Source organism: Pimephales promelas, chromosome 5 (genome assembly GCF_988280905.1).
Source record: "Pimephales promelas chromosome 5, fPimPro1.hap1.1, whole genome shotgun sequence".
NCBI lineage: Eukaryota > Metazoa > Chordata > Actinopteri > Cypriniformes > Leuciscidae > Pimephales > Pimephales promelas.
In genome coordinates this window covers 21,124,126-21,238,176 of record NC_142773.1, presented here as the reverse complement: position 1 = coordinate 21,238,176, position 114,051 = coordinate 21,124,126, and the positions used below count along the sequence as shown (strand labels likewise).

Sequence of the window (114,051 nt, the reverse complement as noted above, 5' to 3'; positions counted from 1 at the left end):
CATTTTTGCACTCAGGTCTAAGTCTCATGGCCCTCTATCAGAATCCAGAGTTTTGGGAAAATTGGAGAAACTTAATTTTTCGCCCCAAAAAAAAAAAACGTAAGGGGTACCACTGTCGTTTTTTTTTCGGGCCCAATTTTTGAGTTTCGATATCTCAGCTCTGGAAGGGGCTAGAGCCTCCATTTTTGCACTCAGGTCTAAGTCTCATGGCCCTCTATCAGAATCCAGAGTTTTGGGAAGATTGGAGAAACTTAATTTTTCGCCCAAAAAAAAAAAACGTAAGGGGTACCACTGTCGTTTTTTTTTTCGGGCCCAATTTTTGAGTTTCGATATCTCAGCTCTGGAAGGGGCTAGAGCCTCCATTTTTGCACTCAGGTCTAAGTCTCATGGCCCTCTATCAGAATCCAGAGTTTTGGGAAGATTGGAGAAACTTAATTTTTCGCCCAAAAAAAAAAAACGTAAGGGGTACCACTGTCGTTTTTTTTTCGGGCCCAATTTTTGAGTTTCGATATCTCAGCTCTGGAAGGGGCTAGAGCCTCCATTTTTGCACTCAGGTCTAAGTCTCATGGCCCTCTATCAGAATCCAGAGTTTTGGGAAGATTGGAGAAACTTAATTTTTCGCCCAAAAAAAAAAAACCTAAGGGGTACCACTGTCGTTTTTTTTTTCGGGCCGAATTTTTGAGTTTCGATATCTCAGCTCTGGAAGGGGCTAGAGCCTCCATTTTTGCACTCAGGTCTAAGTCTCATGGCCCTCTATCAGAATCCAGAGTTTTGGGAAAATTGGAGAAACTAAATTTTTTGCCCCAAAAAAAAAAACGTAAGGGGTACCACTGTCGTTTTTTTTTCGGGCCCAATTTTTGAGTTTCGATATCTCAGCTCTGGAAGGGGCTAGAGCCTCCATTTTTGCACTCAGGTCTAAGTCTCATGGCCCTCTATCAGAATCCAGAGTTTTGGGAAGATTGGAGAAACTTAATTTTTCGCCCAAAAAAAAAAACGTAAGGGGTACCACTGTCGTTTTTTTTTCGGGCCCAATTTTTGAGTTTCGATATCTCAGCTCTGGAAGGGGCTAGAGCGTCCATTTTTGCACTCAGGTCTAAGTCTCATGGCCCTCTATCAGAATCCAGAGTTTTGGGAAGATTGGAGAAACTTAATTTTTCGCCCAAAAAAAAAAAACGTAAGGGGTACCACTGTCGTTTTTTTTTCGGGCCCAATTTTTGAGTTTTGATATCTCAGCTCTGGAAGGGGCTAGAGCCTCCATTTTTGCACTCAGGTCTAAGTCTCATGGCCCTCTATCAGAATCCAGAGTTTTTGGAAGATTGGAGAAACTTAATTTTTCGCCCAAAAAAAAAAACGTAAGGGGTACCACTGTCGTTTTTTTTTCGGGCCCAATTTTTGAGTTTCGATATCTCAGCTCTGGAAGGGGCTAGAGCCTCCATTTTTGCACTCAGGTCTAAGTCTCATGGCCCTCTATCAGAATCCAGAGTTTTGGGAAGATTGGAGAAACTTAATTTTTCGCCCAAAAAAAAAAAACGTAAGGGGTACCACTGTCGTTTTTTTTTCGGGCCCAATTTTTGAGTTTCGATATCTCAGCTCTGGAAGGGGCTAGAGCCTCCATTTTTGCACTCAGGTCTAAGTCTCATGGCCCTCTATCAGAATCCAGAGTTTTGGGAAGATTGGAGAAACTTAATTTTTCGCCCAAAAAAAAAAAACCTAAGGGGTACCACTGTCGTTTTTTTTTCGGGCCGAATTTTTGAGTTTCGATATCTCAGCTCTGGAAGGGGCTAGAGCCTCCATTTTTGCACTCAGGTCTAAGTCTCATGGCCCTCTATCAGAATCCAGAGTTTTGGGAAAATTGGAGAAACTTAATTTTTCGCCCCAAAAAAAAAAAACGTAAGGGGTACCACTGTCGTTTTTTTTTCGGGCCCAATTTTTGAGTTTCGATATCTCAGCTCTGGAAGGGGCTAGAGCCTCCATTTTTGCACTCAGGTCTAAGTCTCATGGCCCTCTATCAGAATCCAGAGTTTTGGGAAGATTGGAGAAACTTAATTTTTCGCCCAAAAAAAAAAAACGTAAGGGGTACCACTGTCGTTTTTTTTTCGGGCCCAATTTTTGAGTTTTGATATCTCAGCTCTGGAAGGGGCTAGAGCCTCCATTTTTGCACTCAGGTCTAAGTCTCATGGCCCTCTATCAGAATCCAGAGTTTTGGGAAGATTGGAGAAACTTAATTTTTCGCCCAAAAAAAAAAAACGTAAGGGGTACCACTGTCGTTTTTTTTTTCGGGCCCAATTTTTGAGTTTCGATATCTCAGCTCTGGAAGGGGCTAGAGCCTCAATTTTTGCACTCAGGTCTAAGTCTCATGGCCCTCTATCAGAATCCAGAGTTTTGGGAAGATTGGAGAAACTTAATTTTTCGCCCAAAAAAAAAAAACGTAAGGGGTACCACTGTCGTTTTTTTTTCGGGCCCAATTTTTGAGTTTTGATATCTCAGCTCTGGAAGGGGCTAGAGCCTCCATTTTTGCACTCAGGTCTAAGTCTCATGGCCCTCTATCAGAATCCAGAGTTTTGGGAAGATTGGAGAAACTTAATTTTTCGCCCAAAAAAAAAAAACGTAAGGGGTACCACTGTCGTTTTTTTTTTTCGGGCCCAATTTTTGAGTTTCGATATCTCAGCTCTGGAAGGGGCTAGAGCCTCAATTTTTGCACTCAGGTCTAAGTCTCATGGCCCTCTATCAGAATCCAGAGTTTTGGGAAGATTGGAGAAACTTAATTTTTCGCCCAAAAAAAAAAACGTAAGGGGTACCACTGTCGTTTTTTTTTCGGGCCCAATTTTTGAGTTTCGATATCTCAGCTCTGGAAGGGGCTAGAGCCTCCATTTTTGCACTCAGGTCTAAGTCTCATGGCCCTCTATCAGAATCCAGAGTTTTGGGAAGATTGGAGAAACTTAATTTTTCGCCCAAAAAAAAAAAACCTAAGGGGTACCACTGTCGTTTTTTTTTCGGGCCGAATTTTTGAGTTTCGATATCTCAGCTCTGGAAGGGGCTAGAGCCTCCATTTTTGCACTCAGGTCTAAGTCTCATGGCCCTCTATTAGAATCCAGAGTTTTGGGAAGATTGGAGAAACTTAATTTTTCGCCCAAAAAAAAAAACGTAAGGGGTACCACTGTCGTTTTTTTTCGGGCCCAATTTTTGAGTTTCGATATCTCAGCTCTGGAAGGGGCTAGAGCCTCCATTTTTGCACTCAGGTCTAAGTCTCATGGCCCTCTATCAGAATCCAGAGTTTTGGGAAAATTGGAGAAACTTAATTTTTCGCCCCAAAAAAAAAAAACGTAAGGGGTACCACTGTCGTTTTTTTTTCGGGCCCAATTTTTGAGTTTCGATATCTCAGCTCTGGAAGGGGCTAGAGCCTCCATTTTTGCACTCAGGTCTAAGTCTCATGGCCCTCTATCAGAATCCAGAGTTTTGGGAAGATTGGAGAAACTTAATTTTTCGCCCAAAAAAAAAAACGTAAGGGGTACCACTGTCGTTTTTTTTTTCGGGCCCAATTTTTGAGTTTCGATATCTCAGCTCTGGAAGGGGCTAGAGCCTCCATTTTTGCACTCAGGTCTAAGTCTCATGGCCCTCTATCAGAATCCAGAGTTTTGGGAAGATTGGAGAAACTTAATTTTTCGCCCAAAAAAAAAAAAACGTAAGGGGTACCACTGTCGTTTTTTTTTCGGGCCCAATTTTTGAGTTTCGATATCTCAGCTCTGGAAGGGGCTAGAGCCTCCATTTTTGCACTCAGGTCTAAGTCTCATGGCCCTCTATCAGAATCCAGAGTTTTGGGAAGATTGGAGAAACTTAATTTTTCGCCCAAAAAAAAAAAAACCTAAGGGGTACCACTGTCGTTTTTTTTTCGGGCCGAATTTTTGAGTTTCGATATCTCAGCTCTGGAAGGGGCTAGAGCCTCCATTTTTGCACTCAGGTCTAAGTCTCATGGCCCTCTATCAGAATCCAGAGTTTTGGGAAGATTGGAGAAACTTAATTTTTCGCCCAAAAAAAAAAAACGTAAGGGGTACCACTGTCGTTTTTTTTTCGGGCCCAATTTTTGAGTTTCGATATCTCAGCTCTGGAAGGGGCTAAAGCCTCCATTTTTGCACTCAGGTCTAAGTCTCATGGCCCTCTATCAGAATCCAGAGTTTTGGGAAGATTGGAGAAACTTAATTTTTCGCCCAAAAAAAAAAACGTAAGGGGTACCACTGTCGTTTTTTTTTCGGGCCCAATTTTTGAGTTTCGATATCTCAGCTCTGGAAGGGGCTAGAGCCTCCATTTTTGCACTCAGGTCTAAGTCTCATGGCCCTCTATCAGAATCCAGAGTTTTGGGAAGATTGGAGAAACTTAATTTTTCGCCCAAAAAAAAAAAACCTAAGGGGTACCACTGTCGTTTTTTTTTCGGGCCGAATTTTTGAGTTTCAATATCTCAGCTCTGGAAGGGGCTAGAGCCTCCATTTTTGCACTCAGGTCTAAGTCTCATGGCCCTCTATTAGAATCCAGAGTTTTGGGAAGATTGGAGAAACTTAATTTTTCGCCCAAAAAAAAAAAACGTAAGGGGTACCACTGTCGTTTTTTTTCGGGCCCAATTTTTGAGTTTCGATATCTCAGCTCTGGAAGGGGCTAGAGCCTCCATTTTTGCACTCAGGTCTAAGTCTCATGGCCCTCTATCAGAATCCAGAGTTTTGGGAAAATTGGAGAAACTTAATTTTTCGCCCCAAAAAAAAAAAACGTAAGGGGTACCACTGTCGTTTTTTTTTCGGGCCCAATTTTTGAGTTTCGATATCTCAGCTCTGGAAGGGGCTAGAGCCTCCATTTTTGCACTCAGGTCTAAGTCTCATGGCCCTCTATCAGAATCCAGAGTTTTGGGAAGATTGGAGAAACTTAATTTTTCGCCCAAAAAAAAAAACGTAAGGGGTACCACTGTCGTTTTTTTTTTCGGGCCCAATTTTTGAGTTTCGATATCTCAGCTCTGGAAGGGGCTAGAGCCTCCATTTTTGCACTCAGGTCTAAGTCTCATGGCCCTCTATCAGAATCCAGAGTTTTGGGAAGATTGGAGAAACTTAATTTTTCGCCCAAAAAAAAAAAAACGTAAGGGGTACCACTGTCGTTTTTTTTTCGGGCCCAATTTTTGAGTTTCGATATCTCAGCTCTGGAAGGGGCTAGAGCCTCCATTTTTGCACTCAGGTCTAAGTCTCATGGCCCTCTATCAGAATCCAGAGTTTTGGGAAGATTGGAGAAACTTAATTTTTCGCCCAAAAAAAAAAAACCTAAGGGGTACCACTGTCGTTTTTTTTTCGGGCCGAATTTTTGAGTTTCGATATCTCAGCTCTGGAAGGGGCTAGAGCCTCCATTTTTGCACTCAGGTCTAAGTCTCATGGCCCTCTATCAGAATCCAGAGTTTTGGGAAGATTGGAGAAACTTAATTTTTCGCCCAAAAAAAAAAAACGTAAGGGGTACCACTGTCGTTTTTTTTTCGGGCCCAATTTTTGAGTTTCGATATCTCAGCTCTGGAAGGGGCTAAAGCCTCCATTTTTGCACTCAGGTCTAAGCCTCATGGCCCTCTATCAGAATCCAGAGTTTTGGGAAGATTGGAGAAACTTAATTTTTCGCCCCAAAAAAAAAAAACGTAAGGGGTACCACTGTCGTTTTTTTTTCGGGCCCAATTTTTGAGTTTCCATATCTCAGCTCTGGAAGGGGCTAGAGCCTCCATTTTTGCACTCAGGTCTAAGTCTCATGGCCCTCTATCAGAAGCCAGAGTTTTGGGAAGATTGGAGAAACTTAATTTTTCGCCCAAAAAAAAAAACCGTAAGGGGTACCACTGTCGTTTTTTTTTCGGGCCCAATTTTTGAGTTTCGATATCTCAGCTCTGGAAGGGGCTAGAGCGTCCATTTTTGCACTCAGGTCTAAGTCTCATGGCCCTCTATCAGAATCCAGAGTTTTGGGAAGATTGGAGAAACTTAATTTTTCGCCCCAAAAAAAAAAACGTAAGGGGTACCACTGTCGTTTTTTTTTCGGGCCCAATTTTTGAGTTTCGATATCTCAGCTCTGGAAGGGGCTAGAGCCTCAATTTTTGCACTCAGGTCTAAGTCTCATGGCCCTCTATCAGAATCCAGAGTTTTGGGAAGATTGGAGAAACTTAATTTTTCGCCCAAAAAAAAAAACGTAAGGGGTACCACTGTCGTTTTTTTTTTCGGGCCGAATTTTTGAGTTTCGATATCTCAGCTCTTGGAAGGGGCTAGAGCCTCCATTTTTGCACTCAGGTCTAAGTCTCATGGCCCTCTATCAGAATCCAGAGTTTTGGGAAGATTGGAGAAACTTAATTTTTCGCCCAAAAAAAAAAAACGTAAGGGGTACCACTGTCGTTTTTTTTTCGGGCCCAATTTTTGAGTTTCGATATCTCAGCTCTGGAAGGGGCTAGAGCGTCCATTTTTGCACTCAGGTCTAAGTCTCATGGCCCTCTATCAGAATCCAGAGTTTTGGGAAGATTGGAGAAACTTAATTTTTCGCCCAAAAAAAAAAAACGTAAGGGGTACCACTGTCGTTTTTTTTTCGGGCCCAATTTTTGAGTTTTGATATCTCAGCTCTGGAAGGGGCTAGAGCCTCCATTTTTGCACTCAGGTCTAAGTCTCATGGCCCTCTATCAGAATCCAGAGTTTTGGGAAGATTGGAGAAACTTAATTTTTCGCCCAAAAAAAAAAAACGTAAGGGGTACCACTGTCGTTTTTTTTTCGGGCCCAATTTTTGAGTTTCGATATCTCAGCTCTGGAAGGGGCTAGAGCCTCCATTTTTGCACTCAGGTCTAAGTCTCATGGCCCTCTATCAGAATCCAGAGTTTTGGGAAGATTGGAGAAACTTAATTTTTCGCCCAAAAAAAAAAAACCTAAGGGGTACCACTGTCGTTTTTTTTTTCGGGCCGAATTTTTGAGTTTCGATATCTCAGCTCTGGAAGGGGCTAGAGCCTCCATTTTTGCACTCAGGTCTAAGTCTCATGGCCCTCTATTAGAATCCAGAGTTTTGGGAAGATTGGAGAAACTTAATTTTTCGCCCAAAAAAAAAAACGTAAGGGGTACCACTGTCGTTTTTTTTTTTCGGGCCCAATTTTTGAGTTTCGATATCTCAGCTCTGGAAGGGGCTAGAGCCTCAATTTTTGCACTCAGGTCTAAGTCTCATGGCCCTCTATCAGAATCCAGAGTTTTGGGAAGATTGGAGAAACTTAATTTTTCGCCCAAAAAAAAAAACGTAAGGGGTACCACTGTCGTTTTTTTTTCGGGCCCAATTTTTGAGTTTCGATATCTCAGCTCTGGAAGGGGCTAGAGCCTCCATTTTTGCACTCAGGTCTAAGTCTCATGGCCCTCTATCAGAATCCAGAGTTTTGGGAAGATTGGAGAAACTTAATTTTTCGCCCAAAAAAAAAAAACCTAAGGGGTACCACTGTCGTTTTTTTTTCGGGCCGAATTTTTGAGTTTCGATATCTCAGCTCTGGAAGGGGCTAGAGCCTCCATTTTTGCACTCAGGTCTAAGTCTCATGGCCCTCTATTAGAATCCAGAGTTTTGGGAAGATTGGAGAAACTTAATTTTTCGCCCAAAAAAAAAAACGTAAGGGGTACCACTGTCGTTTTTTTTCGGGCCCAATTTTTGAGTTTCGATATCTCAGCTCTGGAAGGGGCTAGAGCCTCCATTTTTGCACTCAGGTCTAAGTCTCATGGCCCTCTATCAGAATCCAGAGTTTTGGGAAAATTGGAGAAACTTAATTTTTCGCCCCAAAAAAAAAAACGTAAGGGGTATGTCGGGCCCAATTTTTGAGTTTCGATATCTCAGCTCTGGAAGGGGCTAGAGCCTCCATTTTTGCACTCAGGTCTAAGTCTCATGGCCCTCTATCAGAATCCAGAGTTTTGGGAAGATTGGAGAAACTTAATTTTTCGCCCAAAAAAAAAAAAAACGTAAGGGGTACCACTGTCGTTTTTTTTTCGGGCCCAATTTTTGAGTTTCGATATCTCAGCTCTGGAAGGGGCTAGAGCCTCCATTTTTGCACTCAGGTAACTCTAGTCTCATGGCCCTCTATCAGAATCCAGAGTTTTGGGAAGATTGGAGAAACTTAATTTTTCGCCCAAAAAAAAAAACGTAGGGGTACCACTGTCGTTTTTTTTTCGGGCCCAATTTTTGAGTTTCGATATCTCAGCTCTGGAAGGGGCTAGAGCCTCCATTTTGCACTCAGGTCTTAAGTCTCATGGCCCTCTATCAGAATCCAGAGTTTTGGGAAGATTGGAGAAACTTAATTTTTCGCCCAAAAAAAAAAAACGTAAGGGGTACCACTGTCGTTTTTTTTCGGGCCCAATTTTTGAGTTTCGATATCTCAGCTCTGGAAGGGGCTAGAGCCTCCATTTTTGCACTCAGGTCTAAGTCTCATGGCCCTCTATCAGAATCCAGAGTTTTGGGAAGATTGGAGAAACTTAATTTTTCGCCCAAAAAAAAAACGTAAGGGGTACCACTGTCGTTTTTTTTTTCGGGCCCAATTTTTGAGTTTCGATATCAGCTCTGGAAGGGGCTAGAGCCTCCATTTTTGCACTCAGGTCTAAGTCTCATGGCCCTCTATCAGAATCCAGAGTTTTGGGAAGATTGGAGAAACTTAATTTTTCGCCCAAAAAAAAAAAAACGTAAGGGGTACCACTGTCGTTTTTTTTTCGGGCCCAATTTTTGAGTTTCGATATCTCAGCTCTGGAAGGGGCTAGAGCCTCCATTTTTGCACTCAGGTCTAAGTCTCATGGCCCTCTATCAGAATCCAGAGTTTTGGGAAGATTGGAGAAACTTAATTTTTCGCCCAAAAAAAAAAAAAACGAAGTAAGGGGTACCACTGTCGTCGTTTTTTTCGGGCCCAATTTTTGAGTTTCGATATCTCAGCTCTGGAAGGGGCTAGAGCCTCCATTTTTGCACTCAGGTCTAAGTCTCATGGCCCTCTATCAGAATCCAGAGTTTTGGGAAAATTGGAGAAACTTAATTTTTCGCCCCAAAAAAAAAAAACGTAAGGGGTACCACTGTCGTTTTTTTTTCGGGCCCAATTTTTGAGTTTCGATATCTCAGCTCTGGAAGGGGCTAGAGCCTCCATTTTTGCACTCAGGTCTAAGTCTCATGGCCCTCTATCAGAATCCAGAGTTTTGGGAAGATTGGAGAAACTTGATTTTTCGCCCAAAAAAAAAAAAAACGTAAGGGGTACCACTGTCGTTTTTTTTTCGGGCCCAATTTTTGAGTTTCGATATCTCAGCTCTGGAAGGGGCTAGAGCGTCCATTTTTGCACTCAGGTCTAAGTCTCATGGCCCTCTGTCAGAATCCAGAGTTTTGGGAAGATTGGAGAAACTTAATTTTTCGCCCAAAAAAAAAAAACGTAAGGGGTACCACTGTCGTTTTTTTTTCGGGCCCAATTTTTGAGTTTTGATATCTCAGCTCTGGAAGGGGCTAGAGCCTCCATTTTTGCACTCAGGTCTAAGTCTCATGGCCCTCTATCAGAATCCAGAGTTTTGGGAAGATTGGAGAAACTTAATTTTTCGCCCAAAAAAAAAAAAAAACTTCGTAAGGGGTACCACTGTCGTTTTTTTTTTCGGGCCCAATTTTTGAGTTTCGATATCTCAGCTCTGGAAGGGGCTAGAGCCTCAATTTTTGCACTCAGGTCTAAGTCTCATGGCCCTCTATCAGAATCCAGAGTTTTGGGAAGATTGGAGAAACTTAATTTTTCGCCCAAAAAAAAAAACGTAAGGGGTACCACTGTCGTTTTTTTTTCGGGCCCAATTTTTGAGTTTCGATATCTCAGCTCTGGAAGGGGCTAGAGCCTCCATTTTTGCACTCAGGTCTAAGTCTCATGGCCCTCTATCAGAATCCAGAGTTTTGGGAAGATTGGAGAAACTTAATTTTTCGCCCAAAAAAAAAAAACGTAAGGGGTACCACTGTCGTTTTTTTTTCGGGCCCAATTTTTGAGTTTCGATATCTCAGCTCTGGAAGGGGCTAGAGCCTCCATTTTTGAACTAAGGTCTAAGTGTCATGGCCCTCTATCAGAATCCAGAGTTTTTGGAAGATTGGAGAAACTTAATTTTTCGCCCTAAAAAAAAAAAAACGAAAGGGGTACCACTGTCGTTTTTTTTTTCCGGGTGGAATTTTTGAGTTTCCATATCTCAGCTCTGGAAGGGGCTAGAGCCTCCATTTTTGCACTCAGGTCTAAGTCTCATGGCCCTCTATCAGAATCCAGAGTTTTGGGAAGATTGGAGAAACGACATATCTCAGCTGAGATATCGAAACTCAAAAATTGGGCCCGAAAAAAAAAACGACAGTGGTACCCCTTAGGTTTTTTTTTTGGGTGAAAAATTAAGTTTCTCCAATCTTCCCAAAACTCTGTATTCTGATAGAGGGCCATGAGACTTAGACCTGAGTGCAAAAATGGAGGCTCTAGCCCCTTCCAGAGCTGAGATATCGAAACTCAAAAATTGGGCCAGAAAAAAAAACGACAGTGGTACCCCTTACGTTTTTTTTTTTTGGCCGAAAAATTAAGTTTCTCCAAACTTCCAAAAACTCTGGATTCTGATAGAGGGCCATGAGACTTAGACCTGAGTGCAAAAATGGAGGCTCTAGCCCCTTCCAGAACTGAGATATCGAAACTCAAAAATTCGGCCCGAAAAAAAAACGACAGTGGTACCCCTTACGTTTTTTTTTTTTGGGCGAAAAATTAAGTTTCTCCAATCTTCCCAAAACTCTGGATTCTGATAGAGGGCCATGAGACTTAGACCTGAGTGCAAAAATGGAGGCTCTAGCCCCTTCCAGAGCTGAGATATCGAAACTCAAAAATTCGTCCCGAAAAAAAAACGACAGTGGTACCCCTTACGTTTTTTTTTTTTGGGCGAAAAATTAAGTTTCTCCAGTCTTCCCAAAACTCTGGATTCTGATAGAGGGCCATGAGACTTAGACCTGAGTGCAAAAATGGAGGCTCTAGCCCCTTCCAGAACTGAGATATCGAAACTCAAAAATTCGGCCCGAAAAAAAAACGACAGTGGTACCCCTTACGTTTTTTTTTTTGGGCGAAAAATTAAGTTTCTCCAATCTTCCCAAAACTCTGGATTCTGATAGAGGGCCATGAGACTTAGACCTGAGTGCAAAAATGGAGGCTCTAGCCCCTTCCAGAGCTGAGATATGGAAACTCAAAAATTCCACCCGGAAAAAAAAAACGACAGTGGTACCCCTTTCGTTTTTTTTTTTTTTAGGGCGAAAAATTAAGTTTCTCCAATCTTCCAAAAACTCTGGATTCTGATAGAGGGCCATGAGACTTAGACCTGAGTGCAAAAATGGAGGCTCTAGCCCCTTCCAGAGCTGAGATATCGAAACTCAAAAATTGGGCCCGAAAAAAAAAACGACAGTGGTACCCCTTACGTTTTTTTTTTTTGGGCGAAAAATTACGTTTCTCCAATCTTCCCAAAACTCTGGATTCTGATAGAGGGCCATGAGACTTAGACCTGAGTGCAAAAATGGAGGCTCTAGCCCCTTCCAGAGCTGAGATATCGAAACTCAAAAATTGGGCCCGAAAAAAAACGACAGTGGTACCCCTTACGTTTTTTTTTTTTGGGGGCGAAAAATTAAGTTTCTCCAATCTTCCCAAAACTCTGGATTCTGATAGAGGACCATGAGACTTAGACCTGAGTGCAAAAATGGAGGCTCTAGCCCCTTCCAGAGCTGAGATATCGAAACTCAAAAATTGGGCCCGAAAAAAAAAACGACAGTGGTACCCCTTATGTTTTTTTTGGGGGGGGCGAAAAATTAAGTTTCTCCAATCTTCCCAAAACTTTGTATTCTGATAGAGGGCCATGAGACTTAGACCTGAGTGCAAAAATGGAGGCTCTAGCCCCTTCCAGAGCTGAGATATCAAAACTCTAAAATTGGGCCCGAAAAAAAAAACGACAGTGGTACCCCTTACGTTTTTTTTTTTTGGGTGAAAAAATAAGTTTCTCCAATCTTCCCAAAACTCTGGATTCTGATAGAGGGCCATGAGACTTAGACCTGAGTGCAAAAATGGAGGCTCTAGCCCCTTCCAGAGCTGAGATATCGAAACTCAAAAATTGGGCCCGAATAAAAAACGACAGTGGTACCCCTTAGGTTTTTTTTTTTTGGGCGAAAAATTAAGTTTCTCCAATCTTCCCAAAACTCTGGATTCTGATAGAGGGCCATGAGACTTAGACCTGAGTGCAAAAATGGAGGCTCTAGCCCCTTCCAGAGCTGAGATATCGAAACTCAAAAATTGGGCCCGAAAAAAAAAACGACAGTGGTACCCCTTACGTTTTTTTGGGGGGGGCGGCGAAAAATTAAGTTTCTCCAATCTTCCCAAAACTCTGTATTCTGATAGAGGGCCATGAGACTTAGACCTGAGTGCAAAAATGGAGGCTCTAGCCCCTTCCAGAGCTGAGATATCGAAACTCAAAAATTGGGCCAGAAAAAAAAACGACAGTGGTACCCCTTACGTTTTTTTTTTTTTGGCCGAAAAATTACGTTTCTCCAATCTTCCCAAAACTCTGTATTCTGATAGAGGGCCATGAGACTTAGACCTGAGTGCAAAAATGGAGGCTCTAGCCCCTTCCAGAACTGAGATATCGAAACTCAAAAATTCGGCCCGAAAAAAAAACGACAGTGGTACCCCTTACGTTTTTTTTTTTTGGGCGAAAAATTAAGTTTCTCCAATCTTCCCAAAACTCTGGATTCTGATAGAGGGCCATGAGACTTAGACCTGAGTGCAAAAATGGAGGCTCTAGCCCCTTCCAGAGCTGAGATATCGAAACTCAAAAATTGGGCCCGAAAAAAAAAACGACAGTGGTACCCCTTACGTTTTTTTTTTTGGGCGAAAAATTAAGTTTCTCCAATCTTCCCAAAACTCTGGATTCTGATAGAGGGCCATGAGACTTAGACCTGAGTATAAAAATGGAGGCTCTAGCCCCTTCCAGAGCTGAGATATCGAAACTCAAAAATTGGGCCCGAAAAAAAAACGACAGTGGTACCCCTTAGGTTTTTTTTTTTTGGGCGAAAAATTAAGTTTCTCCAATCTTCCCAAAACTCTGGATTCTGATAGAGGACCATGAGACTTAGACCTGAGTGCAAAAATGGAGGCTCTAGCCCCTTCCAGAGCTGAGATATCGAAACTCAAATATTCGTCCCGAAAAAAAAACGACAGTGGTACCCCTTACGTTTTTTTTTTTTTTGGGCGAAAAATTAAGTTTCTCCAGTCTTCCCAAAACTCTGGATTCTGATAGAGGGCCATGAGACTTAGACCTGAGTGCAAAAATGGAGGCTCTAGCCCCTTCCAGAGCTGAGATATCGAAACTCAAAAATTGGGCCCGAAAAAAAAAAGACAGTGGTACCCCTTACGGTTTTTTTTTTTGGGCGAAAAATTACGTTTCTCCAATCTTCCCAAAACTCTGGATTCTGATAGAGGGCCATGAGACTTAGACCTGAGTGCAAAAATGGAGGCTCTAGCCCCTTCCAGAGCTGAGATATCGAAACTCAAAAATTGGGCCAGAAAAAAAAACGACAGTGGTACCCCTTACGTTTTTTTTTTTGGCCGAAAAATTAAGTTTCTCCAATCTTCCAAAAACTCTGGATTCTGATAGAGGGCCATGACACTTAGACCTTAGTGCAAAAATGGAGGCTCTAGCCCCTTCCAGAGCTGAGATATCGAAACTCCAAAATTGGGCCGAAAAAAAACGACAGTGGTACCCCTTACGTTTTTTTTTGGGCAATAAATTAAGTTTCTCCAATCTTCCCAAAACTCTGGATTCTGATAGTGGGCCATGAGACTTAGACCTGAGTGCAAAAATGGAGGCTCTAGCCCCTTCCAGAGCTGAGATATCGAAACTCAAAAATTGGGCCCGAAAAAAAAACGACAGTGGTACCCCTTACGTTTTTTTGGGGGGGGGGCGAAAAATTAAGTTTCTCCAATCTTCCCAAAACTCTGTATTCTGATAGAGGGCCATGAGACTTAGACCTGAGTGCAAAAATGGAGGCTCTAGCCCCTTCCACAGCTGAGATATCGAAACTCAAAAATTGGGCCAGAAAAAAAAACGACAGTGGTACCCCTTACGTTTTTTTTTTTTGGCCGAAAAATTAAGTTTCTCCAATCTTCCAAAAACTCTGGATTCTGATAGAGGGCCATGACACTTGGACCTTAGTGGAAAAATGGAGGCTCTAGCCCCTTCCAGAGCTGAGATATCGAAACTCAAAAATTGGGCCCGAAAAAAAAACGACAGTGGTACCCCTTACGTTTTTTTTTTGGGCGAAAAATTAAGTTTCTCCAATCTTCCCAAAACTCTGGATTCTGATAGAGGGCCATGAGACTTAGACCTGAGTGCAAAAATGGAGGCTCTAGCCCCTTCCAGAGCTGAGATATCGAAACTCAAAAATTGGGCCCGAAAAAAAAAACGACAGTGGTACCCCTTACGGTTTTTTTTTTTTTGGGCGAAAAATTAAGTTTCTCCAATCTTCCCAAAACTCTGGATTCTGATAGAGGGCCATGAGACTTAGACCTGAGTGCAAAAATGGAGGCTCTAGCCCCTTCCAGAGCTGAGATATCGAAACTCAAAAATTGGGCCAGAAAAAAAAACGACAGTGGTACCCCTTACGTTTTTTTTTTTTGGCCGAAAAATTAAGTTTCTCCAATCTTCCCAAAACTCTGGATTCTGATAGAGGGCCATGAGACTTAGACCTGAGTGCAAAAATGGAGGCTCTAGCCCCTTCCAGAGCTGAGATATCGAAACTCAAAAATTGGGCCCGAAAAAAAAACGACAGTGGTACCCCTTACGTTTTTTTTTTGGGCGAAAAATTAAGTTTCTCCAATCTTCCCAAAACTCTGGATTCTGATAGAGGGCCATGAGACTTAGACCTGAGTGCAAAAATGGAGGCTCTAGCCCCTTCCAGAGCTGAGATATCGAAACTCAAAAATTGGGCCCGAAAAAAAAAACGACAGTGGTACCCCTTACGGTTTTTTTTTTTTGGGCGAAAAATTAAGTTTCTCCAATCTTCCCAAAACTCTGGATTCTGATAGAGGGCCATGAGACTTAGACCTGAGTGCAAAAATGGAGGCTCTAGCCCCTTCCAGAGCTGAGATATCGAAACTCAAAAATTGGGCCAGAAAAAAAAACGACAGTGGTACCCCTTACGTTTTTTTTTTTTGGCCGAAAAATTAAGTTTCTCCAATCTTCCAAAAACTCTGGATTCTGATAGAGGGCCATGACACTTAGACCTTAGTGCAAAAATGGAGGCTCTAGCCCCTTCCAGAGCTGAGATATCGAAACTCCAAAATTGGGCCCGAAAAAAAACGACAGTGGTACCCCTTACGTTTTTTTTTGGGGCGAAAAATTAAGTTTCTCCAATCTTCCCAAAACTCTGGATTCTGATAGTGGGCCATGAGACTTAGACCTGAGTGCAAAAATGGAGGCTCTAGCCCCTTCCAGAGCTGAGATATCGAAACTCAAAAATTGGGCCGAAAAAAAAAACGACAGTGGTACCCCTTACGTTTTTTTTTTTTGGGCGAAAAATTAAGTTTCTCCAATCTTCCCAAAACTCTGGATTCTGATAGAGGGCCATGAGACTTAGACCTGAGTGCAAAAATGGAGGCTCTAGCCCCTTCCAGAGCTGAGATATCGGAACTCAAAAATTCGTCCCGAAAAAAAAACGACAGTGGTACCCCTTACGTTTTTTTTTTTTGGGCGAAAAATTAAGTTTCTCCAGTCTTCCCAAAACTCTGGATTCTGATAGAGGGCCATGAGACTTAGACCTGAGTGCAAAAATGGAGGCTCTAGCCCCTTCCAGAACTGAGATATCGAAACTCAAAAATTCGGCCCGAAAAAAAAACGACAGTGGTACCCCTTACGTTTTTTTTTTTTGGGCGAAAAATTAAGTTTCTCCAATCTTCCCAAAACTCTGGATTCTGATAGAGGGCCATGAGACTTAGACCTGAGTGCAAAAATGGAGGCTCTAGCCCCTTCCAGAGCTGAGATATCGAAACTCAAAATTTGGGCCGAAAAAAAAACGACAGTGGTACCCCTTACGTTTTTTTTTTTTGGGCGAAAAATTAAGTTTCTTCAATCTTCCCAAAACTCTGGATTCTGATAGAGGGCCATGAGACTTAGACCTGAGTGCAAAAATGGAGGCTCTAGCCCCTTCCAGAGCTGAGATATCGGAACTCAAAAATTCGTCCCGAAAAAAAAACGACAGTGGTACCCCTTACGTTTTTTTTTTTTTGGGCGAAAAATTAAGTTTCTCCAGTCTTCCCAAAACTCTGGATTCTGATAGAGGGCCATGAGACTTAGACCTGAGTGCAAAAATGGAGGCTCTAGCCCCTTCCAAAACTGAGATATCGAAACTCAAAAATTCGGCCCGAAAAAAAAACGACAGTGGTACCCCTTACGTTTTTTTTTTTGGGCGAAAAATTAAGTTTCTCCAATCTTCCCAAAACTCTGGATTCTGATAGAGGGCCACGAGACTTAGACCTGAGTGCAAAAATGGAGGCTCTAGCCCCTTCCAGAGCTGAGATATGGAAACTCAAAAATTCCACCCGGAAAAAAAAAACGACAGTGGTACCCCTTTCGTTTTTTTTTTTTTAGGGCGAAAAATTAAGTTTCTCCAATCTTCCAAAAACTCTGGATTCTGATAGAGGGCCATGAGACTTAGACCTGAGTGCAAAAATGGAGGCTCTAGCCCCTTCCAGAGCTGAGATATCGAAACTCAAAAATTGGGCCCGAAAAAAAAAACGACAGTGGTACCCCTTACGTTTTTTTTTTTTGGGCGAAAAATTACGTTTCTCCAATCTTCCCAAAACTCTGGATTCTGATAGAGGGCCATGAGACTTAGACCTGAGTGCAAAAATGGAGGCTCTAGCCCCTTCCAGAGCTGAGATATCGAAACTCAAAAATTGGGCCCGAAAAAAAAACGACAGTGGTACCCCTTACGTTTTTTTTTTGGGGGGCGAAAAATTAAGTTTCTCCAATCTTCCCAAAACTCTGGATTCTGATAGAGGGCCATGAGGCTTAGACCTGAGTGCAAAAATGGAGGCTCTAGCCCCTTCCAGAGCTGAGATATCGAAACTCAAAAATTGGGCCCGAAAAAAAAACGACAGTGGTACCTCTTAGGTTTTTTTTTTTTGGGCGAAAAATTAAGTTTCTCCAATCTTCCCAAAACTCTGGATTCTGATAGAGGACCATGAGACTTAGACCTGAGTGCAAAAATGGAGGCTCTAGCCCCTTCCAGAGCTGAGATATCGAAACTCAAAAATTGGGCCCGAAAAAAAAAACGACAGTGGTACCCCTTATGTTTTTTTTGGGGGGGGCGAAAAATTAAGTTTCTCCAATCTTCCCAAAACTTTGTATTCTGATAGAGGGCCATGAGACTTAGACCTGAGTGCAAAAATGGAGGCTCTAGCCCCTTCCAGAGCTGAGATATCAAAACTCTAAAATTGGGCCCGAAAAAAAAAACGACAGTGGTACCCCTTACGTTTTTTTTTTTTGGGCGAAAAAATAAGTTTCTCCAATCTTCCCAAAACTCTGGATTCTGATAGAGGGCCATGAGACTTAGACCTGAGTGCAAAAATGGAGGCTCTAGCCCCTTCCAGAGCTGAGATATCGAAACTCAAAAATTGGGCCCGAATAAAAAACGACAGTGGTACCCCTTAGGTTTTTTTTTTTTGGGCGAAAAATTAAGTTTCTCCAATCTTCCCAAAACTCTGGATTCTGATAGAGGGCCATGAGACTTAGACCTGAGTGCAAAAATGGAGGCTCTAGCCCCTTCCAGAGCTGAGATATCGAAACTCAAAAATTGGGCCCGAAAAAAAAAACGACAGTGGTACCCCTTACGTTTTTTTGGGGGGGGCGGCGAAAAATTAAGTTTCTCCAATCTTCCCAAAACTCTGTATTCTGATAGAGGGCCATGAGACTTAGACCTGAGTGCAAAAATGGAGGCTCTAGCCCCTTCCAGAGCTGAGATATCGAAACTCAAAAATTGGGCCAGAAAAAAAAACGACAGTGGTACCCCTTACGTTTTTTTTTTTTTTGGCCGAAAAATTAAGTTTCTCCAATCTTCCAAAAACTCTGGATTCTGATAGAGGGCAATGACACTTAGACCTTAGTTCAAAAATGGAGGCTCTAGCCCCTTCCAGAGCTGAGATATCGAAACTCAAAAATTGGGCCCGAAAAAAAAACGACAGTGGTACCCCTTACGTTTTTTTTTTTTGGGCGAAAAATTAAGTTTCTCCAATCTTCCCAAAACTCTGGATTCTGATAGAGGACCATGAGACTTAGACCTGAGTGCAAAAATGGAGGCTCTAGCCCCTTCCAGAGCTGAGATATCGAAACTCAAAAATTGAGCCCGAAAAAAAAAAACGACAGTGGTACCCCTTACGTTTTTTTGGGGGGGGGGCGAAAAATTAAGTTTCTCCAATCTTCCCAAAACTCTGTATTCTGATAGAGGGCCATGAGACTTAGACCTGAGTGCAAAAATGGAGGCTCTAGCCCCTTCCAGAGCTGAGATATCGAAACTAAAAAATTGGGCCAGAAAAAAAAACGACAGTGGTACCCCTTACGTTTTTTTTTTTTGGCCGAAAAATTAAGTTTCTCCAATCTTCCAAAAACTCTGGATTCTGATAGAGGGCCATGACACTTAGACCTTAGTGCAAAAATGGAGGCTCTAGCCCCTTCCAGAGCTGAGATATCGAAACTCAAAAATTGGGCCCGAAAAAAAAAACGACAGTGGTACCCCTTACGTTTTTTTTTTGGGCGAAAAATTAAGTTTCTCCAATCTTCCCAAAACTCCGGATTCTGATAGAGGGCCATGAGACTTAGACCTGAGTGCAAAAATGGAGGCTCTAGCCCCTTCCAGAGCTGAGATATCGAAACTCAAAAATTGGGCCCGAAAAAAAAAACGACAGTGGTACCCCTTACGTTTTTTTTTTTGGGGCGAAAAATTAAGTTTCTCCAATCTTCCCAAAACTCTGGATTCTGATAGAGGGCCATGAGACTTAGACCTGAGTGCAAAAATGGAGGCTCTAGCCCCTCCCAGAGCTGAGATATCGAAACTCAAAAATTCGTCCCGAAAAAAAAAACGACAGTGGTACCCCTTACGTTTTTTTTTTTTGGGGCGAAAAATTAAGTTTCTCCAGTCTTCCCAAAACTCTGAATTCTGATAGAGGGCCATGAGACTTAGACCTGAGTGCAAAAATGGAGGCTCTAGCCCCTTCCAGAACTGAGATATCGAAACTCAAAAATTCGGCCCGAAAAAAAAACGACAGTGGTACCCCTTACGTTTTTTTTTTTGGGCGAAAAATTAAGTTTCTCCAATCTTCCCAAAACTCTGGATTCTGATAGAGGGCCATAAGACTTAGACCTGAGTGCAAAAATGGAGGCTCTAGCCCCTTCCAGAGCTGAGATATCGAAACTCCAAAATTGGGCCCGAAAAAAGAAAACGACAGTGGTACCCCTTACGTTTTTTTTTTTTGGGCGAAAAATTAAGTTTCTCCAATCTTCCCAAAACTCTGGATTCTGATAGAGGGCCATGAGACTTAGACCTGAGTGCAAAAATGGAGGCTCTAGCCCCTTCCAGAGCTGAGATATCGAAACTCAAAAATTGGGCCCGAAAAAAAAACGACAGTGGTACCCCTTACGTTTTTTTTTTTGGGCGAAAAATTAAGTTTCTCCAATCTTCCCAAAACTCTGGATTCTGATAGAGGGCCATGAGACTTAGACCTGAGTGCAAAAATGGAGGCTCTAGCCCCTTCCAGAGCTGAGATATCGGAACTCAAAAATTCGTCCCGAAAAAAAAACGACAGTGGTACCCCTTACGTTTTTTTTTTTTTGGGCGAAAAATTAAGTTTCTCCAGTCTTCCCAAAACTCTGGATTCTGATAGAGGGCCATGAGACTTAGACCTGAGTGCAAAAATGGAGGCTCTAGCCCCTTCCAGAGCTGAGATATCGAAACTCAAAAATTGGGCCCGAAAAAAAAAACGACAGTGGTACCCCTTACGTTTTTTTTTTTGGGCGAAAAATTAAGTTTCTCCAATCTTCCCAAAACTCTGGATTCTGATAGAGGGCCATGAGACTTAGACCTGAGTGCAAAAATGGAGGCTCTAGCCCCTTCCAGAGCTGAGATATCGAAACTCCAAAATTGGGCCCGAAAAAAGAAAAACGACAGTGGTACCCCTTACGTTTTTTTTTTTGGGCGAAAAATTAAGTTTCTCCAATCTTCCCAAAACTCTGGATTCTGATAGAGGGCCATGAGACTTAGACCTGAGTGCAAAAATGGAGGCTCTAGCCCCTTCCAGAGCTGAGATATCGAAACTCAAAAATTGGGCCCGAAAAAAAAACGACAGTGGTACCCCTTACGTTTTTTTTTTTGGGCGAAAAATTAAGTTTCTCCAATCTTCCCAAAACTCTGGATTCTGATAGAGGGCCATGAGACTTAGACCTGAGTGCAAAAATGGAGGCTCTAGCCCCTTCCAGAGCTGAGATATCGGAACTCAAAAATTCGTCCCGAAAAAAAAAAAACGACAGTGGTACCCCTTACGTTTTTTTTTTTTTGGGCGAAAAATTAAGTTTCTCCAGTCTTCCCAAAACTCTGGATTCTGATAGAGGGCCATGAGACTTAGACCTGAGTGCAAAAATGGAGGCTCTAGCCCCTTCCAGAACTGAGATATCGAAACTCAAAAATTCGGCCCGAAAAAAAAACGACAGTGGTACCCCTTACGTTTTTTTTTTTTGGGCGAAAAATTAAGTTTCTCCAATCTTCCCAAAACTCTGGATTCTGATAGAGGGCCATGAGACTTAGACCTGAGTGCAAAAATGGAGGCTCTAGCCCCTTCCAGAGCTGAGATATCGAAACTCAAAAATTGGGCCCGAAAAAAAAAACGACAGTGGTACCCCTTACGTTTTTTTTTTTGGGCGAAAAATTAAGTTTCTCCAATCTTCCCAAAACTCTGGATTCTGATAGAGGGCCATGAGACTTAGACCTGAGTATAAAAATGGAGGCTCTAGCCCCTTCCAGAGCTGAGATATCGAAACTCAAAAATTGGGCCCGAAAAAAAAACGACAGTGGTACCCCTTAGGTTTTTTTTTTTGGGCGAAAAATTAAGTTTCTCCAATCTTCCCAAAACTCTGGATTCTGATAGAGGACCATGAGACTTAGACCTGAGTGCAAAAATGGAGGCTCTAGCCCCTTCCAGAGCTGACATATCGAAACTCAAATATTCGTCCCGAAAAAAAAACGACAGTGGTACCCCTTACGTTTTTTTTTTTTTTGGGGCGAAAAATTAAGTTTCTCCAGTCTTCCCAAAACTCTGGATTCTGATAGAGGGCCATGAGACTTAGACCTGAGTGCAAAAATGGAGGCTCTAGCCCCTTCCAGAGCTGAGATATCGAAACTCAAAAATTGGGCCCGAAAAAAAAAACGACAGTGGTACCCCTTACGGTTTTTTTTTTTTGGGCGAAAAATTACGTTTCTCCAATCTTCCCAAAACTCTGGATTCTGATAGAGGGCCATGAGACTTAGACCTGAGTGCAAAAATGGAGGCTCTAGCCCCTTCCAGAGCTGAGATATCGAAACTCAAAAATTGGGCCAGAAAAAAAAACGACAGTGGTACCCCTTACGTTTTTTTTTTTTGGCCGAAAAATTAAGTTTCTCCAATCTTCCAAAAACTCTGGATTCTGATAGAGGGCCATGACACTTAGACCTTAGTGCAAAAATGGAGGCTCTAGCCCCTTCCAGAGCTGAGATATCGAAACTCCAAAATTGGGCCCGAAAAAAAACGACAGTGGTACCCCTTACGTTTTTTTTTGGGCAATAAATTAAGTTTCTCCAATCTTCCCAAAACTCTGGATTCTGATAGTGGGCCATGAGACTTAGACCTGAGTGCAAAAATGGAGGCTCTAGCCCCTTCCAGAGCTGAGATATCGAAACTCAAAAATTGGGCCGAAAAAAAAACGACAGTGGTACCCCTTACGTTTTTTTTTTTTGGGCGAAAAATTAAGTTTCTCCAATCTTCCCAAAACTCTGGATTCTGATAGAGGGCCATGAGACTTAGACCTGAGTGCAAAAATGGAGGCTCTAGCCCCTTCCAGAGCTGAGATATCGGAACTCAAAAATTCGTCCCGAAAAAAAAACGACAGTGGTAACCCTTACGTTTTTTTTTTTTTGGGCGAAAAATTAAGTTTCTCCAGTCTTCCCAAAACTCTGGATTCTGATAGAGGGCCATGAGACTTAGACCTGAGTGCAAAAATGGAGGCTGTAGCCCCTTCCAGAACTGAGATATCGAAACTCAAAAATTCGGCCCGAAAAAAAAACGACAGTGGTACCCCTTACGTTTTTTTTTTTTGGGCGAAAAATTAAGTTTCTCCAATCTTCCCAAAACTCTGGATTCTGATAGAGGGCCATGAGACTTAGACCTGAGTGCAAAAATGGAGGCTCTAGCCCCTTCCAGAGCTGAGATATCGAAACTCAAAAATTGGGCCGAAAAAAAAACGACAGTGGTACCCCTTACGTTTTTTTTTTTTGGGCGAAAAATTAAGTTTCTCCAATCTTCCCAAAACTCTGGATTCTGATAGAGGGCCATGAGACTTAGACCTGAGTGCAAAAATGGAGGCTCTAGACCCTTCCAGAGCTGAGATATCGAAACTCAAAAATTGGGCCCGAAAAAAAAAAACCGACAGTGGTACCCCTTTCGTTTAGTTTTTTTTTTGGGCGAAAAATTAAGTTTCTCCAATCTTCTCAAAACTCTGGATTTTGATAGAGGGCCATGAGACTTAAACCTGAGTGCAAAAATGGAGGCTCTAGACCCTTCCAGAGCTGAGATATGGAAACTCAAATATTCCACCCGGAAAAAAAAAACGACAGTGGTACCCCTTTCGTTTTTTTTTTTCGGGCGAAAAATTAAGTTTCTCCAATCTTCTCAAAACTTTGGATTCTGATAGAGGGCCATGAGACTTAAACCTGAGTGCAAAAATGGAGGCTCTAGACCCTTCCAGAGCTGAGATATGGAAACTCAAAAATTCCACCCGGAAAAAAAAACGACAGTGGTACCCCTTTCGTTTTTTTTTTTCGGGCGAAAAATTAAGTTTCTCCAATCTTCTCAAAACTCTGGATTCTGATAGAGGGCCATGAGACTTAAACCTGAGTGCAAAAAATGGAGGCTCTAGACCCTTCCAGAGCTGAGATATGGAAACTCAAAAATTCCACCCAGAAAAAAAAAACGACAGTGGTACCCCTTACGTTTTTTATTTTTTGGGCGAAAAATTAAGTTTCTCCAATCTTCCCAAAACTCTGGATTCTGATAGAGGGCCATGAGACTTAGACTTGAGTGCAAAAATGGAGGCTCTAGCCCCTTCCAGAGCTGAGATATCGAAACTCAAAAATTGGGCCCGAAAAAAAAAACGACAGTGGTACCCCTTACGTTTTTTTTTTTTTGGGGGCGAAAAATTAAGTTTCTCCAATTTTCCCAAAACTCTGGATTCTGATAGAGGGCCATGAGACTTAGACCTGAGTGCAAAAATGGAGGCTCTAGCCCCTTCCAGAGCTGAGATATCGAAACTCAAAAATTGGGCCCGAAAAAAAAAACGACAGTGGTACCCCTTAGGTTTTTTTTTTTGGGTGAAAAATTAAGTTTCTCCAATCTTCCCAAAACTCTGGATTCTGATAGAGGGCCATGAGACTTAGACCTGAGTGCAAAAATGGAGGCTCTAGACCCTTCCAGAACTGAGACATCGAAACTCAAAAATTGGGCCCGAAGAAAAAACGACTGTGGTACCCCTTACGTTTTTTTTTTTGGCCGAAAAATTAAGTTTCTCCAATCTTCCCAAAACTCTGGATTCTGATAGAGGGCCATGAGACTTAGACCTGAGTGCAAAAATGGAGGCTCTAGCCCCTTCCAGAGCTGAGATATCGAAACTCAAAAATTGGGCCCAAAAAAAAAACGACAGTGGTACCCCTTAGGTTTTTTTTTTGGGCGAAAAATTAAGTTTCTCCAATCTTCCCAAAACTCTGGATTCTGATAGAGGACCATGAGACTTAGACCTGAGTGCAAAAATGGAGGCTCTAGCCCCTTCCAGAGCTGAGATATCGAAACTCAAAAATTGGGCCCGAAAAAAAAAACGACAGTGGTACCCCTTACGTTTTTTTGGGGGGGGGGGCGAAAAATTAAGTTTCTCCAATCTTCCAGAGCTGAGAAATCTTCCATTTTTGCACTCAGGTCTAAGTCTCATGGCCCTCTATCAGAATCCAGAGTTTTGGGAAGATTGGAGAAACTTAATTTTTCGCCCAAAAAAAAAAAAACGTAAGGGGTACCACTGTCGTTTTTTTTGATATACCTGAGTGCAAAAATAAACCTAGATAGATATATATATATATTGCATTTAAAATAATAGAACATTTATCAGTGATCGTAAATAAAAGCATCGTAAGCCTAAGTTGATCGTAAAAACGATCGTACGAATGATCTTAATATTATGTTCTGTTTCCCAAAAGCATCGTAACTTAAGTAGCACTTGAAAATCTTCGAACTACGAGTGCTCTGGAGTAGTACATCCCCAAGTGCATCGTAAGAAGACAGAGTTATGAGGTCACCTGCAGGACAACCGGCAGGACACTTTTATTCAATAGATTACACTGCAACGTAAGTAGCCTATAATATACTGTATAGGTTTTGATTGTACACTTTGTTGTGGGCTACTCGTGTTTTGTTTAAATGAATAAATTAAATAGGCCTAATTAAAAAGGGAATAAAAAATAGAAATACACATCTAAATTAAATGAATGAACAAAAAAAAAATCATAAAATAAGTAATCTGAGAAATATGCTTTAAAGACTGGGCAAAATAGGGATGAATTCAAAAAAATCTGCCAATGACTTGCTGACGTGCACGAAAACCAGCCATGTATTGGGCATTTCTCGCGGACCTCCTTCCCTGATCTTTGAACACGGTTGCAGTTAGTTTGCAACATGTCCTTCTATGTTTTGTTTTTCCTTATTTGTATGGTGTCCTTTAAATCTGTTAAAAATAAAATCTTTGTTTCCCTCTATCTCCTCTGGAAGGACATTAATTTTTATCTTTTTTGAAAGGTACTGTGTAGCCTATCTTGAGAATTCTCTTGTTTTGTTTTTTTGTTTTTTTTTGTCAGCCATTTTGTTTTATATCACTTGACTTGTCTTGATTTCTAATCCACAACAAATGACGATTAGGTTAAACGTACGACTCCATATAAGGTTATATTTCAGCACTTCGCAAATGGATAGCGACGCTTGGCACGTAGAACGCGTTCTCGCGCGTTTTAAGAGCATTTTTGGGAAATGCACGTGGAATTGCTGTGTTCGTAACCTTGCACGTAGAGAGCGCTCTTAAGAGCTTAAGATACATCGTTATCGGAAAACCCGGTGTTCTGTCGATTTTTGCTGCCTTGTCGAAAAATGCTACCGTAGCGCGAATTACAATTCTATATACATACAATTCTAAGTTATGAGTAGCTACTGTATAGCCTACTGTAGACTACTGTTTTTATTTTTAAAACGGTGTGAAAAGTAAAAATTATCATAAAATATTCATCTTTGACTTGTAACTTAACTACACCTTTTCTTATAGTAGCCTAACTGAAACTTTCAGTTATTCCTTTTCAGCTGGCTGACCGTACAAATATTCATATGGTAGTAAGCATTTTTTAAAGGGAAATTATACATTATAACAGGAAAATGTACCTTTTGTAAAAAAAAAAAAAAAAAAAAAAAAAAAAAAAACTGTGAGTCTGCACATGCGCATAACCGGTAAGTAGGAAATCTCGATGGGTAGCATGAATTGTCAGAACACCGGCCCTGGCCAATAATTATACAATAAAGTTAACAAATAAACAAAATTTAATAGATAAACTATAAAGCTGGCCGAAAGAGCAATACTGACAACAAAATTAGGTGTAATTGCCAAATAAGTTCATTTCCATTAATATGCAAGGTTTTAGAAAAGTATATTCATTATGAAAACAGTAGGTCACCATATGCGTTCTTTAATTCCCGGTCTTATTCTGCCCTCTAGTGGCACATCGAAATGAATACAAACCTTAAGAAATGTACGAAAAGACCAAACACAGTAAATAATCATACGAATAAAGTATATGTAGACAAATCAGATAAGCTCAGAATATCAACGCGTGTAATTCCTCGTTAAGCAAAATGCCGAATATACTCAAACGAGATCGACTCAGACGTCGCAAATGCAAAATAAAACAAAAATGTCTTTCATGCACAAACCTCTCTATTTGTACAAATTGCTGCACATTCGTTGAATTCTGAATTTTGCACATGCATTTGAAAGCAATTTGTTTGTGGATAGCCTAAAATATATCTGCAACATTTATCAATTTCAAGGATAATTGAGTGTGCATTTCCTAATCCATACAGCCTACTAAAATAATAATAAAGTTGAGCCTACTACAAAAAAAGCAGATAAGTCCAGAATATTAACGCAAAGCGTTCATTATTATGAAATATTTAATAATAATAATAATAATAATAGCCTACATAATACAAATTATTAAAAATAATTGTGATTATTATTAATAATAATAATAATAATATCAATTTAACTATTTTTGTTGTTGCAGTGCATTCGTTGAATTCTGAATTTTGCACACATAATGGAAAGCAATTTATTTGTGGATAGTATAGGCAAGCCTAAAACATATCTGCAACATTCATCAAGCTAACGGATAGATAGGCCTAATTGTGCGTGCATTTCTTAATTAATATGATTCTAAACTCACAATAAAGTATAGCAAAAACCAGATAAGTCTAGAATTTGAACGCCAAGCGTTTCATTTGACGTTAAGCATTTTCCTCCCATATAAAGTCATTATAAGAACGCTAAATATAGCTTAACCATATAGAATCCGCCCCTTGTCATGTCGAAATAACGAGATATTTATGTCGAAATAACGACTTATTATGTCGTTTTAACGAGATACTATGTCGTTTTAAGCGACATGTGGGATCGTTGATCGAATCTGTTTTGAACAACCGTCTTCTTCTTTTGTTTTCTAGCGGTTGGCAAACTTCAGAAAACTTATCTCGTTATAACGAGATAAGTTTTCTTTTTTTTTCTTTTTTCTCACCTTGCGGTCCAGCATAGATATATATACACTAGACTCACCTTGGCTACGGCAGTTCATTGGAACGAATACGTCAATAGAGCCGCCATCTTGAAACAGGGGAGCCCCTCCACTTTAATGCATCTGTGTCAATGTAGTAGACACAGGTCTAACGCAAATAAAATCACCATAAATCATCATGAATGCGATTTTTCTTGTTTTTTTTGGTTTGTTCCAACGGTCAGACATGTATTTATTAGAAAGAATTTTATTTTTTTTTATTTTTTTTTTTTTCAGTTCAGATTCTAGTTCAGATTTCATCCGTGAACATCATACGCTGCACAAAAGTCCGCCACCATCAATTAATTCGAAGTAAAAGCAGAGATAGCAGCGTTACCTAGTTACTTCCTATGACAAGACCCCTGTTCCAAGATGGCGGCGGTTTTGACGCATGCTTAGAACCCTAAGGTGAAGTCTAGTGTATATGTCTATGGTGGTCCAGTCTTTTTCTTCTTCTTGTTCTTCTGGGCTTTACACTCCTTCACAGTAGGTGGCGGAAATGCTCCTAAAGTTTGCCAACCGCTAGAAAACAAAAGAAGAAGACGGTTGTTCAAAACAGATTCGATCAACGATCCCACATGTCGCTTAAACAGAACCAGCCAGGAAACTACTTATACTCGTTAGATCAGTAAAACGAAACGTATTTGTCTTTTGGCTATTGTAGGCCTTTTTTCTGTCTGCGAGGGCATACAATACAATGGCAGAATCCAGTATTTCAGTGGCTCAGAATCAGTTCAATTGTTCAGTCTGTCTGGATCTACTGAAGAATCCAGTGACCATTCCCTGTGGACACAGTTACTGTATGCACTGTATCAAAGGTTGCTGGGATCAGGATGATCAGAAGGGAGTCTACAGCTGCCCTCAGTGCAGACAGACCTTCACTACAAGACCTGTTTTAGGTAAAAACACCATGCTGGCTGAAGTGGTGGAGAATCTGAGGAAGAGAAAACTACAAAACGATCAACTTGATAACTATTATGCTGAACATGGAGATGTGGGATGTGACGTCTGTACTGGAGACAAAAACAAAGCCATCAAGTCCTGTCTGGTGTGTCTGGAATCTTACTGTCAGACCCATTTTGAACGTCACGAGGAATTTCACTCTAGAAAGCGACATAAAATGACTGACGCCATTGAAAGACTACAGGAGATGATCTGCCCTCAACATGACAGACTGCTGGAAATGTTCTGTCGCACTGACCAGATCTGTGTGTGCATGTTGTGTATGGCGAATGAACACAAAACCCATGATACCGTATCACCTGCTGAAGAGAGGGCTGAGAAACAGGTATGAAGCAAGAGCAAAGAGTAAACTTAATTCCTCCTTAATTATATGCCCCCACCCAACACCAAAAAATCTAAATTCTTAATTCCATATTTCCATATTAGAATTAAGAAATCCCATATGTCCACAACAGACAGTCAGACAGTGTTACTGTAATTTCCCCCCCTACAGAATCACATGGAAGAGACCAAGAGAACATTACAGCAGGAAATTGAGGAGAAACAGAAGGAGATTCAGGAGCTGAGAGAGGCTGTAGAGTCTCATGAGGTGAGTTAAGAGCCGAAGAACTGCTGGAAGAGCTGTTTCACACTCAGTTAGGACTCTCCTCCAGTCAGTCTACTGTGAGGAACCAGTGCTGGAGCTCTTTCAGTCCCCCTGAAGCCCACTGTGGGGAACAGGCTGTGTGAGGGACCAGTAAGAGCTGAGTGAATGGACTGGTTCTAATGCGTGTGTGTGTGTGTGTGTGTGTGCATCCTAACAGCGCTCTGAACAGGCAGCCATGGAGGAGAGTGAGAGCATCTTTACTGAGCTGATCCGCTCCATTGAGAGAAGCTGTTCTGAGGTGACACAGTTGATCAGAGACCAGGAAAAGATTCTTAAAAGTCAAACTAAAACACTCTTGGAGCGATTGGAGCAGGAGATTGAGGATCTGAGGAAGAAAGATGCTGAGCTGGATCAGCTTTCACACACAGAACATCACATCCATTTCCTCCAGGTAATAGAGATCTGAAAAACAGAATGTTGTGTTTTAGGAAGCAAAAATCTGATTTTCCTTCTTTTTGTGTTTGTGTCTGTGTAGAGATTCCAGTCTCTCTCTGACCGTCTTGGATCTACTGACTCGTCCAGCGTCACTGTCAGTTCTCGTCTTACTTTTGATAATTTAAGAACCTTTCTCTCTCAGTTGCAAGAGAAACTGCAGCATACTTTTGAAGAAGAGAAAGAAAAGTTATGTAGAATAGGTAAAGTATTGAATCATGCATTTACTCCCAGTTATGTCAATATAATGAACGTAATGTGATCCTACATCAAATTGCATTAAAATACAGGTGAATAAAAATGTTAATTTTTACATTGAAGATGTCTGATGGAGAGTAAATTTGCCTTTACTCTCGTCATTATAACATCAATATAATGAACATCATAAAAACAATATAATCCTTCTACACAGTGCATTATAAAACAGGATGGAAATGAAATATGTTTACATTGAAGATGTACATTGTCTGTTGGTTTTCACAGTGAGATACATCGAGGTGATTCCCACCCCTGAATACAAGAGCAGGAATGAGTTCCTACAATGTAAGTTTTTTTCATAAACTTGAACGCGCACACACAGAAAGAGAGGATGGAGAGAAAGCCAAAACAGTTGTTTTATTAAAAACAATAAACAACTATTCTTTCTGAATAAATATCTAAAATACATTATACACGTTTTAATTTTTTTTACGGACAATACAATCTAAGTCTTTAAAATATAGTAAAATCAGTGTAATATTTTGGTTAACCCAATAACACTACTTAATTTATAACAAATGAAAAAAAGTTTTTTTTATTGTTTGTCATTGTTTTCTTGATTTCATTATTGCACATCAATCAATCAAATTACATTAATGAAAACATGAAAAAAGCTTATTTGCTGTGTTAATGACTTATGATTGAAATGTGTTTGGTTTACAGATTACCAGCGGTTCACTCTGAATTCAGATACAGCCCATAAATACCTCATTCTCTCTGAGTCGAACAGAGTGGTTACTAACATAAAGAAGGTCCAGCGGCATCCCAATCATCCAGACAGATTTTCTCATTTGTGTCAGGTGTTGTGTCGAGAGAGTGTGTCTGGACGCTGTTACTGGGAGGTTGAGTGGAGTGGTATCGTGGATATAACACTGTCATATAAGAGCATCAAAAGGAAGGGATGGGGAGGTGACCATGAGTTTGGCTGTAATAATCTGTCCTGGTGTTTAATCTGCACTGAATCCGGTTGCTCATTCGGTCACAATTACAGACTGACTGAACTCCCTTTAGACTCCATCTCCTCTACGATAGGAGTGTATGTGGATCACAGTGCAGGAACTCTGTCCTACTACAGCGTGTCTGACTCAGTTATGACCCTCATTCACAGAGTCCACACTACATTCACTCAGCCGCTCTATCCTGCTTTTTTGATTTGCTATCATTCAGAAGTGAAATTTTGTGATTCAGCCTAATCTTTTAACACATACAGTATTTTTACACTTTTTGTGTTCTGAGAAATGTGAGGATAGGTTAAACACCTTCCAGCATGATATGATCGCAAACTGTTCACGGTCCGGATTTCTCAGCAAGTGCTGGTGGAACTACTGTAGAGTGACGAGACAATGCTTTTCTAGTATAGTAGCCTATGTGATCTTTCTACACGTCGTATTCATCACTGATAAAAGTCAATAAACCTTTTTTTCCTTTTCCTAGTTTTGTCATCATCATTCATAACGCATTCATCCCAGTGTGCGCCCAGGCCAGAGCAGGGTGTTTTTAATATGCTTTGAGTCAAACTATGTGCAAATTCATAAGTCAATCAACACCATTGCTGAGTATTTTCTCCTTAAAACCTCAGTGAAAAAATGCAGTTTGAAATCGCTGGTGATCTCTACATCACCACCTATTTAGTAACATCACATCAATGTGCGGGGCTGGCTTTAGGATATCATTAACTATGCTGTGAAGTAGTGGAGTCGATTCTGGTATATTTTTGATATATGGCTTGTAAATTTTGCTGTCGATATAAAAAATCAGGTACATTTATCAATATTGCGGGTTAATTATGTATATAATGACGTTACTATGAACTAATATGCCTTTGTCCACTGACGTTCTAATTTGTTCAAAGCATTTCTAAGGATATAGATTTTAAGAAGGCAGACTGAAGTTGCGAACAGGAACGTGGTTCATGTAACATCAGCAACACATTATTAACCGTTTGATAGTGTAGTCAGAAAAAGACTAAACATATTAATTACCGTTATGTATAAACTGCATTACCATTCTGATACATGGACTTGTAGACAAGGCCTGTATAATTCACTCTTCCAATTAAACCAGTATTTCCACTTGCCATTGTGCAGCGTTTACTACAGTAAAGTTGTGTGAGTGGATCAGGTATTCTGAGCCTGTGTGAGTGGAGATGGGGCTAGTTTGCATATTCATGAATGTTTTTCTGGAAGCCCAGATCATGGACAACCAGCTGGCTTGCACACTCTGTTACTAAACCTTATTCCTGCACTTTAGAGAAATAGCCAACACTTCTTTATGTATTATTCATTATTTATTTACTACTCACAATCAGAATTAAATTTAATAATCGCAGTATGGCATGATTCCTTTTTTTCTGTCTCCAAATTTAAGACCACTTAAAATGGATACTATCTTTTTTATAATTTTTAAGACCCTTAATGACCTTAAATTTGATAACACTATTTAAAGGACCCCCAGGGACTTAATTTGTTAGATTTAACAAAGATTTCAGATTAAATTCGTTTCCTTTATGACTTTTTGTCATTCCTATATCCTTTTTGTTTCCAATGGTGATTTATTTGTAAACATTTTTTTTGTATCATATAACTCGTATAACTAAGCAACTAGCCACTCTGCATCCAACCAATCAAGTAAGATCTAAATTAGACATCATGTAAGCACCCAGCAACGTTTAGAGTTACAGATTTTGGGTTCTATTTAAACATCAGATTTTGTTTTATTATTAATTACTGAAATTACGTGTTGCTTGTTTTAGCGTGGCACTGCACACAATTCATATGGCTGGGGACAGTGCGTGGCCCCCAATTTAAAATCCAGTTTGGGCTCCACACCCACTGGGGAAGAGAAAATGAAGCGCTGCAGTAGAGAGGAGAAAAACAGGAACAACTCCATCCGTGCCAATTGCTCCCCAAGACACACTCTCTTTCCTGAAAATCAGTGAAGATGATGGGTAATTATAAAGGGGGGCTTGTACGGGACTATCAATGTATATATATTTGGATTACTTTTGTGGAAATAGAATTTGCCTGTACCTAGAGAAAAAGGTAAAAAGGCATCTCTCCTCCTGAAATTGCCTTCAGCATCCAGGAAGTGACCTGGGTTAAAAGAGTGTGGCGTCTCCCACTCGGACTCATCAAACAGCACTGATGTCAAAGTGCCGGTCACTATTGTGCCCTACAGAACCACAAGAGGCTTAACAAGAGTGAAACTATACACACTATTCTTAATGTGCTTAAACTAATAGGTTCTGCTCACGTTCACATTGTCACAACACTTAAAACATTACTAGGCCCACGCACCTTTGGGATAGAGTATTTTCCTATCTGAGTATCTTCCACAGTCGCCCGGACCACATTTATTGGGATAATATTTCCAATCCTCTGTATCTCATGAAGGACAGCATTGACGTAGGGCATGCTGTCCTTGTCTGATAAAGATGGCTGCCGTGACTCTCCCACAACACGATCAATCTCCTCCTGAACTTTGGCTAAAGGTACCAAATTTAGAGAGTGTGAGTACGTACAGTATTACTTTTAATGTCAATATGAATGTCATAACTCACAGTAAGCTCTCACCCTGTATCTCAGGATATTTTATCATGTAGAGAAGACCCCAGTACAGAGTGGTAGCGCTGGTCTCAGTTCCCGCTACAAACAGATCTAGAGTGCAGATGCACAAGTTCTCCACATCAAACCCAGCGGCTGTGTCATCCTTAAACTAAAAAAACATGAATGAGAGGCATTTCAATTCAATAGCTGTACCAGATCACTTACTGATGCCCCCCTCCCCCACTTACTTTTTCAATCTCAGCAAGAAAGCAGTCAATGTAGTCTCGAGGACTTGATGGATCGCAATCAGCTCTGTGTACATTCACCTTCTCTCGAGCAAAGCCAATAACTTCTTTCCACAGAGCAATAATTTTCTTGTGCGGCCCTGGCAGTCGTCGCATGAGCCATGGGAACATATTATAAAGCTAAAGAAAGTAAAACAAAAAGTAGATGAGTTGTGAAATAAAGCTAAGTTAACTTGGTAAAATGAGAAAATGTTTACTTGAGCAAAGACCCCTCCTTGCAGATAAATAGCTTCACTGATGTTCTTTAACAGAGACTGGAAGCCATGGTCACTGTATTCAAATCGATTACCAAACACAAGGACACAGATCACATTTGAGACCGCATTGTTCAGCAGAAAGCGAGGGTTAAATGGTCGACCTGGAACAGTGGTTGATGTAAATTACACCGTGCTTTCAATTTCAAATGCAATTGTCGCATCATTTTCAGTCAAGATACGTCAGTAAATATATTACCTTGTTCGTTTGAAATGGCTTCATTCAGAAAGCAACACTCAAGACTGATGGATGGCTCTAAACTTTTCTTCCCCAATCCGAAGTTTCGAAGAGTTGAGAGTGCAAATCTCCTCTGATGCTTCCATTTATAGCCATTGGCAACAACTAAACCTGTGCACGAAACAAACCCAGTTAATAGATTACTGACAGTTTATGAGGAAATGTTAAACCACAAATTTAACATCCTGATATTAAACTGACCTCTGTCTCCAATGAGGTCATAAAATAAAGGTAGCGAGGGTCGATCAGAGAGGTTATCACCCTGTTGTGTATAGACCTCCTTCACTAGTTTATATCCATCCAAGAAAACCATTCTTGTTCCAAGAATTTTAAGGCTGAAAATCTTGCCATATTTTTCTGCAAACTGTAAAATATGAGTTATAAATCAATATCATACAAATAATAGTAGGTTTCAATGGTTTGTAATACTTTAATTTTAGCATGTTTACACAGACTACAATGACGTCATACGACAAATTAAGATACTCCAAGGCACTCAAGTGGTGTGGGAAAATAAGTAAAAAGGCCTTTATTTAATCATGGCCAAAACAATTAAAATTGGTGACAGATACATCAGATACACCTACACGTTGCAGCTTTATGCCTTCGTCTGGGTGCTTAAATGATGTCATTTTTGTCATAAAATAACATTAATTGAAAAAAAATGACAAACTGTAATAGAAATTTTAGCCAACATTGAAAAGAACAATCGGAACCGAACAGTTGTTTGGCACCATTGATTTCCATTGGTTCCAGTCGTTCTTCAAAATATCTCCATTTGTGTTCAGCAGAAGAAAGAAACTCATAGGCCTACAGGTTTGCAACAACTTGAGGGTGAGTAAATTATGATTTTTGGGTGGAGTATCCCTTTAAGATTTATTAATGGCTAGCTGATTTAACTAGTTTTAGCCAGACTGTATATTCCCACCCAGCTTGACTAGCTGAAAAAAAATGTTGTCAGAAATAAAGCTCCTGAAATAATTATGAGTATGCTGAAGGATTCTACTATTTTAGAAATTAACTTTTGTACACTTTTCATGACTCATGCATTCATACTGTTATAACTTTTACATGTTTGGGAATTGGGATATTCCACTAAGAACGCATTACAAAGGGTGCAACGTTCAGAGGGTCTATCGCCTCATTCAAGATGGCTGAGTTTGGACAGGGATGAAGTGTTGCTCATAGCAGTGATATCTCAATATGCCTCCTCGTAATCTCTAAATATCTCGACTTTGATCTCGAAATATTTAGACTTTGATCTCGAAATATTTAGACATTGATCTCGAAACATTTCCACTTTAATCTCGAAACATTTCGACTTTAATCTCGAAACATTTCCACTTTAATCTCGAAACATTTCCACTTTAATCTCGAAATGATAGATTTTTTTTTTACGTTGCGGTATAGGCCTACGTGGCCTACGTAGATAGTCCTTATTTATTAGATAGCTACTTATTCCAATGGAGTCAAGTATTTAATTAAACCCAACTTGTTAAGAAAAAAATAGAACTAGTGCTTATTTTTAGTTACTAGTAACATTTTTAATCAATTAAGCTAGCTCATATAAAGCGGAAACCTATTTTTAATTTTGCATCATTCAGTATTGAATTAAAAATGTTTATTTGCCTTGATGCGTCACAAAGTGTCAACCAGGGGTGCGTTTCCTGAAAGGATTTATTACCTCCAAATGTCATGTAGGCTATAGAAACAATGCATATAACCACAGGTCGAATGTCGTTCAAACCACACAACTTTGCGATGCTGTTTGCGAATGTTCGTAACGGGAAACACCGACTCGTTGAACTATGCTGATAACGACGGAACTTGCGACCAGTTGGCTAACAATGCTTTCGGGAAACGCACCCCAGGAGTCGGGACTATAATTTTCGTCCGTGATTTTTAACGAGACGTTTGCTGCAGTCACTTCTGCCTTGCATAGGCTATGCAGAATTTCACACAGGAATACGTTTAGTTAGATTTAACTGGAATTCTATTTACCTTTGCAAACTGAAGATGAATCTTACTATTATCGATATGATGAAGGTCCCCTATAAACGGCAAAGACCAAGGTCCAGGAGGAAAGTTCTTCGGCGTTTTATTTCTGATATAATCACTCAGCAATAAAAACACACACGAAAATATCAAAATACTTTTGATGTCGACCCACTCGTAAAGGTGCAACAGGTCCATGACTGACACTTCCTGGATTGTTGTGTCCAAGTTTAAGCGGAGGTCGACCCAGATCCAAGTGGGCAGGATTTAAATGACCGCAGTTTCCTAAAGATAATTTGCGGTTTAAAATTCCGATTTATTTGGCTCTAGTCAGCAGTGCGATGTCGTAGACATATCTCATTCTTCATGATTTGTGAATTCAGGTTTAACTCTTAGGCCTGCTTAACACCACTATCCTGATTTATTTGTGAGCTCACTTTCACAGAAGGCTGCAGTTTTGGTCTGTTAATTTTTCACTTAAAAAAAAATTGGGTCATTACTCACCCAAGTTGTAAAGGGTAAAAAAAAAAAAGATATTTACATCTCTAATGTCAACCTTGGGTTGTTTCACCAAGTGTAGTGTTAAATGCAGAAATCGGATATATGGGCCACTTTTAAAAGAAGATTGTCAAAAAATTGGACAGGGCTATAGTCTGCGTATCGAAATTTGGCATCAAGACCTGCAGTGTAAATGCAGCCTTAAAGGTGCAAGGTGCAAAAATTTTGACATGACATCAATAACTGTGTTTTCAGTGGTGTATAAAGAACCTATATAAATCGCAATGTTTTTATTTCCTTAGAATGAGACATTTAGATCTACAGAACTGCGGGCACCCCCTTCTATGAAGGTCGACATATTGTGACGTCATGTTTCTACCATAGCCGACAGCGAACAAACAGCGCAGAGCGCGTTCCATCACCTTGAAAGAGAAGCTGCAGAAAGCTAAGCTAGCCATAAACACAGTGAGTAGTGACTTTTCCCTTGGTGTAAAATATGTAGTTGGATTGTTTCTAGGGATGTCAAACGATTAATCGTGATTAATCGCATCCAAAATAAAAGTTTGTGTTTACATAATATATGTGGGTGCACTGTGTATAATTATTTTGTATGTATAAATACACACACATGCTTGTATATATTTAAGAAATATTTTCATATACTGTATATAGTCAGAGGAGAGTTCAAGAGATTTCCATGACGCATGCGCGAGAACTACGTTATTGTTCAACTACTTCTTGTTCATTTCTAGCACATGCGTCGTGGAAATCTCTTACTCTTCTAGCACATGCGTCGTGGAAATCTCTAACTCTCCTCTTAGGTCCAGAAGGAAGAAAAGGAATAGTCAAATAAAGTCGTTATTTTTGCTGTTGTTTTTCGCACAAAAAGTATTCTCGTCGCTTGATAAAGTTATAGTTGACCCACTGTTGTCACATGGAATATTTAAACATTTTCTTCAATGACTTTCTGGGCCGTCAAGTTTCAATCCCTTAGGGTACCAATGTGGCAGTGATACAGCTCTCAAATTTAATCAAAAATATCTTAATTTGTGTTCCGAAGATGAACAAAGGTCTTACGGGGTTGAATAATTAGTGATTTAATTTTCATTTTTGGGTGAACTATTTCTAGTATATTTGCAATGTACTTTTGAAAAAAGGAATATATTTCAAATACAATAAAGTATACTTTTTTTCCAGGAGAAAGGAGAGCTTGAGGAGCTGAGAGAGGCTATAGAGTCTCACAAGGTAAATTTAGAGGAGAACAAACTAACTCAGCTTAGTAAGCCATATTAATTATTTGATTGACATACCATATGACCATCATTGTCCTCATGATTGAATATTGGTAATACATCTTTAGGTTGAATGGGTAGTTATTTTCTCATAATAATAATAATAATAATAATTCAAAACATTTATATAGCGCTTTTCTCTGCACTCAAAGCGCTTTACATAGAGAGAGGAATCTCCTCAACCACCACCAGTGTGCAGCATCCACCTGGATGATGCGACGGCTGCCATAGTGCGCCAGAACGCTCACCACACACCAGCTTGCTGGTGGAGAGGAGACAGTGATGAAGCCAATTTGTATGTAAATATGGGGATGATTAGGAGGCCATGATAGACAGAGGCCACTGGGCAAATTTGGCCAGGATGACAGGGTTACACAAAGACATCCTGGGATTTTTAATGACCACAGAGAGTCAGGACCTCGGTTTAACGTCTCATCTGAAGGACGGTGCTCTTTGACAGTATAGTGTCCCCATCACTATACTGGGGCGTTAGGACCCACACAGAGCAGGGTGAGCACCCCCTGCTGGTCTCACTAACACCTCTTCCAGCAGCAACCTGGTTTTCTCAGAAGGTCTCCCATCCAGGTACTAACCAGGCTCAGCCCTGCTTAGCTTCAGTGGGCAACCAGTCTCGGGCTACAGGGTGATATGGCTGCTCATGTAGTTTATATTTAGCTGGTCCCTTCCTGCTTCAATTGCTCCACCATCATCCCCATCACAAGGAAACCCAGGACTGAATGACTGCAGACCTGTTGCTTTAATATTGAATATCATTTGGGAGACTGGTGCTAACCCACTTGAGGGACATCACTGGAACCTTCTAGTTGTAGACACTCTTTAGTTTGCTTATCAAGCAAACAGGTCCATGATTGACGCACTACATCCAGCAACAACTAGACAAATAAATGAGGATCGTGTTCGTGGACTGTTGGTCCCACACAAACAGCACTGGTGCTCCACAAGAATGTGTGCTCTCCCCACTACACAAATGACTGTACCTCTACTGACCCCTGTTAAGCTCCTAAAGTTTGCAGATGACACAATGGCCTCATTCAGGGTGGCTATGAATCTGCATTCAGAAGATATGTCTAGCTGGCTGTCTGGTGCAGTCACAACAACCTGGAGTGGAACCAGTGGAGATGGTAGTAGACTTGAGGAGGAACACCCCAGCTCTCCCCCCACTCACCATCATGAACAGCACTGTGGCCGCCGTGAAGTTCAAGTTCCAGGGTAGGGTTGCACCAGTCATTCGTGAATTCTCACAGGGATAGTTCACTTTAAAATTATTTTATTGATAGGTTTTAGCTTACCTCAAGGCCATCCAAGATGTAAGTGTCGTTGTTTCCACAGTATTTTCAATTTTCTTTTTTTCGGTCCAACCGGTGTTGTCTGTCAGTCATATAATGGAGGTTTAAGGGGTCCACCTCAAAGAGCATGCACAGAGAAGTCCAAATGAAACATGATTTAATGACTCGTAAATGTAAGTACACATTAATGGCCTAAGACACAAAACGAGCGGTTTATGTGAGAAAGGGAACAGTATTTATATCGTTTTTACCTCTTGTAACCACAGCCGCGTCCAAATGATCTGAATCAGTTGTCCATTGTCCAACTGAACCGTGTTCAACGTTCCGCCGGAAGTGATCTCTCGCGGGTGTACGTCACTCATTGTTACATCGTGTACACAGAGATTTCAGAAGTTTTAAAATAATTTTCCAATACGTCATCAACAACATTCATCCTCATTAAATGATAATGCCTCATTAATAAATACAAATAAAATAATTTGGGACAAAATTCTTGAAATAACCATTTATTTCTATTAAATACAACACAGACAAATCCAGTTAGTGTTTCTGCTGTGACTAGCTGCAAATATATATGTATAATCTATAATTATATCTAATTTAGATCATAACAAACTCTTTAAACAACATATCCTGTACATATTAAATACATCTGCAATTCAGGTGAAATTGCGAAGTTCATGTTAAAGGTATTAAAAACCTGTGCTAACACCAACTTTCTAGTGTATGCTTGTTGGGTCCATGTATTTTCCCTGCAGTGTGTATATAATGTGTAATGCATCTCAATCCTTTAGTTTTTGCAAAATAATGACCAGTTAAAAGTTATGATAAGGGCCTGAACACTGCAAAAAAATAACACCTGGAACTGGCATACTGAATGTCCTATTTTCAATTTTCTGAGTGGTTGGCAGGACACTTCCAAGCAATAACCAAAAACTACAAAACTTATGTCCTGCATTCTCTTGTTAGTGTGTGTATCTTTCAGGGCAATGTGTCCTGCTGTGTGTTAGTCTGTATATAAGAGATTGCATGTAAGTCTGGGTGGTGTTTCTTGGTGTGTATGCGCAGGTACTGTTTGCCTGCGAATCGTTTTCCACAGCGGGTGCACTCGTACGGTCTCTCTCCGGTGTGGACAGTCTGGTGAGCCGTGAGGTGTCCCGACTGCGTGAAACGCTTCCCGCACTGCTCACAGCGATACGGCCGTTCTCCAGTGTGAATGCGCATGTGCGTGTCCAAACTCTGCGATGTGGTGAAACTCTTCCCACAGATTGAGCAAATGAAGTGTCGCTTGCCGGCTCCACCCCCGCGTAGAGCGCCCAACCGCCCATAGAGACCCAGCCCTGAGACGTTACCCAGAGCAACGAGCCGCTGAGCAGCAAACAAGGGTGAATTATGGGATACAAAAGAGTCTGACCCACCAATCCTCTGTGGTGAGGTCTGCAAGTGTGCGAGTGTGCTACGGACAGAGTGTGCGGCCCAATCGGATACCGGGTCCAGATCGGCCTTCGCACACAAGTCTTCCTGAAGCACTCGATGATGATGGGAAGCGCGAGTATCCGACATGGTTTGAGCAAGGGAGAGGGAAGCGTTATCTGAAACAGACAAGTCGACGCTGGAGTGCTGGGATTCATCTGCGCCGGAGTGTGTGTCTGCAAATGTGAGCGTATGGGAGTGTGCGTCATGGTCAGGGGAGTGTGAGAGTGTGTGAGAGTCCTGTCCCGAGAGCTCGGCAACATCTAGTTTAGGAGAGTCGTGAGCTACCGCAGAGACACTTTCACCTTCGTCCTCGTCGTCGTCCTCATCTGTCAAGAAACAGACAGCATGAACACACCACACTCTTTTTGAAAAGGGTTGGCATGGACTTTCAGGTTCATTCCAGGTACATTTTCATGTCCCTATAATACATGCACTAATAAATTAGATCATTTTGAGTAGAATTGATAAAGTAAAAAACTGTTCACTGGGCTTTTACCATTTAATTGTATTAGTAATAATAAACAATAGTAGGAATTACTAAAAAGTTAAAGTAATAATTTGCATAGAAAATATATTTAATATATACATATAAATAAATATATATAAATATTTGCATACCTAACTGAACTAACCGTACTGACTGACACGATCAGATAAGAAGAAAAAAAAATGAACTGGCAGAATAATGATGCTATTGTCTTCAGTAGAGCTGTTTTCTAGTGGAAATTGAAGTTGTCATAATTGGTATACTGCATCACTCAAACTGTTACTGAACTAAACTGAATTAACATTGAATAATGTTACTATTGTTTTGAAGAGCTGCTTTATAGCTGAAATTGAAGTCATTTCATAATTTATGAACTTGGCAACAATGACACTATTGTTGAAGTTAACTGACCTGAATAAAGACACTACAGTGAATAGTGTAAAGTACAGATATACTTTATAGCTGAAATCAATGTTGTTTCATAAATTATGAACTTTGAAACATTAATACTGTTATTTTCCTGTTTAATACCATGAAGCTGCGTAGACGCACCTTTGGCTTGCTCAGTTGTGGCATAAAAAAAGACAATAAATATTAACAAAATATCATCAATCTAACTGTACTGATGGCATCAGACTGAACACAAAAACCTGAACTAAGCTTAATAATGAAACCATTGACTTTTGCAGAGCTGCTTTATAGCTGAAATTGAAGTCTTTTCATAATTGATTCACATACTCTGCAATATTGACATGGCTACTGAACTGAATTGAATCCACATTGAATCGAATTGAGCTGAATAGTGACACTATTGTCTTCTGCACAGCTGCTTTAGAGCTGAAATTGACATTATTTCATAATTGATGAACTGCAAAACTGACACTTATTGGACTGGATTGAATCAACGCTGACCTGAACAGAACTGAACAAAGGCACTATTGTCTTCTGTTTAACTGAAATTGAAGATGTTTCATAATTGATTAACTTTGCGACATTATTCTCCTGTTTATTACCATGAAGCTGCTTTGCAACAATCTGTATTATTATAGGGGTCGACATGGACATTCAGGCTCATTCACAGTATGCAGAACATTTTCATATTCCCATCTGAGATTTGTATCATATCAGTTAGTAAAAACAAGTTAATAATATTCAAAAATGCTTTTAAAAGCAAAAAGCGTGAAATACAGAAAAAAATATAATGAAGTACGAGCCCTGGCTACTCACCTCCCAGCGGCGGCTGCTCGAGACCTTCCTCTTTGATTTGCATTGGGATCAAATCTCCTCCATCACGAAACTCACGCGCCTGGAATCAGATTAATAACAAATAATAATCGCTTTTACACACAGATATTGCTTCCATTTTAATCACACACACACACACAATAAATTATCATCTAACCTCTGACACTGCACCCCGGCTGGTGGACTCTCCGCCTCCGGACGTTTTTCTGCCCACTAGCGACTCGCGTGCACTGCTGTCACACCGACCGTCTCGCGTTACGGTTGTGTCGTCGCTGTACCCCCGCGCCGCAACGATAGACTCTATGAGCTGCAGTTTCCGTCGGAGCTCCTCGTTCTCCTTCTGATGGCGTGAGATCTCGATGTGTAAAACGGCGTAACCGTCGTCCACAAGCTCGCAGATCTCTGCCACCGCCGCACGAGTCAGGGTCTCCATGATGGTCGCGAGCTGGGAGTGAAACGCCCGGTAATTCGCCATCCTTCGCGCTCCTCTGCGTTTGGGCCGCCTGTAGGTCCCGCGGACAAGTGTGTACGTTGCAGTACAACTTTAGGTTAAAGTGACAGCTGCTTTCGTTATTCGTAAAGTAAAACTGTCCGGTGTTGTTTTTATTTTCTGTGTGAAATGGTGTAAACGCTCTGACTGTTGCTTGTGGAGGCTGATGCCGTTTCCGGGGGGCTTCGCTCATATGTTGTCAAAATAAAAGTCACATGTTGACTATTTTTGTATTGTTCAAATGTAACCATAAACTGCTAATTAATAAATGAAATGTCTGATTACTGAATTATTTAAATATTAATATTTAAACAATTGCACCTCCTGAAAACTGTTTTCTTCATAAATCGTTAACAGCACAACATAAATAAGGACAGACAGAATGATGTGGGCGATGCAAATTGCCTATTTGTTTACTCTGGAGCAGGCTAACAAACATAAATATATACACACATATTCTGGACATTCCATCTCCTACCAAGAGACTACAATGATTTAAATTTAGGGAAATAAATTTCACACATTTATTTAAGGCTCAAGACTTTGGTTGGTTTATTTGACTCCAACTGCAAACAATGGCTTCAGATAAATTGTTTTGTAAAGGACGAAGAGTTCTAAATCATGATCCTGTATATTTCATTATCATTCTGCATGATATCAGACACTTAGAATGATGTTATTACATAAAGCTTAATAAGTGTTCTTTCGTGTTTACAGGTATGTTCTCAACTGTATCAGAAAGAACTGGTAAAAAGTATAGAATATAACAAATGTATTAATCATGGCATAAGGACAGGCATAAGTACACACGTCAGATGTACGTGAATAAGGGTGCATTTATCTGCGGCTGGTGGAACCAGATTTCCTCTTCCCAGAAAGGAGATGTTTAGGTTTGAGATCAAATACATGTCGATCAGATTCACCCTTCCTTCCTTGCCTGTTCATGTCCTTCTGTGAGCTCTTCATCATGGTCTTCACCTTTTTCAACATCTGGAAGAAATGAGACAATAAATCAACTGAACATGTTTGTCCTTTGAGCAACATCTGGAAGATCTTTTCCAATAACCTACTATATGACTAAACATTAAACATCCTTTCATACACAACTTGATTTCAAACTTGTCTTGTACATGAATACAGGCAGTTTCTGAATCTGACCTTGGCATCTCTGACTCCTGATTGGTCCCTTGGTGGTCTTGAGGCGCTCTGACTGCGAGTACGTGACGTCGGTGGTGTGGAGACTTCCCTCTTCCTCTTTCGAACCAGAGAGCGAGATCGTTGAGCATAGTGGCTCTAAAGGAAAAAAGGTGAACACAAACATGTTCAGTGTACACAGAAACAGATCACCATGACCAAATGGTATACAAAATCAAGCGTGTTCCCACTAAAAATACAGAGCATGAAAATGTTATAAGTAGACAGGTTCTTACATCATCTTTATCAGTCATGTCCAAACCCAGATCACCCATCTCCTTCTCCAGAGTCGCTCTGTCCACCTGCATTCCCAAACAGACCATTCAAATTAAGCCATCTTTGACAAGCTAACAAATCAATTGCAAACAGAAAAATGTGATCTAATAGGTTGTTTAACAACAAATATTCCATAATGAAAATTAAAAAGTAATCTGAATAATTACATACTTCACCTAAAATAAGCAAGTAATATCCAATATTTAACTACTTGCTATAATATAAACATGTTCCTGCTGGACAGAAAGACAGACCTTCTTGGCCGTGCGGGGTATTCTTGGTCCCTGTTTGTCTTTTTCTTTGGACTCGAGAATCTTTAGCTTCCGCTTCTCGCGAATCTGACTGGCCAGCTGTCGGATCTCCTTCATCTCTTCATCCTCGCTCTCCTCATCAGAGTCGTACTCTCCGGCCTTCTCACGCAGCTCCTCTTCCTGCTCCAAATCCTCCAGTCTCTGAGAATAAGAGAAAGGACAGAAATTCAGAACATGTCATCTGAAAAAGAATGTAACCAAATAAAAAATAAATAAATAAAAAAACAGTGAGAAACAGTGAGGACGGACTGAATTATCAGCGATTACAGTCATGAAAAGAGATAATAGGTTACATATTAAAGCTATAGCATGTTTTAATACCTTCATGATCTCCGGGTCGACGTAGTCAGCAATATTGTGACCCTCCCAAATCTCAGGAATCTTATCCTCCTTTTCTTCTGGATTCATCAAATCCCAGTATTCTGAACACACAAGACAACATTTACATTTTTTTTAATTGTCTAAAGCAGGGGTTCTCAAACATTTTGGTGCCAGGGACCCCTTTCAGGGGAAAAAAAATTCCAAGGACCCCCCTCATATTTATAACAGTTATTGAGCACAAAGTTAATGTGTGAGCGGCAAATGAAATATTTTTGCACAAAATGAATGGTCTCCACCCAGGGTAATATGCAGGAATTTCTAAATAGCCTACTGAGGTAACGAAAGTGATCTTGCTAGGAATCACTTAGGATCCCTCACTTAGGAATTTTTGATGTTCTTGATCTACACATGTGCATTTTAAGGTGTTTTAAGGCCCCACAATTGGATAACTATAGATTTAGTAGAAGCATGTCAGTCAGTGGCATACATTTTTTTTTTTTGTCAAGATGTCACGAAACACAATCACATATTCCAATCAGGAATGGCCTTAAAAGAGAAATGTTTCAATAATTAGGCCTATTCTGCACACAAATAAAGCCCATAAGCCTATAAATACAATGATAATGGCATTATGTTTAGGTGCGTGCGTTGTTAATTTGAGCTACTGTAATTAGCTAAAAAAAAAAACATACAGTATATGTTAAATATATGAATCCATAATGTTAATCTCATGGGCACAGTATGTTTCTATTGACCTGCTTTTTCCTTTGTTAAAGTTGAGCTTGATTAATACTTTGCAAACTGATTGTTTCAGTCGTTTTTTAAAACTTTTATCTAAAACAGCTGTTTAGTTTATGTTAATTAAGGCCTACATCTTATCTCGCACTTTATGACCGTTGACTGAAACGTCGCGCGGGGAACTTTGAGTTCACTCCGACTCAAACATTTTGACATTGACGAGCTATCGTTGTTAGTCTGCTGAAGCACCTCAGACGAGAAGGTCAGTATCATCGCGATGTGCATCCTTGCAACCTCAGTTGTGGGTACGGCCCTGTCACTATGCACTTTTATTTTGATAATGATCAGACTTCTAATGTCAAATCTACAGTAGCAGTGCTAGAACTGACTATTGTGCGTGCACGCGAGACGCCGGGGCGCAATTACATGGGAATTTTTCCTCAGCAGTGGAAACAGGAATAGGCTACTCTTATTTATGGTCATAGATAAGACAAGAGTGCATCATCCGAAACGGTAAAGTGTCCATTTTTTTTATTTGTGTATAGGCTACATTATAAATGACTACAAAATGTCATGCCTTTTAAAAATACAGAAAAGAACCGGATGCGGGTTCATGCCGTCTCTCTGTCTCCTTTCTGGCGCACGTCCCGCAAAATCAACAGCAGCGAATAGTCTACTTGACGCAAAGACATTATCTATCTATAGAAAACTTTAAGTGTCTACTTTTGTATTGTTTTATGTTAAATGCTTTATATAAGTTACTTAGGAATAAACAGCATGTTTTCAGATGATAAAGAAAACATGACTCATAGCATGGAAAAAAACGTTAGGTTGTAAATTACGCGGACCCCACTTTGAGAACCACTGGTCTAAAGTCATTTTCTTTCAGACACATCTGCAGTGTATATCTTGTGTACATGTATATGTGTGTGTTTATATCATACTCTGTAGATCAAGTGTGTAATCATCTCCCAGCTCAACCTCCAGGTCTCTCTCCAGTTTGCGTTTGGGAGCATCTGTCTCCATTGCCTTCCTACGTATCATAGCACCTTCGGGAATAAACGGAGGCCTTTCCTGCAAAAACCAAATCAAAAACTTTTACAAACACACTAATGTTTGCTAGAAGCAGTTATGAAGAAATAAGCTTAGATCCAAGCGGATAATGGTTTAAGAAGTGCGAAGAGCATGTACCTTTTGATCTCTCTTGGCTGGCACTGCCAGATGGAGTCTGTTCAAAACATCATGGACCTTCTTGCTTTTCATTTTTGTGTCCACACGGTGAGCCAACAGCCGATCACATGCCTGTATATAATAATAATAATTTCACAAATCATCAACGGACATCAACCTACAATAGTCTTTTTCTCTAAAACCTGGCTGATCTCAGTAAGCCTATGTGAGAAAAAAGCTGATTGGTTGGTCTTACCTCAGTCTTCACAAGCATCACTCCCTCTTCAGTGAGAGTGCTCGTCTCAATCACTGTGACCCCCTCAGCAGTGAGATCCGCAAACACTTTCTACACACACACAGAGCTCAGTTTAGTGTCACTGCAGAAAGTCTCAAGTTGCAGGTATTCTTTTATAACGTCCATTAAACTCTAAACGGTTTGAGATTAAATCTAGTATAGATCTAGATAAAGGCTAAAATAGTGACACAGTAGGGAACAAATAAAAGAACAAAGGCTGCATTTATTTGATCAAAAATACAGTAAAACTATTTTTACATTTTAACATAACTTTTCTATTTTAATATATTTAAATATAACATAAAATGTCATTTATTCCACAAATGGAAATGCTTAATTTTCAGCATCATTACTCTTCAGTGTCATTTGATCCTACTGAAATCATTCTAATATGCCGCTCTTGTTCTAAAGAAACATTTCTTATCAGTGTTTGTAAAAACCCAATTCTTCTTTTACCCTTTATTAGTAAATAAATCCCTTTATTAGTTTCCTTCAGCTCCAGGACTGTATTAGAGGATTCAGAATGTAATTTACCTGATTCTCGTCCGACAGTTCACTGATCTTCTTCACATCACACTTATTGGCCATCACGATCAAAGGCTGCATCACACAAATAACAATCACTGCTATCATTCAGCCCAACAAAACCATATTGTTTCACCTCATGTACATCTTTGTATGTGTGCGTACCTTGTTGGCAAACAATGGCCGTATATTGTTGAACAGTTCTAGTTGTTGTGAGAGTGTGTGTCCGCACTGCTCTGACACATCCATGACGTAGAGGACAGCAGAACGCAGGTGAGCCAGAGCGGTGATGGCCTGCATTTCTATGGTATTCCTTTCCTCAAGAGGGTGATCCAGAATACCTGGAGTATCAACCACCTACAAACACAGTAAATAACAGGTTCGGAAGATTTTTATAATACAAAATTGTAGAAATCAATTAAATGAAATCAGTTGTCCAGGAATCCTATATTTTTCTACCACTCACCTGCCAGCGCAGGTATTTGTAATCCATGTGACCCACAAACAAAGATTTGGTGGTGAAGGCATACGGCTGGACCTCAACATCAGCACGGGTCACCTGTACATCCATTAAAACTTCATTTAAAACAAGTTTGAAGTTTAAAACTTTGACAAGTTTTTGTGCTCCTGTATCTGTGTGTGCATAGCGCATTCTCCACTCTCTGTGTACGAGTGATGTGTGCATTAATGAAAACAACGCATTAATATAGAACGGTGATTAGTTGGAATGCATTTAAGGACGCAGCAAAGTGGAGGTCAAGGCTGTAGCAAAAATGTCAGAATCGAGTTTCATTTATTAGGTCATTCCTCAAGTGGAATGGATTTGACTGATTTGTGTTCTGAAAAGTGAACAGACATATGCACGATGATATAATTCATTGTATAATAGACGTAAATGTTTTTAAAACAATTTTAATGAGTAGTAAGCTAATCTATATCCTCACAGTGTGTCGGTAATGCGGTGATGAGCTATGGAATTATGGCAGAGCAAATTAATTTTAACAATAATTCAATAAATAATATTAGTATCCTAATAATAATAATGATAATAAATGTAATACTTTAATTAGAAATCCTCTTGCCAATATAATAGTCTATTGGTACAACCCTACAGTGCACACAGATTTGACGTTTAACCTACATTCACATGCACAAACAAACCTTGTTGATAAAGCTGGACTTGCCGACGTTGGGGTAACCACACAGCAGGAGGGTTCTGGTGTTTGGATCAATAGTGGGTAAACGGGACAGATGCTGCCGCACTACGAAAAGATAAATATGCATTTACTATGTGCATCAGATGTAAAGTTCATGCTTATTTTTGTTTAATATTTATGCTTTAATGGGTGAAGTCAAACATTATTATAGACACTCCCATTCAAAAGTGACAGTAAAAACTATTAAAGTGACAGAAAAAATATTTCCATTTCAAATAAATGCAGATCTTTTGAACTTTCCATTAATCAAATGTATAAAAAAATAAATAAAAAAAAGGCAGTTTCGACTGTTTCGACCAGCATAGAATGATTTTTAAAGGATTTGCCACCACAGAAATAATATATATATATTAATTTAATATAAAATCATAATAATATATATAAGTTAATTTAAATCATAATAATATTTGACAATATTACTGTGTTTACTGTATTTTTGATCAAATAAATGCAGTCTTGGTGAGCACCAGAGACTTCTTTAAAAACATTTTTTTATTTAAATCTCAAGGACAATAAAGGTTTGTGTTTCGGTTTACCAGAAAACCGTCTGATATTAAGAAAAGTATTAGTGAATGTGTGTAAGTGGTTGTTACCTTGTTCTAAATACTCCAGACTCTGTTTCTGTCTCTTTAATATAGTGCACATGCGACCCAGTGCGGCCCGTTTCAGCTGTTTGCAGCGATACAGCGAATCTCCATATTTCATGAGCCGCACATAATCTTTAGCAACACTACAAATGCAGACACAGTTTTACTCAGTTACAGTAAATGAATTTCATAGACCCACAGATATGAGCAGACCTCACAAGGGATACATTTAAAAATCAAAAAAAGGATGTAAATGATCTCATGTATCAGCCAACATCTTTATATTAAAATCAACCACAAATAAAGCTAGAGTATACATGCACGATGATGATTAACCCAACAGACTCACTTATCAATGAGGTTCTTGGCGATGTTGATCTGACCAAGAGCCAGTTTATAATGATCTTTATCATACAGCACATTCATCAGATCAGCATAGAAGGGGTGGATATCCTGAGAGAGATAAACAGGCAGTCATTTATCTACTAAAGGGATGATTAAGAAGGATCAGCTTGTGTTTTGTGAAGTTTGGGTGACACTTACATCCAGTTTGGGGAAGTCAGTGAGGATCTGTGACAGCCGATCATGGTAGTTCTGCTGGGTGAATTTGACTTTGCGCATGTAGAAATGCCTTATTCGGTGGATCTGGTAATGTTTGTGTACAACAGTGGGAGTTTTTCGCTGGGTTTTGGATAAAGTCAGATCTATGAAGTCCTGCATGAAGAGAATCAAACAAAGAAATTGATTGTGTTTGATTTACTATTCCTTATAACAACAAAAGCTTTGAGTAACATTATTGAGGCACACCAGGGTTCCCACATATTTTGGCAAATGACCTACTATTTTTCCAAATATTAATTATTACTTGAGGATTTTATATAATAACCAAATTATAATAAATAATTGTATAAAAGGTTGTACTGACATCAATTAGACAATGAAATACAACTAGAAAAGCTTATATACCCACTAAATTTCCACTATATTTGCATTCATTTTCCAGGAATGGATATATATATATATATATATATATATATGAAGAGTTCAGATGCAAAAGCCTCTAAATGCCATTTGAAATTTTCTTCTTTAATTATGATTTTTATCAAACTTGTATATTTAAGTTCAGTAATTTCACTTAAATAACAATTAATAGGTAATTATCATTGCCATTTAAGTGAAATCACTGAACTTAAATTTACAAGTTTGATAAAAATCATCATTAAAGAAGAAAATTTCAAATGGCATTTAGAGGCTTTTGCATCTGAACTCTTCATATATATATATATATATTACATTACATTTAAAAATATGCATACTTTCAATAACCATGGGGACCTTGGCACACATTTTGGGGCTAGTGGTTTAATTCAACAACTGACAACAAATGTAAACAAAAAGTAAAGTAATCACAGGACGAGTTACCAAAAATTGAGTTGATCTAAACTTTTTTTGGCTTATTAACTAAACAAAGATCTCAACCGCATTAATATTTCATCCCCTCCCCAGATGTTATAAATGCAAAACCACTCGTTCTTCGTTTTCACATATGGGGCCATTAAAAACATGCTAACACAAATGGAATAACTAAAATTACAAGACATGAAAAGTTAAATGGCTGAAGAACGCGCGCACGTGTTACAGAGCGAGCAGCATACTGTCAACGTCCGTTATTAACGGCAACACCATCAGCACTTTCTATGGCATTTAACCCAACATATGAATGTCAAAACACGTCGTTAATTTCCTACCTTCGCGGTGGGAACCACCATAATCTTTTTAAAGTTGTACAGAGCCATGATTGCGGCACACGCGAGTCCTCAGTCCTCAGCAGAGCACGCAGAAGGGCCGAAACACGCAGCGGACGCGTGTCACGAAGAGCAACACACGTGGTACCGCACTGACGCGACCACAGCGTCACCTACTGGAGGGAAGAGCCACACGGATCACTGGCACTGCACTTGACTGCAACTACAGTGCAGAACCACCACCATGTCGCATTGATGATAACAAGGATAGCAGAAGCACAGTTTTAGGACTTACGTTTGGTTCGGGTCATTTTGAATCAATGTTATCGCACTGGGCTAAAACTTACTGACTTTGCTCATATAGGGTACTAATTCCCACAATTTTTGTACTTTTTTGAGGATTAATGTTTAACCAAGAAGTTTGTTTTGAAATGCTTTTATCTTGTAAAAAATCAAAGTCACACTTGTGGTGGACAAAAAATGACCGGCCCCCCAAAAAAATATTGTATAAATCTGTTGTAATGCTATATCATCACCAAATATTGGATACAATCTTTTTGTCAACTTATTTTGTATTTCTTTTTGAAACTGACTGATTGTAGGCTTCATCAATCTAAGCTTGTATTGGTCAAAAATGACCATCATCGATGAATGGGGGAGATTGAAAATAAGAGAAACATTTAGTGTTCATCGTGTTCTTATGTATGCTTGCAAAGATTAAGGCCTCGGACCTGTCCATGCATGGATACACGAACACTCACACACGTTCATATACACAAACTATTTTGAGTATTACAGGCTACATGTTACAGAACGTGTTTTCACAGAGATGAAGGCCTACGTTCAATAAGTTTCAAAAAAAAGTACAAAACCTGTCCTAATTGAACAAGTTGACAAAAAAAATGTAATCCAATATTTGATGATAATATAGCATAACGAGCGATTTACAAACAGGTTTAGTCCTAATGGCTCACTCTGGGTTCAGCGGCAAATGTTCAAAGGGCACAATGGTAATTTTGAAATAGAGCTTCGATTTGATTACATTTCTGTTGTAAAATGTTAAAGTAACATTCCAAACCACACTAAATCACAGCACAAAATCAAAATAATTTTATTTAGACAATTTATTGACACATCATTTATTTGTACAAGTAAAACAAACCAGATTAGGAATTTCTGAAGGTTTGCCCCTGATTAGACAAGCCTTTAAGTAACTTCAAATAAATAATTGTATTAACGGGTCTTCTGTTTGCAAACAGAGCACAGTAACATAGGAAGGGTTGGGGAAAAAGAGGGAGTGGAAAATGAAATAAACATTTTCCTCAGCAGTAGTTCAGTGTGTATCATGCTCTGTTTCTACCAAAGTCCAGCAGTGATCAGGAATTAAGCTGATATCTGCTCAGAGCTAGAGATGACAATCATCACGCGTGTTACCTTCAACACCACAAATACTGGCTCAATTGCAGCGTAATCAGAACACGAGCATATTTTCAAGAGTATACATAATGCTTGTCTGAACATGAGATGACGTATCTCCTATATATGAGTTGTGTAATTTACCGAGATGACTGTTGACCACCAACATACAATCAATAACAGAAGAAAACATTATTAATACTGATATGATGCACAAAAGTCAAAGGTTATGAAAAAAGGACACAGAAAGACTTTACAGATGTGTGCACTGCAACGTTGCACACACTGTAATTGTAGTACTAAAAAGCTAAACATTTCAACACACAACAGAACATGTGAAAAAAAAATGGAACAAAGTGAAGTTAATACGGTGGGCGGAGTTTAAAGTTTGGGAGGAGCCACTGCTTGTGTGGAGTCAATCCTGTGGGAGGAGTTTAGTCTGTGCATGTCAAATATAGTTGGTAGGGAGGATGCTTTAGGGGAGGAGTTTTTAAAGATTGGGAGGGGCTAATGCTATTCACAAGAGGCGTGTTTGACTTGAAGCAGCTGAGGATTCAGTGTATGACATTGAAGTGATTAGAGAGCAGATGGCTCTCAATGCTTTCAAATAACACTCAGGGTACTTTAACGCCAACGGTCAGCTTCAAGTCGAGCACACCTGATGAGTCAGTGCTGTGGGAGGAGTTTGCATAGTAAAATTTGCAGTCTCTTTCCCTTCACTGTTGTAACATGAATGGATGAATCAATGAGGTAAACAAGTACATGTATTTATCTACTGTACAGATGAAGCAGAAGAGTATGTGCACACCTAACACTATAGGTAACTAGATGAGATAACTACGGTAAATGTGTTTGAATGTGTGTATATGTATGTGATGATTACCAGAGGTATTTGTCCTGCTGAGGTATTGTGTCAAAATTGTTTTATTACTAATCAGTGCTTCACACAAATACTGCAATATTGTGTGTTTAACGTGTATTTTTTTTTGTGTTTTTTTTAAAAGGCACCAGCAATGGCTATAAGCTGTGTGGCGTTTTTTTCCCATTTACATAATAATCGGCCCTCTTAAATGTATGATGTTTGCATGCATGTGTATGAGCAAGTGTAAGCATGTGTGTGTGTGTGTGCATGGCTCCAACACTCACACTGCCACTTTTTCAAGAGACCGTATGGGTGGAGTTATTGCTTTCAGGCCATTCCCAGGGCAACTGTTACCACGGCTAAGAGCGTGTCCAGTTGTCATGGCAGCATGGGAGTGTTCAGGTGGCCGGGGCAGGAAGACAGGACAGGAGCGTGTGCGTGCGTGACCTTTGTGACCTCCAGCGTGGCAGATGAGGTGGCTCACCGTGTCCAGCGGGGAAAGCGTGTGCGAGTGTGTGTGTGTCTGCTCTTCACGCTGCTTCAGCGAATACCAGGTGAGGAAGATGAACAGAAAGCCCAGGAACTTCAAGCTCGCCGCCAGCCCAAAGTAAACAAAGCGGAGGGAAGTGACATCGTACTCCCAGCAGGACCCATGGAAACCACAATCCTGCTGCCACAGCATACAGGTGGTGTCAATCACAGCTCCAAAATAGATAGGAGTAGGGATATAGGCTGGAAAGAAAGAAAGAAAATTATTCACTAATTAGCAAGCAATTCATTAAAACACATGGGTAGTTAGCAGTATTCTACAGTTCAATGGTTTGGGGTCAGTAAGATTTTTTTATTTCTTAAAAAAGAAAATATTTTATTCAGCAAGGACATTAAATTAAACAAAATACACCACAGTTTACACACAAACACAAAGCAAACTGTTTTCAACATTGATAATAATAAATGTTTCTTGAGCACCAAATCAACATACTAGAGTGGTTTCTGAAGGATCATGTGACACTGAAGACTTGAGCAGTGGTGCTGAAAATTCAAATTTTGACCAAAAGAATAAATAACGTTTTAAAATCTATTAAAATTGCAATATTTCACAATATTACTGTTTTACTATCTTTTTGATAAAATAAATGCAGCCTTGTTGAGCATAAAGAGACTTTTTTCAAAAACATTTTTAATTATCACAAAAATTTGTCTGATAACTATTCTAAAAGCATATTATTGTCCAGCTCTAACTGACAGTCACAGAAATATAAGAAGGAGTTCTGTAAAATCTATCCTATCCTACCAAGAGTCCTGAGAAGAACGAACTGCATTCCCAGAGCAAACGGCCTGTCCTCTTCATCCACTGACCTGCTCAGAAAATAAGAGCGAGAGATGAGCGAAACAAAGAGCAAAAGAGAAATGATATCCGAGGACATGGAGAGAGGCAGACCTGAGCGTAACGATGATGACGGACGGCTGACCGCAGGCGGTTATGAGAGTGACGATGAAGAGAAAGATGAGGAAGGTGATGAGTGTTCCACAGGTGCGCTCACACTTTCCTGCCAGTGCGTAACCATTCTCGTTCAGGTACGTCTTCACGATCACCACCTGGAGCTCATGGTTTCCTCCTGATGGCGTGATCACCTGTCTGCTCTGAACGCATGCGCAGTCAGAATAGTTTCTGATCTGAGCAAGAGAAAACACACATGAAAAATATCAACAATATTGACATAGACAATGTCTTAAGACAATTTCTCTGCTAGCTACATTTTTACATTTTTATTTATCCTATTTTTTTTTTTACCATTATTTATCCTAAGGCAAATATGAAAATATGTTGTCTTAAACAAAAATGTATTAAATTATTTTTAAAGGGGAAAAAAATCAGTCAATCATTGTAGCCCTCAAACCGTGTTCACTTTATAGCCCTTAATCCTGTAATTGTGGACAAATGTGTGCACAGAGGACTCAGGTGTGATTCTAATGTTTATTTATTATAAATGTTACATCAATGTCTTCGATAAAGTTTTTTCTATCCATTTATGGTGTGTTTTTTTTATTTTGAGGGTATTTTTGAATTTATTTACTTCAAAAAGTACCATATTTTCTATGTAAATTATGCTTATTTTTATGTTTTATTTTTTTCATTTTTTCAACCACATTAAAATATCATTCCAATAAGTTATTCGAGCTAAAACCTAAAGATGAAGTGACTTTGCTGTCATCTGATGTCTTATATTGGCTTATTTTAGAATGCTCTAAATTACAGTGTTTCCCATTAATTTCTATGGGTGCCCATTTTTGACCCAAATACAAGATTAAGGAGTTTTTTTTCACCCACTTAACATAGTAGAATTAAGTCAAAAAAATGTTTGTGTATTCAGGAGGCAAACTTAGGAAAAGTAGCGAGGTCTTGTACCGCTCAGATCAAGGAAGTTTTGTTTTTTTTAAATAAATCAAAACTATTTTACCCACATTTGTCCAGAATACAGTTTAGTTTTAGGGATAGCAAAACACACATCTTTGTCAATATTCAATATTTCAATATTTCATCTCAAACAAATCTCTCAACTAATGCCGTTAACTATACAGGGAACCCTGTCAGCTGGTATATTCCTATAATATTAAAGGTTACATTTAACAACTGATTTGTATCATAGATATGCATAGGAACTTGGAAGGCAGTTCTAATAATAAATTTTTAACTATATAACTATGTTTCTACTCAAATTAGATTTTTTGAAATATAAACATTTAAATAGTGGGCATTCATAACAACTTGTTTTCATGAATGATTTATACACATACATTTCATTAAATATTGAGGAACGGGTTAAGTAAAACATGCTCTATGCACTGGGGCTTGAACTGGGGCAGCTACAGTGATCCATCACATCACATTAAAGACAGACAAAACGGTATTTATTGTAAAGGATAGACTAAAAGATCAATTCTTAGGATCTTGAAGAATTAATATCAGCTAATCGAAATGAGAAATGACTAAAATCAGGAAAATAATATTTTTTAACCCACATTTTTGGTTTTGTCGTGCATTGGATTCACCATTTTTAATCTACATTTCCATTGATATTAATCCACGGTTTGTGTGAAACGGGGTCAGTAGACAGATCACTCACTCCTGAGGTGTGGTTGGCGATGTTGCTGCAGCCCGCCAGGCATGGGTTAAAGTAGGTGATGCCGTCAGAGCCGCAGACGGGTGCGTACTCATGAATCCTGCAGCCACAGTTGACGTTACAGCTTCCCGTTAGGTTTCGGTGAGACAGAGTCAGCGTGGGCCTGCAGAACACAGATCGAACATCATTCAGAGCAGCTCATGTTTGCAGGTGATATTTATGTGCGTGTCTACAGGGGTTTCTCCATTACCCAGTGGTGTAAGGGATATTGATTCCACCAAGGTTGATGCTCTCACAGCCGACGATGAAGAGAGTGGAAAAGCAGAGCAAAGACACTCCACTGCAGATCATGGCCAGCTTTGCTGCTTCTCTTTCGCCCAGTTTCAGCTTCTTAATTATGTACCCTCCTAAAACTATACCAACACCTGCACTGGGTACAATGATCAGACCTGCACACACAAACACACAATTCATAAAAACCCACGGTAAGTACTGTTATCAGATCGACACATTTGTGTCTGTGCGTGCGTGTTGTACCTGTGTATATGCTGGCATTAGATGCTGGAACACCAAATTGAGATTCAATGAATTTGGGAATGAAAGTGATGAAGGCTGTGACGATGGCACATTCCGCCGTATACGACAAACTCACAAACAAAAACGTCACATTACTCAATATACGCACTGCTGCTTTTGGCAAATCTGGAGAGATAGAAAGAGACAGAGAGATATACAGATTTATAATTTGAATTTAAATGTGTCATCCAAAATGTGCTCATACTAATAATCAGTGTTGTTACTAACCAAAACTGAAACTATTAGAAATAGGTTTTGTTAATTGAATTAAAGCTGAAATAAAATAAAATAATTAGATAGGCCTTGAAAACTAACATAAACAAAAATGTAAGTTGAAGTACTAAAAAAACACCAGACAGTTCAGGCCACCAAGTTAAAGGAATATTATTTTAAATAAAAGTATGCATACAAATACTTGCCCATGTGTTGAATAAAACTAAATTAAATACTAAATTAAATACTACCACATCTAACTTGCTAATCATCTCAACAAAGCAAATCTCTGGAAATCCTAGCTTTGTCAATATCTAGCTTGACATTTTTCTCCAAAGATGACCAAAAGAGTGTTCAAATCTGGGGAGTGTTTCCCAAAAGCACTGTTAGCCAACTATGGTCGCAATTTCCATTGAATTCTATCGGTAACGACAGAACTTACGACCATATTTGATTTAGGTAATGCACCCCTGTTCAAAATCTGCCTTTAGATCTTATATTACGGTTCACCTTTGAAATTTTTGCCAAAACCCATGGAGGACGAGACAGCCTGGCTCTTTTCCTTCATCATCTCATCATCGTCGCTGGACACATCACCTGCACTCTTTTTTACACGTCTTTTATTTTTCTTGTGGCGAGGTGGAAGTTTTTTAGGGAAGGAGAACATGGGAAAGATCACCAACAACATTGCCACAGCACACAGGAGAAACCCACTCCACCTGAGACATAGAGACGGTTACAGAGTTAAGTTTACTGCAAATTCTTTGATAAAGTAAACAATATGAGATTTTCCTCACCAGTTTCCTACAAATCGTGGGTCACTCTGGTCAATATTGACAATGGTACCAATGTCGACATAGAATCCGATCAGAATCCCACCCAGCAGGTACCCAACGGCTGGTCCAAGAGCTCCCATTACATACATGATAGCTAAACACACACACACACAAAGAAAATAGTAGACTTCTTTTAGCTGTCACATGCTCCTGTTGGTATCTTGTCACATCAGTGAGAAGCAGTTAAAGACTTTGCATGGCAGAATTCAAGTCAGAGCAAAAAAAAAACTTTGTTTATATTACAATACTTTGAGTTAGCTTTGCAAAAATGTAAACTAAAATTGAAAATATAAAAATAAAAGCTGTCAAAATATTAATAAATACTAATAGAATATAAATAATGCTAAAAAAAAAACACTTGTCTGTAAACAATTTCTTGCAGATAACACATTAAAGTCACATTTTTAAGTCACCTGAAATGCATTATTTCCAGGCCAAAACATCTTATCTACGAAGCAAAGAATGCTATCTTTACAGAAATGAGCAGCTATGTAGATACATAGAGAAACTGGTTTACTTTAAATTAGGCCAGTCAAACGATTAATCGCATCCAAAATAAAAGTTTGTGTTTACATAATATATGTGGGTGCACTGTGTATCATTATTTTGTATATACTGTATACACACACATGCATGTATATTTAAGAAAAAAATATTATTTTTATATAAAATATTTATATTTACATATATAATATAAATTATATATAAATCTATATACATGAAAATATTTCTTAAATATATACAAGCATGTGTGTATATTTATATATATAAAATAATTATACACAGTGGACCCACATATATTATGTAAACACAAACTTTTATTTTGGATGCGATTAATCGTTTGACAGCCCTACTTTATTGACAGCCCTACTGTACAGATAATTTCATTATTGGCTTGTTTACCCATAAATAGACCATGGGTACGGTTTTCTGCCAGATTTCCGTCAGAAGTCTCTAACATGTTCAAAACGTTACATTTTGAGGGACTTTCATGATAGTTGACTACCAAGGAGAATACTGAAAAGTGGCACCCGTGCCCTGTTCCCATGAAGGAATTAGCCCAAACTAAGCAAAACATTTTGCCTGACTGATTTGACAGAGTCTTACCCAGCCAGGGGCAGATTAAGGTCTACAAAAGGCCCAAGGATCAGGGATTTCTAGAGGCCCCACTCCATAAGACAACCCACATGCAATACAAACACATGGCTCAAATGTTTTATCACTTACAATAATCATCATAAATATTAGGGATAAAATATCACTAGTAATGGCTATTCAAATGAGGTGATTCAGTCTCTGCTGGATTTTTAAAATGGAGTTGCACACATGGGGCCCCATTTACAACAACAATGGACAGCAAATAAGGCAGTGATTGACAGCAGCGTTGGGCATTGTCAGATTAACTAGCTCTTCTTGACAAGAGGCCAGTTTAGAAACGAGCGGTGACAGCGATGTAGTGAGTGTTTACATCTGAAAGTGACGTAGGGAGGGGTGCTGGCTGGTAATGGTAAATGGACTGCATTTATTAAGCGCTTTCACAGACCCAATAGCCACCAAAGCGCTTTACATTTTGCCTCACATTCACCCATTCATACACTCATTCACAGCCATACAGGGCGCCATCCAGCTCGTCGGGAGCAGTTGGGGTTAGGTGTCTTGCTCATAGACACATCAACACTTGGCCAGGTGGAACCGGATTGAACCACCAACCTTGTTGTTTGTAGACAACCTACATGAACCACTGAGTCACTGCCGGCCCTGAGATGTGCAACAATGTGGGTCATGTGTAACAATACAATTGTCTGTTATTTTAAAACCACTGTCCAGTAACACAAGTAACTACTAATACTGTAGAAATAGATGAATCAAAACACTATTCGCAAAAAAATGGTGAACAGAGGCCCTCTGATCACATGGGCCCCAAAGCTACAGCCTAGGTTAGCCTACGCGTTAATCCGCCCCTGCACCCTGCCGTGCCAACCACCAACACGCAGATTACATAGGGACAAAACTCACCCAGGTACAGGGAAGCATTCTCCTTCTTCACATTGTCATCCAGGTAAGTTGGTCCAAGTGTGTATATGGGAGTCGATCCCATTCCCACTAGGATCTGAGCACAGATGAACAGCGCCACATACAGGGCGTGCTCACTCTCCTCCCTGTCTCGCTGGCACCTGGACAGTGTGGGTCTCTCCGGCCCACTGCCATTACCACTGGCACAGAGCCCCTCTCCCCCCACTGTGCTGTTCAGCTCCTCCAGCTGATAGGGCGGAGAGATGAAGTGAGGTAGGGAGAAGAGGGCGGCACCCACCGCAATTAACACGCCCCCTACGGCCAGCCAGCGTGGCCTCTGACTCCGCCCACCGAAGTAGCTGATGAAAACCACAACCAGGAGACTACCGATGTCAAAACAGCTGACCAGCAGACCAGACTCCGAGCTCCGCAGACTGTACCGCTTTTCTGAAAAACACAGGGTTCATTACTATTTTACTGAGAAAAGATGAGATGGTGAAGTTAAGAAATTGGGATGGATGGAGATAAAAATGAAGACAACAGGTGTAAAATGAGACAACATTTTGAGACAATTGTATGAGACAACTGTAATTGAAGAGCTGAGATTGGAAGAGAAGAGGTCAGGAATGTTACCTTACCTATGGTGGTGATGACGCTGCTGAGATAGCCGGACACCATCAGAGACTGAATAAAGGTTAGATAACACATGCAGAAAAGGAAGCAGCGAGAGTCTGAAAGGATCCCGTCCACATAGCGCCTCACCGGCACCCGTAACAGACGGAACCTCGAGAGCGCCGACAAGCCGCCGCGACCCTCCGGCTCATGACACTCTGTCCTGACGGGGGAGCCGCAGCGAGACGAGCTGTGCGGGGCAGAGAGCAGAGTCTGATCCGCGTCCTGACTACCACTGAGCACGGGGAGGCTTTTAGATTTCAAACCCTGAGCAGATTCCTCACACAAGTACGGAAACAAGTACGGTTTCACGGGTGCGAGGCCCCCTCCCCCGGCCTCCCCAACACCACCGGGTTCCATTCTGACGGGCAGCGTGAGCTCAGCGCGTCTAGTACACAGACACACACTGACACACGAACATAACAGGCTCTCGGATAAACCAGCCGCGGCTTATCGTTGACAAATCCTATCCTTTCTGTGCGAAAACACTGTCCCCAATACTAAGAGCTTCAGATAACGGACCACACCAGCTCTCCGACCCGTTTATCAGCGCAATAGAGACGCAGACATTCTGTCCTGGCTCATGTCAACAAAATACTTAAACAGATCCTTGTAAATAGATACGTTTTATTACGTCAATATATAAATGCGATCTTAGTTCGTTTACCGCACCATTTTCGAATCGGCACATATTTACCAAAACAACACAGTGATCAGCCGCCGGAGGCTCACGCGCCTCTGCGCGGATACTGCAGCGGAGCAGCGCGCGCGCTCGGCCGCATCACACACGCGCATTCTGCCCTGTTATCTGCGCTATATTAATAATCCCTTTTAAATCCATCGGCGAGATTAAAAGGTAATCGATCGCCGCCCTCCGCACACGACTCGGACACAACATAAGATCTTCGCCGTGTGATCAAAAAAACCGTGTCCTTGGACGGGAAGGGTAGCACGGACTGTCCGTTATTCACGGTAAAGCAGTATCTCCTTCTCCTCCAAGCGCATTTGGTCTGTACCGCAGCTGGTTACAAGCCGATAAGCTTTAACTTCCGGTTCACGATTCCTCTGTCAAAAAAAAAAAAAAAAAAAAAAAAGGGGGGGGGGGGGGGGGTACACCACGGCACCACCCTAGACCGTATTTCAAATACCGCTTCTTCTTTTTTTTAAATATATGCACATTTTTGATTAACAGTGGTACAGCAAATATCTCTGAAAGGCCTTTTAAATGTTTTTGTTAAAAAAAATATTTATTACACTCAAGTATTAGTAATACTAAAATATTAGTAATACTAAAAATATTACTGGTTATTTTTCCCTAATTAAATAGTTACAGATTAAGAAATGTTACAAAAAAACAATAAACACTTGTTCTGTTTATAAAAATGTTTATTACCATACGAATCCAGTTATGTTATAGCCTAATAGAAGTTGCTTGGACACTGTCTCATTGAATAATTGTTGATCGTGAACAGCGCATACAATTCCATTATTAGACGGGCTCTGTTTATAATCAGATTAAATTGAGACAAGGGTCACTTGTTACTTTTTACGTGTTTTCCATTTTAAAAACCTTTAAGTAACACAATTTATTTTACTGTTTTAATGTTCTCATTTTTAAGGCTATTTGGAAAAATATGTCTGCTAAATAAAATGTAAATAGCCTGCTATAGGGGCACGTTGTCACAAAAGGTCAATTTTTGTTTTTTTGTTTTTCCTGCAAATTAAATGTAGAAATGTTAAATAGCTGATTTACAGCAATGGTATGTGCGTATACAGAAAAAGACCTTCAAGAACACACCTTCCCTGAGAGGAAAAAAAGTGACAACTAGCCCCAGACTCCTCTAAAGTGTTTCCAGAATTAAGAAGTATTGACAAAATAAACCCATCTCAGTCCACCGGGAACCTTTTTATTAGACACTGTGAGCAATGAGTGTGTTGGGTTAAATTTTTATTTTTTTATTTTTAAATCACAAATTGCTCCTCCACTGCTTTTCATTTGGGCCTTCAGCTGCAATGGGAAAACAACAGACTGTTAAGACAGATATTACCTGTATATTTAAAAACAAATAAATAAATGAGTGTTCATACACCATCACATGTGCACAACACCTGTGTGCACACCTACAAACACACACACACACACACACACACACACACACACACACACACACACACACACACACACACACACACACACATACCAAGGTAGATCTTTCCTTCCTTGTGGAGTTTTTTTAAATGGTGCAACAAGTTAAACTCTGCTGCTCTGTGCAGGTGTTCAGGGGTCTCCTGGCATACAAACAATATGAAAAAAAAACCCACATGAAAATCATGTCATGTACACAGTTTAGAAAACAACAACATTACATTTCTATAATGTACTCTCATCTGTGCCATTATCTGCACATTATTCTATAAAGCAGTGGCCCCTTAAAGAGAACAGATGATTTTTGGAATATCAGGGTTTCATACAAATGTTTTCATTACAATTTGTATCTGTGTAACAAATTGAGGAAAAGTTTAAATGAAAAATGAATTTAACTTTCAGAATGTCATCTTAGAATTTGGTTAGTCCCCCTTTTTTTGTACAGTCACACATATGCTTATATGATTATTACCTAGCAGTAAATTAAAATATTTTTTTTCTTGTTTTAAAAGGTTTTGATGTCTCAGATTTTGGCCCAGTCATTCTCTTTTCTCTTCTTGTGGACTGCAGTTTTGACGCTTTCAAAATGTATTAAAAATGTTTTTAGATTCAGTCTAATTAAAGTCATCATGAAACAGATGTTGCGATAGTCTTTTGTTCCCTATTGTGACATATATCCAAGGGAACGGCTTCTCAAACAAGAAAAAAAATGTAGGGCGAGACTGTTTGTGGTTTGCTAGTGCTGTGATGTCATGTGACAGCATGTTGACATGTGAGTGACAGGTTACCCTGCCCTCACGTCAGTAAACACATCATCTGAGAAGATAAGACGTCACTGCAAGAGTGACAGGAAGTTATTTTGACTAAACATTGGAAGAATGATGTGCATGGATAAATCATTTATAATAAACACTGCAATTTTCCATAAAAAAATAGAAATTGTTCATTTTGATTTCATGGTGACTTTAAAGAGTTAAGATCATTCAGAAAGAAGTTGAACCTTGTACACCACTTTAACCAGTTCGCTGGAGGTGAATGCAGTTCCACGATTCTCCTGCAAAACATTTAGGATCTGCTGTTCTCTTGCGTTCCGGTGAGTTATATACTCACTAATCTTAGAAGCTGCGTTGTTGACCACTGGCCCATGACCTGACACACCAAAATAACACAAACACAAGCATTTCTTAGTGTCATCGGATATTGTATGTAGAATGCACTTTGAGAAACTAAAAGAGACTGTACAACAAACACGCACACAGACTTGCACATACCTGGATATATGAGGTCGGCCTTCACGCTGAGGAGCTTCTGCAGTGACTTCATGTAATCATGGAGGTCCTCAAACACGGCCGTGCCCTCTCCCAAAATACAGTCACCTGAAAACACAGCCTGCTCCTCTTCCAGGAGTAATGCCATGTGATCATCTGTGTGTCCGGGAGTAAACAGCACCCTACATGCAGCACAAATAATAAAACAACAAACTTGTTCAAAATAAACAACTAATGCTTTTTGCATTTAGAGACTTACACACTAATTTCCCCAATGCATTAATACAAAAACCCAGCATGCAAATAAATAAAAAAAATTCCATAAAAATATATGTAGAAGATTCAAAAGAATTATGGAAAATTCTAAATATTTTTACTTGTATCCAGCAAGGTCACATTAAATTGATTGCAAATGACAGCAAATACATTAATAATGTTACAAAAGATTTCTATCTCAAATAAATGCTGTTAATTTAAACTTCCTTGGTTTACACAAAAAACACCACATCAGCATAGAATGATTTCTGAAGGATCAGGTGTCACTGAAGATTGGAGTAATTCAGTTGTGCATCACAGGAATAATTTACAGTTTAAAACATATTAAAATAGTAAACCAAATTTAATAATATAATGTTTTTACTGTTTTTTTGATTAAACAAACATGGACTTTTGTAAGCTAAAGAATATAATACAACCATGTAAACATGACCAAAGACTATAAATGTGAAGAATCTGTGTGTGAGTGTTTACCGTAATGTTGCCCCTTCAGTCTTTATCACATCACCATCACTGAGATATTCATAGTTCTTCTTCTCGTCTCCGATTGCTTCTTCCTGTGGAGGACACCGAGGGAGTTTACTGACTCTCAGCTCTGCTTCTGCGTAACACATGCAGCTATATTAGTGAGGATTTCTCATAAACCCAATGGCTTTTATATAATGATAAGTATTAAAACAAGATTTGGCTGAGAGCTTTTCACTATAGTGAGGATTTAACATTTTTAGCTGATTTGGGGCAAAAATGTCAAACCCTGTTCACCTTTGTGAAAGTGTGTGAGTATGTCCTGCACTCCCCCAGTGTGGTCATGATGCCAATGTGTGACTATAATGTGCTGTATGGACGTCTCGTGCTGCTTCAGAGCCTCGCACAGATTGACAATATACTCCGGTACCGCGCGCTCGCCTGCATCAATTAACACTCGCCTAACAGACACAAACAGATACAAGGGATCATTTAATAAACATTCACATACTTGTTACATTCATTAAATAGGATGTACATGGCAAATACCTTAAGTAAATAAGCTAATTTATCTCGTGGACTAGTATTGTATTAGAGTGTTGTACTTGTTACGTTACCTTCTGCCCGTTCCGACCAGGTATGTGTTGGTGCCCTGCAGTGTCATGGGCCCCGGGTTACATCCCAAAACACGCACCACTCTCGATGACAGCTGCTCGATGCGAGGAATCACAGCGGACATTTTCTCCAGCGCTTAGCACGAACTTTAAATGACCCCTGAAAACGCTTCTGCGACAGATCAGACTGACAGCACTTTAAACAGAAACTTCCTGTTCAAAAGTCACACTTTACAAAATAAAAGTATCTGAGGCGGCTCAAGGCAAAGGGAAACTTACCCATTTTTGGGGAGCTCTGATGATATATCAATCATTAAATGTGCCCTTATCCCTGAACCAGATATTTTTATTAATTTTTATTTATTTATTTAGAAAAGGGACAGTGTACGTAAATGTACCCATATTAGCCCGAAGGCTAGTTTTCATTGGTAGTCCCTTTTCCAGATGTTCTTAGGCTCTAAACTAGAAAAAAAAGAGTTAAACATTACAGCAATACACTACTACAACAGTCATAAAACTAGATACAAAAAGACTATATATATATATATATATATATATATATACACACACACACACACACACACACACACACACACACACACACACACACACACACACACACACACACACACACACACACACACATACAATTAAACAAAAAATAAAAAAAAGTTATTTTAGTTAAATATGATTGAATAGGTCTATAATAAAATTAATAATAAGGTTAGTAATAATAATAGAGGAGCAGCGTTAAATGTTCACATTATTGGTTAGGAAGTAGCCATTTCTTAAGATTAAGCTTAAAAGAGTTAAATGATGAGCACTCTCTAATTGGTTGAGGTACAGTATTCCACTGATGAGAAGCTTTGTTATTGGTTTGCTGCTTTAGGTCAGTGCTGTACTGAAAGACCTAGATTTTTTTCTATATAACAAATGCTTATATTTTCTATAACAAATGCTGAAACTAGCTTGAAACACCAGTTTTCACCAATACCATGTTAAAAACATAAAGTTACAAGATTATGTGTATGAATAGATTGTGTGTGCCATGAGAATAAATGTGCATACATAGGCATGTTTAAACACTCAGGACACTCAGGAATTTGTCCTTTACAGATACATGAAACTTTATTATGGAGCTGCACAGGATCAAAACAGCTTTAGTTATTCAGTCGCAATACACACATAGTCTGTTAATGCTAAATTTAAGTATGCACAGACTAAACTTGGTCATATAGATGAACTTGTTAGTAATGCTCAATCTCATCAATGGGGATTTAACAACGATTACTCGTATAGTCAAAACAGACATGTTACAGAGAAACCGACCCATCACACATAATATGTGTATATAACATTTTTTTAGCATATCACTTTTACAGCATATCTCCTAGAGAATCTTTAGGATCACAGCAGATAGATCTGGAACAGCCTCCTGTGCGTCAATTCTTGATGTGAGCTGCTATTTGGGTGAGGCTACATTAATATCTGTATTAATGGATGAATTGCATATCCACATAGAGCGCTAGGATATGAATCTAATTTCTTTGGATGCTTCTTGTTAAAATGAGTGATTGTTTATTGCTCTTGTGGATGTTCACTGATCTGAACTCCTTCGTATGAAACTTCTCAATAATAGCAGGGAGATCAGACTGTAATTGGCAGAATCAGACAATAACAACTCAGCCTTTATTTGTTTATATTTTCTATGCACGAGTTTGCTGTAAGATCATAAAGCACAACTGCACAAGTCTTGCATGCATTTCTACTTGCTATCCACACTTTTTGTGTGCACAGATTAAATTTTAATACCAAATGAAAGCGGTAGTAGTTTAGTCTTATAATAAAAGTTCAGGTCAAGTTGAACATCACGATTTAATGTTTTGATTTATGAATGATTTAAACGTTTCCTTGGCTTGGAAAGGCAGAAATTGTCTCCTCGTGTTCTTGGTGTGGGTCTCTGATAATCAAAAAACTAGTTGTCACACATAACCTGCAGAACACAGTGCTAAATCTTAAATAACAAAGCACATACAGATTAATTCAATAAATTCAGGTCCAATTAACTATGCATTTAAAACCAATCTGGCCTTAGTTGAAATGTCTGTGCGATATGCAAACAGCAATGATGAGAGAGCAATTAATATCTGACATAAAGAAGAAAATGTTGAAGAAAAATATAATGTGCTTTCATATTCACAGAACTAAAACAGTACACAATTCCTAATTACTACTGAATATAGTCCAATCAATTTACAGACAAAATAGTTTCTTTAGAACATAGACCTTCTCAGACATGGGATCAGAGTTTATATACAACCAAGAGAGAGAGACAGAAAGGAAGTATCACTGTGGCAGGACTTTGAGAATAGCGTTCACTTCCTCGGCTACAGTCGTCAGTGCAAACTCAAACTGATCCTGAGGAGGACACACAGTATGTTTCAGTATGAAAGATATTATGTCTTTTTCAGTGTACACATGTCTATATGTATGTACATACCTTGGTCTGAACCATGCCGGGTCTCTGGTCTCTCAGGTGTTCCAGTGTAGCAGCAATATCTATCTCTTTTGCACCTGTAAAGGATCATGTTTATATCAGTATTTACACTGACTGTCCACAATGTGCAAAACATCACTTAGCACCACACTGTAAAAAAATATTTTCAACATATTTTCTTTTGTCAAATCAACTTTATAATAATTTATTTAGTTGAGATAACTTATTATTTTGAATTTCTGATGGTTAAATTAATCTACTTCATTGAATTAACTCACTTTTTCCAGTTCAATCAACTTAAAATTTTAAAGCAACCCAGGTTACTTACTTTTTAAGTTAAACCAACAATATTTTTTACAGTGTAGTAATCACAACATTTTTTCTTTTGTCAAATCAACTTAAATAATTTATTTAGTTCAGATAACATATAATTTTGAATTTCTGATGGTTAAATTAATCTCCTTCATTGTATTAACTCACTTTTTCCAGTTCAATGAACTTGAAATTTTAAGGCAACCAGGTTACTTACTTTTTTAAATTAAACCATCAATATGTTTTTACAGTGCACTGATATCTGATTCTCTGCTTTCTTTGTCTTTACCTTTGGCCATTTTATTCAACACCATGTCAATCAAAATGTACGTCCCAGTCCGTCCAGCTCCGTCACTGATGGAAAAAAGAAAACGTCAACATAAACAAACAATAAAAAGCCGAAATACTGAAACACACTATGACACATTACAGGAACCTTTGAAGAGGAAGTTTATGTTAGCGCTGTCAGACTGATCTGTCGCAGGACTCTTTTCAGATTTTATAGTGTCGCTATTTAAAAACAAGCTTTTAAACTTTAGTCAAAATGTAACGACTTGTTCTGCTTCACACACGACGTTGCTTTCCCGCTGACGTCATCATGACAGCATGAGCATGGAAAAAAGCCAAACGCGTTTTCTTCCAACCATCTGTCTTTAGTTGCGGCCAGCACATGAAATTAGTGTAGTAAACAGAGATGGCGAGTTGGTGCGCTTTCAGCTGTCACCCTATTAAAACCCTGTTTCCTAAAATCATTATTTAATATCATGCTTGCTTTTGTTCATTTAGTGAACAATCGTTGAATACATGTCTTATTTACTGTATTTCATATTTTTGTGCCGTTTGTGTGTGTGAGTTTGAATGTTTTTTACTTGCCTGCAGTGAACAATGACAGGACAGGACCTTCCACGATAGCATTTGTTTACTTTCCTATTGGAAAGAAGACATACATACAATCATAAACACACAGACACACACACATACACACACAGACAAATAAAACTTGTAAAGAGATTTCAGATGCAGCTCAATTCTACAGAAGAGATGGAGTTCTGAATCCATTTCATATAATAAAAAATGATAAATTAATAAATAAAAAAAATGTACACTACTGTTCAACAGTTTAGGGTCGGTGAGATTTCTCATATGCTTTAGAGTCTCCAATGCTCACCAAGGCTGCATTTATTTAATAAAAAGTCAAAAAGTAATATTGTGAAATATTATTTCAAGACAAAGCTGAATTTGCAGCATCTACTACAGTCTTCAGAGTAACGTGATCCTTCAGAAATCATTCTATAACATAATCAACATTATGCTGCTTAATATATTTTTGTGAAAAAAATTGTTTCAGGATTCTTTGACGAGTAGAAAGTTTAAAAGAAGAACACGATTTACTTGAAATTGAATTTTCTAACTTTATAAATGTCTTTACAGTCACATTTGCATCCTTGCTGAATAAAAGTGTTTCTTAAATTTTTACTGACCCCAAACTTTTGAACAGTAGTTCTGACGCAAAGATTATTATAAAAGATTTGGGGTTTAAGTAAGATTAATTATGCAGAACAAATCACACACGTTTGTTTGAATCGGTCATGTTGAGGACTTTCCATTGTCTATTGTTTTCATACTATTATAAGATAACAATACTTTCTATCCCAATTCTAAACCTAACTCTGATACAAACCTCTCTGCATTCTTTTGTTTTCCATTTGAACATTATTCATTCATTTTTATTAATACATTCTATTTACTTTTCTCTATTTTGATCAGCACACAATCACAAACACACACAGCCACATTAGCCTTTGACATGTTACTGGTTTGAACTTATAAACACTGCTGCTGGTTTTGTGCAGATCAGCAATAACAGGGGTGGGGCCAGGAACAACCAAACAACAATTATGACTTAAGAAAATATAAGAAAGCCAGAGAGAACAGAGGTACACAGAGAACTGTGGGTAAGAGGGAAAGAAAAGGAGGAAATCATAGGTCAGAGCTTAGAGGTTAGCAGGCAGAAAGGTTGATCAAAGATTGAGGGAGGAGAGAGGTTGAGGGAGTGGGCTGGTATCCCAAGGTGCAGTTGGATGCAGAGTCGCAGTTGTCAATGATCACTTTTGTGACTATGCAACTGGAGCCAGTGAACTAGCTGCACGACCACAAAAATGACACTGGCAACCGCTCAGGAGCTGACACACACACACACACACGCACGCACACGCTCGCGCAACACATGCACACACTCTCGCACCTGCGGAAGTCGAGTAGGGTTTGGCTGATTTCAGGCATTCGGTCATTCAGCCAGGTGTGATAATGAAACTGTGTGACTGTACGAGTCTCATTAGTCTGCATGTTCTTCAAGTAAAAGCTCCGAACCAGGAAGTCCTCACACCACACATGCTCAGAAACCAGATTCACCTAAATCAACACACATATGAGAAAAAAAACTAGTCATGTTATTATACCTAACAACACCACACACAGCAGTGCAAATATCACTAGATACAGAGGGATGATTAAAGAATATAGAAAACCAAACCAAAAATACAGTCACTGTTTTAAGTCATTCTCAGTATAGTGTTCATTATAGTGTAGCATTTGCACAAAATTGTTGCTATTACAGTATTACCGGAGATCTTAAAGGTATTAAATTGTCGAAAATCTGTGATATTTGTTGGATATTTGATCTGATATTCACTTTTATGTTCCACAGAATGAAGAAACTAAATTAAAATTCTCAATCTAAAAATGACACTGTATTTTAAATTCTTAGCATTAAAACAATCTGAAAATTTTGAAAGCAAGCAATATGAAACATTATGCCTCTACTAGAAACACACATAAGATGAGACAAAAGGTGAAAAAAATTGCCTGTTTTTTTATGATAAATGTGCATATATGTCATATAATCACACGTTCATTTTACAATATGCATTTACTCGACATTAAATTGCAAAATTTTGTGTGTTAGCATTTAAGAAAACAACAATAAACATTTTAAAACAATTTTTTTTATTCATAGCCTGTATTTTTAACCATCTCCCACTTGAATTGATGCAATTATGTTAAAATTACTTATGTTTTACTTACAATATATTCGTTATTATATATGAACTTGTTTCAGTCATATGCCATATTTATAATAATCTGCTAGGCAAAGAAACTGAATACAAAAACATATGGAAAGAAACAGCAAAAAAAAAAAAGATCACTGGATTTGATCAATACCAGGTACCAGATTTTTTGTTGTTGTCATTTTAGCATTTCAGCAAAGGCATTTATACCGTGTATATTTAATCCACAATCCATCTCTGTTTATAGTGCCAGTATATTGAGATGAACTGAAGAATAAAATACATTTATAAATGTTAACTTTGTCATGCCGATGGTCATAAATATTACAGATGTGCTGTAAAAGTCATGTAGCTGAAACATATGAAAAAAGTAGTTGAAGCTGAATTGAACTGCTGTACTGTGTTAAACACAAGGTGATGTAATGAAATCCTATCAGTAGAGCAGATCAAATGTGTCTAAATATGACAGAAAAATCTATCTAAGTGTAACTGATCCTATTCAGACCACTCTGAGTGGGATTCAAACCAGCGTCTCCAGCATGAAAGGCAGACGCACTAACAAGGACACTAAAGCCCGCAGCCTCAAGCATCAGTCTCTAGCGCGCCTCTTGAGGCCAGGGGAGTGAGGTTTACTGCACAACTCTGTTGCACAATCTGATTCTTCTGTTATATATTCTACCACCTATATTTGTGTGTACGGTACCTCATAAATGTGATAGAGGTTAGAGCCTTCATCGGGCCAGTAGTGGTAACACTGTTTCACACCATTCTCAGTGAGAGGAGTCAACATGACAATCACCACACACCCGCTCTCCCAGACCATCTGCAAGAGAACACACACAATGTTACACACACACTGCATGACCATCTGCAAGAGAACACACAAACACGTACAGTCTTTTCCTGACCATCTGTAACACACACACACACTCACTCTCCAAGACCTTATGCTAGAGAACTCACATGCAGTGTTGTAGTACTCGAGACTCGGACTCGTCTCGGACTCGGTCTCGAGACCATATTTTAATGGTCTTGGTCTTGTCATGGACTCGTGTCCATTTGGACTCGGAATTGACTCGTACTCGAACATTTTTTTTTTTTAGGACTCGGACTTATTCCCGAGTCCACTCGAGTTCAATTAAAAATATTTTTCATGATAATAATTTTTCATGATAACAATAATAAAATATTTCTTTGAATTGATTGACACGCCCAGTGATTGGTGATTTTTCTAGTGCGCAACTGTGCATGACAAATTTTGAAAAAAATTACTTTTAACACCACCTACTATGTGGCCTTTTTACCCTAAACTGATCATATTTTTTAAACTCTAAGTAAATTCAGTAAAAAAAAAAAAAAAAAAGGATTTCTCTAAATAAATAAAAGTAAATTAGGTAATCAACCCTCACTGGTCTCGGTCTCGACTCGACCGTCTCTGGTCTCGGACTCGACTCTCTATGGACTCGGTCTTGACTCGGACTCGACTCTCTCTGGTCTCGGTGTCAACTCGGACTCGAGTGAGGTGGTCTCGACTACAACACTGCTCACATGAACACACTCTCTGACCGTCTATGTCAGATTACAAACAAACAATGCCGTTTACCTGCCAGAAGTCAGCAACGGTGGAGGGCAGCGGGCCCTGAGTGGCGATGTACGCCGGGTTACGGGGGTCATGATCCATCTGAGAGAGAGAAAACACACAATAAACCCTTCTGCATCTGTATATGGTTTAAATAATATATATGTAAATTATACTACAGAAAGAATTGTACCCATTTATTTGCATGCACAGTCTGCATCGTTATAGTACCCAATTCCCTTATGCAAATCAGATAATTCTGCCCATAATATCTCTACTGCACACCATGTGCATGATGCAATTTCATATATAGCACATTAGTTTTGAGTGTTAGGCTGACTGCCCACTTTTCTGTTGATAATACAAATGATGTGTCCAAAATCTCATTCTGTAGTATGTACTACATTGGTTTAAAACTTACTTTTCAAACGTTTAAAAAAAAGTATGTAATCTATATAGTATGAATGAAATTCTACATCCCCATGTTGTCATTGTCATGTGAGCTACGGCATTAGTTGCATTAACTGTGATGGCAAATAGCGTTGAGTACCCTATGGGTTGAGTTTCTTCCGGGCACAGTAATAAAGCAGGTCTCAGTTGTTTGCCTAAACTGGTCCACAGACAGTTAATCAATGCCTTCTATCCAAAGTAATTTACGCTGAGTATTTTCTACAGGTGCTGTCAACACCTACACCTAGTGTTTTATCCAGTTTGTGATTTAGTGTGTGGTTTGTCGTGTTCAGTTTAAGTAGTTTGATGCTTGGGCTCACGATTGGGCTGGCATTGATGTAGTCCGAGTTGCCTTGATTGTTCTCCAACTTTAGAGTTATTCTGCAATGATCATCTAAACAAAAAACACATTTTATTTTTTTATTTTTAACACAATTCATTAACACACCAATGGTTACAGGACATAAATAAGCAAATATGTATGTTTGACTCACAGGCTATGACTGTGCTTGTGCGGTTTTTCTTGACGTTGCCGTCTCTGTGTCCGATGGTGGTGGCGTTGGGCTCGGCCTGGTACGCACAGAGAGCCTCCCACTCGGACTCCAAACGATTCTTGTTTTTCAGGTGGTCTTCCATATATGCCTATGTGTACATAGAAGAACATACAGGATGTTTCTGCATGTCTTTTGCTCTTTATAATGGAAAATTACCAAAGGTCTGTAAGATTTTTTTTTTAAATAATTAATACTTTTATTAAAGCTGCATTAAATTGACCAAAAGTGACAGTTAACAATGTTGCAAATGAAATCTTTTTTTATATATACGCTGTACTTTTGAACTTCTTATTTTATCAAAGAACCCTGAAAAAAGTATCATGGTATCCACAAACATATTATGCAGCATGACTTGTTTTCAACATTGATAATAATAAAAAATGTTTTTGAGCATCAAATCAGCATTATTAGAATGATTTCTGAAGGATCATGTGACACTGAAGACTGGAATAATGATGCTGAAAATTCAGATTATGAAATATTGTATTTTGTACAATATTGTACTGTATTTTTTATCAAATAAATGCAGCTTTGGTGAGACTTATTTAAAAAAAAATTGTAATAAATTACAAAAATAAAATGTTATGAATGTTTTAATTAAATGTTAATTCAATTATCCAAAAATTAATTTTAAGTTTATTATAATTTTTAAGTTTATATTTGCAAGTGAAGGTTTTAGCTACATTTTTAAACTTTCCCAGTGTGTGTTTGTTTGCGTGTGTACCAGTATCATGTGACCAGTAGAGATGTCCATGTTGGAGTGGACGGGCTCTTCGCTCCAGGAGGGGGTGCTAGTGCGAGCAGAGGGACTCGGCATCGGGCCCTCACTCAACTGAGATGACACGCTATTTATACGAGAAGAGTGAATAGGATCTGACTTCTCTAGAGGAGGCTTCACTGCCATTCGCTGCCTGCACAGTTCCTAGAGGGAGATGGATATTTACATACATCAAAGAAAATCTCAAACGAACAGCTCCACACACACACACACTTTGATACCTGGTAGGTAGCAGTGGAATCAGTGGCGGGGTCTGAGCCGAGGTTGGTGAGCTTCTCTTTGAGTTTGTGATGAGAGCGGTGACGCAGACAGTAAACCACGCTGGACGCCAGCAACACTCCAATGATGCAGATGATGGAAATCACAGTCAGAATCAGAAACTTCAGAGACTCAGAGCGGCTGTACTTGGTGGGGATCTGATTCAGTTTACTCCTCTATAGAGAAAGTGAAAGACAAGGAATCTTTCAAATGTTACATTGCATTTATTTTCCAAAGTCTCAGATATATATATAAAGAAAAGGGTGCTGTAGCTGCTGTCCGAGTCAAAATGTGTCATCTGTTTTGTTCTTTATTTATTCTTCAGACACTGGCAGAACCTTTTTGAGAATCTCTAGGCATTTTGAAGGTGACTCAGATCCTGTTGTAAAGCAGCATCATTTTATGTTTAAGTGCCTCAAAACCTTATGATTTATTAGATAAACCAAGTTCTTGCAAGACTTATGGGGCTTCATTTTGAAAGATATATTAGAGAACCGGCATGTTTCTCGGCAAGTTCTCCATATACCCCAAAATGGTACCTCAATTTTCATTTTTACAGTGACACAGTTTTTATGCAGTATATTTGATACATTAAATGTATTTTATTCTGTTTGAGGTGACAATGAGATGGACAAAAAATAGAAAGAATCTTACATCAGTGACTCCAGCCTCCACGATCTTGACTTTCACTTCTTTTTCCAGTTCATCCTTTTGATGGACTGACACAAGAGAAGAATCAAAATCAGAGGAGATCATAGTCAAGTCTGAACAAAGACATGCATGGAAGAGTTTCTTGTCTCTTGTACATCATGAAATTTTGTAACTCTTACTAAACTAACCTGCTACATTAGCCACATCTGTTGTAGTGATGTTCTGAGCGTTCGGACGGACCTGAAACGTCACAGCAGGACTAACAACGCTATACAAATACACAAACACACAACAACTTATTTTGAGGAATCATGTTGGTGTCCAAAAACAAGAAATATACCCTCAGTTAGTGTTTTAACCATAAAACTAATAATGGCACATTTAAAAAACAGTCATCCATTAAATTATTCTTAGACCCTACTGAACATTGAAATCATTACTTTTATTTTGTATTGTGATATACATTCAAGTGAAATATATATGCATAAAAAGAAAAAGACAAAAATGTAGTGCAGGGAATGGATGGGTTCTATCCATTGGTCGTTTATTGGATGGGGCAGATTTGAGTGGGCGGGGTTTAAGCGAACTAAATAATTGGAGAAGTCTGACATACAAAGAGAAGATCAATTCATATTTTAATGGAAAAATTAAGCAGTCAAAATGTTTAAAAAAAATTAAACATGAATCCTTCGCAATAGGATAGGTTTATTTTAAACCCATTGTGGCTGTTCTTTTTTGCAAGCAATCCCAATTTGAGAGATAGTTAACATATGCATTAAAGGACTTACGAGAGCTCTGAGAAATCGGTCATTTGAATCTTCGCTTTACGAGCCACCAATTCCATCAGATACAATCCCTTATCTGTGGGAAGATTCCTGATCCAGAGAGAAAGAGAAACTTGATTCTGATCATAATACAATCACAATATTGTGAAGGGTTATGTCTTCTTGTGTTTGAGTTTGACATTAAGGGGCCATAAAACTAATAATAGCACATCTAAAAACAGTCATCCATTAAATTATTCTTAGACCCTATTTTTACAACTAAAAACTGAAAACTTTTTAAGTGTTTGGGCAGTTTATTTACACGACAATGGCGTTTTGGGGGCCTGAAAACGCACTCTTTTGAAATCTGTAATAATGTTATCTGAGCATCAAATTAAAATATTATGATGATATCTGCAGGATCATGTGAAATGACACTGAAGACTGGAGTAATGATGCTGAAAATTCAGCTTTATCATCACAGGAATAAATTACATTTTAAACAGAAATCTGTTAACAATATTTCACAGTATTACAGTTCATGCTGTATTATGATCAAATAAATGCAGCCTTGGTGTGGGAATCTTCCCCAATGATCACAAAAGTCTATATTTGATATTTTAACACTATTGCTCTTGTACTGATTGAATGCTTTGCCAAATAATGTGTGGAGAACAGGCCAATAAAAGAGAGAAAGAAAGAGAGGGAGAGAGGGGGTCTTACTCTGTGTCGGTAATAATGTATCCGTAGATGTCATTTTTAGCGTTGCTCTGAACATCCAACTGAAGGTCCTCCACTTTCATGTTCTTGCGGCGTGGTGCAGGGTTTTCCTTCAGGCCAGAGGAGGGCGCTATAGCTGCTGCCTGCACCCAGCCCTCCACCTCCTCCACTCTCTCTATGGCCTTTTTCTGCATCCCCACCTCCCGGTGTGTTGTTCTGCTACGAACCTTCTCTACAGATACGCCCGGTCCCTTATCAACAGACTCTGGAGCTGAGCTGGAGCTTTTATCCAGGTATTCCAGCAGCTTTCCCAAAAAGCCCACTTCCGGCTAAAACAGGAAATAAACACAAACGGAATGTAAATCCATACTTGAAGGAAGATTCCATGCATAATATTTGTTTTATATTCATATAATTTTTATTTAAGTGAAATGTAATTCAACACTCAGTCACTCCACTGCTTTAGAACATTAAACTAGATACATTTTACTGATGGGAATATTCTTTATTTAAGTGAAACGCAAAACAAAAATTAAACTGAACACATTTTATGTAGGTTCACAGATCTGACATAGAGTGCCGAAGTGATGACGTCACTTTGTAGGACAACTCGGAAGTTAGCGGTGGCGCATGGGTTCCCTCGATCGCAAAGCTATGCATTTTCCCCATAGACTTTTGCTAAATCGCAAAAAATAAGATCTGTGTTCAACAAAGAGTTGTGACCCTTACACGTTTTGTCTATCAAGATGATCTTTACAAGTTAATACAAAATCTATACAATATTGTATAGATTTTGTGTTTTATGTCATAGATCAAAACAAAAATATTTAGAGGCTTTGTTCACCACAGACCTTATTTCAGGCGATTTAGCAAAATACCCATTCATAGACTTGTGCTAAAATGCTAACTCACTTCCGCGTTTTGGCCTACAAAGTGACGTTGTAACTTCGGCACTCTATTAGGGGCGCATTTACACTGCAGGTCTTGACAACCATTTCCGATTTGTTGACTAAATTACTTTTTTTTTTGATGACCAGCTTACATCTTTTAAAAATGACCAGGCTGCAAAAGGAAGTAAAAATGGCTTTTGCTTTCTGTACTATTTTTAAAGGTCAGCAAAACATTGGGTCCATTATTACGCCATTGAAAAGTGTCATGTGATCACAATGGCGAGTCGATTGTTCAATGACGTATTAATTGCATTGACGGGTTTCCACATGTGAATGAGGCCTGACACTGATCTGAAAATCTTCAGAGAATAGCGAAATCCATGTGCTTTTTTCCTGCTTACACCTTCGTGGGTCATATCTGAGCATGGCATTGGGTCACTTGAACAATGTAATGTAAATGTGACCTAAGAGTGGACAGAAAACGTCTGCTTTGTGTTCTTGCGTGAAGTATATTTCTGACCTTCAACCAACACTAGTACTACCTTGTTGTCCATGGTTCTCTTCTCCTCCCCTACTGTCTGTCCCTCTGAAAGAGAAACATCACGATTGTTATAAATGTTTGTCTACGTATGAGTGATGAAAGACTTGGTTTTGCTTCAGATGATGTTACCTGTCACAGGCATGATGGTTTGGACTGTCTTTTGAGTGACAGATGAACTTTCCTCATCCACCTCCGTCTGCTTCTTAGCACTGTCTTTAGGGGTCTGCTCCATTGCATATCTCTCAGGTTGCTTGTCCTCATACTGCATGTCTTCTGCCTCGTCCTCAGGACGCCACTGTGTCTCCAGGTCTCTGGGCGTCTCTCCCTGACCGGCCTGCTGTTCCACCACCTGCAGAGCGTCTGCGATAAGAACAGCAAGCTTATCCAGATCTGTTGTCTTTAGACTCTTCACATCCACACTGTGTCTTCCCACATTCCGCAGAACTTTCCAGATGAAGGATTCTGTGAGAAAGTTTTTTAACATAACTTTTATGGCAAATTTGCAGCGAATAACGACTTAACCCTCTACCGCATAGAAATATAAAAAAAAATGTTTTAATACGTTTTCTTGCATAAACTGGACCTCATTACTAAAATCAAGAAACTATAAAAATAATATAGGTAAAAAAATATATAGGTGCTGCAACACACAGACACAGTGGGGTCCAATCATAATAAAGGACCAGGATTATCCGTTTTATAAAAAAAAAAGTGAGGAAATATCCTGAAAAAGAAGGTTAAGGGTTCACTTTTCGTTCCACTAGTAAAATTGCCAGAAAAAAAACTCCCCTTACTTATAGCTCTCTCTTCACATTAAACTTGGTTTGACTAAGCTCGACAGACTCGGGTCACTGGCTACTGTTGTTCTATGAAAAAGAGAAGCTTTGATATTCTGCTAAACATCACGTTTTGCATTTCACAGAGCTTTCAGATGACTTTAGTAAATGGAGAAGAGAAGAGCAGAGAAGAAAAGAGGAGAAGATTATACCATCCACAGGTGTAAGAGAGTCTTTTAAGAAGAGCCGGTCCGCTCTGGATCTTTCCCCCAGAGGCGGTTTGTTCTTGGACAGATACTTCTGAAGTGTGGCCCTGAGCAGGTCTAACCCCTCTCCCTGCGGTGGAGCGTTTGCCGCATCGCTCTGGTATCGGCTGAGGTCGGGGTAAGACTGTGACTGATAGGCCATCTCTGGAATGAACTCCGGAGGGGAGGAGTCAGCGGCAGGGCGTGGTTCTCCAGGGCGATAATACTGAAGCTCCGCCCCCTACACAGGATAAACATTTTAAACAACTTAAAACTAATAGATTGGTAAATCACACCTGCTGATGTTTATGAATATACCAAAACGTAAATGTTCCTATTCAGCCTATTCACATTATTGGGCCTATTCATATTAATTTCATGTTTAATCTTAAAGATTTTTGTTTATATTTATATTTAAAAAAAATTCAATGTTCAATGTAAATATCAATCCTAAGGCAGAGCCTCGGACACACACACACACATACACACACGCACACACACCTGACTCGCCTTGTGTGATGTTTTTGGTAGCAGTCCCAGGTGCTGCAGGTATTTCAGAGTCTTCCTAACCTCCGCCTCTGGTGATTTCATTCTCCTGTCTCCAACAGCAGTCCCATAACCATGCAGCCTGACAGAATATCAAGATATAAACCACGACTGCAGAAATCACTAGAGGAATCATGGCCATGGCTAATTATTAAAGGCAATTACATTTTGCATTCTCTGTAAAGCATCTTTGAAACAAAATGTATTGCTGTGAAAAAAAAAAAAAGAAAAAAGAAATTTATGGTACAAAAAGCATCAGCTGGTGTTGCCAGACATTTACTGTAAAAGATACGGAAGCAAAATTTTAGGTTTTACAGATTTAACAATTTACAATGAATCCAATTTAAAATGAAAAAACTTATTTCATTGATATAAATGTTAATATACCAACCTATTGAAGTACTAATGTGTGTTTTGTACCTTGTAATACTCTAACAACAACCAAAATTAGGTGGTGATAAAAAAAAGTCACATCCTGAATCAAAGCTCATCACAAGCAGCTTTTCCACAAGCTGAAAAAGTAATTACTAATTTATAAAAGGTCACACAAATACTAAACACCATCATGGTAAAACACATGACACTTAAGTAGAAGAAACAGTTATTTTACTGTAAAATAACGTTAAATTTAAGGTTGGATCTATTACAGTTATTAGCATTTTTACAGTCTTTTACCATTAAAATTACAATCATTTTTTAAATGTGAATTGAATTGAATAAACTGTGTTGCTACACTTCATACCCAGAAGACATTTTTTTTATCCAACTGCCTTAAGTGAAATGAGAATAGACTATATAAAGCTATAATATTAAAGTGGTGAGTATAGTAGACAGTTTGGTTTAGGAAGATTTCGATGAGAAATGTGTTTGTGCTCATATTTTAGTCTCTGACATTTAACAAACATTAACAAACATAAACATTCCCCTCCTCCTCGCAACTACATCTCTTCTCTAATGATGTGTCCACCGGCATGAAGGCCATCCAATTAATTCCCAATGGACTAAATCAAGTCCCGCAGGCCAACCATGTATTATTTCTCATAATGTACACAGCAATAGGGAATATTTTCTTTTCATAACAAAGATCCTATTTGTGATTTTTCTTTCCTCTGGCTATAAGTGACCTAACTGGCCAATGTTAGTGTTTTACCTGGGCTCTGGTAATGGAAGGGAAACTTTGCGTAGTTTGGAGAACTCGTTCGTCAAAACCTGCTGAGTGACATCATCTTCCCAAGACAGGCCTGCAGGAACAGAATCAAAGCAGGAGATATTGACATGTGAAATGAACTCTGGGTAAAACACCACACGCACATCTTACATCAACCGTCACACACACTGAGCCTCTGATTGGATCCTCGAATGCTGAGGAGCTCTAGGAGGAGCCTTTATAACCATGGCGACAGACAGTGATGTGTGCAGTTGCTATGGTGACATTATTGCACTTACCTCTGTGTGCCAGTCTCTGAAGGAGTGTGCGGAATCTCTGTACCGTTGCTGGCGTGACGTCGTATGTGTAGACTTCTGTTAATGGAGCAGCCTCGCAGCGGCCTAACATGCCATCTACAGAGGAAATCAAATATACAACCTCTTCAGACTGACAATTATGTGCACACTGTGTGTGTGTATTTTTAGATCCATTAGAGTCTCAGCTTAAGACAGTAGCAAGGGGCGACTGAGACAGGACCAGCTGGAGTCCCCGTCCCCGACACCTGCGTGATAGTAGGCTCACACCATGAGCGAATACATTTGCATCACTATGTTATACCCACAAGGGAGAGAAAAAAGCATTTCTCTGTGCTGTCAATTTGTCATTCATTACATGCGCACAGGTTAGCCTATCATAACAGAGGTCATTTCTATATATTTCTATGCGTGACTGTATTAATAATTCTTATCATTATAATTCTTTATTATAATTTAGTGTTATAATTCTTATCTTATCTTATTTAATTCTAAGGGTTTAGAGAGAGGGAAGAAAGGTAAAGAGAGAACTACTACAACATGTATGTTCCCTAGTTTTCCCTCCTTGATTGTTAGTTAGTTCTACGCACCTGTTTCTGTTCAGTTGATTACTCTCCCTTGTACACGATGTGATTGGCCTGACTTGAGTTTGTTTTTGTTTTTTAGCAGCATTTCTTTTTTTTATTCTTTTTTTTTATTTAACAGTCAGACATACAAACCAACATAGTGCCGAAGTGAACAATCTTGTAATTCCATAATTCCAGAAGTGAAATAAAAATGTTGATTTATGGGTGTGTGTGGGTGGGTGTGAGTGTGTGTATGTGTCTGTACAAAGTAACCATTTATTATTTATAACCATCGTCATTACCATCACTACTTCCACTCCCCACTACCATCATACTGCCAATATTAGTCGATTTTTATTTTTATTTCCATCTTTCCTACTATGTAACAATTGCCATTGTCAACACTGCCTAAAATAAAAGATGGTGTAATAAGATAATATAAGATAGCCTTCCTCACTGTTTGTGAGGTTTTCCATATATACATATCCGACTAATACAATTTTGCCAGTATAATGTTAGTGGGGAGTGGACGTGGTGATGGAAATGACGATGGTAATAAATAATAAATGGTTACTCTGTTCACGCATACACACACATACATATACCCATACATCAACACTTTTATTTATTTATTTATTTGCTCCTTCCTTATTCTACGTTGTGGTGCATTAAAAACACATGAAAAGATAAGGAGGAAATTATTGCAGTAGTGATGACAATAAACACTTAGTAATTCCAATACAGCATTGACAATAATATTGATGATAATTAATAATAATATTAATAATAGATGATAATGATGATGGCAGTGGTGAGCAAAGACAGCAACAACAGCAATTGAAGAGTTCAGATGCAAAAGCCTCTAAATGCCATTTGAAATTTTCTTCTTTAATGATGATTTTTATCAAACTTGTATATTTAAGTTCAGTAATTTCACTTAAATGGCAATGATAATTACCTATTAATTGTTATTTAAGTGATATTACTGAACTTAAATATACAAGTTTGATAAAAAATCATCATTAAAGAAGAAAATTTCAAATGGCATTTAGAGGCTTTTGCATCTGAACTCTTCAATTACAACAATGGTAAACAGTATCAGTTCTGGCAGCATTTCTGAGGAATATTAGACTCATAGTTATAATTACATATACAGAAACACACACTCGCACCAAATATGAGTAAGACAGTAGGTTAAGTTTGATTGGCTGATACTGCCTCAGCATGTGAATGTGTAAAACTCATTGATGGCAACTGACATTTGTGCCAACACAAAACAATTTACTATTAACCCATGTGGAGGTGAATTTGGAATGGTTCCCAAGCAACACAAAAACTATATTTAAAACAGCATGTGTGTGTCTGTTAGGGTGAGAGTCATACCCAAAGAGTTAAAATGTATTATTCAAAATGATGATAGATACACAGTTTAATCAAACGGCATGAGATTAACAGAGACTACAGATATCGAATGTGTGTGACTCACTTACCATTAAGACATACTTCATAGTTCAGGCACAGACCATCCTCAAACAGGCAGCCTGACAGAAAGAAAGAGAATTTTAAGAATTAGAAATAAAGGGCAGTTCACACCAAGGATGATAATTACAATGATAACAGTCAGTTTTAACATTCATTCTAATTCTATGAGAATATTAAAGTCCAGACCACAGCTATAACGACAGAAACAATACTGTTGGAATAACATTGAAAAAAAAAAACAAGACTCAGAATCCTGTTGGTGTGGATGAAAATGTTGATATGATTATAGATCTTTATAGATGTTATTCTTGATGTGAATGCTCCTTAAAAAAATGATTCAGTTTTACTTTTTAATTTTGGGGGGAATGACACTCAGATCAATATATCCATATTAGCTGACAAATATCCTTGAAATAGGTGTCCTGAAATAACACTCCTCTAGTCATCATCTTAGAGATCTCAATAATGTATGAAAGTGCTCCAATTTGATATCAAAATCTGAAATCAAAAGGAGAGCTAAACATGAACTCAAACATCTTTTAAATTCTATCTATGTATCTGAATCAGGCTCACCACATTCATTTCATAGATCTCTCCTATTACTGTACTTCAACTAATTTAGCAGAAACATTCCAGACAACGTTTATAGCTTGAAGAAATAAAATTGAGAACAACTCTAACCCTCCTTAGCTATAAAAGAGCGCATATGAGCAATACAACTTTCCTCTGGTTTGCTCGGTCTCAGTAATACAATGGTATCTTTGTATGGTCTAAGAATAGGGGACGTGCATCAGAGTTTAGAATAGGGATGTGGGTAAGTCTGACAAAATAATGGCTAACATCCTTTTTAATTGCTCCAGTGCTTGCTTTAAAATCCTCATGCTAACTGCCAGGATTTGTTGTCACTATTTTCTTAATCAAACCAGCTGAGACAGATCTCAACCTCATATGGACCAAAAAAGTCACAAAAGTGTGTTGCTGTTATGAGGTATTATGGGACTTGCTGCAGTGTGTTTGACATTCACACACACATATCATTCATAGTAAAATATTCTCACACTAACCCCCACACACCAAGTGTCTCAGCAGAAAATAGCTAATTCTCAGCCTCAGAAAATCTGTGTGTGGGGTTTAACAGTATGTGTCCTCATTTACTCATGTATGATTAACAAACCACGAATGGCTTCATCTATAATTCTTCTTCACACACTCTAAAAATGCTGGGTTGTTTAAACCCAATTTTGGGTCAAATATGGACCAACCCAATTGTTGGATTAAAAAATGCAATTTATGAATTTAACAGCTGGGTTTGTCCATGTTTGACCTAAAATTGGGTTAAAATAACCCATCATTTTTTAGAGTGCATCATCTAAGTGTCCCGAGAAACGCAGTAAAATTTGAGTTCACTTTAAAAAAATGAGTCGAATACAATTGACCCGTTTCAAACAATCGGCCAAATACTGTGTGTAATTCACGTTTTGTAATGAAGAAATTACAGCCACTGTAGAATTTCAATTGCAAAGCAGTGGTCAGATTTTGTTGATAGCATGACAGGATCTTCTGAATTAAATAGTTTGGCCAATGTTATGTAATGATGGGATTCTAATATTGTGTTTCAAAGAGCCATTAGCATACTTTGTAGGTCATCCACATTAACATGATGCATGTTTCCCTTGTTATATTTCTATTAAACCCTCTCTGTTACTATGGAAAGCAGTTTGCGTGCTCATTTTCGGGGGAGGCATTGTGAGAATGATGGTGAACAGACTGTCTGCTCACTGACATCCTCTCAGATGAATCCACAGACACTCATCTACTCAAATTATGAGCCACAGAGTCCTGTGTGACCATGATGTCAGCTTTTGCATGAGACAGTGTCTCAGATTTAAGTGCAGATGCTGTTTAGTGTTTAGTAGTAGCTTTATGACAGATGTTTTTCCATAATTAACAGTGAATGGTTTGACAGATAATATAATCTTTAAACACTAAAACTGCATTCTTTATGAATTGTAACATCCTGTAATAACTCACTATACTTCATTTTTTAAATTGATAATTATTTCCAAAAGGTTCCTTAATTTCATTTCACATTATAAACCTGCACCCTAGATCACTTTACTGTATTATTATTAACTGCTGCCAGTACTTTTGTTTAAATCAAAGCTTTATTCTTAATCCACCACAGAAAATGAAATAATATTGATCAAATTAAAACAACAATATAATAAAAATTGCATAAAACATATAATGTCATTTGGAATGCTGGCATAAACAAACAAACAAAATGTAAAAAAAATGGAATAAACTGGAATTTTACTTTGTTACTTTATTAAATTGACCTGTTAAAGTAACATTTTGTGTAATGATTTTGTATGTAGATAATCAGGTATTAAATTTGCCCATTTAGTTTTAATAATCAATATGTTAGTTTTATCTGTAACCACAATTTCACTAAATTTACCAGTATTGAAAACAGCATTTCAAATGCTTCTGCATTAACTGTCTGTCTTTGAGCTGACAAACCTGTGTGTATCCACAGTAAATTAAGATATTATAGCATTTAATCTGCAAGGATATATTTCACTTCACTTTTGAAAAGGATTTTTCATTTATAGCATCCTTTTGAATGACTATAGTGGCTATAGTATAATTATAGCTATTATAATAAGGTATATAATTATAATATATATAGCCTATGTGTGTGTGTCAGTGACCATTTCAATGAAATTAAAAATGCCCTTTACTCATTCATGCGGTCTAGAGCAATCAAGTCAATATGAAATTAACACGCTGCAAACTGTTGCCATGGTTACAGCTAATGACTGAGAGGATGACCTTTTCCTGGGCTGGGTTTATGAATCACACACAGACAGACCACGTATAAACTCTATTATTGTGGCTTAAGCTGTAACCTGTGATGCTTCATTTCCTGTGCTGCTGCAGACAGAGGCCCTACTGAACACACAAACCATTATCTAATGTTCAGACTGATCACATGATTAAATAATACATAATATTCATTCGCCAAGGAAAGTGAAAAACACAGGCCGTGTGTATATCGCCTCTCCAGCTCCAGAGCCAGTTATGTAATGAGCGAAAGACCAGTGTAGAAAGTCCTACAGCTTCTCCGCTTCACATTACCGGACATGAAATCATTGTATGTGGAGAATTAAGCTAACGTAATTTTAGAGACAAGGAAATAGACTATCAGTCTGTGCTTTTTTTTCAGTATGAAGACTGATATTCCCTTCCACGTCTATTTCTTTATTGGTTCAGTATTGGAAAACACGTATGCGTCTCCACCCGCCAGATAAAAAAAACACTTATTGGAAATGTATAGCCTAAATCAGCGGAAAAGACTCAACAGAGAGACATTGAGTTCTTTATAAGCGCGCTAATATAGGGACAATTATTGACATGGCGCGCGCTTCACCTCTCCCTTTATACGGAAAACACCGCGCGCGCACACACATTATTAAACACCTACTGTCTATGTTAAACACTCACCGAAATTTCGATCTGCCGCGGAGGCGAGACTGGCCCGAAACGCAAGGATGGCGAGAAACAGGTGAAACGATTCCATCCTTTCCGATTACTCATCCATATCACCTGGGTGTAATTAATCCATTTCCAGCAGTGTGTTTCCGCGAGGTCTGATGCGATGGGTAATGGATGGAGACGGTGTGGAAATAGTGGGATTAATGAGAGAGAGCGAAAAAAGAGAGAAAGAGACGTCAATCGCAAACCGCAGTCCGCGCGCCGCTAGAATCAGCACTGAACAGCAACCCGCCACTGACGTCACGGACACACGCGCACACGAATACACTAGTGGTGGGTTCTCGATAACATACTATGCTAAATCAATACGTGAAAATAAACTACAATATAAAAAAAAATGAAATATATAACACATATTTTAGCATTGGTTCTATTACAGATAGTTACCATTTTTTTTTACCAAAAAAAAAAAACACAAAAAATACTAAAAGGAAAATGAAAAATATAAAATAAAAAAAAGAAATCAATTAAAAATATATTCTTTTTATATAATTTTAATATTTAAGATATTTTATTTTAAGTTAAACTCTGTGGTGATATCTGACTGCATTTGTTTTTAAAATATGACATGCTGTAGATGACAAACCACCACCAGGCTATTTACTGGTACAGAATAAATTGTTTATTAAAAGACAACGATGGAAATCCTCAAATACAGAGACTTTACAATCCTATATCTGATGGCAAATATCCTCTAAGGTAAGTATATTGTTGGTCATAAGGCACAGAAAATATATATATATCTACATCAATAAGGCAAGCTCAGCACAGAGGGGAGCTCTGACTGCATACGATTGCTTTGTATGATAAGTATTATTTATAATAATAAGCATAATAAAATCTTTCATAAAATACACAATAATTTATACAATAAAAACACATTCTTGCTGACAGGAATAAAGGTTCGACCATCTGCCTACCATGAGCTCAGCTCAGTGACACTGCAGTAGTTGAATCCACAACCTTCACTTAAGATCAGACCTAACACAAGACATTTTATATAATTCTGAGATGCAGATGATGAAAGAAGCACAGCTGGGCTGAGGTGGGTGAGCAGTGAACAAGTGTGTTTTGGAAAAGGATTTTAACATGTGAGTGAGTACTATAGAAAACCCAAACAAGAATCATCGAAATGGCAGCGTTAGATATCCAGGGTCATGTGACAGCTAGTGCGGTGAAGGTGGACGCTGAACCACACCAGAGAACAAACACATACATATATATTAACACTTGGGTGTGCAAAACATTTAGGTGCATTTTTGGTTTAATCACACACTTTCTAATGAGCAAAGTACTTCTTTGGTAGATGTCATCTGTAGACATTAAAAGAGATTCTAACACTTTCAAAGCAAGCTTGAGTTCGGTGCTTGTTTAACAAGAACTCTTAGGTTAATATTTATTAAACTTTTCCAAATACAATTTTAATATTCCACGTCTATTTATTTACAGTCTGATCTTAATTATATATATATATATAATCTCTCCACCATTAATGTGAATGGTGGATGTTGTTAGAGTTCGCCACTCTTGGATTAAAAATAAACAAACCAATCCAACAGATACTGCTGGACAGTGTCCCTTTAAAAAACATCTCTAAACACTCTCATTATCTTTCACTCTCTCATTCACTCTTGCTCAGTGCACATTTTTTTTTCACACTATAAATCTGTTAAAATGAATAAAAACTGAAGAACCAACAAATTTTGCCCACAGGCTTAACACATGGCTTAAATATGGTTGAGGTTTGGAGTCTTGTGTAGGGATTTGTAGTTTTTTTTTATATATATATATATATGTGTAGGCGGAAAAAGGGCGTTCCTTTGATTAAGGGGATGTTCGCCTCTGTCCGTCCACTGTGAGCTCATACCTGACAAACACACACACATTTATATAAACATTTCTGGTGTCACGATCATGCACATTTTGCAAAATATTAATGATATTCATGTCGTTTATTTTATTGTGGCATTTTCACAAAAACTGGCAAGAAATGTATGGGTCATTTATATATAGATTTTTAAATGGTGCAACTCAACTCATTCATATAATTTTAATGTGAACAAATTTAGTAGAATTTAGCCTTCTGAAATATTGAATAGAAAAGTAAATAAAATACTACTCTAATTTTATTGTTTCTTTTCTACTTTAAAACAAGAATATAATCATAATAAATCACAAAATGATGCACAAAATGCATTAGAGGGTTCAATTCTAAATAACCTTTGCAAAATGCAATTATAAGTAGTGAATATCCAATATGTTCATATTACTTCAATACAGTAATCAATATCATCAACTTGATCTTTGTAAATGATATAAAAGGTTTTTTACCATTGCGTTGAGCTCTTTGATATATCCTCAGAAGTCAAGTCAACTAACACCTGAGAAACACACACAATCCAAATTTTATATAAAGAAATTTGTTCTTGAGGCACAACAACAAACTAGAAAAGAATATTCAATAATATACATTGTATACGTGTTATGATCATTGTTTGGGAGGTAATTTATGGTATAAATGGCATGAGGACTGTTATTAATGGGATGGATGTCACCTTTCCCAGCAGCCCTCTGTGTTTTGACAGGATTCCTCCTCCATTCTTCACAGCCACATCTAAAACTCTTCTGTGCAACTCCACGAGTGACACGCTGAATTCATACCTACACAAACACGTGCATGCACAAACAGTGTTTTATTTGACGCAAACACTTGATTTATTCAAATGCGAGATCAGACTGGAAGAAGGGAGAAAGAAACTGACGTTTGATCGTAGACCGGGTTCACCGTTTTCTTTATCGTGTTTGTTTTTCTGCGTCCAGAGCGTCGTTTATCAGGCAGCAAATACAACCGGACGTATGGATCAGAACCACTTTCAGAAGAAGAGATCAGATTCCTGCAAACAAACACATACACAAACAGAAATATGAATACTTTCATATTAAAAATGTCTTTCAGAGGCATAACTCAAATGCATCAAAAATCATATGTAACTTGCCTGCAGCTGTGCACCACGACAATTAGTTTGTTTCTTTGGGGACTATGCCTGATGGTTAACTGAATTTCCCCTAATGGAGCGAAACCTGGTGAGGCGCCACTGTAAACACATAGACAGATTAAACAGTAGTTGTGGAGTTGTCATCTCATGAAAACATAAATGAAATAATGAACAACCTCGGCTGAACCCAGGCAAAAAGGTTAAAATTAGAGATGCACCGATACAAAATTTCTCAGCTGACATAATAGCCGATTTTCTAAAGGGAAAAAACAATCTCTCCCAACTCATACTGTAAACTATACAGGGAACCCTCTCATTTGGTATATTACTGTAATATTAGAGGTTAAATCAACAACAAAGCCCAAAATATTATATTTATATATATATATTTTCTTTTTAGAAGTAACAAAGCACAAAGCTCTGCGATTATTGGATGGGATGTTTGCTACAAATAATGTTTGGTGTAAGAGAAACTGCAGACCTGGCGACGCTGGCTTGATGTACGTATGAAAGATTCAATGGGTCAATTAGAGCCTGCATCATTATTTTTTACTCTGTTAATAATACGCCGATGATCTGTATTATCACATTAACTTCAACAGCCCTAAATTCGACACAAGATTTTCACACAAAGCATTGAGTGACAGTCTGGCACGTTTTGCTGCCCCCTTTTGAATGACAGGATATAATCGGCCCTCCTGATCATTGGCTGTTTTTATTTAAACAATCGGCCAATGGCCGATAGTGAAAGAAATTGCTTTCCTTCCTAATACCGATTATTGGTCGATACATCTGTGCATTCCAAGTCAAAATATGCTAAAAATGTGAAAGCATACTTCTGTAATTGTTGCATTGTCCTCTGGAGCTCCTGGGTGGTGCTGGGATTGGAGATGTCAGATGCTATGCTGGGTGTGGGCTCTTTCTGGTTCAGGTTTAGCAGAGAGCCAGAAATGGCGAGGTTAGACGCACTCCGCCCTGATTTAACCAGACGGCTAGACGAGTCCTCCAATGGCCTGATGTCCATTTGGGAGTCCACCCGTGGGGAGAGTGTTGGGGTGGGTTGGGTCTTGGATGTAGGGTTGGGTTGCTGGGCTTTGGATGCCGGGGCGGGCTCTGAAACATTGGGCCGATGAGGGGAGGGGCTGGGGGTCATGCTAGAGCTGGGACGGCGGATCTGAACTGAGGACGGCTGATCCGATGCAGCCAACTTATCCACAGAGATAATCTGAAATTAAAAGAAAAGGGTAAGGAACCAAGACATATCTGTATATGTTTTTGAGTGTATTTAGATTAGTCAAGATGGATGGTACAGGTCAAAGATCATTTGTTTATTTCTTTGACAGTCATGTTTAGCTTGCTCACTTGGTCTTGATTTTAAAACGCAAAGTTTTGATTTTAATTTTGTGGTCTACTAGAATAAGTTTTCATGCTTAAACACGTCAGGTTTTACAAATTTTTGTAGCACCTCTCTTCCCATTCTGCCATTGGCGCTCTGTTTAGTTCTGGTTTCTATGAAGACACTCCTTCCAAAAAGTGCAATGTTCTCTGATTAGTCAGCTGGAAAGTGTGTTGTGATTGGTCAACCTTTTCGAGCATGTTTAGGAAATGTCACACCCTTTATCATCAGTTAGAGCTTGAACCATTGTTTTTAGTTTTGTTTTTCTTTCTATTTCTTTCATACTTTCTATTAAATTATGTTATTTCAGATAAACAATATGTGTGTGTTACCCTAAGTGCGATCTTCATCTTGAGTGTAGCACCGGGTCCTGAGTTTTTGAGAAGGAATCGCTGACTGATGGTCATCTGATCCTCCTGCAGCAGCTTAGACAGAGGAAGAGAACACGTCCCTAGGGAACACTCGTGCTTGTCATCCTTTACCTGCACACACACACACACACACACACACACACACACACACAACATCAAAATGTGCAAGAAACATATGTCCTGTGAGCATGGAAACTTCCAGATTTTTTATACTATGTGTATAAAACTATTAATAAAAAACTAAAAATGTACTATTTTTATACTATACTATTTTTTATACTATATATATATGCTTACTTGCTACCTCTTCAAGTCTACTACTTTTGGTTACCAGCCCACATTTTTGACCTCTAGAGGTCATAACCCCATGTGTACTTCTGTTTGTGCTTTACCTCCACTTCAAGTTCTTGACACTTTGGATTGTGGATCAGGAATGTGAAGGCCTCCTCCCAAACCGGCTCGTTGGTTTTATATCGTGTCTATAATGACAAGGGAATGTGAAACATTTAACCTTTAAATATTTAACAAAAGTGATTCTGGAATTATTTTACCATACAAAGTCACAGTAAAGTCAGACTCTTTACTGCAGCATCACCTTCTACAGCCAAATATTGTCATACAATGACAGCTAAACATCTCTCTACTGTTAAATATATCTAATTATCTCTTTTCACGCAAAGCCACTTCAATGAGCTTCAAACTATTTTCATATTCAAATTTGCAAACGTAAGAATAATACAATATCCACCTCTGAAATTAAAGACAGATAAGATAAAGAAGCAATCACTTGAGTGTGTAAGTGTGTTTACCTTGCTCTCAAAGGATTTGTGTCCCACAGTAAACTGGACGAATGGACTGGGCACACTGCTGACCTTTTTACCGGACTGGAGAATATACAAATGTTTATTAACATCCCTTCCACATCAAAACACGTACCGATATAACATATCAAACTTAACCGCACATACTAAAGCAAAGAACACCAAACAAACAATGTGTCATTTTCAAATATGTAACAATCCGGAATACATATTTACCTAATAATGACTTGAAATTATGCTTAGTAAACATATCATATTTAGTCTCGTCTAGGGAGTCTATATGAACCACACCTGTGGCTTGCTGTCAAATATTATTAGACATTTAAGTCGTGAATTAATATTTATTCATTATTACATTATTCTGAAAAGTATAACCGTAATATTTAAACATTACCCCCACAGTTTCACAGACAAGGCTAAAGCCTAGTCCCAGACTAAAATGTTTGAGCTGTTTTAACTGAAAGCAACTTGTACAGACATAATAAAATATGTCAGTGCCATTGTTACTGTATGTCTCAAGATGCACACCATGTCGTTTTCTAAGGAACAATAATATATATGCTAAATAAATGTCCTAATTTAACTAAGGCCTAATCCTGGCTTAATCTTCCGTAAATTAAAGACATTTAATGTTTTTTTAAACTGCAGGAAGAATCTAAATGATTGATTGTGGCAAGTGACAGCATGCCATAGATGTGGTGGACAATGAATTTGGAAATATTTTTATTAATTAAAGGACGAAAATAATCCAAATTTATTTTGAGAATTCTGGAATATTTTCCCTTATGAATGGCATTTACTATATTAATATCAGGACTTGTTCTTAGGCATGCTCTTATATATTGCATTTATTTAAGATCATGTGTGTATACAGTACATACGTTTGCTTCATAAATTACTTGAATCAAATGCAATCAACTCAGAACTGTGAAAATGAGATTGGAAAGCTGGCTTGGATTTCCACGAGTGAAAAAGCCTGTCTGAATTCAGAGCGTTGCAGACGCAGGTCTACATGCGGTTAATCGAAGCACACGGACAGCACACACGCTACCTGCTGCAGATCATCTTACACACAGTCACCTTGAGAGTTTTTTCTACATCTTTCTGTGTGTATGTGTGTGTGTAAATTGTGAGAAAAAGGTTGTGTTACCTTTTTTGCTTTATTGACCGTACCCTTCTTCAGACCTGCATTGTTGAATTCTAAAGGATTGCGCTTATTTCCCAAGCAGAAAAGGACGAGACACACGCGCAAACAAATACAAATACAGGCAGGATTATTAGGAGGATTGCATGCAGTTAAATTCATAATTGCACAAAAACACATAGACACAGTACTCATTCACACACAACAAAATGAATGATGGTTACAGAATTAATGCATGGTTAACTTGATGAAAATAATAAAAGAGGCGGCCTGAGAAACAGTCATAGCAAAACACAGTTTAGACAGAATGAAAGAGAAATATAGACAAGGCAATCCAAAGAGAATCAGTCCAACCCACACTTCACTGAAAATCAAACTGCAACAATTCTGATGGCAGAAACATGCAATACCACATAGAGGAAGCCTCAATAAACTTCAGCGCTCTCACGGTGACAGATGAAGATGATAAAATGAGCCATGACAGCGATAATTGTACAACAGTTATTTAGGTCCTCGAATTTGATTGGCCAATCGCGCTGATGTTTTATAAAATATCACTGGAGCTTGCTTGCTGCTCAGCGACACACAACAGTTGGTTTTGTTTGGAAAAATTTAACAAATTTGCTGTGCAAAGCTACGCAAAACATTGTAAATGTTAAAGGGATACTCCACTTTTTTTGGAAATAGGCTCATTCTACAACTCCCCCAGAGTTAAACAGTCGAGTTTTACCGTTTTCGAATCCATTCAGACGATTTGCTGATATTTAGAAGAATATCAGTAACCAGACTGTTTCTGGTCTCGGAAGTCAATGAGACCAGAAACTGTCTGGTTACTGATATTCTTCTAAATATCAGAAAATCGGCTGAATGGATTTGAAAACAGTAAAACAGCAAAACATTTAAATCTGTAGAGTATGTCAATGCAAAAGCTGTCTTACAGCCCTGCCCCAACCCATATCATTGCTGGAGTAACACAATCCCACGTGGTTACAAACAAGATCATGATGTAATCACTGAGACTACATTCACACAGTGAGTGTTCGAGATTCACAAGCAAATTCACTGACAGGTGCAAGTCTCAACTTGTCCCGTAAATACAACAGCAGACAGGAGTGGGATAATGTCACTGAACTTCAGTAAATCTTTCTCTAACATAATTAATCCACAAATATTTTGTCTATTTTGAGATTATCAATATTGACCAATAACTACTTCATCCTCCTTTCAAATGTGGCCTCATCATTTGAAACTAAAACATTTCTGATTTCAAATCATTTTAAAGTGAATTCTGATCAAATTCAGCAATTTTGTGCATGCCTCATTTGTTATCATATGGTATTATCGAGTGTGTGTGTGTGAATTTTTTTGTTGTAGCATTTTTCTAATAATTGTTCATAAATAGTATAATGGAGATCTGTATGATATTACAAACAGTGATTGGACAACCTGATTTGTGGACAACCACATCATAACCTCATTTAGCACATCAAACAGGGCTCATAACCACATTCTGTAGCTGTGTGAACATATTCAACAATATTTCCCTGAACTGCCTCGGACACTACATATTCAAATCCCCTCTTTAAAGGAAAAAGTACACCATTGCAATGGAAAACAACTGCACACACAAAAATGGCTGCATTAACACCTCTAATACAGAGACTATTTATATCTATGCAAAATGCAGACAGGGCCTCTTTAAAGACTAGCATGCTGACAGGAGGAACCACGACATAAACAAATACAAACAAAGCAGTCCGCAGAGTTTGAACAACATTACAGGAAGAATTTACATGCAAAAGGGAAGTTGAGAGGAAACTATGAAACATTTGTAAATGAAGTAACAACCAGCTGTTAATGCACCAGATGCAGGTAAAATCGAATGGAAAAGCAGCAGAGTGACTCACAAACATTGTCCTGTAGAGGGCAGAAGTGTTCTCACAGAACACCAGCCCAGCAGAGCGGCGCTCTCTCAGACACCCACTGCCCACGTACCCCTCAAAAACACTCTTCACCCCGAACGACAGGAAACCAGAGCAGGGCAACGGAAAGAAATAGAGGATGAAAGAAGAAAAGGCAAAGGGTAGTAGGAGAAGTGATGTCAGATGAAATAGGGAAGGTGGAGCATTGAGAAATAAGGAAGCAAGAAAGAAAGAAAGAAAGAAAGCTAGTGTGTGTGTGTGTGTGTGTGTGTGTGTGTGTTAATACTCACTGGCAGATTTTTGCCTGAGTCCAGGAGCACCAGCAGTACTGCTGATGACAGTCCATCATTGGCCTGCCCTTTATATGCTTTAACGCTGCTTAAAACCTAAAAAGCAACACATACAACATTCATCAGTGTGTGTGTGTGTGTGTGTGTGTGTGATCTACATTGTGGGGATCTTCCTCTAAAAAAAAGACTAAATAATTTTTCATGCCTGAATAATGTCTCATTTTACATGCAATAAGGTGCATCCCTATTACTATATTTACTAAGATTTTAACCTTACTGTTTCGTCTACCAAATTGTTTTTAATTATTGTTAATTTTCTGACTGTGTTTAGCATCTGTTGATAATAATAAGAATTGTTTAAGCACTAGAATAGGATATTATTATGCTTTCTGAAGGATCATGCGACACTGACCAGATTAATAATGCTGAAAACTCAACTTTTTCATCACAGGAATAAATTACATTTTAAATATATTAAAATTGAAAATAGTTACTTTAAACTTAATAATATTGCACAGTATTATGGTTTTTGCTTTATTTTTATTGAAAGACTTTTTTCAAACACATACAAAAAAATTCAACCCAATCCAAATTTTGTTATTTGATCAGTTATGTCTAATTTGTAAACAGAAGTCATATCATATCACTATGTTGTGTTTAAGGGGAGTGTTATGTTACCTCATCGAGTTTATCAGGTGTAGAGAGAAGAGAAAGCCATTCAATCTTCAGGTGAAGCTTCCCTTTAGCGATATCATCAAGTGAAAACCACTGCACACAAACCCAAATCAGGGGATATATTATATAAATAATTTTATAATATATTTTATAATATAAAAACATACTTTTTGTGCTTCACAGAAGAGAAAGAGAAAGTCATATGGGTTTGGAACATCAAGCTACTTATTTACGCAGATTTTCTGTACTAACTTTTAGCTCAGATATTTAAAAACCAAGCTGAACAGATCTAAGACCAAAATCAGAGCAAAAACTTTAATATGTACCTCGTCTATTTTCTGTTCCTTCTGTAGTTCATCTATGTTGAGAGTAAGACTACAGAATACAGGAGGAGAAACATCAGATTAACACACACAGACACACACAATGGGTTTCTATGTTTTATGGGGACTTCTATGGACATAATGATTTTTATACTGTACAAACTGTATATTCTATCCTCTGACCTTAATCCTAACACCTAAACCTAACTATCACAGAAAGCTTTCTGCATTATTAAATTTTCAAAATAACATAATTTAGTGTGATTCATAAGTTGTTTTCGGGGACCAAAAATGTTTCCACAAGGTCAAAGATTTGTTACTTCTAACAAAACGTAGGGGAAAGCTGAACCACAGACACACACAGACCCTGAACATCTTCATGGTGGGATTCTGAAGTATGATTTCTTGTGATTATTTGATGATTGATTAGATCAATCACAGGCACAGCCATTACCTTCCCAGAAAATCATCCTTATCCGTGTCCTCATCATATAGTTCTATCTCCAAATTCTGTCCTGAGTGATCGTACACACATGCCTAAAACACACACATAAACACCTCAGTTAGCAATTCAAAACATGTCAGTGATAGACACGCTTGTTCACAAATCAGCCCCTCACCTCATATACTTCATTCCATTTAGGGTTTACCGACTCTTTGATGACTTTGGATCTGAAGAGCTGATTACCGAGTTGAAGGACCCCATACGGGTCCGACTTTCCTTTTATCATACCACCCAGAAACGTATCCTTTCCCACCAGGTCCTGTGCTTCCAGAAAGTGAATCCGCAGAACGCCCTACACCAAACACACACGTATTATATGATAGAAATGTTATCTGTACACATGTATGTGAAGCGTGTATATGTGTGTGCGCGTGTCACCTTTGGCATAGGGAAGCGGAGTTTGGAAATCTGTGCATCACTTACAAGGGGAATAGTGATTTTGTTTGGCAACACAAGAAAACTGTATATGATATCCTGAATAACACTGTCACACAGACCACTGTAAGAGAGAGATAATACAAAACAATACATATATAAAATAAACTAGTCAAATGTGTTAAATTAAGTCTATCCACCCACCCATCAATAAATACATACAGCTTATGAACCTTTATTTTCCAAAGATTTTTTTGAAGGGCTATTATAGATCAGAAGTTGTATGGACCACTTGTAATACATTAATACATACAATCATGTATGTATGTATATATATATATATATATATATATATATATACATACATACATACATACATATACACACACACACACACACACACACACACACACACACACACACACACAGTGCCTTCCACAATTATTGGCACCCCTGTTTAAGATGTGGTCCTGGACTTCTAAAAATTCTCATTTTTTTTTAACATAGAACCCAAATGCAAAAAAAAAAAAAAGAGAAATCCAACCTTTTATTTAATTTAAGTACATTTCTATGGTGGTAAAAAAAATAAATAAAAAATAACACATTTAGGGGGAAAAAAACGTGTCTCACAGTTGTCTCACACAAATGTAGATCCCTAACAATTCCGCTGAAAAATGTAATTGATTTTTTTTTTATATATATTTTTTGGTAGTTGCTAAAGTTGGTCAGGGTATCTAGGAACTTTTAATTAGTAATTCATGACTTCCTGTTTCCCTGGGGTATAAATATGATGCGACACAGTGGCCTAATTCTCTTACCCATTTGTCAAAATGGCAAAGACAAGAGAACACACCATTCAAGTAAGGAAAATGTGTGTCGACCTTCATAAGTCAGGCAAAGGCTACAAGAAAATAACCACTCGCCTTAACTTGCCCGTATCTACAGTCAGAGGAATCATTAAGAAGTGACTGGAACAGTGACAAACTAGGCTGGAAGAGGTCTTAAGTTTATCTTGCCACAACGCACAGTGAGGAGGATGCTAAGAGAAGTAAAAAAAAAAAAAAAGTCCTAAGCTCACTGTCACAGAATTGCATCAAAGAGTGGCATCTTGGGGTCACAAAATCTCCAAAACAACCATCAGACGCTCTCTACATGCCAACAAGATGTTTGGGAGGCATGCAAGAAAAAAGCCTTTTCTCACTAACACTCACAAACGTACACGTCTGGAGTTTGCTAAGCGGCACTGGAACTTCAATTTGGTCAGATGAGACTAAGATTGAGCTTTTTGGCAACAAACACTCTGGCGTAAAACAAAAGATGCGTATGCCGAAAAGCATGTGAAGTATGGTGGAGGATCTGTGATGCTGTGGACCTGTTTCTCTTCCAAAGGCCCTGGGAACCTTGTTTAGGGTGCAATGCATTATGAACGCTTTGAACTACCAGGACATTTTAAATAAAAACCTGATGGCCTCTGAAAAAAGCTGAAGATGGGTCGTCACTGGGTCTTTCAGAAGGATAATGACCCAAAACATGTGGCAAAATCAACACAGAAATGGTTCAGCTCCAAGTCAAGGTCCTCCCATGACCATCTCAGTCCCCAGACCTCAACCCAATCGAAAACCTGTGGGGCGAGCTAAAGAGGAGAGTGCATATGAGGACCCAGGAGGACACTGGATGATCTAGAAAGATTGTGTAAAGAATGGTCAAAGATCTCTCTCTCGGTGTTCTCCAATCTTGTGAAATGTTATAGGAGGAGATTAAGTGTTGCCCTGTTAGCAAAACGGGGTTGTACAAAGTATTAACATCAGGGGTGCCAATAATTGTAGGACACATGATATCAAGTTTTTTTTTCTAAATGCGTGATTTTTTTTTTTTTTTTTTTACCACCAAAGTAATTTACTTAAATAAAAGGTTGGATTTTTCTCTTTTTTTTTTTGCATTTGGGTTCCATGTTTTAGAAATTTTAGAAGTCCAGGACCACATCTTAAACAGGGGTGCCAATAATTGTGGAGGGCACTGTATATATATATATATATATATATTGAGAGAGAGAGAGACAGTATGTGTGTGTGTGTGTGTGTGTGTGTACGTTGAAGCTCCATAACGCTTCCTCCGTCCTCCCCAGCAGTTCTCCATTAGTAGCATTCTCATTTAAGTATTGCCATTTATAGTCATTGAAACCTCTTACCTCCCCAGTATGTTAATGACAATCTATAGCATTATATTTCAATTATTTTGCATTACTTGAACATGTACTTCATTTGAGAGTGATCAAAGAATTCAGATTGATTTCAGCTCCGATGTCTGAGCAGAAGAGAGCATGAAATATGACTCTTCTGTAAGGGTGTATGTGTGTGTGTGTGAGAGAGAGAAAAATATAACAAAAGACAAGATATCATTCCCCACGCCCTAAACCACATCAACTCCACCGCACCTATAATATGACTATAAAAGGAGAGAGAGAGAGAGAGAGAGAGAGAGAGAGAGAGACAGAGACAGAGACTCTTGGAAAAACACATTAAACTACATTTGGACACACACGTTAATGGTAGGGGATCCTAGGGCGGCCTTTAAGATAAACAGATTATTAACATCACCATCACAAGTGGGTGTAACCCCTGATGTGGTCTGACAGGAAGAGCAGCATTTCTGAGACTAGAGTGAGCGTGCATAATGTTTGTGTGAGAGACTTATCTATGTCACCTCAAAATACTAAATAGGTCATGTGACAGCATGTGTGTGTTTCAAAGGGAGGCTGACTGATCCACTTTCCAGGTTCATGAAACTGACATAATAACATAACTACATTATAAAATGCATGTGTGTGATGGCTGACACGTGTCACTCACTTTATTCCAGGAATGTCCAGCATATTTGTAAGACCCGTCCAGTTTATATCCAGAAACTGAGAGAGATAGAGCCACATTTAACATTGTTTAATACATTATGGTTGTAGATGCAAATGCCTGTGTTTGTTTCCTATAAAACAGATCCTTTATCTTTCACAGCAGTAACAAGGCCATTGAACTGATATATAATGTTAATATAACAGTAACTTGGTTCTTGGTTCCGGAAGCATTTTTCCTTCCATAGGAACCCTTAAAAAAATTCTTCAGTAAAGAGTTTCAAGCCATGAACCAAACCAAAAAACTTTTTTTTTTTAAAGAAAATAGGAACAAGAATGTATATGTATTTAATGAAGGATATAAATTATTATATCCAGTCTTCAGTGTCACACGATGCTTCAGAAATATTTGTAATATGCTGATTTGGTGCTCAGGAAAAATGTCTTAGTATTATCTTAATTTAAAAAAATGTTGTTCTGCTAAATATTTTTGTGGAAACCGTGAAATAAATATTTCAGATTCCTTAAGAGAACAGCATTTATTTACAATGGATTTTTTATGTATTAATAAAAAAAGTCTTAAAACTTAATGTATCCTTGCTGTATAAAAGGATTCATTTCTTTTTTTGGATCAAGACTGCCAGGAAAATTATAAAAATAATACATTTGTACTGATTCCAAACCTTTGAGCGGTAGTGTACAAAAACAGAGTGAGAGTGTAGGAAAGCAAACTCAGTTACACACCATTCAGTCCAGAATCATGAATCATGAAACATTTAGAATCATGAATCTTAATAGCTTTTTTTTTGTGTCTTTTTTTAATACTTTTTGTGCTCAAATTAAATGTTGTAATTTTGGTTTTGTTGATTTGGTCCAAAGATTTAACCCTAACCTGAATGTTTTTTAATTGAATGCTGGTGGGCACTAGCAGTTAGTGTTGTGTTTGATGCAGAAACCAACACTTTATCTTAAGGTATAAGATACCGATATTAAAGTAAAGTATCCAGTAGATAAATATTCTGGATCAAGACTTCCAGGAAATGAACAGCTGAGAATGAGATGAACGAGGAATAGATTTAGATATTTCTTAACAGTTTCTGAAGAGCAGGTCAGTGCAGTGTTCTGAGTCTGATAAAAAAAAACTTTAGTGGAGTAACAAGGGTGCGGGTTATTGTTAAATAACAGGCACATTCTCATCATTCTTTATATTGTATGATCTCATCTAATCTTTATGTCAGGTATGTAGTATAAAAATGAATCACTACAAAGACACAAAGCAAGTTCTTCTGCAATATGATAGTCTGTGTGTGTGTGTGTGTGGTCACATGGTGGTTAACATACGGGTTTCTGGAGGAAGAACACAGACAGAGCGCCAATCAGAGGCATGTCTCCTAGCAACGGGTCCATGACGACCCTCAACACCCCATTAAGCTACACATACAAACAACAAAGAAATAAATGGTAAGCAAAAAAATGTAGGAGTACAAAATGTCATTTTATAATATTTTGCATAATTAATCTGACATTTAAAGGCACAGTATGCAAGAGTCACCGTTAGAGGTAGCTTATTCAAAACAAAAACAACGGTTTTTAATGCTTATATGCCATAGTCGGCCACTGCAGCTTCATTCGATATGTTGTTTATGTCTAATAGAATTTAAATTTACGTTTAAGATTTTAAGTGATCAAACGTAACAAAGTTCAAGTTAAGGCAGGAACAGGCAAACGTTAAAAACACATTATTTAATTTCATTCAAATAAAATAGTCACAAGGGCTGAATTACTACTCATATAAGCGAGTTTATTTTGCGAATTAAAATAGTGGGGTAACGCAGTGCTGTTTTACTCGGTCAAAACAATCATACTAAATACATTTGAGTATGTTGAAAGTTATGTTAACGTTCGCTTGGTGGCAGCTGGTATCAGACACTTGTTGCACACTGCAGTAAGCTAGTTTGATATTAGAATATCATATTAATAAAAGCTGGATGATTCGTGTTCCTAAATGGGATGTAATTCATTTTAAAATATATTGTATGGTGGAGAAAATGCTGTATTACTGTTATTACAAATAAAGCACTTTCTGATTATAATATGTTAGCCACTTGACAAAATGGTGTACATGTGGTCTGATTTACTTTTTGGGTACAAACATGTTACTTACGATAAATGAAGAAAAAAAGAGATTCCAACAATAAGACTAAAAATGTTGAGCTATGTAACACAGATTCATTTTGGTGTTTCCTTGTTTTTTACGAAAGTAGAACCGTAATTTGAAGGTATGTATGAAGGTATGAAGGAATGTGGATATGACGTCATTGACAGGTGACGGAATGAGGAGGGCTGTTACACTAGATACAATTGCAATTTCTCTGGTTTCCCAGAGTTAAACTGTTGAGTTTTACCTTTTTTGAATCCATTCAGCCGATCTCCAGTTCTGGCGGTACCACTTTTAGCATAGCTTAGCATACATCATTGAAGTGCACAAGACCATTAGCATTTCTCCCAAATAAATTACCAAAGTGTTTCGATATTTTTCCTATTTAAAACTTGACTCTTCTGTAGTTACATCGTGCACTAAGACAGACGGAAAATGTAAAGTTGCGATTTTCTAGGCTGACATGACTAGGAACTATACTCTCATTCCTGCGTAATAATCAGGAAACTTCACTGCCGTACCATGAGTGCAGCAGTAATGCGTAATGTTGTGACGCAGCGCCTGAAAATAGTGCCCAGCTTCCAACGTGACCGGGACTAAGTTTGTGTAGTCATCGCGCCTGCTGCACTCATGGTACTACAGTGAAGTTTCTTGATTATTACGCAGGAATGAGAGTATAGTTCCCTGCATATCAGCCTAGAAAATCGCAACTTTTTACGTCTGTCTTAGTGCACGATGTAACTACAGAAGAGTCAAGTTTTAAATAGGAAAAATATCAAAACACTTTGGTAATTTATTTGGGAGAAATGCTAATGGTCTTGTGCACTTCAATGATGTATGCTAAGCTATGCTAAAAGTGGTAGCGCCAGAACTGGAGATCGGCTGAATGGATTCAAAAAAGGTAAAACTCGACAATTTAACTCTGGGGGGAGTTGTAAAATGAGCCTATTTCCAAAAAAAGTGGAGTATCCCTTAAAAAATTGTTGGAAACATATGGAATAATATAAGTACACAATTGAACAAAATGTATAACATTGTGCAAGTGTTTTTTTGGATATTTTGAATAAATAAAAAATCTTACATATTGTGCCTTTAATCGCATTGTTTACCAATAAAACATTGGAAAGAGGACAGGGAATCATGGGGGAAAAGGAAGAATGAAAGTGAGAAATGTTGGATTTCAAACTTTCTGGCATGAGCATTACAGCTGAATGTGTTGCAGCATACAGTATGCATTAACCACTAGGCATTTTAATAAAAATACTTTCGACTAACTAAAATCGCATGCATTATATGCGCAGTTGACCGGAGTGGTCCTGCTCAGGTCATTTCCTGATACCACCATCACTCCTCTCCATATTGCTTCCTGTCACATCTCCACTATCCTCTCCAGTTAAAGGCAAAAAGCTCATAAATAATAAAAAAAAACTTTTGCTTGCAGAATGCAGATATAAGAAGAGACTGACTCTAATATAACAGAGAAAAGAAGTTCTTCTGACATGAAGTTCAAAAGGCTCATGTGTGGTTGCTCTGATTGTTATCAGGGTAATGGGGGCCAACTCAAATGGAAGCAACTTATGCAAGTACCACACACAAACAGGCATGTGTCACACAATTGTCTCTGTCTTACCTGTATGCTCTTGATTCCTGCACGGCAGTAGTATTTCTTAATGTCCACGTCAATTTCAGTGTTTCCGACAAAACTACACAAATACAAAAAAGAAAAAAAGAGTTTAAAAAATGTCCATTAATGAGTCCCAGTGGTCAACTGTGTCTGTGTACTTTACCTGATCTGTAGGTCCATAATAATCTGTCGTTTATCCACATTCTCTGTATAAACTTTCACTCCATCCACCCTGAGAGGCTGCAGACAAACAAAAACGTGTGTGTGGGTTTAGAAAGATGTACTACGGGACAAATATTGAATGTGTTAAATATGAAGGTAAATATGACTAAGCCCTCCTTTGTGGATGTCCTCAAAGGTACAAACAATCTTTTTTTTTATTTAGAATCTTTTTTTTTTCTTTGTCAAAGGTTTTTATTTTAGGATTTGAGTTGATCTGTAGCAATTATAAATAGCTTTATATAATGCAATAGAAGTCTTTGGTATGTACGCAAAGGTAAAAACAGATAAAAAAGTGATTTTATTTATTTATGGTAAATAAATCTGTTAATACGTCACACTAATTTAGATATAATTAAACCATCACAATATAATTTAATAACAATTATAATATAATGTGCTTAATTCATTTATTTTTAATGTTTTTATGGGCATTTTTTCAATGCAAAAACTTCTCTTTCAGGGAAAGGTTTAGGGGTTTGAGGTATGGTATGTCCTAATTTAGATAGCTAGGTAAACATGTGCATGTACCTTGTCCCCCATGTCTATTTTGGAGAAGGTGAAAGTACTAAGGTGCGCATTGGCCCCCTGCACAGCTGGTTCAATGGTCTCTCTGAAGATTTTATCTACAAACTGACAAATATATGGCCACATCTGATGCACAGTCTGTGAAAGGAAAAGAGAAAGAGAGAGAGAGAGAGTTAATACTCTTGAGGAAACATTTCTGGGTTATCCTAGATCCAGATCTATTTTTATGAAACCACCCTACACACACACACACACACACACATACGGTACCTTATTGAGCCACTCCACTCTCTCCACATCTGGAAAATGAACCTGAAACAGAAAACCGATTGAATAATTAGAATGTTTTATTTTATACACATTCAGTCTCATTTGTCACAGCACATTATCAGCTGAAAGTAGCACACATCACAGCTATTAAAATAGTTATTAATATTTCATTCTTTTTTTTTTTTTTTTGAATGAGTCTTCAACTGTCAAGCATATAGGGAAAGATGCATTGGTTCATGAGTTGGTAAAAAGAGGGTATTTTTTTTTAAATCTTCAGTTAGCCACTCTTTATTGACAGAAACATTAGAGGAAAGGTTTTGTGGAGACGGACAGATTCACATCACAGCATCACCACGGCTCACTGCTAGGCCATGGCTCACAACTTGAATGAACTAGTATTCTTATTACTCATCATTTCCATTACTCATTACAAGGCCACATTATAATAACATAATGTGGCTGTTTAACTGGAACATTTCGTTACTTTGCTGAAGACCAGTAAATTAAAGTTGCTAACAGAACAGGATCTGTAAATCTTCAAATCTCACAGAGAGTGATCGATCCAATTAAAATCTCTGGATTAGAAATCAAGAATAAAAAAATAAATTAGAAAAACGTTTTCATTAAAATACATAATTTTCACGATGGTCCAGTTGGAGGTTCTTGACCATCTGCGTTCTTCCACAGATGCTGACACAACATAATAAAGGATGCCACTTATGAGATCAGTCATGAGTAACTGGATTTAATTGCTCTAAAGAGTTACTCACTTACTGATTCAGCTAAAGTGGTTCTTCACTAAACCCATTTAAATGAAATACATTTTATATTGGATGAATATATTGCTACTGACGTGATGCAGCCTGAATCATAGTCTTACACTGTTCGTTCGTTGGCTGGAGGAAAACTGGCCCACGACTGAGCCTGGTTTTGTCCAAGGTTTTTTTCTTCATTCTGTCACATGATGGAGTTTGGGTTTCTTGCCACTGTTGTCTCTGGCTTGCTTAGTTGGAGACACTTAATATTCAACAATATTACTGATCTGACTGTAATGACGCTGTTGTATGAGAAATAAACTGAGCTGGACAATGACATTATTATTATTATTTTTTTATTTTTTTTGCAGAACTGCTTTATAGATTAAATGAACTAATTTAATTGATGATCTTTACAACAGAACTGAATCAACACTGAATCTGATTTAGCTGAAAAACAGCGGAAATGCAAAATGTTCCTGTTTCCATCACACTAAAGCTGCTTTGAAACAATCTGTACTATATAAATAAAGGTGACTTTTAACATTAACAACGGTAAAATTATATTTAACACAATGTTAAACCATTTACAATTTTTCACTATAGCCAATATGGTAAGGTAACTTATGTTTAACCAATTAACAGTTTTTTTCTGTAGTATTTTCATACTTTTTTCTTTAATTTTTTTACAGTGCAGAAAACGAGAACTGCTACAGTTTACTCATAATTAAATCATAAACATTAATATATACTCATTTGGAAGAGAGTTTTGTTTGCTTATTTCTCTCTTATAGCTATTTTAATTAGTGAAATTCAGACATTTTTAAATAGATGCTGGTAAAAATATTTAAGATTTATAGTAATTCTAAAAAATATGGACTGACTTTGTCACAGCCATTGAAAAGGGAGTTTTGTTCTTATATACAAGTAACAACAACATCAAAAAGTATGTCACCCAAAACATATTTATTGTAAGTAGTTACATGCTAATATTTCCATCCCTATTTTGTGGGTAGTTTCTTTGATTTTAATGATTGTGTTCTAGATTTGCAGTGTCTCTCCGTCTCTGGCTCTTCATCTTACTTTAATCATGGAGAAGAGTAAACGGTGTTAAGGAGAAAGGACCTATATGGAAAGATGTGGCACAAAAGCATGTGAGCGAGAGATATGCCAGAAAAGCCAAATGGAAAATCCCTGACTTGTATTTGGCTCCATTTCTTTCTCATATTTTCCTGAGAGAGAAAGCCAGTCTATGACTCAAAGCTGTGCTATTTCCTGATTATATGCGCAGAGAGCATAAAACAGCTAAAGTTAGCCCGCTAATTCGCATAGCCTGTCAGACAGCAGTCGAGGCTGATCTGATCTGATCTTATGTTACTAAGACTGCATCTGTACATCTGCCTTATCTCTGCCGCAAACACACATACCTCTGGCCTTCAAAAGGCTTAAGTGCTGACAGGGGTCAAAGTATCATTCCCAGACAGATTGTGAATACAATATATATTTAATATTCTTATTTATCTGTCTGTTTTCATAACATCTATCCCTAAACACAGTTAAAATGAGAACTGAAATGAGGCAGAAACTCAGGATGATACAGGCTACTAGTCTAAGCATGCGAAGCAGATCCATGAAGACATGTTAACACACTGACACTGACCAAATGCAGTAATGTGTGTGTGGGCATGAACGTGTGCATCTGTGTAAGATCTGATCTGTTAAGCAATGTAATTTCCAACAGTATGCAAGTAAACAAGTTTGTCATAAACAATCCTGTTGCCCAGTTGAGAAACAAACACGCTCATTCTGAGAGTAACAGTAGCAACCAGAAGAACTGTGACAGATTTGACCTCATCTGACCCCTTGATCAAACCTTGATCAAACTCACTTTCCTATCATTTTCTAGTAAGACATCTGAAGACCTTGATTAGCTTGTTCATGTGTGTTTGCAAATCTCCATTCAGAGGCAAGCATCACTATGCCCTACTCACTATATGTGCCCTACTCACATATAATCACAGTATCAGAGTAGTGTGTGTTGTATATGTGTATGCGTGGGTGGTCTGTTTTGTGTGTGTTTCAGATTCCATTGGATCCACCAAGGAAGATGACACCCCAGTTCACGCTGCCAATCACCTCACGCCACCGTTTAAATACCCGTATCTCCTCCGTGCCGGCAGCTTTTTGCTCACTTTGCTGTTTGCACACTCCCTAATAGCGCCGTTTTGTGGATATTAATGTTATGAGTTCTTGTATACTGTGTTTGATATTTGACTGAAATGTTCTTTGTCAGCATTGAGGTTGTACGCTTATAGTTGCATACTACTCTGTCTTCTCAAGTCATCACGTTGTGTTTGAGGCTGGGAAGGGAGCAGGTGAGTAAGTCATGTGACGTGCATTGTACACCACGTAGCTGAACATCCTTTTGTATAACACAGAAAACACAAGAATATCACAAAAAACCACACAAACATCTTGAATGGTGCTTTATATGTTAACCTGAACTCTCTTGCCATCTAGCTTTAAAATGAATCAGAAGGATTCGCCACCCTGGGTCACATGACCATGAAGGATAAAATGACTTGCTTGAAGTAACCATGGCATGTACCCTTCGCTAACGGACTTGTGTAAGGGACCTTTGTGAAGGGATTCAGGTATTCACATGGGGTGTGGTGATGGCGCAGTGGATAAGACACATGCCTTTGGTGTGAGAGACCCACCCAGGTTCAAATCCACTGCGAGACACTAAAGTGTCCTAGTTGCTCCATAGATGTGTGACCTCTGACATATATAGCAATTGTAAGTCGCTTTGGATAAAAGTGACAGCTAAATAAATAAAATGTAAAATCACTTTTGTTTGAAATGCACCAAGAAATGACGTCCCCTTCGCGGTATGCCCTTCGAAACACCCTCAGCAGGAAAGGATCTCGAGGGCCAGAATTGAGAACCGCTGGCCTAAATGAATTAACCAGAGGTGTAGATGGTCTTGTGAACTCAATGAATGACAGCTAGAGCTGCTTAATGATTTGGTGAGGTATCACAGGCACGTCTGAGAGGAGTCAGCACAACTGCTGAACAGGTCAAAGGACATTTGCCGTTTTGTCAGCTGGGAAGACAGTCTGAGTGTCAGACTCAATGCCAAAAACTGATTGGACCATATTATTAGCGCATGACAGACATACAAAAATATGTCAAATATGAGGAAGGAACAGTGGGGTAATCTACATGTTAGAATAAATGGAGCATGCATTAAATATCCAATATCAGATGATTATATCCAATATGGACAGATACTAACAAATTAGTATATCCGACCGTATATCTATCATGCACCATTGAAACCAGTAAGACTTTTTTGTAGAATATCCAGGATTGGAATCATAATGTTTTTTTAAGCACTATCAGGGTGAGTAAATGATGGCTGAATTTTTGGAAGGTCTATGTTCTTCTCACATGATCAATAAGAGTTTGTTTGAGCTGATGAATGGTGAAGTAAACAAGCATCTCTGCTGAGAGACAATGGACAGACTGGCACCCCTCAGCAATTTACAGACAGCGGATGACGAGATGAACGAGGCTGGCGGTGGACAGATCGGCTGACCTAAATGACTTCTAGTTTACTCATTTATAAGAAAAGAGTCACTGTCCACAGTGTTTCCTGAAAGAACAAGATGATGGCTGTGGATGGAAACCAATGTAGAAGACGAACAAAAACATTTGGGCATATTCCGACCACCTAATAATACAGAACTACACAAACACACTCTCTGAATGTAATTTAAAACTTGTAGCAGTCTCAAACAAACAACAAAGACTCTATAGAGCTCGATGTGACTTTGATCAGACATAGTAAAGCAAACATACTGTAATAAATCTATCAGTCACACTCACACACAACAAAGGACCTTTCATTCTGAGTGTGCTGTGACGCAATAAAGCCAAGCCAATAAAAAGGTGTCTCTTGAATTATTAAACACTTTTCCATTTATTAGATTTATTTGGTTTTGTAGATTGTCAGTAGGAGGATTTGGCAATGTTGCCGACTCCGAGTAGTTGTCGACCATAATATTGCCAGATATTTGGCTTAATTTTTTAATTATCAGCATTCGCTGGTCTTTTTTTTTTCCGTTTGGCCGATAAGTGTCACAAGTGGGACGTTTATTTTGACAGTGCTGAAAATCCAGTCATCTGCAGAATCCAGAATGTGTGGTCATTACTGTCTTTATTTAACAGTTCTGCCTAATAATAGAAATAGAAAGCAGAACTATGCTGCGCTATATCAAGTTGGCCGCTATGTCATATTCAATGAGTAATGCATGTAAAATTAGCATTGCCTGGTCTTTAATTGAGAAAAAGGGATTCCCACTGCACTCAGACAGGTCGAACACATTTTTTTTTTATATATATTTTTCAAAAACTAAAGCACAGATGTATTAGATAGTATTACAGTATAATAGTATTCCTATCACAGAACCAAGAAGTTGCTATTCTAAAGATTTTTTTTTAAGTTTAAATCATGCTCAAATTATTTATTTTGTAATTATTTTAGGAAATACTATGTCAAATAATGTTATTGGATCATTTGCACTGCACTCTAAAATATAGTTTGGCGGGCCAATGTCGATATCAGTGGACCACTACTCAGAAGCTGATTAGGAATGAGTTACACAGAAAGGTTAGGAAAAAAACAAAACCCATTTTGTGTGCACGTCATGGTTCAGGTAACACAAACTTCACTTGCTTTTCATCGCCATGTTTGATATAACGATTCCCATGTTAGCTATGAACACATTCACAAACACAGACACACAATAGGATGGGAAAACTGTCTTTATAAAATCTGTCCTCCAGGAAAAGAGTTATTGTGTCTGCTCGTATACACACAACATTAACCCAAAAGGGAAAGTGGTGCGCCTCATCTGAGTGACAGGTCACTATAGCAACATTTCCTCAAGCATGTGACTCACGATGTGTTGGTGATGTCATAATAATAATGTTAAATTTCATAATGACAGTTGCTGTAGAAACGCACCACACCCACTAAGGAGAGGTTCTTTCACCAAACAATATATGACCTGAACTTGTTTACCAACACACTCAAACACATATGCTTAAAACTAATGACTGTTGTAAAGTTGGATGTCTGAGTATGTGCGGTGTTTCATTTTTAAAAACTATCATATAACACAATAATCCACTTTCAAGTAGGTTCACAATCGAACGAACCATACAACCAACCCAAGTCGGACGATCAGTCAACCTGAGTTTCACGAATTACCTGTTCAAGTTACTTAATATCAGGCTAAAACTGAAAGAAAGAACAGCGACAGCCTGTCTGGCCATACAAGAGGAGTGAAATAAAGCTAATGGAGTGAAGAACACAGGAATTGTGTGTCCCTGAATGACTCTTTCAGCACAGAGGCCTGCTAACGATATGAAATAATATGCCAGAACTGATCTCAGGTTAGACAGCGCACTCATTTGTTTAAAGCAACAGAACCAGAGACTGTCTGCAGGCCAAAAGAAACAGACATGACAACCTGGCTTGTCCATGATGTGTGTGTTTAAAACTTTGTAGATTTCCCACAAGCATTCAAGATTATGTTTCTACCCGAGCATGACAAATGATTTTGAATGCAGACACTGATATTTAATATTTCAGAATCAAATCTGGGTATCGGCCCTTATAAATAAAAATATCTTTAGTGTGTGTGAGTGTGTGTATATATATATATATATATATATTTAAGGAAAGAAGTTCCTTACAGTCATCAAGGGTGCATTTATTTGACCAAAAACACAGAAAAACTTTTATATTATGAAATATTATTACAATTTAAAATAGACTAAAACATAAAAAGACTGGAGTAATGATGCTGAAAATTCAGTTTTGCATCACATAAATAAATTATATTTTAATTTACTGTTTTTTTCTGTATTTTTGATCAAATAAATCATAACGAGCATAAAGAGACCTCTTTCAAAAACATTAAAAAAATAATGTTTCCAAACTTTTGTCTTGACCAGTGTTTGTATATATATATATATATATATATATATATATATATATATATATATAAAGAATATTTTTTTTTATTTATAACAGCTGATATTGATAAGATATATCCAAAATAGTTATATCCTAAATATTTTATTATTATTACTAATAATAATCACTAGACCTATGGGACATGGATGGAAGAACTTAATAGTGAATCTTCTCAGGTCAAATGTTGGATGGGTGGTTCTGACACTTCAGATTAAATTGGATTGGATACACATACTTTTGACAGCATCAGACTTTAACCACACACACACACACACACACACACACACACACACACACACACACACACACACACACACACACACGTACGTCTGAATTAGTGCTACTGGTCAATGCTGGCCCTGGGGTCAAAGTTCTCCATGTCAATCATTCACTCACCCACGGCGGCAGCTCTGTGCTCCGGACGGTCTGACGCACCGCTCGCTCCTCATGCTCCAGAAACGCCAGTGCCTGGTTGACCCGAGCGAATCTGGTCCCCTGATTCCGCCTGATCCAAAACAGCACGGCCAGGCCAATGAGGACCCAGCTGAAACTGAACTCCAGATATCCCAGCACGTAGATGGGAAAAATCACCAGGAATGTCTTGGCGAACTTAATTCCCATCTGCGTGGCGTCCGTCATCGAAGACTGCGGCTCCTCGTCCGGTTCAACCGGCTTGAGTGTTTCGACATCTTTGGGGGTCGGAGCAGAACCCGGTCCGTTCTGACTGACCGCTGGTGCGGGTTTGGGTTCCACTCCGTTTGCTGACGCACTCATCTCCAAAGTACACCAATCCAAAACAAACAACAAAACTAAAAACTAAACAACTAAACAAACAAGAGAGTTTCTAAAGAAACATCTCAAACATGTAAAAATATTTATAGTAAACAAAACGAGTCGCGTCGCTCGGTTCCGGCTCTTCCCAGGAGCGCAGATGATTGGATCAGCGCTGCTCCCTAAACTGCTCCCCACCCGACCTTGCCTTGTATGGAGCGGCCGTCGGCCCGTGATTTTCCGCCCTTCACAACGAACTTCAACTCGCTCGAGTCTTCCAGCTGCTGCCCCGTCTCTGAGCGCGCCACGTCTCGCTGTACCTATCGTCACCACGCGAGCTGTGAGCGGCACCACCTCTCGCACTCACTCACCACATCCTGCAACAACACACACACTCTGACCAAACCCGCTGTTCTGGATACACAGTGACAGGAAGCTTCAGTTCTCACTGGCAGAATGAGGGTGGCCAAAGGGTGGCGCAACGAGCGTGCACAAGCGGTCCAGAAGCGCCATCTTGTGGACTAAACTTAATACACAAAAACTCTTCACAGTTTATGAGTAGCTTAATATAAACGCATTCATAATCTATCTATCTATCTATCTATCTATCTATCTATCTATCTATCTATCTATCTATCTATCTATCTATCTATCTATCTATCTATCTATCTATCTATCTATCTATCTATCTATCTATCTATCTATCTATCTATCTATCTATATAACTGTGATATATCTAACCGCATGCAACATTTTAGGGTTAGGGTTACAGTTTTTGGACGTAAATAGGAACAAATAATAATTTACAGAGAAAAAAAC

The 114,051-nt window shown here is 38.5% G+C and overlaps 8 protein-coding genes across 13 annotated transcripts; 1 reads left to right on the top strand and 7 right to left on the bottom strand.

Annotated features, from left to right (window-relative positions):
- Positions 1–27,064: 27,064 nt before the first annotated feature.
- LOC120495340 (E3 ubiquitin-protein ligase TRIM16) lies at positions 27,065–30,939 on the top strand. Its single transcript, XM_039694852.2, has 6 exons — positions 27,065–28,495; positions 28,664–28,759; positions 28,974–29,207; positions 29,292–29,451; positions 29,732–29,791; positions 30,170–30,939. The coding sequence occupies exons 1-6, from the start codon at positions 27,905–27,907 to the stop codon at positions 30,697–30,699; spliced, it is 1,671 nt and encodes a 556-aa protein (XP_039550786.1). The 5' UTR covers positions 27,065–27,904; the 3' UTR covers positions 30,700–30,939.
- Positions 30,940–31,771: 832 nt separating this feature from the next.
- Positions 31,772–36,109, bottom strand: LOC120495341 (cytochrome P450 2J4). The gene is made up of 9 exons (XM_039694853.2): positions 35,850–36,109; positions 34,050–34,212; positions 33,810–33,959; positions 33,554–33,714; positions 33,300–33,476; positions 33,079–33,220; positions 32,803–32,990; positions 32,536–32,677; positions 31,772–32,430 (listed from the first exon to the last, which is right to left on the bottom strand). The coding sequence occupies exons 1-9, from the start codon at positions 36,039–36,041 to the stop codon at positions 32,255–32,257; spliced, it is 1,491 nt and encodes a 496-aa protein (XP_039550787.2). The 5' UTR covers positions 36,042–36,109; the 3' UTR covers positions 31,772–32,254.
- A 3,321-nt stretch (positions 36,110–39,430) lies between these two features.
- LOC120495283 (uncharacterized) lies at positions 39,431–42,796 on the bottom strand. The gene is made up of 3 exons (XM_039694775.2): positions 42,306–42,796; positions 42,131–42,209; positions 39,431–40,742 (listed from the first exon to the last, which is right to left on the bottom strand). The coding sequence occupies exons 1-3, from the start codon at positions 42,621–42,623 to the stop codon at positions 39,922–39,924; spliced, it is 1,218 nt and encodes a 405-aa protein (XP_039550709.1). The 5' UTR covers positions 42,624–42,796; the 3' UTR covers positions 39,431–39,921.
- A 352-nt stretch (positions 42,797–43,148) lies between these two features.
- Positions 43,149–51,180, bottom strand: gtpbp4 (GTP binding protein 4). The gene is made up of 16 exons (XM_039694774.2): positions 51,021–51,180; positions 49,816–49,986; positions 49,622–49,725; positions 49,279–49,415; positions 48,630–48,730; positions 47,935–48,027; positions 47,634–47,825; positions 47,478–47,543; positions 46,905–46,994; positions 46,670–46,780; positions 46,423–46,552; positions 44,741–44,841; positions 44,363–44,560; positions 44,069–44,134; positions 43,797–43,931; positions 43,149–43,628 (listed from the first exon to the last, which is right to left on the bottom strand). Exons 1-16 carry the CDS (start codon positions 51,066–51,068, stop codon positions 43,476–43,478), a joined length of 1,896 nt encoding a protein of 631 aa, XP_039550708.1. The 5' UTR covers positions 51,069–51,180; the 3' UTR covers positions 43,149–43,475.
- A 924-nt stretch (positions 51,181–52,104) lies between these two features.
- slco5a1a (solute carrier organic anion transporter family member 5A1a) lies at positions 52,105–61,795 on the bottom strand. Its single transcript, XM_039694813.2, has 10 exons — positions 60,697–61,795; positions 60,062–60,505; positions 58,007–58,139; positions 57,720–57,928; positions 56,958–57,122; positions 56,671–56,869; positions 56,424–56,583; positions 54,737–54,972; positions 54,590–54,654; positions 52,105–54,027 (listed from the first exon to the last, which is right to left on the bottom strand). Exons 1-10 carry the CDS (start codon positions 61,088–61,090, stop codon positions 53,576–53,578), a joined length of 2,457 nt encoding a protein of 818 aa, XP_039550747.2. The 5' UTR covers positions 61,091–61,795; the 3' UTR covers positions 52,105–53,575.
- Positions 61,796–62,615: 820 nt separating this feature from the next.
- Positions 62,616–65,723, bottom strand: lactb2 (lactamase, beta 2). The gene is made up of 7 exons (XM_039695078.2): positions 65,503–65,723; positions 65,183–65,346; positions 64,895–65,021; positions 64,148–64,326; positions 63,877–64,025; positions 62,932–63,019; positions 62,616–62,738 (listed from the first exon to the last, which is right to left on the bottom strand). The coding sequence occupies exons 1-7, from the start codon at positions 65,622–65,624 to the stop codon at positions 62,698–62,700; spliced, it is 870 nt and encodes a 289-aa protein (XP_039551012.1). The 5' UTR covers positions 65,625–65,723; the 3' UTR covers positions 62,616–62,697.
- Positions 65,724–67,708: 1,985 nt separating this feature from the next.
- slco5a1b (solute carrier organic anion transporter family member 5A1b) lies at positions 67,709–87,422 on the bottom strand. 4 transcript variants are annotated; one of them, XM_039694604.2, is made up of 23 exons: positions 87,145–87,422; positions 83,646–83,696; positions 81,575–81,688; positions 81,279–81,369; positions 80,093–80,210; positions 79,550–79,823; positions 78,691–79,023; positions 78,563–78,606; positions 77,134–77,459; positions 76,435–76,521; positions 75,835–75,914; positions 75,650–75,714; positions 74,959–75,171; positions 74,684–74,881; positions 73,900–74,047; positions 73,726–73,799; positions 72,980–73,057; positions 72,080–72,199; positions 70,554–70,720; positions 69,182–69,235; positions 68,598–68,662; positions 68,000–68,073; positions 67,709–67,917 (listed from the first exon to the last, which is right to left on the bottom strand). In XM_039694604.2, the coding sequence occupies exons 1-23, from the start codon at positions 87,218–87,220 to the stop codon at positions 67,846–67,848; spliced, it is 2,922 nt and encodes a 973-aa protein (XP_039550538.1). In that variant the 5' UTR covers positions 87,221–87,422; the 3' UTR covers positions 67,709–67,845. The 4 variants fall into 4 exon arrangements, with proteins under 4 accessions (XP_039550538.1, XP_039550540.1, XP_039550537.1 ...); XM_039694606.2 differs by having other exon boundaries at positions 78,691–78,921; XM_039694603.2 differs by having other exon boundaries at positions 80,084–80,210; positions 87,145–87,419.
- Positions 87,423–88,985: 1,563 nt separating this feature from the next.
- On the bottom strand, positions 88,986–113,672 carry esyt2a (extended synaptotagmin 2a). Of its 3 annotated transcripts, XM_089131119.1 has the most exons (24): positions 112,858–113,672; positions 105,658–105,699; positions 105,391–105,525; positions 104,804–104,880; positions 104,647–104,719; positions 102,200–102,289; positions 100,863–100,918; positions 98,017–98,137; positions 97,754–97,930; positions 97,588–97,670; positions 97,137–97,185; positions 96,814–96,903; positions 96,136–96,231; positions 95,831–95,932; positions 93,930–93,992; positions 92,768–92,842; positions 92,351–92,437; positions 91,920–92,069; positions 91,028–91,416; positions 90,192–90,290; positions 89,958–90,089; positions 89,751–89,856; positions 89,527–89,576; positions 88,986–89,062 (listed from the first exon to the last, which is right to left on the bottom strand). In XM_089131119.1, exons 1-24 carry the CDS (start codon positions 113,233–113,235, stop codon positions 89,020–89,022), a joined length of 2,763 nt encoding a protein of 920 aa, XP_088987245.1. In that variant the 5' UTR covers positions 113,236–113,672; the 3' UTR covers positions 88,986–89,019. The 3 variants fall into 3 exon arrangements, with proteins under 3 accessions (XP_088987245.1, XP_039550541.1, XP_039550542.1); XM_039694607.2 differs by lacking the exon at positions 95,831–95,932; XM_039694608.2 differs by lacking the exons at positions 93,930–93,992; positions 95,831–95,932 and having other exon boundaries at positions 112,858–113,671.
- Positions 113,673–114,051: the final 379 nt, after the last annotated feature.

Excerpts from the sequence above, each read along its gene's own strand:
- LOC120495340 (XM_039694852.2), top strand. The coding sequence starts at position 27,905 with ATGGCAGAATCCAGTATTTCAGTGGCTCAGAATCAGTTCAATTGTTCA. Across the intron at positions 28,760-28,973 it reads AGGCTGTAGAGTCTCATGAG|CGCTCTGAACAGGCAGCCAT; the intron begins GTGAGTTAAGAG and ends GCATCCTAACAG. Across the intron at positions 29,208-29,291 it reads ATCACATCCATTTCCTCCAG|AGATTCCAGTCTCTCTCTGA; the intron begins GTAATAGAGATC and ends GTGTCTGTGTAG.
- LOC120495341 (XM_039694853.2), bottom strand. The coding sequence starts at position 36,041 with ATGGACCTGTTGCACCTTTACGAGTGGGTCGACATCAAAAGTATTTTG. Across the intron at positions 34,213-35,849 it reads TTCATCTTCAGTTTGCAAAG|TTTGCAGAAAAATATGGCAA; the intron begins GTAAATAGAATT and ends CATATTTTACAG. Across the intron at positions 32,431-32,535 it reads CTTTTTACCTTTTTCTCTAG|GAAAGAGAGTGTGTCTTGGG; the intron begins GTACAGGCAAAT and ends ACTGATTTTCAG.
- LOC120495283 (XM_039694775.2), bottom strand. The coding sequence starts at position 42,623 with ATGGCGAATTACCGGGCGTTTCACTCCCAGCTCGCGACCATCATGGAG. Across the intron at positions 42,210-42,305 it reads GCCGGGGTGCAGTGTCAGAG|GCGCGTGAGTTTCGTGATGG; the intron begins GTTAGATGATAA and ends ATCTGATTCCAG. Across the intron at positions 40,743-42,130 it reads CGAGCAGCCGCCGCTGGGAG|ATGAGGACGACGACGAGGAC; the intron begins GTGAGTAGCCAG and ends GTTTCTTGACAG.
- gtpbp4 (XM_039694774.2), bottom strand. The coding sequence starts at position 51,068 with ATGGCTCTGTACAACTTTAAAAAGATTATGGTGGTTCCCACCGCGAAG. Across the intron at positions 46,781-46,904 it reads TGATGCTTGTGAAGACTGAG|GCATGTGATCGGCTGTTGGC; the intron begins GTAAGACCAACC and ends TATTATATACAG. Across the intron at positions 43,932-44,068 it reads ACATGACTGATAAAGATGAT|AGCCACTATGCTCAACGATC; the intron begins GTAAGAACCTGT and ends TTTTTCCTTTAG.
- slco5a1a (XM_039694813.2), bottom strand. The coding sequence starts at position 61,090 with ATGGAACCCGGTGGTGTTGGGGAGGCCGGGGGAGGGGGCCTCGCACCC. Across the intron at positions 57,929-58,006 it reads CCACGATTTGTAGGAAACTG|GTGGAGTGGGTTTCTCCTGT; the intron begins GTGAGGAAAATC and ends TCTATGTCTCAG. Across the intron at positions 56,870-56,957 it reads TAATGCCAGCATATACACAG|GTCTGATCATTGTACCCAGT; the intron begins GTACAACACGCA and ends TTGTGTGTGCAG.
- lactb2 (XM_039695078.2), bottom strand. The coding sequence starts at position 65,624 with ATGTCCGCTGTGATTCCTCGCATCGAGCAGCTGTCATCGAGAGTGGTG. Across the intron at positions 65,347-65,502 it reads CTGGTCGGAACGGGCAGAAG|GCGAGTGTTAATTGATGCAG; the intron begins GTAACGTAACAA and ends TGTGTCTGTTAG. Across the intron at positions 63,020-63,876 it reads TGGTTAAAGTGGTGTACAAG|GAGACCCCTGAACACCTGCA; the intron begins GTTCAACTTCTT and ends TTTGTATGCCAG.
- slco5a1b (XM_039694603.2), bottom strand. The coding sequence starts at position 87,220 with ATGGAATCGTTTCACCTGTTTCTCGCCATCCTTGCGTTTCGGGCCAGT. Across the intron at positions 83,697-87,144 it reads CGCGGCAGATCGAAATTTCG|GCTGCCTGTTTGAGGATGGT; the intron begins GTGAGTGTTTAA and ends TCTTTCTGTCAG. Across the intron at positions 81,689-83,645 it reads CTATGAAGTATGTCTTAATG|ATGGCATGTTAGGCCGCTGC; the intron begins GTAAGTGAGTCA and ends TTTCCTCTGTAG.
- esyt2a (XM_089131119.1), bottom strand. The coding sequence starts at position 113,235 with ATGAGTGCGTCAGCAAACGGAGTGGAACCCAAACCCGCACCAGCGGTC. Across the intron at positions 98,138-100,862 it reads CTGGACATTCCTGGAATAAA|TGGTCTGTGTGACAGTGTTA; the intron begins GTGAGTGACACG and ends TCTCTCTTACAG. Across the intron at positions 93,993-95,830 it reads CCCTCTACAGGACAATGTTT|CGCAATCCTTTAGAATTCAA; the intron begins GTGAGTCACTCT and ends TTGGGAAATAAG.